Genomic DNA, 144,179 nt, shown 5'->3' on the forward strand with positions numbered 1-144,179 from the left:
TTTGCTCAAAGAGGAGTCTGACTCTCTGCCTGAGAAGTTGAACGTGTTGATGATTGCGCATCAGATTGGTGAGGCTTTATGGCAGGTGCACTTGCCTCTGACACGAGACAAATGAAATTTGAGCTGGCTTGGAGACAGCAGCAGAGTAATTTAATGTTGAAGTTGCACATGTCTGAGAATTAAACAGATTTCTATCCCCTCGAAAACGTGATGTTTTTCTCGCACTTTATTTTCAGTATTTTAGATTCATTTTGTCAAACAGGGCATAATTTTGATGAGGCCATATGTTGGCCATCACAGTTTGCACATTTGAGGGCTTGTTGGCAATCAATATTTTCATGGCTGTCGCCACAGCGTTGACACACAACGGAACGAGTACAGGACTTTGAGCCATGGCCAAAATGTTGACATCTAAAGCATCGGAATGGATTGGGGACATACACCCCCACTCTGATGTTGACATATCCAGCTTTAATTGACTGTGGGATTGAAGAACGCGTAAAAGTGAATAAGTACGTGTTCATTTGTTCAATAGTGGAATCCTCCTTTTTTCTGGTGAAACGTTTCACAGATGACACTTCTTGATTTATCAACTCTGCAACTATTTCCTGTTCTGAAATGTCGGACTGGAAACGGGACCTGTCACGGACAATGCCCCGGCAGGAGTTGAGTGTCCTGTGGTCGGAAACAACAACCTCAACATTGGCAAATTGACTGATTAATAGCAGATTGGGGGATTGTTGTTTCCTCACAGATTCTACAAGAAGGGAGCCAGAACGAAGGTGGGTCACATTTTTCACCTCTCCACAATATCCATGAATTAGCTTTCAAAATGGCAACGGGATTCAGTTTGATGGGTAAATGATCTGCAGCTTTGATCACAAGGAATCGAGACCAGGAATCAAAATGTGTAACAGTCTCATCAGATTAGCTTGATTCTAAGTGTCTATGCTTTGAACCAGAATGATAAAGAGCCATGGTGAAAGAAAATTATTCAGCAACCCTGCTCCCCATCCTCCATGGAGAAGGACAGTGTTAAATTGCATTTGGATCTCCAGGATGCAAACAGCAGGGATACATGGGTGGTATACTCCAGCAAATATGTCACGAATAGCTATATTTATCTACCAATTTAAAGGCAGTCTGGTTCGTCCCTTGATAAGACATTGGAGACATACATTTTTCGGAGGACAACAGCACCAGATTGGCCCATGAGCCATCGCCTTCTGGCATAAGACTCTAGGCAAGTTAATCCATCAATTACTGGTGAATTCTGAGAAGTGATACATGGCCAAGACCAAAATATACATTACAATAAATCACACGTGTGTATATACAATATTATGCACAGGGCTTGGCATGACCAGCCGATTGATAGGATCGAGCCCATCCTACCACGCGTCTAGGCAAAGTTAGGGTCAAAGTGGTATGTTGTGCCAAGGAACACTATTGCCGGCTGCAAGGGGAGCTGCATGCTCACATTCTCGTAACCAGCTCTGCAATTTATACCTGCGAAAAACGTTGGCTATCCGTAAAAACGGAACATGGCAGAAGGATCACAACAGTCTCCACCATTACGCCACGGTACAGCTGCTGCATTTCACATTATGCACTATTCAATTTACACGTCCGATAATCTCATTGTGTACTCATGTGTGTTATATTTTCAAAATATCATTGATATACATAATCACTATTTTCACACATGAATGATTTTGAATGATACTAGTTGGACGCAGCTGGAGATATTATTATTATTTTTTTTTTTTGTATAGAAAATCAACCTTATGCACATGACAGGTGTGGCATATGTAGCTATTAACATTTCTACCATGAATTTTGAAAATATTCTACTGCAGTTGGTCAGTCAGAGTTCACAATGACAAGGGCGGTCGGGTAGCCTTATGGTTTAAGCGTTCGCCCGTCACGCTGAAGACCCGGGTTCGATTCCCGACATGGGTACACTATTTGAAGCCCATTTCTGGTGTCCTCCGCCGTGATATTGCTGGAATATTGCTAAAAGCGTCGTAAAACCAAACTCACTCACTCACTCACAATGACCACGTATGATTTAAGGAATTGATTTGACCCACCAATCATAATAAGATAAAGATAAGAAAAGAATTGTTTTCTCATTTATTGTTGGTTACTTCAATATTCAAAGTAAAATGTATGTTTCGCAATACCTTATGGGCAGAAAGAATGATAGAAGACGACAAAAAGAGTGTATTTCAAGTTTTTGTAACAACAGTGAGCTTGAAAATTGGTAATGTTCTATATCAGACTGTGACGTCATAATAATGATCTGTGGCGTAGAACGAAACCTTACAAGCATTGCCTACTTTTCGTTAGAGTTGCCCACATCATGATGGCTTACGCTTTACTTTCAACGTCGGTCATATATACAAGTAAAGTATTACCATGTTAAAAAATGTTTCAGCATGTTTAAGTGTATAGAGAGCGCCATACCTTGTCCAAAGGCTAATGTCTGTGTTTCAAGTGTTAAATTTATCTCCAAAATGATACAAATTAATATATTTAGGTACGAGTTAGGTGTTTAATGATGATCAGTAACTTTGACACGTCGATTCAAATTCAGTCAGCATTACACTTCATCCCATTCCTCATGCACGTACATGTTTGGAAATTGTTGGCCATTTGAATAGTGGGTGCATTTGAAGAGAATTAATACAAAATGCTCAACAGCATAGAATGGCAATTCCTGAGATATCAATAATACTGGGTGTGGGTGAGATCTTTATATACTGTTACGGCTTCAAGTCCACATACCACGCAACACAAGTGTATAAATACAAAGGCGCGTTCACTTGACGATCATTTAAAGAATGTGACGCTAATTTGCCAGAACAGACTGAAAATTCTGATACTGACTAAAATGCTGATGATACGGCCACCTGTATACTGGATTTTCCGATCACTAAAGAAGAGATACAAGAGGCAATCTATAAAATTGTTGCCATACATGGAATTGTCGTTTATTGTCATTTTTGAATTCTCTTATTTCCCTGAATCATGGGGTATAGGTATCATATATTCCTTTGTATAAATCAGGTGATAAGCCTGATCCTAATAATTATAGAGGTATTTCCCTTTTAAGCACTAAACGTAAACTTTATAGATCAGTTCTTAATGCAAGATTAGTATTTGGGGCAAATTCGTACGACAAAATTAGCGAGTCGCAAGCGGGATTTCGAAAAGGATATAGCACAATAGATAATATTTTCATTTTACAAACTATGGTTAACAAATTGGTAAGTTTTATGCGCTCTTTGTTGACTTCAAAAAACCTTTCGACTTTGTAAACAGATCTAAGTTATGGTTAATATTAAAATGCAGGGGAGTTTCACCCAAGATGTTAAATGCACTTGAATCTATCTATAGTTGTGTGAAGGGATGTGTTAAATCAAATATCAGAAAATCTGAAAGTTTTGATTGTCCTGCAGGCCTCAGGCAAGGTTGCGTGTTGAGCCCCTTCTTATTTTCTATTTTTATAAATGAGCTTGCTGAACAAATAGAATCTTCATGAGCAGCAGGGGTGCAGCTGCATCCAGATATCATACAGGTATTTTTGCTGTTAATTGCAGATGATATTGTTCTTTTTGCAGATACTGTCTATGGGCTACAAAAACGAATTAACGTTTTAAGTTGTTTTTGCGATAAATACCACTTGTCTTTTAACTTAGCTGAAACTTAAATCGTTGTTTTTAAAAATAGTGGAAATTTATCAAGAGTCGAAAAGTGGTAGTTTAACGAGCACTAGCTTGTATATGTTTCATGTTACAAATACTTGGGATTATTTTTCTCTAGATCACTACTGTGGTCTGCTCATGTTAATAGTGCATCAACTCAGGCAAAAACGGTTCTGTGAGGAATTATTAAATCATTATATGTGTTAAATCCATTACCTCATGATCTATTTTTTAAAATCATCCCAATTCTATTGTATGGCTCTGGTTTTGGGTATTCATAATTACAAAAAAAATAGAAGTTGTACAAATGTTTGCCTGTAAGAGATTTTTATGTGTTAAGCAGTCATCCGCAAACCACGGTGTTGGAGGAAAATGCGGAAGATACCCAATGTACATATCTGCATTTAAACGTGTTGTTAAGTTTTGGTGGAAAATAATTAATATGCCTGAATCACGTTGTGTAAAGAAATGTTAAGACGCATTATTGTTAGAATGTAGAAATTGTAAAACTAACTGGGCATCAAAAGTAAAACACATCCTATTCTCTACTGGTTTTGGTAACATATGGGAACAACAATTTATAAGTAATATCTCCAGCTTTCTGTCGGAATTTATACTCCGTCTAAATTTATCTTATGAACAAAATTGGCACGCAGCCCTTTTATCAAGCTCAAAATCAACTCTTTACAGTTTATTCAAAACAAATTTCGGCTTAGAAAACATATTTAAAAGAATTGAAAATCTAAAAGGTTGTGTCTGGCCTGCAATCAAAATCAAATTAAATATGAATTTCATTTTATAGTTATTTGTGATAGATGTGTCCATTTAAGACGAAAATATATACCCAAAACGTTTTACCTGTACCCCTCCATACATACGTTTAATATTTCAATGGCATCAAATAATGTATTAATCCTTCAAAATCTATCCGTATTCATTTAAAAAGCAATGAAACTACGTCTTGTGTAAATCCCCTAAAATTTACTTTTGTATTATAATGTTTCTCTCTCACTGTATTCTCTGTAATGTATAATGGGCCTGTGGCCTACAATACCTGATCAATAAAGACTATACTTGACAAAGACGACAGCAGCGAGACTGATTACAAAGGAAATCGGATCACGCGTCTGACTCCACGTGCAGGCACACACTACTATTGGGAACAACCTCACACTATCTTCTCCGCGTGTCTATTAATTATAAATTAAACATTATCATTGCGAGAAAATATATAATGGCTTTTAGAACACATGATGTTTTTTAATTATACTAATTGTCAAATTACAATTTGCCTATTTGCATGTAGATAATGAATAAATACTTAATTTGAATTCGCACCTGTTATTCAGTTATCGTAAAGAACTGACATAAAAATATTGACACGCATAATACCGTAAGCAAAATCTTTAATTAATTCAGACATAATGTTTCAAACAGCATTCCGGAGGCCGAATCCGAGCTAATTTCCCCCTTCTCATCTCTCGTGAGTGAGTGAGTTGGGTTTAACGCCGCTTTTAACAGTATTCCAGTAATGTCACTGCGTGTCAGCTTAATGTGGGAGGCAAGCCCGAAGTGATGCAGGTCTTAGACGTTTACCACTTCGGTGAAACCCACGAGCACTGGTATGGTGCTGGCAAACCTAGAAATATAATCGGGGTGAACTGGGATTCGAACCCATAATCATAAGTTTCTGGCGTGTCCAAGGAACGCAACTCTGCACAGCGAAATGCGGCGCCTTAGACGACTGGGCCACCCGTGCCCCCTCATCTCTCGTGCACATGCCAAGTTGTTGGACCATTATGCTGAACGAATATATAGTGCAGCGAAAGATATGCTTATACAAGCAGTGAGTGAGTAAGTTAAAGTTTAGCGTCACATTGGCAATATTTAAGCCATATCGTGACGGGACAACATTTGACATTAGCAATATATATTTAAACTGTATAAAATTCTGTCGACGAAGGACAGTATAATAACTAGAGTACCCCACCTTTACGTAAAACTAGTTAGAGAGCATGTAGAACTGTATTAGGATTTTACAACACAATATGAAAACAGGCTACAGATCGCCAACAACTGAAGGTAGATCCCTACACTGGGGACTATGGGGACTTACAGTACTTTTGCTACCTGCATGGACCCCAGCAGGATTTATGTCATCCTTCGGTTGTTGGCGATGGTTGACAAATTTAGCCAAACATTAAAACAACACATATGCTTCGATTAAAAAAACGTGGCAGAAATAAATACATTTTGAAAGACGAGGTCTTACATATTAAAAAGTAGTGATTTCTTCTTGAGATAAACAATAGTTTTATGAAAGTCAAAGATAATGTCTAATCATTTTAATTGTTGTGTGTAGTTCAGTTTCTTCATTTTGACACGTATCAAGAGCATTATGATATACTCTTAAAAAATGTAAACGCATAGCGTAAGATCAGGGTGACATCATATGACCACAGTTGCCCAGGATCTCTATATCTGGGTCCTTCACCTTCTAACTCATACATCCTGTCGTTGTCCAGCCTCTTGCAAGCACGAAGTGCCATTTTCAACATGCCAATGTTTGCCCCACACAGAAGAGTCCTGAGAGCCCCGAACATATTTTTTTTGCCGTAGTCGTAAATGTAACCAGATCTCAACCGAAATGGGCATCTGTGGGATGAGTTAGACAGACGTTATGTCATCTTGGACCACAGAATCAGTAATTCCGTCAACATCTTCAGGAAGAACGACCTGCAATTCAACAAGGTGTCTTCCGTAGGATTCTAGGTTCCATGGGCAAGATGTGCCGTGCAGTCATTTAGACCAAAGGTGGACTTGAGATAGTGGCCAGGCACATGTAGAGAATTCTCCATTATGAACTTAGATAAGCTCAGTTCATTTTGATATATGCCAAGCATGTAACGCATTGAAAATTCACAGAATGAAACTCTTTAAAACACGTGACTTTCATATAGGCAACTTTCTCTTTTTGTCGAGCAATATTTCAGCAGGTCCAGCGTTTGGTGTCTCCATTTCACAAGTATTGAGTTCAATTACTGTTATAGAATAGTAACCTTGAAAATCGTCATAACTTATAGTATATACTTGTTGCAACAAAGAAAAATAAGTCATCTACTTATCATATTCCTTTTGTTGAAAACTGACATTATACGTGTGAAATAATGATTTTCTAAATCAAATCGTTTCGCCCGACACCATGTCAACGGGTTTAGAAAACGATTGCATGTATGTTGATTAGCTATCAATTACAAACAAGATTACAAACAAATAAGCATAGAAAATAACGGATGCTCAAACTTGCATGTGCAATGTTTACGCATGAGAGCATGTATATGGTGTGCTAAACAGCAAACATAGCTAAACTTGTGTATTCAGGCACATTGAATTCAGAGTGTATAAGGTGCAAACACTATTCGAATCCATAAGACTGTCATATAAACATGAGCAATACGGCTATAGTTCTGGATAGTTCTGATTGTCAACTATCTTTTAACGTCTTTGGTATGACGCGGCCGGGGATCGAACCCCGGACCTTCGGGTGGAAGTTCTACCACTAGACCACGGAGGCGGTCATTGGAATATAAGGACATGTAAATAATCAGATCTCTGCTTTCGCACCGTATCCCTACAGAGTCTGTAAACCAAGTCACAGCACTTTAAATTAGACAAAGGATGCTCAGTACTTTAGCGACGTTGCACATTGGTATAGACATAAACGGATGTGAAATGAATTAGAAATAAGCCCGTCGCACAAGCACTGTGTCTCGCTTGTATGATAATGATGCAGCAACACCCTCTGCTTTAATTCCCTGTACGGCTTGAATATAGCAGGGACATAGACATTCTTTGGAAATACCTTCACAAACAGGTCTGGTATCATAGGTCATTGGTGTCACAGTATTCAGGCAGCATCCTTCCAAGCCGATCGTCCGTCAAGGCAGTAGAATCGGCAATAAGCCCATAACACACCAGTTCATGAGGTGAGGTGAGGAGAAATTGGGTTTAACGTCGCGTCCAAGATTATTGCACTTATATAGCGACGTGCATGCACGTGTGTGTGTGGCTGCTTGTACTAGTCCGGACTAATGCCGACTTATAGTGCTAGCTCACTGAGATACCATGCCGCAGTTTAAAATGAATACCCCACTCAGACACAGTATACTGACTCCGAGCCGACCAGTCCTTGTTTTAGCCCCTTCATGTCGAGCGCCAGACAGGGTAACAACAAGTACCATCTTTTAACGTCTTTTGGTATGACGCGGCCAGGGATCGAACCCCGGACCTTCCGCTCTCCGGGCGGACGCTCTACCACAAGACCACGGAGGCGGCAACCAGTTCATGATACTTGAGTCATTATAGATGTCCCGGTAATAAACTTCCCTCCAGTCATTTCAAATCTGTTGCAGTAGCCAGTTATGCTTTTGACAGTTGCATTTCCCACAGCTGTGATAACCGCAGATATCAAACATATTTTATGGTCAAAACAGTCAGGATTTTGCGGTTCGGTCACCTAATATATCGGTAAACAAAATGCATTCGCGCATTTGCGCTGAAGATCTTTCCTTTACTTTTCCCATTCAAGTAATTTGTGTTGAATATACAGTCTCAGTTTGGAAACTATTCGGGTCTGACAATACTAGCATACTAACGGGAAAAAAAGTAACTGTGCTACAGCAAAAATTAATATTTAGCCATCAGGCGCCAATAAAAGCACTTTTATTTTGTTTAACCGTAATTAAGGCTTACGCAATGCCGCGGCTTGATGAAAATCCACGTCCACTTGCTGTGGGTATGCTGCAAACAGGAACGGCGCAAACCGAAGTTGCCAGACATTTTAATGTTCATCGAAACACAATATCATCTCTTTGGAGACTTTATATACAGCAGGGCAACATTCATGTCACGGTACAGTCGTGGTGCATCTGCGGCATCTGCTGAATCTGCGGAATCTGCGGAATCGATACCAAACAGCCACAATAATAGCTCGGGCAGTTCCTGGGTTGAGACCAATAAGTGGCAGAACATCCACATCACATCACCGTCAGGTAGGCCTAGCATGGTGTCTGTGTTATAACAAGGCCCATCCGATTACTGGGATTGGGTGCAGCCTCTGGTGCAACGAACTAAACTATGACCAGTATTTTTAGAAGAGTAGTAGTTAATCTTTATAGCGTCAAAGCATTTGAAAATCAATGTATGTGTTTAAAGAAAATCACATAGCAATAATATTTGTTTTGGAGTCCGTGGACCCATGACACCATTTTGTTTTATTATCTTATTGTAATTACTAATGTTCTCAAATACAAATAACGTATATTTTATTTTGCTATATTAAAAATATCGTTTTGATTTTGAACCTGTTTCTATCAAAAATAGTTTGTTAACATTAGCGTCTCATTCCTGACGTTGGAATGGTGAGAATGAATATTTGTTTTAAAAGTGTTTGTTCCGTGAATTTACTGGTTGGACGAATAAGCCAAACATGGCTTCTGTTGTCGTCGCCCAAGTACATCGTGTTTCGGACATACAGTCGGACCCCCTTATCTCGAAATTCGTTATCTCGAACATATTCTTTTTGCATGTTATCTCGAACCTTGGACTTTGTCTCAAAAACGTGTTGACATTTGCCATATTAACAGCATTGAAAAGCCCCAATTAGCATTTTACATAGCTGCTAGCAATTATCCCATATACAGGACGCAAAATTTGGGATGTAATAACCATGTTGTAACCTTGTTGTAACCATACACCCCATTTACATATTAGTAAGTGTTAAAGTATTAAAGATGGTCGCTATCATAACTTCCGAACCATATAAATTTCAAACTTACTCATCAGTATACGTTCATAAATAATTTACTGGTCATGGACAATGCCCAAATAGGGCGCTCATTTTGCTCAAACTTGTTCATACAATCTTGAATGAGTTGAATATTCCTATTTTATTATTATAAGTACAGTATACACTTGCCGAGAACCACTTAAAGTGCGTTAGTTCTAATCTAAAATGGGCACAGGATGTTAATGGACTATACCGTCAATGATAGCGGCATTTCCCGTATATAAAACTCGGACTTCTATACAGAAAATAAAACCTACAGGAATTTTTGTAATTATCCAACATTAACATAAATTAGTTCATAATGTAATATAACAGCAAAGGCGGATGCAGAAGGTGGGGTAGGATGATTGCTTTTGGGAACGCCGGGATGCTGACTAAGGCCCCAAGCTAACTGTGCGTACCAACAGCAAAAGCTGTTAATAGCTATTGCCCTGTCGTACACAAGAACGTATGTCGCAAACCCTCGTCTTTATCATTTTCAACAAGACGAGAGTAAACAAGCGAAGGTGAGTTGGTGGTGAAGTACTTGGGTAATTTCAAAGTTGTCTTTTAGTTGTTTGAAGAGGGTTTTATGTTGGCGAAGGAGTTTGGCAGTTGGGTCCTTCTTGATCTTGGAGTAGGTGGTGGGGTCTTTGAGGATGTTGTTGACTAGCTCATGGAAGTGGACAGTGTCCATGATGACTATGGACTTGCCCTTGTCATCAGGGGCAGTCTTGATGGTCTTGTCGTCTGTGAGAGAGGATGTTTGCAATGTTTATTCCTAAAATAGGATATTTACCATCTTTAAAACACACACGGGTGATAACCTCTCTCTCTCTCTATAATTGTGGTTTACATCACCCTATAGTTTAAAAGTAATGCCATGCGGTCGATCATGCTACCAAAATGCAATAGAAAAATCATGGTAACAAATCATTCAAAAGGCACCTTAAGTAACATATACTTAACCGCAAAAGAAACGTCACCCCAAGTTACATTGCATGAACAGTTGCCATTTAAAAATCTGGGTAATTTTTGTCAAAGTTTCTAATATTTAACATTACCTTGTACGGAAAAATGACATTTGATGCTAAAAAACCCAAAGCAGATGTCAATAAAACCGACCCCCCAAACGCATCACGGCAACGGCCATGGTAACCCGATGCACGTGAGTTCCGTGCAAATTGAAATGCACATGCGTTCCCCCATATCTTGTCCTATAAAAATCCACCCAGATAGGATAACATTCATTCGTTATTGAATTGCTACCACATGCCAAGTTTGACGAGAAATCAGCGACACCAAGCCCTTGGTCGATTGCAAGCTGGACGAACCGCCCGGCAAGTAGCCTATACATTTCAAGTCCACGGGAGGACAATATACGGGCTCCAGCAATGGTACAAGACCACCAACGCTACATATGACCGACCACGTAGTGGAAGACCAAGGGTCACCAACCGACGTCAGGATCGTCAGATTGTGCGACAGCATCTTCAAGATCGCTTTGTCACTGCAGCGGAAACTGCTCGATAGACCATGGGGACACACCAGCGACACATTAGTGCGGACACCGTGCGTCGACGATTGGCGAGCAGACATCCCCACTGTCACTGCCACACCGAGGACCTATTCTGACACCATGTCTTCGGTGGGCAACACAGCACCAGCAATGGCGCCACCAGCAGTGGAGAAGAGTCCTCTTCTCAGACGAGAGCCGTTACTGTATCTCATCAGCAGATGGCAAAGAGAAGGAGTCTGGCAACCCTGTTGGGAACCTTATTCGGATGCTTGTGTTGTTGAGAGAGACTCGTGGGGTGGTCCGAGCATCATGGTGTGGGGTGGAATTGGTCTTGCACAGAGGGTCGGCTCTGTGGTCTTCCAGAACATCGGTCCATGGAGAGGCAATGGTGTCACAGCAGCTCGGTACATTGATCAAGTCTTGAGACCATAGATCACACCTCATTTGGCACGTCGCCGCAACCACGAGTTTCAGCATGATAACGCTCGTGCCCACACTGCGAGAGCAACAAGAGACTTCCTCCAGCAGAATGGCATCAGAACCATGCAGTGGCCTGCCCTCAGTCCCGATTTAAATCCCATTGAGCACCTGTGGGACGTGATTCAAAGACGGCTGAATGACGTCCGACCAGAGCCGACAACTGCAGCTGAACTTCGTCAGGCGTTCCTCAGGGTGTGGGCTCAAGTGCCTATGGCCTTCATCAACCGCCTCATCCATTCAATGTATCGACGTTGCACAGCAGTCATCAATGCACATGGCGGACATACGTGATACTGACTTGTGATGCCATTTTCTCAGAGACTAGTGTTGTGTTTCAATTTAGGAACATTTGACACTTTCAACCTTGATGATCAGTTTTGCGAAGTTTCATCTTTTTAATATGTCTCAATGTATGTTTACAGTGTTTGGACAAATAAGGTTTCTCATATATCTATCCTTTTGTCGTTTCTTTTGCGGTAGAGTATACATGTATATCGTTACGAAACAACTTTCACCTAAATTGTGCAGTTTATTAATACTTAAAAGGTACATTTGTTAAGGCCCTGGAGTTTCGTGAAGGTCAGCGCGTGAAAACGTATTCGTTTTCTTGTCTACCAAGATCAATATGCACATAACACAATATCCAGTCATCACAGGCGTTTTCACACGAGGGTCCCACCCGAGCATGGTTTCTTATATTTTATTATCAAAATCAATTGATTGATTACCTGTACCTTTTCTGTACCGATTGTCAAATGTCTCCCGGTTTTGGATGCGATAGTTCTGCCATCGCGTTTATCTGCTTTGCCTGGCTACATCTATGGGGAACAACTCACTAGACACTCCCCTCTCATCAAGTTGCGAGCTCAAGTTCGAATCTCCTGAAAAAAACGTCATGACAGAACAATGTATTATCGTGAAATATACCACGCTTCGTTCTTCATTGTTCTTTGCGATTTTTCGCGTAGCTATCTTATATTATGTGGTATACAATACCGTACATTTACAACGTTATATGACACGATAGTGGGGTCTGTTTTAGAATATGGATCTTGTATGTGGGTAAACAATAATATGCCGTGTATTAATGGTGTACAGAATCGTGCAATGCGTGAGCGACGTAGTCTCTCAAACAAGTGTCTTGTGTTAAACCCAAATTTTATCAAACTGCGTGATGAACAGAAAATAGCCTATATTTTGTCAGATAATATTACGTGTCCTCTTACCACAAATGTCGTTATGAAACTAGCATTCTAATTCATGTCACAATTACGCATGAATATGTATGAATATAATAGATAGTTGAATATTGTTTCATTTGAGAGGCCTACTTGAACATACATACCATGGCTGTCTTCCTGGGAAGGCAACAGCTTCCTCGGCTATTATCAACTCTACAAAACATCCGGAATGCAAATCATGTGAGTACAGCATGTGTTGCATTATTGTAGACGTGTCTTTTAATGATAACTTTATGTTTTGCTACGTTGATGTATCGTTCAAAACATGTTGTGGTCGACAGAGTACAGATCCGAGGATGTTTTTCCACTTTGCTCAAGCCAAGTGAAGCAGGATGCAACATTTCAGGACAGAGCCTGTGTTTATTGATGTATACTTGGTTTGGTTGGTTTGTTGTTTAACGCTGCACTCAGCAATATTCCAGCTATATGACGGCGGTCTGTAAAAATAATCGAGTCTACAGTGATTAATATCATGAGCATCGATCCACTCATTTGGGATCGATGGCATGTATCAACCAAGTCAGCGAGCCTAACCACCCGATCCCGTTTGTCGCCTTTTACGACTTTCATAGTCACCTTTTACGGCAAGTATGGGTTGCTGAAGACCTATACTACCCCGGGATCTTCACGGGCATATTGATGTACAAGTATATATCGATAAACTTATGGTCACAAGTCATTTGTGGTCACATTGATAGTTATCATTGATATTCATATATTTATGTCTTTGATTTGATATTGTTATTAGTTGGTTGGTTTGTTGTTTAACGCCGCACTCAGCAATGTTCCAGCTATATGACGGCGTCTGTAAATAATCGAATCTGGACTAGACAATCCAGTGATTAGCATCATGGACCACGCAATTGGGATACGATGACATGCATCAACCAAGTCAGCAAGCCTGAACAACGGCGGTACATAACAACATATTGTGCTTACTGATGTGATAATAATCTGTTGAAACCTATGTGGTGCAATGTAAGTTACAACAATATTATATAATATTAAAACTCAATTTTAAACAATACTAAAACATATTACACATATTATGTCGTCGCTATAAACTGAAAGATTGCTGATGCGATGTAAAACTTGAACATATTAACTATAAAGTGCTTGGTGTCGGAATGATTGAATCCCAGATAATTCTATATAGGTCGTCAAAGTAACTGTCCAGATAAAGCTAAGTTGATAATGAATCACATTCTTCAAATCTTGATTTTAATGTCTCAGTTGATAAATTTAAAAAAACTGCACTATAATAAACCCTGAAAAAGATTGTTTGTCTGGGGGATGGACTGATTGAGATAACATGCCGTTGCTAGAATAAAATGCAAAACGTCAACGCCAGAGAATACTCAATATCCAGCTCGTGTCCAAACTCATTACATCGGGGAAAAATATATTATATTATTCAAATATGTGTTGCATTTTGACTCACTCACTTCGTTTTTGATACAGTTGTTTAAACACATTCATGACGTTTTACACGAGGAGGCTGCAACAATGATATCTTCCAATAGAAGGGTCTTCGTGCAAAGTTCTGTTGACTCAAAAGCAAAACCACAAGTTTCAAAGAAAATGTTTATGTACAGTTACTAGTTCTTATGTACAAAGCAAATATCGAGTGGTCAGGCTCGCTGACTTGGTTGACGCATGTCATGGTATCCCAATTGCGTGGATCGATGTTCATGATGTCAATCACTGGATGTTCTGGTCCATATTCGATTATTTACAGACCGCCGTCACATAGCTGGAATATTGCTGAGAGCGACGTTAAACAACAACAAACAAAACAAATACAAGGCAAATACGTCTTCGTGTGCTAAAAATATTACCCTTCTTTTTTCAAGGATCCCAATTACATATTATGCAACAAGTACTTCTGTAACAGCTTTGTGTCGTCATTATCCCATAGCATAACCCTATCACCTGTGGTTGTCGTCATTCCCCAGGTGAACAGTCTATTGCTTTAAGGTGAAAGTAGTGGTATACCAACCTCTGTCCCTATCTATAAAGTGTGTGATCTGACGAGGGTGTCTGGTATAAAGCAGCTGTTCTCATTTGGCGTTTTCTCTTCTTTGGGGTAATTATTTAATCAACGATTTGGGTATTAATTTAGATGTAGTCATTGATATGAATGTCTAACTGCAGTCAGATATGATTGAACAGATTAGAGGGTCAGTGCAATATCAATGGATGTGAAGTCAACCAACCCACAGATTACGGATGAAACATCAGAAGTGCGCGTCAGGTTTCTAAATGCTTAATTCATTCTTCTGGATAATTTGTGTCTTCTGCATGCGCCATACCTGATTTCAACATAAGAAATATATGAATGTTAACTGTAACGGTAGTCAGTATCAGTGTGTAAATAAGATACTTTTAGTAGCGCTTTATTGTTTCTCCTCGCTAGTGGCAGGTATGTTTTAGCTCCCTTGGGGTATGCAGGATTTCAGGGGACTGGGTAACTGTGAGTTTCTCTATGTTAGAATTCCTGTATAAACACCATGAATAGTCAGTTTCTCCGTTCAGAGTTTTAGAAAACATTATATTAACACATAAAGCGCTACCTGTGAAGATAAATTCATATCCGTTTGACGAACTTAAGGATTTCAACACCTTTTGTTTCACGGTCACATTTAGATTCATTCAAATTATGGTAGCATATCACACTTGGAATTGAAAGCATTGCAAAAAGTGTAATTCCTATCATCGATGGTACAGAATGGTATTTATTAAAAATATTTGTCGATTTCTGTTAATATTCAAGACCTCTATTTCAGTTAAGTTGTTTCTCTGCCAAGGTCTTAACCGCATGTGCAAAAGTTCTATGTATATGAAATTTTATACCAAGATATACATAAGAGTCTACTATTTCCAGTTCCATATTTCCATATTTGAAGGATAGTTTATTTCTTTTGTCTCAGCGATCTTGACATCTAGCTTCCATTCTGCACAATAATCATGGAAAACATCTAACGAAGCGCATGATTGCATATAACTACATTGATATTATTGTTACTTGATATCCCCGCTTGATATCTTATGAAGGTATCACACACACACACGCGCGCGCGCACACACACACACATACACACCCACACCCACACAAATACATGCATGACATAACATTCAAACTTTGGTATGTTGAGTAACACAACAGAACGTTCTGCAGATGGCAGCACCTTCATCTCTGAGATGGGACGTGTTTATCTTGTTGCTGATTTCTCTCGGACGACAGCCTTTTCGTTTCTGTTTGCCACACTGGTAACACATGAGGCCACTTCGTTTAACAGGTCTGTGCTATTTTCCGCGTCTTCGCTAAACAAGTGTGTTGATCTTTCTCGGGGAGTTGGAACGTGAAGCCATGGGCTGTTTCCAAGTTGGCTTGAATTGATCTTGTTGCACAATCTGAGGGATTTAAAACTGTCGCAACATTTGTGAAGATGACCAAGTTTCTTATTTTGGCTACCCTATTCGTTACACAAACAGAAAATCTCCTGATTTTGTAAGAAATGGAGACATCGTTAAGAATGTCCGAGGAATCTGTAACTGCATGAGTAATGAATTTTTCGAGTTTACCCATTCTTGTCGGAGTTCCACGGGTAACATATCATCCCATTCCAATTTCTAACAGGTCTAACAGAGAATCTTTTCTTTGACAATGACATGGGCAACAAAACCCATATGCTCATACGGACTATTGATGGTTGAGAGCACTCCACGTTTTGTGTAAGGTTTTGCCTCGCTCCTCACGCCGAAGACCTGATTTCGATTCCTGACATGGATACAATGTGTGAAGCCCATTTCTGATGTTCCCCGCCATGATATTGCTGTAATATTGCTAAAAGCGGCGTAAAACCACTCTCACTCACGTCTCTGAAAGTATCTTTTCCAATTCCAACTATTTTGCGAGGCCCGTAAGAGACAATAGCTGGAGACAGGCTGTTTCATGCACCGTCATTCGGTCCACTTCCTGTAGGTATTTAGACGCATGCTCTTCCATCCCCTCGACGGAGGAGAAATCTTGATTCATCGCTCAACCAGACATCTCTTCATCGCAGTTGAGGCCTTACCCTGTGTTAACGACACCAATGCAGTCTTTGCTGACGATGTTGTCGACTCAGTATGACGCGTTGAACAAGAAGTCTTGCTCGTAGACCTGCTGCTCTTAAACGGTTTCGTACGGTCTGGTCGGGGATTCTGCGCAGTCCGGGTATTTGGGATGCGGTTGATCGAGGTTGCTGTTGTCGTCTTTTTACGTAGGTGGCGCAATCGGATGTAGCAATCTTGGACGGGGGTGGTTACTCTTGGTCGTCCCAACCAACGTGTTGACTCATGCTGTTGAAACCGATCCCATAGCCTTCTGATGGTGCCTGGTGCTACATTGAAAACCCTGGCTACAGGTGATTGGGATTCCCCTGTCTGCAAGCGGCCTATGACGTTGTTTCTTTGCACTTTTTGGAATGTTGTTGAACTGTCACTGTTCGATTGACGCATATGCTAGCCAATCAAAAACCTTGCACTTTAACACCGTTCCTTGTGCTTCTGCGCGTGCAGTGCGTGCAAGTCAGGGGCCTTTTTGTTAATGCACTGGGTGCGTTTTTCCGAATCGTACGTGTTTCCTGACTAAAGGTTTGCATGTCATTGTCATTTTGATCTGGGAAATTTGTCACTGACACTATAACATATTAAGCCTCTTCATTTTGCACTTCTTGGTCCGCTAATTTTGCTTTTATGGCCAAAAATATCCGTATTGCGTTTCTTTTTTTAAGAGTATATTTGTCACATCTGGTCTTTGCAAAAGACCGTTGTTTAATGAAACTTGCACTTGATTTAATTTTTTTGGATGATATATGCCAAATATTGGTAGATAGCAACATTTTTTCTGTTTTTTTTAGAGGAGGGGCTATTTCCGCATGCTTGTTTTCAAATATCTTTTCCATGAAATCCAGGAGATGATTCTTTTTCACTTGATCCTGTGGGATACTACAGTCCAGAGTGTTGGCTCGTCTGATAGCTTGAGGTTTGTTGTTAGGAAGGAATGGTCTTGGCCATGGGGGACTTGAATGGAAGTGGTGCAACTTCTGCCTCTATATATTTCCTTGTCCATGATTTAACGTCACATCAACAATATTTCGGCCATATCGTGACGAGAAGTACATTACTAATACATATATATTTAGACAAAAACTACCAGCATGAAGTATGCGGACCCACAGAAACCATAAAATGGACACACTTCTGACACACTGAAGAAGGCGCCATTATTGATATCACAATACACCAAACACCTTCTCTTCTCAAGTGTAATCAATAACTACTTCTTGTAGAATTAATAGTAAATAATGGACTAATTGAACTGAAACGATGAGAATAGTGTGGACACATATCCAAGTGCTAGAGTTGGGCAGCTACAGAGATGTTTACTCCAGCACACACGGGAGAGAAGTGAGGATTTTTCCGACTTTGCACTCGGAAGAGTTGTAGTCATGAAGTGCTATTGTTGGTACAACTGGTTATATATTGTTGACAGTGAAGAGGACTTCTGTTGAAAATCTGAAGGTTTAGTTTTAGTGTGATTGCAGCCAAAATACAGGATTTATGACAATGACGTAATAGAGGTAGAGGATTCGTAAGAATTATAGACAATTCTACCTGCCCTTGTTTTTTTGCTTACTTATTGTCGGTATTAAAGAGATCCAAGTCAGAGATTCTTCATAGTCTGTTATGTCAACATTATGAATATACATGTATAGACATTACAATGTTATCAACTTTCTCTCTCTACCTTTGAGATACATGCATATTTTGTTGATAAAACAACTCTTATCCATTTTTCTCCCTTCAACAGATTCGGGGTGAAATAATTTCCAAACTCCAATCAGTGATAACTGACTATGACTTTATAGTGGACCGCTGGCCAGATTACAGAGCCCTGGTAGTGCGTGTCAATCCTGCTACAGCCAAGGTAAAAAATGCTACTGACTGTTAAATCGTTTCTTGGGAAAATCATACTGAGATCAACAAAGACGCCAACAAACACTGAATCTAAATAACTCTAATTAATCTAATTATCTAATTATTGGACTAACTGGAATAATCAATTGAATAAACGCAAGGGAAATATGACTGAAGAGATTGCTGTTTCCCAACATGTTCTTCATATAATTAATTGGTGGTCTCACTCTGGGATTTTGCTGATTGGGGGTCAACGTGTTTTTTGTTCATGTCACTTATGTGACTGGTCCTGAAACGAATATTTAGCGTGTGGCGTCAAATAATATATTTCCCTCACTGTCCCTATTTCCAAGAAATAACATGAGAAGTGAAATGTTAGTATCTGGTGTGTAAATTAATTAATTAATTTAAAATATATCTTTATAAGATGTATATTTTTTCAGTACCGAAACCACCTGATTTTGGAAACCGTTGTCCATGCCACAGACTGTGAAGCTCTGGAGACCCTGCTTCAACTGCCTGAAGTCATAGACTGGTCAGCAAGAATTGGGTTTGTAGGTGAGATCAGATTGAATGGAAGCGAGTGAGTGAGTGAGTGAGTGAGTTATGCCTCTTTCAACAGAACTTTTGTTATGACATGGTCTGCCATTATAATGTTGAAGAAAAACCAAGGTTAACACAAATCAAAGATTATCCCTTGTGTGTATATGTGAGAATGCTTTGGAGATTCCGAGGTAAAATAGAATAGAACCTGATATTGTTGTAAGAGTAAAACATACTGGAGACACGGTGGTTCGTCGTTAAACACCATCCACCCTCAAACTACAAACTTAGACAAAACGTTTAAATTGTCATCAAGTGTCGCGTTTTTGTAAATGACTTGTTGAGTTAATATATTCCACAGGAAAATATCCTGACGAGATGTCATCGGTTCTCAGTGTCATGCAGAAGCACCACAGGCCATATCACTTGGATAAGTTCTTTGACATGAAAGTCACGGAAAAGACGCTGAAGTTCTGGTGAGATAAGAAGCATGTTTAGATGATACATTACGATGATTACCCTAAAGCCACCAGTTCATACCTTAAAAATATGTAGTTTTTCAATCACACAAAATCACCTTTTCAGGGTTCAGTTTAAACATTTTATCACAGCTCCATCGCCATATCTTTTCCCTAACATAAACGGTGTCACTTTCGTCATAGTCCAGGCCCTTAGGGGGTTATCGTGCAGATGTGTCTACAAGCATCAAATTTGGCACAGGTGTAGACCGGAACACACTAAATTCATTTTTGGAGAGCGCCAAAGCCGGTGATCATTTGGGCCGCCATACTGGCAAAATCCAAGATGGCAGCCAGTCCCTATTGGATTTTGTCCTAATTTCATAACCAGAAGTCATAGGATCATGAATGAAGGCTCTTTCTATAGGTGTTTGCCCTTATGAATTCTAAAAATGAGCTTTGATTTGACATGGATCATTGATCATGAGCTTAGTTTTAAACGAGACGACTTCGAAATGCAAGTAATATCGTGCCAGCTAAAAACGAACCGTCTGCAGTGAGTTGGTGTTGCTCCAGAACTCCGTTTGTGTTTTGTGTTGGTTTCATGAAGTGGTATTAGATTTGTATGGTTTCATTTCGGAAAGAATGTCTTTGAGGATGTCAACATTTTCACAATGAATTATTAGGTTGGTTTTCTGGGAGTTGAGGTATGTCTGCAATTATAAAGAAATAAAGTTTTGAAATGATATGTTGGTTACCATGCCATAATTTTCCATATTATTTACGTGGAACGCTTTGTAATAGAGATAATGGCTATTTCTTTACAATTCCCGTGGGTAATTTGTAAACTGGATTTCGTTTCTTGTTTTATGTTGCAGGCCTATTCCAAACGGATTCAAGATAGGAAGTCTTACTCCGGAGCAAGCCCATCTAGTCAACTCTATGTGGTCTTACAATGGAGGGACACACTCTGAGCTATACATAAAGGAACTCATCAGGAAACTACCTTCGTGTTGCCTGTACAGCAGGGAAGGCTCCCTGGTTGGGTACGCCCTGACAAACCATTACGGGTATCTAGGTGTCTTACATATTCTGGAGGCACACCGAGGGAAGGGATATGCCAAGATGATCATGTCCCACTTGGCCGGTTTGCGTCTACAGAAGATGGCAGAGGTTCATATTTATGTTCATGAAACAAATAAGGCATCAATTGCGCTTAACAAACAAATTGGCTTTGAGACTAACCTGCCTGAGGATACTTGTTGGTGGATAAACACACCAGCGTAGAAAATGAGGATATGATTACGTGGGATGACTATCAGGGTCAGTTTTACAACTACAATAGTTGCAATAAATATCACGATAGTTACACACACTACTGCGATACTTTAACAATAATGATACAATTGACGTATGTTGTTAAGGACCTCTACAGTCCTATAACGAGTACCTTTCATCATTCGACATGATGACGATGCCTTAAACACCCAGTAAGTGTATGATAATAAAACAGGGGGAGGAGGGCGTGGCATCAACGCTACCATACTCACCCAACATTCAGGCACACCAAATATGCATATATTTTAAGAAAAGGGCAATTTAATCCTGCATAAAATGCCATGAATAATATCAGGTATCAATGGGAATGACTGTGTTCATTTCAACACTTGTAAGTTTTGGCCTTTTATAAAACACAAAATATAAGTAAGGGTCAATTGTTTCAAAAAGGAAGTTTTAAAAGTTTTAAGGAAGAATCTTTAAACATTTAAACATAATCAGGTCCTTGGCCTAAACCGATTCGCATATCATTAGACATGCAGGTAAACAGTACAATATTTGGGCAAACGTTCATCTGTTTTAAGGAAGCATGCTTCAACATTAAATTATCAGGGGAGTATAATTGACCCAATCAGATTTGCATATTGTAAGATTGACCCAATCAGATTTGAATGTCGTAAGATATGTAGGCAAACAGTACAAACATTTGGGGAAACGTCGTTGACTCGAACTCCATCGGAATTTTATCGAGTTAAACTGTATTCGAAAAAAGACAACATTAAACAAATGCCTGATAATTATCATTGTGTTACATTGCCATAAGCCTGAATCCTCGTATATACCATCATCTATTAGATTGTGGAATACATTACCCATTCAACAAAGGATTATTGGAACCTTCTCGATTTATATTCACTTTGAGAACAAATAAGTCCACAGTTCCACCATAGTTCTAAAATGGTAACAGAAAAAGTAACAGTATACAAATGCAAATTTAAGGCATGGTTAGATCTGGGGTCGCCACAGATAAGTGGCTGGTTGGTGTATCCTGGTGTCAATGGATGTATATACTAGATCCCCTGCAACCTTGGCCACCAGTTCATTGGAAAAACCCTCAGACCCCTCAACACCAGACTTAAAGAACATCGGACCTCTGTTAACAAACTCGACCTGACATCCACCATTTGCGAACACATCCTGAAGAACCAAAACCATAACGTCATGTGGGAAGCCACCAAAGTCCTGTCTACCAACAAAAAATGGCGACAATGATACTACAAGCAGCCATTGACATCAGGAGACATCTGCCTAGTGCTTTGGACTTATTGCTTTGAACTTTTTCAGTGCTAATTACCTATCTGGCTTAATTTACCGATTGCCATGTCCATTCTGTCACCTGTCGATGCTAATTACCCCCAGCCTCCCATTTGCCCAGTGTCCATTACATATTACTTAACAAATAAGTACTGGCTTCCATACCATCAGCGCTAATTACTGTCAAGTGTTGGCTTCCATTGTCTATTGCTAATCACCTATCAGCGCCAATCATCTGCTGGCGTCCCTTGTTAGTTCCTACCCTTTGTTATTTTCCATCTTTTGTTATCTTTTTAATTTTGTTGTCCTTACATGTACATATATATCTTCTCTGCCTCATGGCATTCATTCTCTTAGAATCTTACAACGCAGCAAATAAAATAACTCAAATATTCCACGTCACGGTAATAAAAAAAACCCACCTAATTGGCAACAATATACACGAGGCGTAATTAGGGTTAACCCAAGGGAAACAACTGAGGACTTACAATTATACTCACTTAAAGCCTCAACCCCTAATCACCAGCACGCGTAGAATAACCTCAACTAGAAACGAAAAAACGGTCCCAACCTCCATTGTCATAATCAACTTCAAAAAGACCGCTAAATTCCCTGAAGCCCCCAAACACATATCCTTCGGAGCCCACACCAACTTCGAAGTCAAACCCTATATAAAGCAGGTTAAGCAATGTACAAAGTGCCTCAAATACAACCACACTGCCTCCCACTGCACATACCGTAAAACTAAATGTAAAAAATGCGCACAAACAGACTGCCCAGGCACATGCACACCCTGGTGCATCCACTGCAAAACCACCCAACACACTTCACTTTCAAACCAATGCCCATACAGACACACACTCACCCAGCAGGCCAACAAACACATAAACATAGACACGGCTAAAATCCAAACACGAAAATTTGCTACACCTGCATCTAAACCACTCCTCCCTACACCACACCGAAACACCATCCCACAAACAAACACCACACCCATAACCGACAGCTGTCTGGGCCCCCTACCGAGAAACCGCACCCACCTCACACACACAAGCAGCCACTCAACCAACCACGAACCCTCCCACATCTCACATAGCCAAAACATCAACCCCCGCATGCAAAACAAACCTCAAAATGACCACCACAACACGACCCTCATCCAAGCACCCTACAGCCCATATGGCAACAACTCTCTCCCACAAGCAAGCACAACAACAAAACACAAACACTAAGAAATCATCAGCTACACCCATCCCGCAAACACCTTCACAATCCTCCACATCACATGCCTCCCCCATGGAAACTCAATCAGCTAAACCTAATCTAACTGATGACGAAGATTTTTCCACTACTGAGGAAACAATAGACACTACTCCAACTAAAACAAACCAAACTCCCCAACCAGCCAACACCCAAAACCTAAATAACCTCACCTTACTCCTAGCATACATGCATAGTCAAAACTCACCAAAAGCTAGCATGAAATCCTTCCACAAAGTAGCTTTCAATCTAAAATTAACCGATCTTCCCTTTTTCCTCTTTAACCTCCATCTAAAAGAACTCACCGAATAAACTAAAAACTAAAAACTAAATCACCAATCGCCCGAACCCAATAGTGGAAGGACTAAATATTTTTCAGTGGAACGCCAACGGACTCACCTCCCACGGCCATGAACTAAAAACTAAATTTAAACTAAATAAAGGCCCTCACATTGCTTGTATACAGGAAACCAAGTTCTCAAAAAAATCCAAATTCACACTACCTAACTACAACTCAGTTAGAACTGACAGAGCTAAACCGAAAACAAGAAGAGCCGCAGGAGGACTAATCATATTTATCAGGGAAGATATAAATTACGAAGAAATAAAAACAGACACGCCAAACCTAGAAGCCAACGGCATTAAAATCACATTAAATAACCGAAACATAAACATCATAAATATTTACCACTGGGCGGAACAAAAAGTCCAACCTGAGGATCTAAACAAACTACTCCAAATAAGCGATAAATCTACTATATTCCTAGGAGACTTTAACGCTCACCATGCTACATGGAGCATAGATGATAAAAAAGATAATCATGGCAAATTAATCTCCGAATGGATAGAAACAAACGACCTAGTACTCCTTAATAGCAACCAACCCACGAGGTACGATAAGATAACCCAAAAAATGTCGGCTATCGACCTAACCATATGCACCGCAGATCTAGCCCAAAGTACTCAATGGGAAGTGCACGACGTCCCGCTAGGTAGTGACCACTTCCCCATAAACATAACCATAGGAAATACAAACGTACCAATCCAAACAGAAAACCAAGAACCAAAATTCCATTACAATAAAGCTAACTGGGACCAATTCCAAGATATCTGCAACGAAGCTAACTTAAACGAAATAGAAAATAATGATCCAGAAACCTATTGTAAAAACCTAACAGACTATATAATAAACGCAGCCAAAACCTCCATCCCCTTCAAAACATCTAAGACAGGCAAACCGACGGTACCATGGTGGAATGAGGAAATAGAACAGACTAGACGAAAACGTAAATCAGCCTTCAATAAAGCAAAACGCGACTACAAATATTTAAACATAGCCCACGAACTAAACCACCAGGTTCAAAAACTAGTCTAAATAGCCAAAAGTAGAGACTGGAAAAAATTCTGCGAAAGTATAAATAACCGTACAGATGCCAGAATGGTCTGGCGCAAAATCCACGCCATCAGAGGCTTAAAACGACATAAAAAAAACCCCTAACATTGACAACTCAACCAACCCCGCCCAAAAAGCAAATAAGCTCGCCAACCACTTTTCGGCCGTTAGCAGTAACACCAACTTCAGTCAAACTTAAAACAGAAAACAAACCCACAAAAGAACCAAACAATAACAATCTAGAAATAAATCAACGCAACACAATGGAGGAGCTCCTCTACGTAATCCAAAACAGGAAAAAGGGCACAGCCCCAGGATTAGACCTAACTTCTTACCAAATAATTGAAAAACTCCCCCTAAAACTACTCCAGGCACTACTCAAACTATACAATCTCATCTACCTAAACAGACAGGTTCCTACTCCCTGGAAACAGGCCCTAGTCATACCAATCCCTAAACCTAATAAACCAGCTAATCAAGCTAACTCATATAGACCAATATCCCAAACTTCAAACTTATGTAAAGTAATGGAATCAATGGCTAAAAATAGATTACAACATTACTTAACCCAAAATAACATCATAAACCCAGATCAAAGCGGTTTCACTCCTGGCCGCTCAACCCTAGATAACCTCGCCCGACTAGAACAAGATATTAAGACAGGACAACTAAATAAACAATATACCACAGGCATCTTCTTAGACTTCTCTAAAGCTTTCGACATTGTATGGCACGATGGGCTTATACAAAAACTTTAAAAAATAGGACTCAAAGGTCAGATAATAAACTACATCCAGGACTTCCTAAACAATCGTAAAATAACCGTGGGTATAGACCAAACTCTATCGGACCAATGTTCCCTAGAAAATGGCACTCCACAGGGCAGTATCCTCAGCCCCACTCTCTTCAATATAATGATAAACGATCTATTCGAGGGCCTATCCCCTAAAGTAAACACATCAAAATTCGCGGATGATGGAGCCATCTGGATCCGCACTAAAAGCATGAAAATGGTCCAAAAGTTACTCCAAAAATCTCTTAATAAAATACAACAATGGGCTGACAAATGGGGCTTCTCCCTTAACTCAGAAAAAACAACAGGAATAGTATTCAAACATAAAAACATGAAACCCGCCTCCCCAATCCTCCAGCTAAACAATCAAACAATCAAATTAAACTAAATTCTTAGGACTTATTTTCGATGAACATCTCACCTGGGATGCTCACATCCAAAACCTAACAACTAAATGCAGTAAAGACCTAAACACCCTAAGATGCCTAACTGGCTCTAACTTGGGAGCCTCCAAAGATACCCTCCTCTCTCTCTATATATCAATAATTAGATCAAACCTAGACTACGGCTGCGCCATATACAACACCCTAAACAACTCTCTATCTAAAAAACTTGAATCAATACAATATCAGGCTCTCAAACTAATTACACGCACCCAACATGGCACCTCCTACACCTCACTTCAGGCCTTAACAGGAGAAATGCCACTAAGTCTACGCAGGGAACAGCTAAGCTTAAATTTCTGGGCCGCGTCCCAATCAAACCCTCTCATCCAAAACTTAATAAACCAAAACATCAGCCCCAAAAACCAAGCTCTAGCTCGTAAACACCCCTTACTTACCCCAATATCGCAAAGAATAACAAACTATCTAAATGAACACCAAATTAAAAATCTTAAACAAAACTGCAAACAATCAAATATCTTCACCCCTAATCTTAAAATACCCAAAATAGACACAACACTAGCTAGCCAAATAAATAAACAAACCGACCCAAACATAGCTAAAACTACCACACTAGCATACACACACGAAAATTGGCCAAATTGGTATCACATTTACACGAACGGATCCTCAGATCCGACCTTCAAACACACAGGTTTTGGAGTCCATACCACACAACCAACTAAAACCACACAATCCTTCCGACTCCCAAACAACCAATTAATATTCACGGCAGAACTAATGGGCATGGCCTCAGCCCTCCATAATCAAGAATCCAAAAAACAAAAAAAAATCCTAATACTTACCGACTCCCTAAGTGGACTGCAGGCCCTCCAAAACAAAAATACCAAAAACCGACCTAAATTAATAAATCAAATACTTAAAAGCTCCAACGACCTAACTAAGGCAGGCAAACAAATAACCTTCTTGTGGATACCCGCCCACGTAGGAATATACGGTAATGAAAACGCCGATAAAGCAGCTAAACTATCCCTCGAAATCCCAGAAATAAGCTTAAACTTACCCATCTCAAAATCAGAAATTAAAAGTGTAAACAAGCAAAAAATCACACAAAAATAGGCATAACCTATATCTAAACTCAAATAGCCAAATCAAAAAAGTGCTCAGCAAACCACTAACCAAACCAAAAATTCTCCATCCATCCAAAAAAATCGACAGAGTAATCACTAAACTCCAAACAGGACACACCAACCTAAATAACCACCTAAAAAATTTAAAAAAACCCACTACAGGTAACTGCCCACACTGCAAACAACCAGAAACCCCAGAACACGCACTCATCCACTGCACACACTACCTAACACATCGAACCGCATTACAAACCACCCTCAATCTAAACAAGGCTCTCACTCTAGAAGCAATACTAAACCCACAAAATAAACTAGAAAACTTCAAGGCCGTAGGCGTATTCTTAATAAAAACGGAACTAATAAAACGCATCTAAAAATACAATAACCTACCAAATCAAAATCACATAAACAAACAAACATCCACCATACCCAGCTCCCTTAGTTCTCCTCCCCAACCCCATCGGCATCTATTCCAAATCTCAAAATTCCCAAATTCTATATAAGCAACCCCTAAACCCCCCTCTTGGGTTGCACAGACCACTTTCGCCCCTTTCGTGTGCGAAATACGCATCAGTCGGAAAGCGCACGTTAAATCTCCAAAGTAAGTAAGTAAGTAAGTAAGTAAGTAAGTCATTCATTCACCTGATGAAGGAGAAAGCATATACTCAGAAACGTTGTGTTCCTCATAATAAAGAAGTTGACATCCATATATTCTCTTCCTTTTGTGTTTTACTTCTAAATGCCTTTCAAAGACCTGAAGGAGAGCATACTTGGAAACAGATTGCAAGGCTACTGTTAACTTCTTTTATGATGATAAGGTGATAGGAGCTCTTGTATCGGCTTCTGAACCTCCCTGCTGATTCCTTGTAACAATTTCTTATAACAAAATTCTCCTGTGTTGAGATATTTAATAGCATGTCAGTATCGTTTTCCATATCTGCCATTGAGAGTCTGGTGTTGTGGGTGGCTGAGGACAAGCCTCGGTGCTAGATTCCGAAACTGCTGAAACTGAAAGGATGATAGATAATCTGATATGCTGTTGTAGCATCTTGGAATATATTGAGATTTCATGAATATTTAAACCTTCAAACATTTGAAAGTAAACAAACGGACTTAAACCGTTATTCTTGTTTGAAAGATGTTCCTTCTACATATGAACTGAGACACATATTGGGAAAGTCTCCATAAATCTGATGTCTTAGGTGAAAGATTGACGTCTCCATTCTTTGGTTCTGGTTCTTTTTTTTGGAACGAGCACGATTTGCGACACCCTTATGTTTGGGAGTGGTGGGAAAGTATATTGCACTTTAAGAAACACATATACACGTCTGTTTAATGTTCATTTACCACAATGATTTATCCTTCAAATGCAAACATAATACCATGAAAACTGGATGCCACATATTTAAGAAATGACTTTCACTTTGGAGCTTACGATGACGTTTATACAATGTTTGGCCCTCGCTCAATGAAGGTTCATACTCCAATGAACTCACACAAAGTGAAAGTCAATTCTCAATTTGTTAAATCACTAGTTTAGGTGTTTAGGGGTCTGAGGGTTTTTCCAATGTACTGGTGGCCAAACTTGCATGGGATCCAGAATATACATCCATTGACACCAGGAGACACCAGCCAGCCACTTATCTGTGGCGACCCCAGTTCTAACCATGCCTTAAAGTTGTATTTGTATACTGTTACTTTTTCTATTTACCATATAAGAACTGTGGTGGAACTGTGGACTCTGTTCTCAAAGTGAATTTAAATCGAGAAGGTTCCAATTATCCTTTATTGAATGGGTAATGTATTCCACAATCTAATAGATGATGGTATATACGAGGATTCAGGCTTGTGGCAATGTAACACAATGATAATTATCAGGCATTTGTTTAATGTTGTCTTTTTTTCGAATACAGTTTAACTCGATATATTTCCGATGGAGTTCGAGTTGACGACGTTTCCCCAAATGTTTGTACTGTTTGCCTACATATCTTACAATTGGGTTTGGGTTAATTATACTCCCCTGATAATTTAATGTTGAAGCATGCTTCCTTAAAACAGATGAACGTTTGCCCAAATATTGTACTGTTTACCTGCATGTCTAATGATATGCGAATCGGTTTAGGCCAAGGACCTGATTATGTTTAAATGTTTAAAGATTCTTCCTTAAAACTTTTTAAAACTTCCTTTTTGAAACAATTGACCCTTACTTAAATTTTGTGTTTTATAAAAGGCCAAAACTTACAAGTGTTGAAATGAACACAGTCATTCCCATTGATATGGATATACCTGATATTATTCATAGCATTTTATGCAGGATTAAATTGCCCTTTTCTTAAAATATATGCATATTTGGTGTGCCTGAATGTTGGGTGAGTATGGTAGCGTTGATGCCACGCCCTCCTCCCCCTGTTTTATTATCATAAACTTACTGGGTGTTTAAGGCATCGTCATCATGTCGAATGATGAAAGGTACTCGTTATAGGACTGTAGAGGTCCTTAACAACATACGTCAATTGTATCATTATTGTTAAAGTATAACAGTAGTGTGTGTAACTATCGTGATTTTTATTGCAACTATTGTAGTTGTAAAAGTGACCCTGAAGTTCATCCCACGTAATCATATCCTCATTTTCTACTCCGACGCTGGTGTGTTTATCCACCAACAAGTATCCTCAGGCAGGTTAGTCTCAAAGCCAATTTGTTTGTTAAGCGCAATTGATGCCTTATTTGTTTCATGAACATAAACATGAACCTCTTCCATCTTCTGTAGACGCAAACCGGCCAAGTAGGACGTGAGCATCTTGGCATATCCCTTCCCTCGGTGTGCCTCCAGAATATGTAAGACACCTAGATACCCGTAATGGTTTGTCAGGCCGTACCCAACCAGGGAGCCTCTCCTGTTGTACAGGCAACACGAAGGTAGTTTCCTGATGAGTTCCTTTATATATAGCTCTGAGTGTGTGCCTTCATTGTAAGACCATATAGAGTTGACTAGATTGGCTTGCTCAGGAATAAGACTTCCTATCTTGAATCCGTTTGGAATAGGCCTGCAACATGTAACAGGAAACGAAATCCAGTTTACAAATTACCCACGGGAATTGTAAAGAAATAGCCATTATCTCTATTACAAAGCGTTCCACGTAAATAATATGGAAAATTATGGCATGGTAATCAACATATCATATAGATAACCTTCTGGTAATGTAGCATTTCAAAACTTTATTTCTTTATAATTGCAGACATACCTCCACTCCCAGAAAACAAACCTAATAACTCATTGTGAAAATGTTGATATCCTCAAAGACATTCTTTCCGAAATGAAACCATACAAATCTAGTACCACGTCATAAAACCAACACAAAACACAAACGGAGTTCTGGAGCAACGCCAACTCACTGCAGACGGTTCGTTTTTAGCTGGCATGATATTACTTGCATTTCGAAGTCTTCTCGTTTAAAACTAAGTTCATGAAAAATGATCCATGTCAAATCAAAGCTCAGATTTGGAATCCATAAGGGCAAACACCTATAGAAAGAGCCTTCATTCATGATCCTATGACTTCTGGTTATGAAATTAGGACAAAATCCAATAGGGACTGGCTGCCATCTTGTATTTTTCCAACGGCTTTGGCGCTCTCCAAAAATGAATTTAGTGTGTTCCTGTCTACACCTGTGCCAAATTTGATGCTTGTAGACACATCTGCACGATAACCCCCTAAGGGCCTGGACGATGACGAAAGTGACACCGTTTATGTTTGGGAAATGATATGGCGATGGAGCTGTGATAAAATGTTTAAACTGAACCCTGAAAAGGTAATTTTGTGTGATTGAAAAACTACACATTTTTAAGGTATGAACTGGTGGCTTTGGGTGTAATCATCGTAATGTATCATCTAAACATGCTTCTTATCTCACCAGAACTTCAGCGTCTTTTCCGTGACTTTCATGTCAAAGAACTTATCCAAGTGATATGGCCTGTGGTGCTTCTGCATGACACTGAGAACCGATGACATCTCGTCAGGATATTTCCCTGTGGAATATATTAACTCAACAAGTCATTCACAAAAACGCGACACTTGATGATAATTTAAACGTTTTGTCTAAGTATGTAGTTTGTGGGTGGATGGTGTTTAACGACGAACCACCGTGTCTCCAGTATGTTTTACTCTCACAACAATATCAGGTTCTATTCTATTTTACCTCGGAATCTCCAAAGTATTCTCACATATACACACAAGGGATAATCTTCGACTTGTGTTAACCTTGGTTTTTCTTCAACATTATAATGGCAGACCATGTCATAACAAAAATACTGTTAAAAGAGGCATAAATCTAAACTCACTCACTCACTCACTCGCTTCCATTCAATCTGATCTCACCTACAAACCCAATTCTTGCTGACCAGTCTATGACTTCAGGCAGTTGAAGCAGGGTCTCCAGAGCTTCACAGTCTGTGGCATGGACAACGGTTTCCGATATCAGGTGGTTTCGGTACTGAAAAAATATACATCTTATAAAGATATATTTTAAATTAATTAATTAATTTACACACCAGATACTAACATTTCACTTCTCATGTTATTTCTTGGAAATAGGGACAGTGAGGGAAATATATTTTTTTGACGCCACACTCCGCTGAATATTCGTTTCAGGACCAGTCACATAAGTGACATGAACAAAAAACACGTTGACCCCCAATCAGCAAAATCCCAGAGTGAGACCACCAATTAATTATATGAAGAACATGTTGGGAAACAGCAATCACTTCAGTCATATTTCCCTTGCGTTTATTCAATTGATTGCTGCAGTTAATCAAATAATTAGATAATTAGATTAATTAGAGTTATTTAGATTCAGTGTTTGTTGGCGTCTTTGTTGATCTCAGTATGTTTTCTCAAGAAACGATTTAACAGTCAGTAGCATTTTTTACCTTGGCTGTAGCAGGATTGACGCGTACTACCAGGGCTCTGTAATCTGGCCAGCGGTCCACTATAAAGTCATAGTCAGTTATCACTGATTGGAGTTTGGAAATTATTTCACCCCGAATCTGTTGAAGGGAGAAAAATGGATAAGAGTTGTTTTATCAACAAAATATGCATGTATCTCAAAGGTAGAGAGAGAAAGTTGACAACATTGTGATGTCTATAAATGTATATTCATAAAGTTGACAAAACAGACTATGAAGAATCTCTGACTTGGATCTCTTTAATACCGACAATAAGTAAGCAAAAAAACAAGGGCAGGTAGAAATGTCTATAATTCTTACGAATCCTCTACCTCTATTACGTCATTGTCATAAATCCTGTATTTTGGCTGCAATCACACTAAAACTAAACCTTCAGATTTTCAACAGAAGTCCTCTTCACTGTCAACAATATATAACCAGTTGTACCCACAATAGCACTTCCGGACTACAACTCTTCCGAGTGCAAAGTCGGAAAAATCCTCACTTCTCTCCCGTGTGTGCTGGAGTAAACATCTCTGTAGCTGCCCAACTCTAGCACTTGGATATGTGTCCACACTATTCTCATCGTTTCAATTCAATGAGTCCATTATTTACTATTACTTCTTCAAGAAGTAGTTATTGATTACACTTGAGAAGAGAAGGTGTTTGGTGTATTGTGATATCAATAATGGCGCCTTCTTCCGTGTGTCAGAAATGTGTCCATTTTATTGTTTCTGTGGGTCCGCATACTTCATGCTGGTAGATTTTGTCTAAATATATATGTATTAGTAATGTACTTCTCGTCACGATATGGCCGAAATATTGTTGATGTGACGTTAAATCTTAACTCGCTCACTCACTCATGCTGGTAGTGCAGTGACGATACTTGCACAGAAAATCATACACGAGCTCTATAGTGCCCTCTCCAAGAAGGCCTTCTCCAAATTATCTGACTATATCAGCAAAGCGCGGGGAGAAAAGATGTGACTAAAAAAAAGTGGACGCCATCATGTCAATACTAGGCATGTCACCACCTTCTCCCAAGACACAACAACATCAAGATCCAGCTCAATACCTGATCGACATGTTGGAGCACTCATTCGCCCAACAAAAATATTCCATGGAGTACATCTTTGAATCCTGTTTGTCAGTTCTATCAATGTAGATGAAAAGCTGAAACGGTCTTCAACAGATCTGGCACAGAAGAATCCCTCTCGCAAGTCATCATCTGCACCTAGTGCTACGCACGAACCTGACATCGTGAATGTTAAGAAGACACACCTCTTGAAAAATGGACGCACGTTTCTTTTTAAGCCATGTCTCAACTCGTTGGATCTGAAAGATAAGACTTCACGGGATATTCTGTCGCCTGAAGGGTTTTAAGAAGGACAGTATTTGAGGTCTCTAAAAATGATGCCAAACCCGGATTATCTGTTGAAGATCGCGAATTTCTTCAAATCATGGACAAGGAAATATATAGAGGCAGAAGTTGCACCACTTCCATTCAAGTCTCCATGGCCAAGACCATTCCTTCCTAACAACAAACCTCAAGCTATCAGACGAGCCAACACTCTGGACTGTAGTATCACACAGGATCAAGTGAAAAAGAATCATCTACTGGATTTCATGGAAAAGATATTTGAAAACAAGCATGCGGAAATAGCCCCTCCTCTAAAAAAACAGAAAAAATCTTCCATTATTTGGCATATATCATCCAAAAAAAGTGCAAGTTTCATTAAACAACGGTCTTTTGCAAAGACCAGATGTGACAAATATACTCTTCTAAAAAGAAACGCAATACGGATATTTTTGGCCATAAAAGCAAAATCAGCGGACCAAGAATTGCAAAATGAAGAGGCTTAATATGTTATAGTGTCAGTGACAAATTTCCCAGACCAAAATGACAAGGACATGCAAACCTTTAGTCGGGAAACACGTACGATTCGGAAAAACGCACCCAGTGCATTAACAAAAAGGCCATGGACCTGCACGTACTGCACGCGCAGCAGCACTATGAACGGTGTTAAAGTGCAAGGTTTTTGATTGGCTGGCATATGCGTCAATCGAACAGTGACAGTTCAACAAAATGCCAAAATTAACAGAAGTGCAAAGTGCAAAGTAACAAAGGCCGCTTGCCGCTTGCAGACAGGGGAATCCCAATCAACTGTAGCCAGGGTTTTCAATGTAGCACCAGGCACCATCAGAAGGCTATGAGATCGGTTTCAACAGCATGGGTCAACACGTTGGTTGGGACGACCAAGAGTAACCACCCCCGTCCAAGATCGCTACATCCGATTGCGCCACCTACGTAAAAGGACGACAACAGCAACCTCAACCGCATCTCAAATACCCGGACTGCGCAGAATCCCCGACCAGACCGTACGAAACCGTTTAAGAGCAGCAGGTCTACGAGCAAGACTTCCTGTTCAACGCGTCATACTGAGTCGACAACATCGTCAGCAAAGACTGCATTGGTGTCGTCAACACAGGGTATGGCCTCAACTGTGATGAAGAGATGTCTGGTTGAGCGATGAATCAAGATTTCACCTCCGTCGAGGGGATGGAAGAGCATGCGTCTAAATACCTACAGGAAGTGGACCGAATGACGGTGCATGAAACAGCCTGTCTCCAGCTATTGTCTCTTACGGGCCTCGCAAAATAGTTGGAATTGGAAAAGATACTTTCAGAGACGTGAGTGAGAGTGGTTTTACGCCGCTTTTAGCAATATTACAGCAATATCATGGCGGGGAACATCAGAAATGGGCTTCACACATTGTATCAATGTCGCGAATCGAACCCAGGTCTTCGGCGTGAGGAGCGAGGCAAAACCTTACACAAAACGTGGAGTGCTCTCAACCATCAATAGTCCGTATGAGCATATGGGTTTTGTTGCCCATGTCATTGTCAAAGAAAAGATTCTCTGTTAGACCTGTTAGAAATTGGAATGGGATGATATGTTACCCGTGGAACTTCGACAAGAATGGGTGAACTTGAAAAATTCATTACTCGAGCAGTTACAGATTCCTCGGACATTCTTAACGATGTCTCCATTTCTTACAAAATCAGGAGATTTTCTGTTTGTGTAACGAATAGGGTAGCCAAAATAAGAAACTTGGTCATCTTCACAAATGTTGCGACAGTTTTAAATCCCTCAGATTGTGCAACAAGATCAATTCAAGCCAACTTGGAAACAGCCCATGGCTTCACGTTCCAACTCCCCGAGAAAGATCAACACACTTGTTTAGCGAAGACGCGGAAAATAGCACAGACCTGTTAAACGAAGTGGCCTCATGTGTTACCAGTGTAGCAAACAGAAAAGAAAAGGCTGTCGTCCGAGAGAAATCAGCAACAAGATACACACGTCCCATCTCAGAGATGAAGGTTCTGCCATCTGCAGAACGTTATGTTGTGTTACTCAACATACTAAAGTTTGAATGTTATGTTATGCATGTATTTGTGTGTGTGTGTGTGTGTGTGTGTGTGTGTGTGTGTGTGTGTGTGATTCCTTCATAAGATATCAAGCGGGGAGTGGGCCATTACAAGTAACAATAATATCAAGGTTGTTATTTGCAATCATGCGCTTCGTTAGATGTTTTCCATGATTATTGTGCAGAATGGAAGCTAGATGTCAAGATCGCTGAGACAAAAGAAATAAACTATCCTTCAAATATGGAAATATGGAACTGGAAATAGTAGACTCTTATGTATATCTTGGTATAAAATTTCATAAAAATAGAACTTTTGCACATGCGGTTAAGACCTTGGCAGAGAAACAACTTAACTGAAATAGAGGTCTTGAATATTAACAGAAATCGACAAATATTTTTAATAAATACCATTCTGTACCATCGATGATAGGAATTACACTTTTTGCAATGCTTTCAATTCCAAGTGTGATATGCTACCATAATTTGAATGAATCTAAATGTGACCGTGAAACAAAAGGTGTTGAAATCCTTAAGTTCGTCAAACGGATATGAATTTATCTTCACAGGTAGCGTTTTATGTGTTAATATAATGTTTTCTAAAACTCTGAACGGAGAAACTGACTATTCATGGTGTTTATACAGGAATTCTAACATAGAGAAACTCACAGTTACCCAGTCCCCTGAAATCCGTCAAACATCTTGTCGGAATGCGAATAAACAAAGGCCTTTCTCAGTTGAAAGCATGGTACTCACTGCATTCCCCAAGGGAGCTAAAACATACCTGCCACTAGCGAGGAGAAACAATAAAGCGCTACTAAAAGTATCTTATTTACACACTGATACTGACTACCGTTACAGTTAACATTCATATATTTCTTATGTTGAAATCAGGTATGGCGCATGTAGAAGAAACAAATTATGCAAAAAATGAATTAAGCATTTAGAAACCTGACGCGCACTTCTGATGTTTAATCCGTAATCTGTGGGTTGGTTGACTTCACATCCATTGATATTGCACTGACCCTCTAATCTGTTCAATCATATCTGACTGCAGTTAGACATTCATATCAATGACTACATCTAAATTAATACCCAAATCGTTGATTAAATAATTACCCCAAAGAAGAGAAAACGCCAAATGAGAACAGCTGCTTTATACCAGACACCCTCGTCAGATCACACACTTTATAGATAGGGACAGAGGTTGGTATACCACTACTTTCACCCTAAAGCAATAGACTGTTCACCTGGGGAATGACGACAACCACAGGTGATAGGGCTATGCTATGGGATAATGACGACACAAAGCTGTTACAGAAGTACTTGTTGCATAATATGTAATTGGGATCCTTGAAAAAAGAAGGGTAATATTTTTAGCACACGAAGACGTATTTGCCTTGTATTTGTTTTGTTTGTTGTTGTTTAACGTCGCTCTCAGCAATATTCCAGCTATATGACGGCGGTCTGTAAATAATCGAATATGGACCAGAAAATCCAGTGATTGACATCATGAACATCGATCCACGCAATTGGGATACGATGACATGCATCAACCAAGTCAGCGAGCCTGACCACTCGATATTTGCTTTGTACATAAGAACAAGTAACTGTACATAAACATTTTCTTTGAAACTTGTGGTTTTGCTTTTTAGTCAACAGAACTTTGCACGAAGACCCTTCTATTGGAAGATATCATTGTTGCAGCCTCCTCGTGTAAAACGTCATGAATGTGTTTAAACAACTGTATCAAAAACGAAGTGAGTGAGTCAAAATGTAACACATATTTGAATAATATAATATATTTCCCCCCGATGTAATGAGTTTGGACACGAGCTGGATATTGAGTATTCTCTGGCGTTGACGTTTTGCATTTTATTCAAGACACGGCATGTTATCTCAATCAGTCCATCCCCCAGACAAACAATCTTTTTCAGGGTTTATTATAGTGCAGTTTTTCAAATTTATCAACTGAGACATTAAAATCAAGATTTGAAGAATGTGACTCATTATCAACTTAGCTTTATCTGGACAGTTACTTTGGCGACCTATATAGAATTATCTGGGATTCAATCATTCCGACACCAAGCACTTTATAGTTAATATGTTCAAGTTTTACATCGCATCAGCAATCTTTCAGTTTATAGCGACGACATAATATGTGTAATATGTTTTAGTATTGTTTAAAATTGAGTTTTAATATTATATAATATCGTTGTAACTTACATTGCACCACATAGGTTTCAACAGATTATTATCACATCAGTAAGCATAATATCTTGTTATGTACCGCCGTTGTTCAGGCTTGCTGACTTGGTTGATGCATGTCATCGTATCCCAATTGTGTGGTCCAAGATGCTAATCACTGGATTGTCTGGTCCAGACTCGATTATTTACAGACCGCCGTCATATAGCTGGAACATTGCTGAGTGCGGCGTTAAACAACAAACCAACCAACTAATAACAATATCAAATCAAAGACATATATATATGAATATCAATGATAACTATCAATGTGACCACACATGACTTGTGACCATAAGTTTATCGATATATACTTGTACATCAATAGGCCCGTGAAGATTCCGGTGTAGTATAGGTCTTCAGCAACCCATACTTGCCGTAAAAGGTGACTATGAAAGTCCTAAAAGGCGACAAACGGGATCGGGTGGTTAGGATCGCTGACTTGGTTGATACATGCCATCGATCCCAATTGCGTGGATCGATGCTCATGATATTAATCACTGTAGACTCGATTATTTACAGATCGCCGTCATATAGCTGGAATATTGCTGAGTGCAGCGTTAAACAACAAACCAACCAAACCAAGTATACATCAATAAACACAGGCTCTGTCCTGAAATGTTGTATCCTGCTTCACTTGGCTTGAGCAAAGTGGAAAAACATCCGCGGATCTGTACTCTGTCGACCACAACATGTTTTGAACGATACATCAACGTAGCAATAAATAAAGTTATCATTAAAAGACACGTCTACAATAATGTAACACATGCTGTACTCACATGATTTGCCTTCCGGATGTTTTGTAGAGTTGATAATAGCCGAGGAAGCTGTTGCTTTCCCAGGAAGACAGCCATGGTATGTATGTTCAAGTAGGCCTATCAGATGAAACAATATTCAACTATCTATTATATTCATACATATTCATGCGTAATTTTGACATGAATTAGAATGTTAGTTTTATAACGATTTTGGTTGTAAGTGGACACATAATATTATCTGACAAAATATAGGCTATTTTCTGTATATCACAGGTTGATAAAATTTGGGTTTAACACAAGGCACTTGTTTGAGAGACTACGTCGCTCACGCACTGCACGATTCTGTACAGCATTAATACACGGCATATTATTGTTTCCCCACATACAAGATCCATATTCTAAAACAGACCCCACTATCGTGTCATATAACGTTGTAAATGTACGGTATTGCATACCACATAATATAAGATAGCTACGCGAAAAATCGCAAAGAACAATGAAGAACGAAGCGTGGTTTATTTCACGATAATCCATTGTTCTGTCATGACGTTTTTTTCAGGAGATTCGAACTTGAGCTCGCAACTTGATGAGAGGGGAGTGTCTAGTGAGTTGTTCCCCATAGATGTAGCCAGGCAAAGCAGATAAACGCGATGGCAGAACTATCGCATCCAAAACCGGGAGACATTTGACAATCGGTACAGAAAAGGTACAGGTAATCAATCAATTGATTTTGATAATAAAATATAAGAAACCATGCTCGGGTGGGACCCTCGTGTGAAAACGCCTGTGATGACTGGATATTGTGTTATGTGCATATTGATCTTGGTAGACAAGAAAACGAATACGTTTTCACGCTCTGACCTTTATGAAACTCCTGGGCCGTTACAAATGTACCTTTTAAGTATTAATAAACTGCACAATTTAGGTGAAAGTTGTTTCGTAACGATATACATGTATACTGAACCGCAAAAGAAACGACAAAAGGATAGATGTATGAGAAACCTTATTTGTCCAAACACTGTAAACATACATTGAAACACAACACTAGTCTCTGAGAAGTCAGTATCACGTATGTCCGCCATGTGCATTGATGACTGCTGTGCAACGTCGATACATTGAATAGATGAGACGGTTCAGCTGCAGTTGTCGGCTCTGGTCGGACGTCATTCAGCCGTCTTTGAATCACGTCCCACAGGTGCTCAATTGGATTTAAATTGGGACTGAGGGCAGGCCACTGCATGGTTCTTATGCCTAATGCTGGAGGAAGTCTCGTGTTGCTCTCGCAGTGTGGGCACGAGCGTTATTATGCTGAAACTCGTGGTTGCGGCGACGTGCCAAATGATTTATGGCGTGTGGTCTCAAGACTTGATCAATGTACCGAGCTGCTGTGACACCATTGCCCCATTTCCGCAGCAGTGACAAAGCAATCTTGAAGATGCTGTCGCACAATCTGACGATCCTGACGTCGGTTGGTGACCCTTGGTCTTCCACTACGTGGTCGGTCATATGTAGCGTTGGTGGTCTGGTACCATTGCTGGAGCCCGTATATTGTCCTCCCGTGGACTTGAAATGCATTGGCTACTTGCCGGGCGGTTTGTCCAGCTTGCAATCGACCACGGGCTTGGTGTCGCTGATTACTTGTCAAACTTGGCATGTGGTAGCAATTCAATAACGAATGAATGTTATCCTATCTGGGTGGATTTTTATAGGGGAACGCATGTGCATTTCAATTTGCACGGAACTCACGTGCATCAGGTTACCATGGCCGTTGCCGTGATGCGTTTGGGGGGTCGGATATATTGACATCTGCTTTGTTTTTTTTATATTCATCAAATGTCATTTTTCCGTACAAGGTAATGTTAAATATTAGAAACTTTGACAAAAATTACCCAGATATTTAAATGGCAACTGTTCATGCAATGTTACTTGGGGTTACGTTTCTTTTGCGGTTCAGTATATGTTACTTAAGGTGCCTTTTGAATGATTTATTACCATGATTTTTCTATTGTATTTCGGTAGCATGCTCGACCGCATGGCATTACTTTTAAACTATAGGGTGATGTAAACCACAAATATATATATAGAGAGAGGTTGTCACCCGTGTGTGTTTTAAAGATGGTAAATATCCTGTTTTAGGAATAAACATTGTAAACACATCCTCTCTCACAGACGACAAGACCATCAAGACTGCCCCTGATGACAAGGGCAAGTCCATAGTCATCATGGACACTGTCCACTTCCATGAGCTAGTCAACAACATCCTCAAAGACCCCACCACCTACTCCAAGATCAAGAAGGACCCGACTGCCAAACTCCTTCGCCAACATAAAACCCTCTTCAAACAACTAAAAGACAACTTTGAAATTACCCAAGTACTTCACCACCAACTCACCTTCGCTTGTTCACTCTCGTCTTTTTGAAAATGATAAAGACGAGGGTTTGCGACATACGTTCTTGTGTACGACAGGGCAATAGCTATTAACAGCTTTTGCTGTTGGTACGCACAGTTAGCTTGGGGCCTTAGTCAGCATCCCGGCGTTCCCAAAGCAATCATCCTACCCCACCTTCTGCATCCGCCTTTGCTGTTATATTACATTATGAACTAATTTATGTTAATGTAGGATAATTACAAAAAATCCTGTAGGTTTTATTTTCTGTATAGAAGTCCGAGTTTTATATACGGGAAATGCCGCTATCATTGACGGTATGGTCCATTAACATCCTGTGCCCATTTTAGATTAGAAATAACGCACTTTAAGTGGTTCTCGGCAAGTGTATACTGTACTTATAATAATATAATAGGAATAGTCAACTCATTCAAGATTGTATGAACAAGTTTGAGCAAAATGTAATGCTAGCGGCCCATTTGGGCATTGTCCATGACCAGTAAATTATTTATGAACGTATACTGATGAGTAAGTTTGAAAATTATATAGTTCGGAAGTTATGATAGCGACCACCTTTAATACTTTAACACTTACTAATATGTAAATGGGGTGTATGGTTACAACAAGGTTACAACATGGTTATTACATCCCAAATTTTGCGTCCTGTTTGTGGGATAATTGCTAGCAGCTATGTAAAATGCTAATTGGGGCTTTTCAAAGCTGTTAATATGGCAAATGTCAACACATTTTTGAGACAAAGTCCAAGGTTCGAGATAACATGCAAAAAGAATATGTTCGAGATAACGAATTTCGAGATAAGGGGGTCCGACTGTATGTCCGAAACACGATATACTTGGGCGACGACAACAGAAGTCATGTTTGGCTTATTCATCCAACCAGTAAATTCACGGAACAAACACTTTTGAAGCAAATATTAATTCTCACCATTCCAACGTCAGGAATGAGACGCTAATGTTAACAAACTATTTTTGATAGAAACAGGTTCAAAATCCAAACAATATTTTTAATATAGCAAAATAAAATATACGTTATTTGTATTTGAGAACATTAGTAATTACAACAAGATAATAAAACAAAATGGTGTCATAGGTCCACATAGACTCTAAAACAAATATTATTGATATGTGATTTACTTTAAACACATACATTGATTTTCAACTGCTTTAACGCTATAAAGATTAACTACTACCCTTCTAAAAATACTGGTCATAGTTTAGTTCGTTGCACCAGAGGCTGCACCCAATCGCAGTAATCGGATGGGCCTTGTTATAACACAGACACCATGCTAGGCCTACCTGACGGTGATGTGATGTGGATGTTCTGCCACTAATTGGTCTCAATCCAGGAACTGCCCGAGCTATTATTGTGGCTGTTTGGTATCGATTCCGCCGATGCCGCACGACTGTCCCGTGACATGAATGTTGCCCTGCTGTATATAAAGTCTCCAAAGAGATGATATTGTGTTTTGATGAACATTAAAATGTCTGGCAACTTCGGTTTGCGCCGTTCCTGTTTGCAGCATGCCCACAGCAAGTGGACGTTGATTTTCATCAAGCCGCGGCATTGCGTAAGCCTTAATTACGGTTAAACAACAGTGCTTTTATTGGCGCCTGATGGCTAAATATTAATTTTTGTTGTAGCACAGTTACTTTTTCCCCGTTAGTATGCTAGTATTGTCAGACCCGAATAGTTTCAAAACTGAGACTGTATATTCAACACAAATTACTTGATTGGGAAAAGTTATTGAAATATCTTCAGCGCAAATGCGCGAATGCATTTTGTTTCCCGATATATTAGGTGACCAAACATAAAAAATCCTGACTATTTTGACCATAAAATATGTTTGATATCTGCGGTTATCACAGCTGTGCGAAATGCAACTGTCAAAAGTATGACTGGCTACTGCAACAGATTTGAAATGACTGGAGAGATGTGTATTACCGGGACATCTATAATGACTCGCTCAAGTATCATGATCTGGTGTGTTGTGGACTTATTGCCACTTCTACTGGCTTGACGGGTGATCGGCTTGGAAGGATGCTGCCTCAATACTGTGACACCAACGACCTATGATACCAGACCTGTTTGTGAAGGTATTTGCAAAGAATGTCTTTGTCCCTGCTATATTCTAGCCGTACATGGAATTAAAGCAAAGGGTGTTGCTGCATCATTATCATACAAGCGAGACACAGTGCTTGTGCGCCGGGCTTATTTCTAATACATTTCACATCCGTTTATGTCTATACCAATGTGCAACGTCGCTAATGTACTGAGCATCCTTTGTCTAATTTAAAGTTCTGTGACTTGGTTTACAGACTCTGTGCGAAAGCAGAGATCTGATTATTTACATGTCCTTATATTCCAATGACCGCCTCCGTGGTCTAGTGGTAGAACTTCCACCCGAAGGTCCGGGGTTCGATCCCCGGCCGCGTCATACCAAAAGACGTTAAAAGATAGTTGACATCCAGAACTATCCAGAACTATAGCCGTATTGCTCATGTTTATATGACAGTCTTATGGATTCGAATAGTGTTTCGGTCGGGTAGCCTAGTGGTTAAAGCGTTCGCTCGTCACGCCGAAGACCCGGGTTCGATTCCCGACATGGGTACAATGTGTGAAGCCCATTTCTGGTGTCCCCCGCCGTGATATTGCTGGAATATTGCTAAAAGCGGCGTAAAACCAAACTCACTCACTCGAATAGTGTTTGCACCTTATACACTCTGAAATCAATGTGCCTGAATACACAAGTTTAGCTATGTTTGCTGTTTAGCACACCATTTCATGCTCTCATGCGTAAACATTGCACATGCAAGTTTGAGCATCCGTTATTTTCTATGCTTATAATCTCGTTTGTAATTGATAGCTGATCAACATACATGCAATCGTTTTCTAAACCCGTTGACATGGTGTCGGGCGAATCGATTTGATTTAGAAAATCATTATTTCACACGTATAATGTCAGTTTTCAACAAAAGGAATATGATGAGTAGATGACTTATTTTTCTTTGTTGCAACAAGTATATACTTTAAGTTATGACGATTTTCAAGGTTACTATTCTATAACAGTAATTGAACTCAATACTTGTGAAATGGAGACACCAAACGCTGGACCTGCTGAATTATTTCTCGACAAAAAGAGAAAGTTGCCTATTGGAATGTCATGTGCTTAAAGAGTTTCATTCTGTGAATTTTACAATGCGTAACATGGAACGCGTGTGCTTGGAATATTACAAAATGAACTGAGTTTATCTAAGTTCATAACGGAGAATTCTCTACATGTGCCTGGTCACTATCTCAAGTCCACCATTGGTCTATTGGTCTATTGGAACCAAGAATCCTACGGATGACACCTTGTTGAATTGCAGGTCGTTCTTCCTGAAGATGTTGACGGAGTTACTGATTCTGTGGTCCAAGATGACATAACGTCTGTCTAGCTCATCCCACAGATGCCCCCAAAAGTTATGTTCGGGGCTCTCAGGACTCTTCTGTGTGGGGCAAACATTGGCATGTTGAAAATGGCCCTTCGTGCTTGCAAGAGGCTGGACAACGACAGGATGTATGAGTTAGAAGGTGAAGGACCCAGATGTAGCGATCCTGGGCAACTGTTGTCATGTGATGTCACCCTTATCTTACGCTATTCGTTTACATTTTTAAGAGTATATATATCGCCCCGATTATGTTTCTAGGTTTTCCAGCACCATACCAGTGCTCGTGGGTTTCACCGAAGTGGTAAACGTCTAAGACCTGCATCACTTCGGGCTTGCCTCCCACATTAAGTTGACACGCAGTGACATTACTGGAATACTGTTAAAAGCGGCGTTAAACCCAACTCACTCACTCACGAGAGATGAGAAGGAGGAAAATAGCTGGGATTCAGCCTCCGGAATGCTGTTTGAAACATTATGTCTGAATTAATTAAATATTTTGCTTACGGTATTATGCGTGTCAATTTTTTATGTCAGTTCTTTATGATAACTGAATAACAGGTGCGAATTCAAATTAAGTATTTATTCATTATCTACATGCAAATAGGCAAATTGTAATTTGACAATTAGTATAATTAAAAACATCATGTGTTCTAAAAGCAATTATATTCTTTTCTCGCAATGATAATTTTTAACTTATAATTATGAGATGCGAGGTGAGGTGAAATGGGGTTTAACGTCGCGTCTAAGTATATAATTAATAGACACGCAAAGAGCTGAGAAGATAGTGTGAGGTTGTTCCCAACAGTAGTGTGTGCCTGCAGTGACGCGTGATCCGATTTCTTTTGTAATCAGTCTCGTTGCTGTCGTCTTTGTCAAGTATAGTCTTTATTGATCAGGTATTGTAGGCCACATGCCTATTATACATTACAGAGCATACAGTGAGAGAGAAACATTATAATACAAAAGTAAATTTTAGGTGAATTACACATAAGTAGTTTCATTGCTTTTTAAATGAATTCGGATAGATTTTGATGCCATTGGAATATTAAACGTATGTATGGAGGGGTACAGGTAAAACTTTTGGGGTATACATTTTCGTCTTAAAGGTATATATCGATCACAAATTTAAAAATTGATAATTCTTTTAAATATGTTTCTAAGTCGAAATTTGTTTTGAATAAACTGTAAAGAGTTGGTTTTGCGCTTGATGAAAGAGCTGCGTGCCAATTTTGTTCATAAGATAATTTTAGACGGATTATAAATTCCGACATAAAGCTGGAGATATTACTTATAAATTGTTGTTCCTATATGTAACCAAAACCAGTAGAGAATAGGATGTGTTTTACTTTTGATGCCCAGTTAGTTTTACCATTACTACGTTCTAACAATAATAAGTTATAACATTTCTTTACCAAACGTGATTCAGGCATATCAATTATTTTCCGCCAATACTTAACATCTTTAAATGCAGATATGTACATTGGGTATCTTCCGTATTTTCCTCTAACAACGTGGTTTGCGGATGACTGCTTAACACATAAAAATCTCTTACAGGCAAACATTTGCCTTCTATTTCTTCGTAATTATAAACACCCCAAACCAGGGCCATACAATAGAATTGGGCTGATTTGGGAATCAATGATTTTAAAAAATAGATTATGAGGTAATGGATTTAACATATATAATGTTTTAATAATTCCACACAGAACCGTTTTTGCCCGAGTTGATGCACTATTAACATGAGCAGACCACATTAGTGATCTAGAGAATAATAATCCCAAGTATTTTTAGCATGAAACACAAACAAGCTGGTGCTCGTTAAACTACCACTTTTCGACTCTTGATAAATTTCCACTATTTTTAAAAACAACGATTTAAGTTTCAGCTAAGTTAACAGACAACTGGTATTTATAACAAAAACAACTTAAAACGTTTATTCGTTTTTGTAGCCCATAGACAGTATCTGCAAAAAGAACAATATCATCTGCAAATAACAGCAAAAATACCTGTATGATATCAGGATGCAGCTGCACACCTGGTGCACATGAAGATGCTACTTGTTCAGCAAGCTCATTTATGAAAATGGAAAATAAGAAGGGGCTCAACACGCAACCTTGCCTGAGGCCTGCAGGACAATCAAAACTTTCAGATTTTATGTTATTTGATTTTACACATCCCTTCACACAACTATAGATAGATTCAAGTGCATTTAACATCTTGGGTGAAACTCCCCTGTATTTTAATATTAACCATCATTTAGATCTGTTTACAGAGTCGAAAGCTTTTTTGAAGTCCACAAAGAGCGCATAAAACTTACCACGTTTGTTAACCATAGTTTGTAAAATGAAAATATTATCTATTGTGCTATATCCTTTTCGAAATCCCGCTTGCGACTCGCTAATTTTGTCGTACGAATTTGCCCCAAATACTAATCTTGCATTAAGAACTGATGTATAAAGTTTACTTTAAGTGCTTAAAAGGAAAATACCTCTATATATAATTATTAGGATCAGGCTTATCACCTGATTTATACAAAGGAATATATGATACCTATACCCCATGATTCAGGGAAATAAGATGATTCAAAAAAGACAATAAACGACAATTCGATGTATGGCAACAATTTTATAGATTGCCTCTTGTATCTCTTCTTTAGTGATCGGAGAATCCAGTATACAGGTGGCCGTATCATCAGCATTTTAGTCAGTATCAGAATTTTCAGTCTGTTCTGGCAAATTAGCGTCACATTCTTCAAATAATTGTCAAGTGAACGCGCCTTTGTATTTATACACTTGTGTTGCGTGGTTTGTGGACCTGAAGCCGTAACAGTATATAAAGATCTCACCCACACCCAGTATTATTGATATCTCAGGAATTGCCATTCTATGCTGTTGAGCATTTTGTTTTAATTCTCTTCACATGCACCCACTATTCAAATGGCCAACAATTTCCAAACATGAACGTGCATGAGGAATGGGATGAAGTGTAACAGTCGTCATTCATCTTCCGTAATGCTGACTGAATTTGAATCGACGTGTCAAAGTTACTGATCATCATTAAACACCTAACTCGTACCTAAATATATTAATTTGTATCATTTTGGAGATAAATTTAACACTTGAAACACAGACATTAGCCTTTGGACAAGGTATGGCGCTCTCTATACACTTAAACATGCTGAAACATTTCTTTACATGGTAATGCTTTACTTGTATATATGACAGACGTTGAAAGTGTAGCGTAAGCCATCATGATGTGGGCAACTCTAACGAAAAGTAGGCAATGCTTGTAAGGTTTTGTTCTACGCCACAGATCACTATTATGACGTCACAGTCTGATATAGAACAATACCAATTTTCAAGCTCACTGTTGTAAAAAAAAATTGAAATACAATCTTTTTGTCGTCTTCTATCATTCTTTCTGCCCATAAGGTATTGCGAAACATACATTTTACTTTGAATATTGAAGTAACCAACAATAAATGAGAAAACAATTCTTTTCTTATCTTTATCTTATTATGATTGGTGGGTCAAATCAATTCCTTAAATCATACGTGGTCATTGTGAGTGAGTGAGTGAGTTTGGTTTTACGCCGCTTTTAGCAATATTCCAGCAATATCACGGCGGGGGACACCAGAAATGGGTTTCAAATATTGTACCCATGTCGGGAATCGAACCCGGGTCTTCAGCGTGACGGGCGAAAGCTTTAACCACAAGGCTACCCGACCGCCCTGGTCATTGTGAACTCTGATTGACCAACTGCAGTAGAATATTTTCAAAATTCATGGTAGAAATGTTAATAGCTACATATGCCACACCTGTCATGTGCATAAGGTTGATTTTCTATACAAAAAAAATAAAATAGTAATAATATCTCCAGCTGCGTCCAACTAGTATCATTCCAAATCATTCATGTGTGAAAATAGTGATTATGGATATCAATGATATTTTGAAAATATAACACACGAGTACACAATGACATTATCGGACGTGTAAATTGAATAGTGCATAATGTGAAATGCAGCAGCTGTACAGTGGTGTAATGGTGGAGACTGTTGTGATCCTTCTGCCATGTTCCGTTTTTTTCGGATAGCCAACGTTTTTTGCAGGTATAAATTGCAGAGCTGGTTACGAGATTGTGAGCATGCAGCTCCCCTTGCAGCCAGCAATAGTGTTCCTTAGCCCAACACACCACTTCGACCCTAACTTTGCCTAGACGCGTGGTGGGATGGGCTCGATCCTATCAATCGGCTGGTCATGCCAAGCCCTGTGCATAATATTGTATATACACACGTGTGATTTATTGAAATGTATATTTTGGTCTTGGCCATGTATCACTTCTCAGAATTCACCAATTATTGATGGATTAACTTGCCTAGAGTCTTATGCCAGAAGGCGATGGCTCATGGGCCAATCTGGTGCTGTTGACCTCCGAATAATGTATGTCTCCAATTTCTTATCAAGGGACGAACCAGTCTGCCTTTAAATTGGTAGATAAATATAGCTATTCGTGTCATATTTGCTGGAGTATACCACCCATGTATCCCTGGTGTTTGCATCCTGGAGATCCAATGCAATTTAACACTGTCCTTCTTGACACTCCATGGGGGATGGGGAGCAGGGTTGCTGAATAATTTTCTTTCACCATGGCTCTTTATCATTCTGGTTCAAAGCATAGACACTTAGAATCAAGCTCATCTGATGAGGGGGGCGGTCGGGTAGCCTAGTGGTTAAAGCGTTGGCTCGTCACGCCGAAGATTCGGGTTCGATTCCCGACATGGGTACAATGTGTGAAGCCCATTTCTGGTGTCCCCCGCCGTGATATTGCTGGAATATTGCTAAAAGCGGCGTAAAACCATACTCACTCACACATCTGATGAGACTGTTACACATTTTGATTCCTGGGCTCGATTTTTTGTGATCAAAGCTGCAGATCATTTACCCATCAAACTGAATCCCTTTGCCATTTTGAAAGCTAATTCATGGATATTGTGGAGAGGTGAAAAATGTGACCCACCTTCGTTCTGGCCCCCTTATTGTAGAATCTGTGAGAAAACAACAATCCCTCAATCTGCTATTAATCAGTCAATTTGCCAATGTTGAGGTTGTTGTTTCCGACCACAGGACACTCAACCCCTGCCGGGGCATTGTCAGAACAGGAAATAGTTGCAGAGTTGAAAACTCAAGAAGTGTCATCTGTGAAACGCTTCACCCCAAAAAAGGAGGATTCCACTATGGAACAAATGAACACGTACTTATTCACTTTTACGCGTTCTTCAATCCCACAGACAATTAAAGCTGGATATGTCAACATCAGAGTGGATGTGTATGTCCCCAATCCATTCCGATACTTTAGGTGACAACGCTGTGGCGACAGCCATGACAATATTGATAACAAGCCCTCAAATGTGCAAACTGTCATGGCCAACATATGGCCTCCTCCAAATTATGCCCTGTTTGGCGAAATAAATCTAAAATGCTAAAAATAAAGTGCGAGAAAAACATCACGTTTTCGAGAGGCTAGAAATCTGTTGAATTCTCAGACATCTGCAACTTCAACATTAAATTACTCTGCTGCTGTCTCCAAGCCAGCTCAAACTTCATTTGTCTCGTGTCAGAGGCAAGTGCACCTGCCATAAAGCCTCACCAATCTGATGCGCAATCATCAACACGTTCAACTTCTCAGGCAGAGAGTCAGACTCCTCTTTGAGCAACTTGGTACTGAAGCTGTCCGTCTGTCAAAAAAGGGAAGAAAATTCTTACAAAGAAAACAATCCACCAGGAATCCCTCTCCTTCACAGGTACCTCTTCACAACTCCCATAGTGCTCTGGACATGGAAGTAACACCATAGTCACAGAATTCTGGTAGGAGTTCTTCCTCCTCACGTTCGACTGAGGAACGCCTATTGAACCACCATGATTCATTCACCTACTGTACTTCAATGGAACTGCAGAGGACTAATGAAAATTTTAATGAGATACAATTGTAAGTTCAAGATTATAAACCGTCAGCAATATGTCTCAAAGAGACATATCTTAAACATACTGATACATTTGACCTGAGACAGTCATCATTCATTTTCTCCTCCGGGTGATAAAGCGACTGAAGGCCCTACTATTTTAGTCAGACAGGACGTCATTCACAGTCCTGTCCATTTAAATGCTAATCTTCAAACTGTTGCTATCCGCATTACCTTGGACATTGCATCTACTTTGTGCTCTTTGTATATCCCAACTTCATCTGCTCTTCGACAGTCTGATCTTCAGAATCTATATGATCACCTCCCTAAGCCCTGCATCATCATGGGCTATTTAAACGGGCACAACCCTCTATGGGGAAGTGCAAGTACAAACATCAAGGGGAAAGTTATTGAAGATTTTATTTCTGATAATACTTTATGTCTGTGCATAACGACCTCTGTGAAAGTGATCAGTTCCCTACTGTCCTGAAAGCTGTAACACCGGATGATAACCCACCTTCATCACGGTGGAATTTTAGCATGGCCAACTGGTCCTTGTATGAAACATTATGTGTTGATATATTACAACCTTACAATTTCATAAATGTACCTGATCCCATCCAGTTATTTTCGAGTTATCTCAATGATATTGCTGACCAAATAATTCCTAAGTCCTCTGCACATCCAAATATTTATAAACCATGTTTAATTATGATTGCAAACAAGCAAGAAAGTGTAGGAAGAAAGCGGGAAAATATTTTCGCCGACATCCTACAGTTCATAACTTGAATACTGTTACAATTACTAGTGCCAAGGAACGACGTGCTTATAAACATAATAAGCGTCAATCTTGGAGGAACTATGTCTTCAAACATAATTCACGCACACCCATATCCAAGGTGTGGAACATGGTTAAAAAATAAAAGGCAATGTAGTCAAGGACCAACCTTTAGGTCCCGTGACCAAATCATGGAAACAAAGGTTTGAAAGTGTTTTTGAGTTTCCTGATGTATACTGAACAATTTTGACTTGGGCTGCCCGGTTGAAAATCCCGGGCATTTTGGGGAAGGGTCAACAAAGGTCAAACAGGGGTCAAAATTCAAAATTTTGTCGATATGCATATCAAATTACTCGTCAAGTCACAAGGAACCTAGAAATATGTATACTAGAAATATATACTTCCGACCTTAAATGGGGGAGCTATGGCCAAAAACGTTGAAAGGTCAACGCACTTATGGCAGTCGATGAAATTCACAAACACAGTTAACATTGTCCGATACTCATGATTTAAGTGTCTAATAATATATTTTCTGACATGACTAATTCAACCAAGCAACTTTTAAAATACCTTAAAGCTTAATGTCTGAAGGCACTCGATTTATTGAAAGTAGTTTCTAATTCTAAGTGGGGAGGGGATCAAACAACCCTCTTACACTTGTACCGGTCCCTTATCCGTTCAAAACTCGATCACGGCTCCATTGTCTATAGTGGAGCCTGCAAAGGTCTTTTTTTTAAAACTAGATACTATCCATCATCAGGGCCTGAGGCTTGTCTTGGAGCCTTTAAACGTTTCCCATTCACAGTCTGTATGTAGAAGCGAATGAGCCTTCTCTTAAACAACGCCGTCTAAAATTATATTTGCAATACCTCTCTAAATTATATTCTAATGAGTCAAATGCAGCTTTTGAATGCTTATTCAATCTTTACAATAAGAAATCAACACTCACTCCTCCACTCGGAATCATAATAAAATCAACCATATTGGCTTATAATATTAAACTCCAAGATATAGCTCCTACCCAATTTTTTTCTTCTCCTCCTTGGCAAATGGTAAAGCCAGAGGTGGACCTTACATTAACAAAACTTAAGAAATCAGATACTAACCAATTAGTTTACTAACAAGAATACAATCAATAAAGAAACACTTATAAATCTATATTTACAGATGGATCCAGGGATGGTGGTGCAGCTGCTGGTGTCACTATCATTGGGACCAGAACAATATCCTCAGGATTACAAAATAACAGTTCTATATTTACAGCAGAAGCAAATGCCATTTTTACCGCACTAACATATATCAAATACCAATCTAAAAACGTTTTATCCCCGTTAAATACCTTACCATGTCAAAAAATATTCTTTAAACCCCTCACGATGCAAGTATTTCTTTTTCGTTAAGTCCCTTACCGTGCAAGGTTTTATTCATTAAATTCCTTACCATGCAAGGTTTTTATCGTTAAATGTCCTACCATGCAAGTTATTTCTCGTTAAATCCCTTAACATGGGTAGAATAGGTCTTCAGCAACCCATGCTTGCCGTTAAAGGTGACTATGCTTATCGTAAGAGGCGTCTAACGGGATCGGGTGGTCAGGCTCGCTGACTTGTTTTGAAGCATGTCATCGATCCGAATTGCGTGGATCGATGCTCATGATATCGACCACTGGATTGTCTGGTCCAGACTCGATTATTTACAGACCGCCGTCATATAGCTAGAATATTGCTGAGTGCGGCGTTAAACAACAAACCAACCAACAAACCTTAACATGCTAGTTGATTTTTGTTTGTTCAGTCACTTACCATACAGGATTTTTGTTCAAATTTGGAAACCGGTCGTGGTCACAAGGAGTAGTATAACGTGGATTGTGTAAAAGCTCGTATCCTCATTCTCTTACAGCATGATAGTACAGTGCAATCCGTTTAATAAGTTGCCATAACATTGACCGATTTTGGTTGTATCGATGTGTAATATGCTTTTGCACCCTAAAGAGGGTGACCGTAACTTTATAAGGGCATCTAGTTCTTTAAACGTCTTAGGTTTGGGAGAACCGAATTCTTTCCACTCCATGGATTCTTGTTGGCTCTCGGGATCATTGTGAGCGATCCCGGTGTCATCAAACGCTCCTTCTGGTGATGCCAGATTAGTGATGGTCCTCAGCAACCTGTACTGGTCATAAAAGCCGGCCAAATAGACTGGGTGATCAGGCTCGGTGACCTGGTTGAAATCGAAGATTTTAACATCATTCCAAACTATAACATCTGAGCTTAATCGTTCCAGCATGTCTTCCACTATCAAAAAGTATGTTTCAGGTTCATCACATTAACCGATATTCTTAAACGCACATTACTTCCTCTTATTGGATTTGATTTCTGGTCTATCACATAATCCTTTTATTTGTCACGTTTTCATTTACAGCATTACCATCTGTATTCATGTCGATATTAGCACATTTAATCTGCAGGCAGACAATATGCCCGCCCTTTCTCTTGTGAGCTAAACGTTTCCTGCTTGACAAGATCTAATAGTTACAATTAGTTGTCAGTCCGGTTGTCTCTTGTCTTTGTGTTTGCTGTACAGTTCTGTGTCACAGGGCTGGTTCATAGTAGGTTTACATGTGGTTAAGGGTTATTTGGGTTCATCTATTTTGATGGCATTGTCTTTAGTGTCTTAACAATAGCCCAGACCAAATTTCTCCCGTTGCTTGGTCCTGTTTCAAATTTCCATGTCACCCGCCATGTTACTAATTAGTTGCACCACACTGTCACTGCACGAGGACTGTAATCAATATTAACAATTAACAAACTCAAAGGTTAGTTAATATACATTTTAGTTATTATAAGATTATAATCTGAAAGCGGATTTTAATCATTGCAAAAATTAGGTATAAATAATTTCATGATGAACATAATGTAAGTTCATATACATATCATATACAATCTGCCATTTAACCTGATCAATGTGTGTATCATTTGCATTCTGTATTCTGGTCAATATGCTGGCAAGTAATTCTTATTCTGTTACTGTTTTCTGTAAGATATAAGATTGATATATGTAATTTATTATACTATCTAATTTAAAAGGAAATACAACTGATCAGTGTATTGTACTATATACGATTCTTGCACGAGTTGGCTGTCCGGCTGCTGGGTGCGTGGACACCAAGGTGTTTATGAGAATCTACAGACTGAATCTACAGACTGAATCTAAGTGCTTTCAATAAAAAGATCGGGCACAGTGGATATTGATTCCCTGGTTAATAACATTAATTCTGTTTTGTTAGGATTAAACATTACTTTCCAAACATTAGCCCATTGTGATATCATTTCTATACCTCTAAACATATACTTGATGTCACTTGGTCACAAATAACAACGTATAACAAATTATCAACAGCAAATAATTTGATATTACATTTTATGTCTTCAACTATACTGAACCGCAAAAGAAACGGCACTATTGACAGATATAAGATAAACCTTATTTGTCCAAACACTGTAAACATACATTGAGACATATTAAAAAGATGAAACATTGCAAAACTGATCATCAAGGTTGAAATTAAAGTGTCAAATGTTCTTAAAGTGAAACACAACAATAGTCTCTGAGAAAATGGCATCACAAGTCAGTAGTCCGCCATGTGCATTGATGACTGCCGTGCAACGTCTATACATGGAATGGATGAGGCGGTTGATGAAGGCCATAGACACTTGAGCCCACACTCTGAGGAACGCCTGACGCAGTTCAGCTGCAGTTGTCGGACGTCATTCAGCCGTCTTTGAATCTCGCCCCACAGGTGCTCAATGGGATTTAAATCGGGACTGAGGGCAGGCCACTGCATAGTTCTGACGCCATTCTGCTGGAGGAAGTCTCTTGTTGCTCTCGCAGTGTGGGCACGGGCGTTATCATGCTGAAACTCGTGATTGCGTCGACGTGCCAAATGAGGTATGGCGTGTGGTCTCAAGATTTGATCAATGTATCGAGCAGGGTAGACCCTCTGTGCAATACCAATTCCACCCCACACCATGATGCTCGGACCACCCCAGGAGTCTCTCTCAACAACACCAGCATCCGAATAACGTTCCCCACGGCGTCGCCAGACTCTCTTTCTGCCACCTTCTGTTGAGATACAGTAACGGCTCTCGTCTAAATGACAACTTTTCATGCAATGTTACTAGGGGTGACGTTTCTTTTGCGGTTCAGTATATATCATTAATACAAATTAAGAACAAAAGTGATCCCAGCACTGAACCTGGAGGAACGCCTGCAAGTAGAGATTTGGTATTGGGTTTATATCCGTTAACTACAGTACATGTACATTGCTTTCTGTTAGTCAGATACCTTTAAAACCAATCTTAGAGTGGTCTTAGTATTCCATTTGAATAACACTTATGTGAGATACCTTCATGCCAGACTCTATCAAAGACTTTGCTTATATCGCAAAATACTGCTCTAATCTCCTAACCATTGTCTAATGTTTTTGCAATAACATTTAATAAGTGAGTTAACTGGTACACATTAGAATATCCTGCCTTAATCCTGATTGTTATGATGATATTAAACAATTATCAAGAAAAAAACTGGAAACATGTTTGTAAACACATTTTTCCAATACCTTGGGTAAACGGCTCGTAAGAGCAACTGGTCTATAATTTGAGCAGTTATGAACATCGTTTTTCTTATGTCTTGGGACGACAGAAGATTATTTACATTTGAAATTTCGAATGCGGAAGTGAAACGTTAAATAGTTTACATAATTGTTTGGATAATTGCGTAGCTAAAAACTTAAAAATACGATTTCTTATAGCATCAGGTCCAGTTGCTTTCGAAATCTTCAGGGACAATATTATATCTCTTACTTCGGATTCTTCTAGTTGTATATTTTGAAGACAATAGTCAACCTTAATCAAGTCATCGTTAACCACTATTTTCATCATCAGGATTATCAACAGTGGCCATGCCAACAAAATAGTTATTTAATATATTAGCTTTATCAGTATCATCTTCTTACACAATATCATTGTGATCTATATGTGGGAGGCATGACCCCCTTTTATTAGTTTGTTTCATGTAAGTCTTTACTAAGCGTCTTCATGTTTTACTAACACACGATGTATTAATAGTATTATCCAGATGTTCTGTATGTGCCAATTTACACTTCCTTGTATTATTTCAGTTAACAAGATTCCTGCATGGGATGATAAGTTACTACGTTTAGCCTTTCTATTAATCTCTCTCTTGAGCATAAGTTTCCTAATGTGACCGTTCATCCACGGAGCATCATTTGGTCGTATCAATACTCATGTCTTATTTGGAATATTAACCTTACATAGCTCTGTTATGGTTTCTATTGTATCTGCAGCAGATGTATCGACATTATCATTACAAATAATCTCATTCCACTTTACATTACCGGCGTTGTATTTGAAATCTATTTTATCATAGTTAAACACAGTCCTTGAGTACGCCTTCTTAGTCTGCTTTGTAGATTTCAGAATAACAGGTACAGAGGAGTGGTCACTACAGAAAGTGGGAGAGCATTCCAGGTCATAATCCTAACCCTAATCCTTACTGACTCGGCACTCGTGAAGAGCAACCTCCTCTTGGTGAGTGCTGGGTAACGCTAATAGCTCTTGCCCCGTGTGGACCCGGGGTAGAATGTGTCCACAGCACCCCACTGCTGGTCGTAAAAGGCGACCAAATTGGGCTACCTGTTTGCCGTGGGTTGCGCCCCTGTGTCGGCGGAGGACGGGAGTCTGGTGGTTGAGGGCACTGGTTCCAGAAAGAGCGTTCCTTTGCCCAATACACCACTTCGACCCTAACTTCGCCTAGACGGGTGGTAGAATGGGCCCGGTTCTATCAATCGGCTGGTCACGCCAAGCCCTGAACACATATTGTGTTTCACCTGATTTGACTTAACTTTCGGACTTGGCCAAATTATATATGTATCAATTCTTGAATTTTGATTGTTAATTGTTTCAAGTGCCTAGAGTCGTATGCCCAGAAGGCGGTGGCTCATGGGCCAATTCGGTGGATTGATGAATTTATTAGTTAATATGCTTGAGTATACAATCCCAGGATCCTTGGTGCTGCCAGTTGGAGACTTATAGCATTGTCCCTGTGATACTCCGTGGTGGGTACACAAACTCCAAATGGCACAACCAAAAGAAATCAAACGTTCTTTGGAAGATTCCTCGGATGAGGAGACTACCATCCTGAAGTGTTCTTCTGGTAGTTGGGCTAGAGTTTTGGTGGTTTCCGCCACTGATGGTACACCTTTGAAATTGAATCCTTTTGCAATTTCTACGGCACTTTATGGCAGTGCTGGAGATGTCCAGGATGTCAAAAAAATTCGATCGGGATTGCTGTTAGTTGAATGTAAGACTGCAAAACAATCAACCACCTTACTGGCTGCCAAGCAATTAGCTTCCACTCCAGTTTTGATTTCACCACACAAAACTCTAAATTCCAGCAAAGGAATTATCAGAGATAGGGAACGTTGTCTCTCTGATATGTCAGAAAGTGAAATAACTCATGAGCTTAAAGATCAAGGAGTCACTCACGTCAAACGCTTCACGTACAAGCGAGATAATAAAACCTTCAACTCCAATACTTACCTGATGACATTTTCCAAGCCAACACGTCCAAAAAATATCAAAGCAGGATATTTTAACATCGAAGTGGATCAATACATTCCAAACCCACTTCGGTGTGACAAATGCCAGCCAGCAGTTCGGGCACGGTGCACGAAATTGCTGATATCACCATTCCTAAGTCCTCTGCAAATCCACACATTCGAAAACCGTGGTTTGTTAAAGAATGCAAACAGGCTAGGAAGTGCAGGAAAAAAGCCGAGAAATATCTCCGCAGACATCCAACTGTACATAATCTAGATCCTGTTAAAATCACAAATGCCAAGGCACGCCGTACATGCTAACAGAATAAGCGTAAGTCTTGGAGGAATTATGTCTCTAAAATTAATTCTCGCACGCCAATATCCAAGGTCTGGAACATGATAGCAAAAATTAAAGGCAAAGGTTCAAAATCGAGTGTTCACCATCTCAAAGACGGTGACCATCTGTTAACAGATAAATCGGACATTGCCAATAAATTGGGTGAAACGCTGGCCAAACACTCTTCATCATCGAACTACGATCCTAAGTTTCAAAATGATCAGAAACAACAGGAAAAGAAGAGGGTTGATTTTACTTCTCAAAATGGAGAAGATTATAATGAAGTATTTTCGCTCCACGAGCTAAATACTGCCTTAGGTCAAGCCGACGATACTGCAACGGGAGATGATAATATTCATTATCAGCTCCTGAAGCATTTGCCTAATTCATGTTTAGAGACGCTTCTTGATATATTTGATCAGATCTGGACGTCAGGAAATTTTCCGCCTTCGTGGCGTAATGCAATAGTTGTTCCCATACCTAAACCTCGTAAGGACCATACTAATGAATCTAAGTATCGACCAATATCACTAACAAGCTGTGTGTGCAAAACCATGGAACGAATGGTAAACTATCGACTGGTGTGGTACTTGGAAACTAATAATCTTATAAGTAACATACAATGTGGTTTCCGTCAGAATAGAAGTACTATTGACCATCTGGTACGTTTAGAATCCTTTGTCAAAAATGCAATTGTAAATAATCAGCATGCAGTATCAATCTTTTTTTATTTAGAAAAAGCTTATGATACCACATGGAAGCATGGTATTTTAAGAGATCTACATAATTTGGGGTTAAGAGGCCGTTTGCCTCAATTTATATCCCAATTTTTAACAGACCGACAATTTCAGGTTCGTGTGGGTTCCACCCTGTCTGACCATTATTATCAGGATCAGGGTATCCCACAAGGCAGTACTTTGTCTGTAACTCTGTTTAGCATAAAGATTGATAGTCTGTCAAAGGTTTTAAATGATTCCATTGATGGTTCACTTTTTGTGGACGATTTTAATATTTCATGTCGTGGAAAAAATATGCGTACCATCGAGAGGCAGTTGCAGCTATGTCTCAACAAAATCGAAAAATGGTGTCTCGAAAATGGTTTTATGTTTTCAAAAGTTAAGACCAATTGTATTCATTTTTGTAGGAAATACAAGCACCACAAAGACCCAGAGCTCTTTTTACATGGCACTCCTATCAAGGTTGTAGAAGACGCCAAGTTCCTTGGTATCATTTTCGATCATCTTAAAACTAAATGTCTCAAGGCTCTAGATTTGTTGAAAGTTGTTGCCAACACAAAGTGGGGAGGTGATCAGTCAACCCTCCTACACTTGTATAGGTCTCTGATCCGCTCTAAATTAGATTATGGCTCGATCGTTTATTCTGGAGCCTGTAAGAGCAATTTACAAAAATTAGATTCAATTCACCATCAGGGCCTAAGACTATGTCTTGGCGCATTTCGAACGTCTCCTGTGGATAGCTTATATGTAGAAGCTGATGAACCATCGTTGAAGCAACGACGTATCAAATTATCGCTTCAATACATTGCAAAATTACGTTCTAACCCGTTAAACCCTGCATATGGCTGTATATTTCAACCCCTTTACGAAGAACTTTTTCATAGTAAGCCTAAGCTGGTCCCACCACTAGGCATACTGATTAAACCCCACATCACAGTTGCCAATATTGATTTAGATAATATTTCTCCTTTCAGGCTTTTTTATCTTCTCCTCCTTGGCAACTTATCAGACCAGAGGTAGACTGTACTCTTACACACTTTAAAAAATCAGACACAAATCAATTAATATATGAGCAAGAATATATACAAGTTAGAACTAAATATGAATCACACCGTTCCATTTTTACAGATGGATCCAAGGACCGTAGCACAGTCTCCAGTGCTGCTGTCATTGGATCAAAAACCGTATCATCCCGCTTACCAGACCATAGCTCAATTTTCACCGCTGAAGCCGAAGCAATATTAACTGCTTTGGAATATATCCAAAAACAGTCTAATTGTAAACGGTTCATCATTTTTTCAGATTCATTATCCTGTCTACGGGCAATCAAATCTAGCTCTTCACATCATCCATTCATTTTAGATATTTTAGAATTATATAATGACCTTGCTACTGGCCAATACGACATTGTCTTTTGCTGGTTGCCCAGTCATGTTGGAATCACGGGTAACACTATGGCTTATGCTACAGCAAAGGCAGCTATTAACAAATCTGTGACACCACTTCTTCTACCATACAGTGACTATAAACCGGTTATTAGATGCTATATCAAAGACCTAATGCAGAAGAAGTGGGACACTCAAGTGGGTATAAATAAATTACATGCAATAAAAGCAAATATCGGTTATACCTACTTGGGTTGTCAGTCCAGATTTGAAGAAGTCGTATTAAGACGATGTCGTATTGGCCATTCTCGTTATACTCACGAATATTTGTTTAAAGGTGAAGATCCTCCATTCGGTATCCTTTGTGATGAGAGAATTACATGCTTGACTGCATCGATTTTTCCATCACAAGGGGTAATTAATTCCAGGTTTCATCTATGAAGGATCTTTTTAATGTAAGTACTCATTTAATTATTGTTTTTTTGAAAAATAAATTGAATTAATAGATAAATTTTGATCAAATGTATTGTAAAAAGTATGTGATTTTAATTTGGTAAAATGATTATATAACTGTGATTGTTAGTGGCTGTACCTTCAAAGGGGGTTGATGTAACGTAAAATAATTGTCCCCCTGAAAGGTTACATAAGACCTATTTCATTCAAATTATTTTTCATTTTCCATGTTTTTAATCGTAGAAATCTTGTTGTTTTTAAATGATTTGGCTTAAACTTACTTACTTACTTCATAAATCAAAAATTATCAACAAGGCAATAACCAAATTACAGACAGGGCACACTAAACTAAACTCTCACCTACACAGAATCAGAAAACACCAAACAGGTAAATGCCCTGACTGTAACCTAATAGAAACACCTGAACACGCACTATTACACTGCACACACCACCAACAACACAGAACAACCCTAAAATCCACATAAAACTGTAACAAACACATGTCTCTGGCAACACTTCTAACCCCCCCCCCCCCCCCCCCCCCAAAAAAAAAGACCTACAAGACTTCAAGGTATTAAGCAATTAATTTTCCAAATTAAAACATGCCTACTAGGCCGCATCTAATAAACTACAAAATCATTCTATACTATGCTTAAACCCTAAAAGATGTATTTTGAAATATTCAAAAAAACGTAAAAAAATAAAGAAATAAAAAATTAAATAAAAATAATAAAAAATCCAAAATAACACAAAACCACACAAACTCCCTCAGTCCCCCAACCTATAGCATGGCATTCTTTCCCCAAAATTAAAAAAAAAACCCTTATTTTGACATACCCTCTTCGGCATAACCACTAATTAGCCTGGCGGGCCCGTGTGCGAAATACGCATAAAGTCGGAAAGCGCACGTAAAAACACCAACTCTCTCTCGCGTGGGTGCTGTGAAGCTATCAGATTCAGATTCAGATTCAGATTCTTTATTCTCCATAGACTACAAGAGCATACATAAAGTACAGAGATAAATATAACATGTACATCAAGACGGCTGTGTGCATTTAGATTTAGCATTCAAAGTGTTAAATACAAATAATACATATTTTGATAGACGTTTTAGCTCGTTTAGTTTGGTCGTTGAAAATAGGCTTCTTAATGAAAACACATTTGACCAGAAATATATAATGGAATTCATCTGCTATTGCTGGTGAGTTACAGAGTGAACATAGACGTTATTCTCTGGGTACATTATTCCAACGGCCAGTCTCGACTGGTAAATTGTAGTTATTAGTGCGAAATTTTAAGAGCGGGTAATAAACAGATTTAGGCAGGTAGAGATAGTTTTCAAATAATGGCATTTCTTTAAGATATTTATAATAGAAACCTTTTGAACTCGACAATATTGAACTTCTCCAGGATTGTAGAAAATGATCGGTCAATATTCTTTCCACAGAAGAGACTAGCCACTTGGTGTTGAAATTACATGGCATATCATAAACTTGGGTCAGGCCACAGGAGCTTAATAAACATTCTAGATTACATAATCAAGGGTGAATATTGGAGTTTACGTCAGCATCCATCCTTATGAATTGATATATTAGAGTCGAAAACTTATTTTGTTGAGATCGTATAATATGTCTATGCCAAAAACCTATAATTCTCTTAGCTACTCTAATATTAAGGGGGTCCTGCCTAATTCTCCATAGACCATAAAGGAAGGAGTTGATACTTTCAAACCAGCCGCTAATTTAAGGATTTTTAAATGAACTTTTTCAACCATATTCAAACTTTCAAATCCCCACGCTTCGGTGCCATACAGTAAGATTGGTAACACCATAACATCAAATGCTTTAATAAAACAATCGAGTGGGAGATTGATATTTCTGGCATTCTTCAGGAGACAGTACATACATTTTGTGGCATTCTCGGTTCAAGTTTTGATGGCAAGTCCAAAATCAATTTTTATTGAATTTTATTCCTAAATAATCATAGAAGTCTACCGTTTCTAATTCTTTATTGTCGAAAATGAAGGGGGCGATTTTTTTCTTTGTAGTACCACTGCCAAACACAACAACTTTAGTTTTAGGTATGTTAACCGTCAGTTTCCATTTTCGATAGTATAATAAGAGGGAGTTTAAAGGTTTAAAGAAGTTTGCAGAGATCCAGGATCGGTGACCAAATAGAACTATGTCATCAGCGTACAGCAGTAACAGGAGCTGTACACAGAGAGTAAATGTTTCCTCTGACAGCGTTAACTTGACACCTTGACAACAGTTTTCTATCAACCACGGTTCGAGGTCGTTAAGGAATATTGAAAATAGAAGGGGAGATAAATTTTCTCCCTGGCGAACTCCAGTGTAACTTGGGAAGAAGTTAGAAGTGTGTTTGCCTATTTGAACACATGACTTAATGTCACTATACATGTTATTAACTAATGTTAAAAATTTACCCGTAATTCCAGAATTTAATAATTTTGACCAGAGACACACCCTCCAGACATTATCATTATTTGAAAAGTCAATGAATACACAATATAATTTTTCTTTATTATTTTTTTGAATATTCATTAGCATATTCACAACAAAAATATTATCAATTGTAGAAAATCCCTTACGAAATCCAGCTTGGGCTGGCGATAACATGTTATTCACATTTAAATAGTTAGTTAATCTAGTGTTTGAAATACCAGTAAATAGCTTACCAAGACAACTCAGTATTGTGATAGGTCGATAAGAAGCAGGGTCTAACGGGTCACCCTTTCTCTTGTATATAGGCTTAATAATACCAGTTGACCATGCATTAGGGAGTATATCCGTGGTGAATACAAGATTGAATAGTGATGTGAGTAGGGGCAGTAACAACTCAAATGCGTCAATCAAATAACTATTATCTATCAAATCAAACCCACAGGCTTTATTTCGTTTCAAAGATCTAATTCCCTCTTTTATTTCTTCTGTTGAAATAACTTTATTCAGTACAGTAATGTCATAATTAACTGGTTCAGTTTCGTCTATTAACTCATCATCATCATCATATCTTGTAGAATTGATGTCCTTAAAATATTCGTAAAATCTATCTACATCCGGGATAGGTCCATTATTAGTGTTGTCTGTCCCGTTTAATATTTTCCAGAACTCTTTGGGGGAAGCCTTAGCTTTTCTCCTCGATTGGGTACTAATTTCGTGTTTGTGTTTATTAATGTGTCTTGTGAGGCACTTTTTATAATTCTTTGCGACTTAATGTAATAGATGTAGATAATGTAATCTATTCCTTTCGGTTCCAAATTTCCTGAAGAGTTTTCTGGTTTTAGAGTAGTTTCTACGCATTAACCTGCATTCTTGATTAAACCAGGGTTTATTTACCTTATTACTGTTACAATTCAGTTCCCGAGAATGATTAGTGCGCATACCAAAAGTTTCTCGTGCAGCATTAGCAAGCACGTGCGCTAGCCCATCGGCTGACCTATTTATGACAGTTACGGGGTTGTCATGGCCGGTGAGTGCTGATTCAGCGAGTTTAGTTATGGCGTCTATTTGATCTGCATCTATGTGTCTACAGAATACCTCAGCTTTATCTTGATCATACTTCTTTGGTTTTGTACGTGAATTGGGTTGATTGTAGTTTTCATTATCTTGAGTAAATAAATCTTCATTTTCATTATCGTTTCCTGCAGTTGCTAATGTAAAAAGGATTGGGCAATGAACACCAGAATACAATGGCGAGTACTCACCCACCTCAAAGCTACTAAACAAAGATAGACATGAAGAGGATGCAGGTACATAGTCAACAACACTCTTATCTTTACACGTAACGGCTCCGGTAGACCTGTCTTCACCGAGGCGGCCGTTGCATATAAACAGATTTAAAGTTTTACAAACGCAATCAGCTTTTTACCATGATTATTAACAGTGCAGAGGTCACTTGTAGTTCTAACACGGGGGATGTTTAAGTCGTCTAACAATGATTCAGGGTCGTAGACATTTGTCAGGTCATCTATATCCATTTCTACTTCTTCAAGCATGCGTTTATCAAACATAGTATAATCGCTTAGGTTTCTTGTTCTACCATTAAAATCACCCAATAGTGTAACATATTCAGAGGCAGAGAACATTGACAGTATTGAATGTTCTAGTTGATAAAACATATCGTCAGAACAGAATTTTGACCCTTCTGGGGGCAGATACACCACTCCTAAATACGCATCACTGTCAATTCCAAACATTGATCTTGATAATTTAAACCATATACAGAAATCATTTACCTCTACAACTTGAGTGATGTATTTACAATAATGATCCTTTACGGCAAGGCCAATACCTCCCGATCTTCTCCCTGATCCCGTTCTATGTTGCAAAAACAGTTTATAGCCTCCAATTTGCAGATCATCCAATAAATCCGTTTTCGTTTCTTGAAGGGCTATTATATCATTAGCGTGAATAAAATTTCCAAATTCGGGGAATTCAAGTCGTCTTATGAGACCACATACATTAAGACTTGCGAGACGAACAACATTCAGTCCATTATCACTATCAGTTATACTTTCAGTAACTAAGTTGGTACTATCATCACTAATACTACGGTGACTATTTTGAAAATAAACATGTGTACCGAAAGGTGCTTCTGAATTGGGGACGTTAGCATGTCGGAAGGTATTGCACTGATCAGGATTTGCACCGTCGTATTTTGGCTTGTCATCAACAGATGCTGTAACGACGTGGACATTGTTGTACACATTTTGGTCATTATTTACATGTACATAGTTCACATTGTCAGTATTGCTTACAATATTCTGGGTATTGGTAATACAATCCTCATCACTGACGTCAACAAAGTTTGAGGGGTTTATATGAACCTTACTAGAGTAACCAGTGGTCAGTGAGTCATTCAGTGACACCAATGTCGAGATGTGGTTCTCACCAACAAATGTGCTGCTGCAAGCTACTTTGCTATGCGTAGGTGTCTTAACCTCATTATAGCCATATGTTTGAAGCACAGATTTAAAATTGTCAGTTAAACGTGATCCACGCGGTACACTACCCTGTGGTGATACACATACATTACGAGTTGTAACAGAGTTTTCTTTGGTTTGTGTAAGAGTAGAATTGATAGCAACTCTACCTCCTGCTACATGCAGGGGACACACAGTACTGAGCACGTTCTCGGTTACTGTCGTTATCTCGGAGTCAACTTTGAATGTGCATGTACTCACAGTACTTGAAGGTTGTGACTGTCTGTCAGTCGTTGTTGTGTTAAGTTTGGTCCTATAACACAGGGAATTCTCTCAAACGTTCCAGTCCTGGGGTTGTGTGTGGCAGACTTCGCTACTCCGACCACCCGCGTGTTCCTACGAGAGCCTCAGTCTGGCGTCTTCCGGTCGTCTGCTCTGGGCCACCCTGTATGGTGGAGGTGAGTGGCCAGTATGCAATACATTATTTATATACAATTTATCAACTGACATTGAAGCTCTCTGTCCTTTGCTCCTCGCATCTCTGACTAGGGGCATTAGAGTATCCTTTCGGTATTGTCTTTGATTTGGAATTTCTTTCCTTTTAATTCCTTCCCCTGGGACTTTACCAAACCCCTCTCCCTCGTGTAGAGACACTGAGCTATGACAGATCTATGCTTCACATCTCCTGCCTGACCTGGCGATCTACGAGCACCTATTCTGTGTACTCTTTTAAAATGTTGTGTGTCACTGCAACTAAGTTTAAGCTCTCTTTTGATAAAATCCCTTAGTATACACTCAGTATCCGCCCACGTTTCATCAGAGCCCACACCACCAGTGTTTACTTTTTCTGGTATATTGGTAAATATGAGGTTATCCCGCATAGACCGTGCTTTCTGGTCGATTATTGACTCTCTTAGTGACATATTCTCTCGCCGTACTCCCTCAAGAACAGTTGACTTATCTTTGAGTGATTTAATGTCTGCTTCAATTCTCGCTTTGTCACCCACCCAGTCATCGAAGGACAATTTGTGACTTCACTTCAGTGATATCCTTCTCAATACTGTCCAATTTCGACAATTTTCTATCGATCGCCTCGAGTTTGTTCAAGATGGCTGAACTATTATCATGAGTGGGTGTCAATGCTTGGGAGAGATAATTGTTAGGGTACGCTATCTGTTGCATCTGTCCTTGTTGAGGGATAACCATAAGTTGTGGTTGCTGAGGTTGCTGAGCAATCATTTCTGGAGAGTAGACAACGTTGAGTGACTCGCGAATAATATTGCTGGTAGCCATACTCGTCGGAGAGTCTTGAGCAGAGGTGTCACATAAATTCGAGTCAGAGGTAGAGCGTACAACTTTTGGCCTCTTCTTTCTCTTCTTACGACGTTTGTCCGGGTTAGCGGGTGTATGCTGATCGTACATTCTTATGGGCTTTCATTTCTTACGTAGAATACTTCATGGATGTATTATTTACGGGGAAATTGATAATTTCCGGAGGAGACGAAACAAGCATGTCTGCACGCCACCATCTTGATCACCTCCAGTATACTCCTAAAACATACAATCAACTATATAAATATATACGACATGTAAAACAATCGAAGGATTATAGCAAAGGCCACTGAATCCTTACTACACAGATTACCTACTCACTATTTGGCAATGTTTGATACTGCATACATAGAGGATTCATCACGAGTGTTTTTTAATATGGGAAATATCAACCGAGTCTTAGTTAATCGATATTTGCCGAGCCTTTGGCGAGGCAAATACCGATTAACAGGACGAGGTTGATATTTCCCATATTAAAAAACACGAGTGATGAATTCTATTTATCATTTTCACATGTTTGCTTCCAAATTAAGGAATAATTGCATTAAACATTAACATCAGCAACTTGTCGAAATCTTACGTATAGATCGTGCGTAGTGATACATGTTTTCCATAGCCATGTAAACCAAAATAAACAATTCGCTGAGAAAAAAAGTGTCTCGGATTATTTTAAACAAAATTCTTGAACAGACTTTTGCAGAAAAATTGAAACTTTAATAACGGTAACAACAACGATTCTGTGTAATCTGATTATATCTCTGGTGTAACTTCACTTATAATATATAGTTTCAAATCAAACCGCTCGCTCTTCCGGTTATCTAATTTGCATATCTAATTTGCATACTTATGTCATGGGGTATGACATACATGTTTTTATGTCATAAGCTTATGTCATGGATAAATGCTTAAGTTAAATGATAAATACGAATACTGTATTTACACAATTATGAAAATCTACGCATTCACTCAATAAACGTTCACACACAGAAATATAGAATGATAAGAAGCATTTAAAATGTTTACTTAGCCTTATTTTATTCGTAACTTATCAATAAGGCTACGCAATCACCATACCAGAGACAAGCATTTTAAAGATACTGAAATAGCATTCCACATAACTTAGAACACATAAGTTATATTTTATGGTACAAATACATGCATAGATATTAGCAAGCAATTCTATATATTACTAACCTTAACAATCGAACTGTTTATCCACAGATCTGTCACTGCCCAAGATGTTAGCTGACTTCCAAAGTGTTGGGTCAAATGCAAGATGGATGAAAGTGTATAGTTTGAAGAAGCCAATGAAAACAAGGCTTGGGTTAGAACAAGAGAAGAAACAATGACATCGACTAACCCAGCCACGGTTTACTTTACTTTAAGTAAACTATTCCAGAAACCCACAATACCTATCAAACTAAGAAACTATTTTACTGACAACTTAAAATAATATTACAGAACTTAAAGGACCTCAAATAAATAGAAACATATTTACAAAAAACTGTATACCAACACACGTGTCTACCACAGTTGCATCAATCATTTCCCATATTAGGCGCAACCCTGCTTATATAGCATTACATACTGAATGCAGTTATCATATAGATGGTGTATTCAGACTATTGTGTTCTTGCAACCACCAACCAGTATCCTGGTCCTCCGTCTCAAAGCCAATGCTCTGATGAAGCGCAAAAGATGCATTATTTGTTTTCCTAACCTTAATATGAACCTCCTCCATCTGTTGTAGACACAAACTGGCCAGGTGGGACATTATGACCTTGGCATATCCCTTCCCTCGGTGTTCTTCCAGAACACGCAGGAAGCCTATATACCCAGTAGGATATGTCAGGGCGTACCCTACCATGAACTCTTCACTACTGTACAGGCAACACGACGGTAGTTTGCTGATGAGTTCCTTGATGTACAGCTCAGAGTGTATACCTTCATTGTTCGGCCAGAAAGAATTGACCAGCTTGGCTTGTTCAGGAGTTAGACTTGTTATCTTGAATCCATCTGGAATAGGTCTGGTGTACGAAGAAACGGGAATTGTGAAGCATACAATCATTGGAGCTTTAAAAAGATCAACTTAAAATATAATGTACGCACGTTTATTGTCTATTACACGTAAAGTAGTAGTAGTAGTAGTAGTAGTAGTAGTAGTAGTAGTAGTAGTAGTAGTAGTAGTAGTACCCTGGACATTTGAATGTTGGTTGGTTGGTTGGTTGGTTGGTTTGTTGTTTAACGCCGCACTCAGCAATATTCAAGCTATATGACGGCGGTCTGTAAATAATCGAGTCTGGACCAGACAATCCAGTAATTGATATCATGAGCATCGATCCACGCAATTGGGATCGATGACATGCATTAACCAAGTCAGTGAGTCTGACCATCCGATCCCATTAGTCGCCTTTTACGACAAGCAGAGTCACCTTTTACGGCAAGCATGGGTTGCTGAAGACCTATTCTACCCCGGAATCTTCACAGGTCACATTTGAATGTGATACGCCTTATTCTTATATGTTCAATGTAGACATATACTCGTCCAGAAGGATACGTTTGATTGGTTGATGATTTCTATAAAGTATTGACAGTGTATTTCTTATGATCATTGATGTATACTTTTGCTCATCGATTTTCCGATTCATATCTCATGAAAATACGAAATACATAGTCAATACTTAAAAGTTAAGTTCACCAGAACAAATGATACTCACAAAGATAGTTAAATGACAACAATAACATACATCAAAATAGATACATATGATATTGGTAAATATTCCTTTCTAAGGAATACAACATATTGACCTAAACTGGCACGCCCGCTAGTTGCCAATCAATGCAAAGTAGCGTCAAAGTTCATACAGCCTTGCAATCAAGGCAATCGGCGAGACACCAAACAACAATGTGTAACGAACCAGAACAAACACAATTAAACAACAAAGGGAAACAACTCCCAAACAGAGCATGATCTAAAATTAGCTTCCCCTTGTTATCAAGAAGGTCACGGTCATTACAACAGCTTGCAGACACCTTCCGTGATTACCCTTCGACTTGATAGTCATATGGAATCATATTATGCATCGTTATCCCGATTAACATTTCATAACAGAGATGAAATCTGTGATGCGTTTTTCTTGTTCTCAGAGTGTCACTTACGGTCGCACGGCTTAACAAAATAATGACAATGCTGGTACGTAACTGAAATTATTTATGTGAAGCGGATCCCCTTTTACCCCCATTTTGTAAAGTATGATCAGAGGTTACAATGGTCTTAGCAATGTATGATCAGTCCCGACAAATCTAAAATTTCGACTGCAGCTGATGACGATGTTAGCCTTCAAGCGTGTTGGGCAAGTAGGTGATGCATGACTAAGCACAAACACCTATATTTACCACAGAAGTTAGAAGTAAATGTAACTGTTATGAGAGAAGATGACTTTGCTGTCCAAAACAAGCTATGTTAGCGAATTGGTGTAATGATATAATGGAGATATTATACCCAGTATAATGGAGGATATCAACCGTCATACACTCACTCTTTACATTGTATTGATGTACTGTTGTTTCTGTTGAACCCCAAATCTGAGTGACTATGCATAAACACCTATATTTACCACAGAAGTTAGAAGTAAATGTAACTGTTATGAGAGAAGATGACTTTGCTGTCCAAAACAAGCTATGTTAGCGAATTGGTGTAATGATATAATGGAGATATTATACCCAGTATAATGGAGTATATTAACCGTCATACACTCACTCTTTACATTGTATTGATGTACTGTTGTTTCTGTTGAACCCCAAATCTGAGTGACTATGCATAAACACCTATATTTACCACAAACAATCATAGCTTACCTGAGCCTCAGGGTCCTCCTTGTGATTTTCATGTCAATGAATGCTTCTGCTTCAAATGTTTTCTGATGCTGACAAAGTATCTTGTCAACTGTTGGCATAGATTCAGGACGCACACCTTGAAAATATGTTTTTCTTGACAGCATAAACATTAACTACGATTAATAAATACGATATGAACAAAAGCAATAAAAACCGTTTCCATATTCAAAAGAAATTGCACCGAAAGCAGAGTTGATTGTACAACTCCGAACATATCATGAGCATGGGTCCATGAATCTCCATGAAATAGTAATACATGGATGACGATATTACTGTCATAGTCTTAGTCTAGGAAAATATCTACGAATTGTCATAGTCTTAGTCTACAAAATTATCTACGAATGGCTTGCGATAAAATAAAATATATTACATTGACACAAAACAAAATACATTGGTGGTCTCTGACAATATTTGATTTATTTAAGAAAATTCTTTGGTTGGTGTCGCTGATTGTTGATGATGAAAAAGATGTGAGTGACCGTTTGAAGCTCAAAGTCAAAGGATCAATGCAGAAAGTGCCTTGTCGTGCAGGTGCTATGATTTGAAGTCACGCATAATTAGTCCGTTAAAATACTATCCACCGACATAAGAGCATTACTAAATATTCCGTAACTAACTTTACTAAAATGTTCGTAAGTCCTTTTTCTTTTTACGTACAATCACAATATCTTGCTGGGATAAATTACGATTCAATGACATGTTTTAATTTAGAGTATTGCTGATCCCTTTATATATGATGTAATATATTGTTTCAGGGTGTGTTACGCATATTGATAGATTAAATGTTTTTCTCAGTAACTAGTGTCATGGATTTTTGTTTCTCTTAACGCACTCACCCGGTTACATTTGTAGCAATATTTGATTGTTTTCATCTTAATTATCGATATGAATTTGTTAGACGTTTACTACTTTGGTGAAATCCACGAGCAGGGGTATGTTGCTGACAAACCTAGAAACTCATTCGGGACAAACCGGGATTCGAACCAACGATTATAGGTCTGCCCCTTAGAGACTGGACGACTGTTATGTTATAATGTATTGTTATAGTGTTATCAACAACTAACCACTTCGAGCGGACCTCAGACGCTCACACACTGCTATATGCAAGCGACCTTCACAAAGCGGCCAAAACATGAAGTTCTTCTCTTGTATAATACCACTCTATTGGGTCAAGACTATGAGCAAAAGGCCAGGTTAGTACTCCCAAAACAGTTTAATTCACATCATTTGTAAGTTTTCTGGAATAACTTCTTAATCAATATCGCCCATTGAACAAAAAGTGTTATTTCTGGTTTACGCCATATATGCTCATATTCAAAACACCTTCAAGTTCAGGTCTCTGAACTCACCTACAAACCCAATCCTTGATGACCAGTCTATGACGCCAGGTTGTTGAAGTAGATTCCCCAGAATGTCCTGGTCTGACGCATACACACTGGTGCACACGCTCAGGTGCACCGGGAACTAAGTGCATAGCAGAATATATCATATAATGGGTATGTTTCTCAGTAGGATGAAGCCAGCGGATGAAAACGATATTGGTTGGGGTCATTTATGGATAAATATGCAAATATAAAAGGTCAGGTAGTTACTACATTCAATGATAACAAAAACATGCCAAGGATAATTGCTATCATTATCAAAATAATAATCTAGATACCGAAAATCAGTTACTTATGGGCAACTTTAGAGACATAAATTGTGAATACATTTCGCGAGGACGGTCGGGATATAAGTTCCCATGCCGATGATTGTATACCGTGGCGGGTTAGGATCTTTTTCCAAAGTAAATTCAGTTGGGTTCGATGTAAATATGTCCGACTTTATACTTTGTTTAATTTGTCGTTGTGTTGGATATTTGGCTGAACGTAATGACAGTCCAGGGCAGACTAGACTAGCCTTTCTTTGATAAAGGGCAAACACTCCAGCAGGCGGACAGATGGATTGCCGCAAAAGGCGATCACTGACGAAGTTTAATTATCTGTAAGCAGTCGTCGTTTTGCCCATATGGACAGTTATGCCACTGTCTAAAAGGCTACTTTCAGCTGGAACTATACTGATTGTTGTCACTGTCCGACTGATTAATCACTGACATTGTGACGTAATATATCAATGCGCACATTCCAGGGAAACAGGCAATGTTTAGACACCGTTTGTGAGAGATTAACATAACTGGCATGGCAGAATTTATGAATGACTACACGATAAAATTAAAGATGTTGTCACCATTATGCGTTCTGGGATGAATATCCGGTATTAGTAATAGGAATACACCCTATGTATTTTGCTCACCAAATAAAAGGTTTATTCTAAATACAAGATATTAACCATCCAAAAACTGTTATATGGCAGTGTATTTTATTGTTGAACAATGACTATATAGTTGGACTATACATATAGTATATAGTCCAACTATCCACTGAAAAACGTCTACACAATATATATATATATATCGCGCGCGCGCGTGTGTGTGTGTGTGTGTGTGTGTGTGCATTTGGAGCAAGAACGTGTACACGTATCTCATCTTTTCATCACATCAATACCAGGTTTCATGTGAGGATCGCTAATCATCCCTGGTTCTCTGCCTAGCCCATCTCGGACGTCTGACAACTGCTATCACGGCCGTATTTTTCTATTTGATTCTGACCACTGCAAACATATTATATTTTGCCATTAAATATTGTACTATCACTCTTTTATGTACTGCCATTGTAATTACTGTTTAGTAATTTGCGTTGATTTGTAAGCCCAGTTTGGTAATACAATTGTTAAAAGTATACTATTTGTTGGTTGTTCGATGGTTGTCCTTGTACGTACAGACTGCTGGGTTAATTGTTTGAAATTTGGGAAGCGGCACATAACAGAACACACTCTGTTACGTATGGAAAACATTATATGATACAAAAACAACATTCACCGACAAAAAGACTACAAAAATAACTTTGCATTAGGATTACAAGAAACATACTTGATGTCCTGAAAATGTTTTGAAAAGTAGAATAATGATTGTTGGGCTCCTTCTTTCTGAGAATACTGTACGTCTTGAATCAGTGGCCAAACACATTTCTGTCTCTAACGCACATCCTAGGCCTAGGAATACTAAATGGTCGGTGCCGTATTGTGAAAAAATTAGTGTTACGAAACACTTTAATGTTTTCCTTCCAACACAAGCTATTGTGACATCTATTATTACCTTGGCAGTAGCAGGATTCACACGCACAACCAGGGCTCTGTAATCTGGCCAGCGGTCCACTATGAAGTCATAGTCAGTTATCAAAGAATGGAGTTTTGAAATTATTTCCCCTCGAATCTATTTGGAAGAAAGAACACAGATGTAATTTAAATATTTATTTTATTGTGTTTTTCACCACCCATCATGAACCATAAGTTAAAACCTGCTTCACTTGTAGATCATATTAACGTATTGACGTAACGCGTTGCAGCTGCTTCACGTGAAACAACATTCCAGCCTATTTTTACTACAATCAGCACGTTGAAACTTTTCACATCAGCCAATATAAACGGATATGATAATACTGTTTCACATGAACCATCAAATTAACATTACATTAAATTTCCCCATCAATTAACACCGCCGTCATATAACTGGGACATTCCTGTGAACGGCGTTAAACAACAAAGAATCACATGAAACAATACAGTATCACAGCTTAAAAGAAACACATGTACACAAAGCTTCAAATGCAAGAACATGTCCTCACTGATCAAGATATACCAGCATGTAAATCTACTTTCCAGTAACCAACATATTACTGCTGCTTCACATAAACATTCATATTTACAATGCTTCATAACCAACATTTTAACATTATCCCAAGAAACAATAGCGACAAAACCTAATTCCGTAATTCTAAACATACAGTAAACTACGGTTATAACGAACACGCTTATAACGAACTGACGGATGTAACGAACTTACTTTTGGGTCCCGACTATTTGCTGTTGTTATACTGTATATATGCTTATAACGAACTACGGTTATAACGAACTAAAATTAGTAGTCCCTTTGAGTTCGTTATAACCGTACTTTACTGTAGTTCTGTTGCCTGACGCCGCACAGCAGTAGTCCTTCCATACGACGCCAGCAAATCCACTATTGACCAGACAATCAATTATGGACCAGTAATGTCCAGTAATACGAATAGAGCAGTTGATCGAGTGGTAACTATGTGTGGCTGGTATCATGAGTTATCTTGTGGAAACAGCTAGGAATCCAATGTGTGCACCTGATAGGCTAGTATCAAGTGTCCCATACTGTGGCTGGAACCATGGAACAATGTCCACAATACATTACCCATGTTTATGCAAGGTTCAAGCTAGTTATAAACAGATATGAGGCAAAAATTCGTCACTACGTATAGTCTACCTTACCCAACTCCGGCTGCGTTCTAGAGTTGCAAAAAGCTTGGGGAGTTGCAGATTATCGAGGACAATAACCATGATGGTCTTCGGGATGAATTTGTCACGGTAAGAGTATGCAGGCTGTGTATTCTGTTATATATGAATTGGATCCTTGTTTATCGATTTTTCATTTTTATTTTTAAATAATTGGATTTGAATACAATTCATGCCGACACAATTAATATAAACTGTTGTGGCATACTATAAGCGGCAACTATGCACACAAAACCGCGGGATTCACGATGGAGTTGGCCATGTGGGCATGTGGCGTAAGGGTGATGCTTCGAGAGGAGTACACGTCTGATCCAAAAATTTGATTCTTCACACAATCCTTGCCATATGACGTAACGGTCAGTCTGCATCTAAAACATTACGTAACACTATGGAAGGCTGCACCTGTAGCTTTCGGTCTGTATCTCCAATTTGAAGTGAGGCGATGAAAACAAACACCTGCAGCGTTCAGTCTGTATCTAAAACGTGAAGGGAGACGATCAAAAGATACACCTGCAGCGTTCAGTCTGTATCTCCAACATGAAGTGAGGCGATGAAAAGATACACCTGCAGCGTTCAGTCTGTATCTAAAACATGAAGTGAGTCGATGAAAAGATACACCTGCAGCGTTCAGTCTGTATCTCCAACATGAAGTGAGGCGATGAAAAGATACACCTGCAGCGTTCAGTCTGTATCTAAAACATGAAGTGAGGCGATGAAAAGATACACCTGCAGCGTTCAGTCTGTATCTAAAACATGAAGGGAGGCGATGAAAAGATACACCTGCAGCTTTCGGTCTGTATCTCCAATTTGAAGTGAGGCGATGAAAAGATACACCTGCATCGTTCAGTCTGTATCTCCAACATGAAGTGAGGCGATGAAAAGATACACCTGCAACGTTCAGTCTGTATCTAAAACATGAAGGGAGACGATGAAAAGATACACCTGCAGCCTTCAGTCTGTATCTCCAACATGAAGTGAGTCGATGAAAAGATACACCTGCAGCGTTAAGTCTGTATCTAAAACATGAAGTGAGGCGATGAAAAGATACACCTGCCGCCTTCAGTCTGTATCTCCAAAATGAAGTGAGGCGATAAAAAGATACACCTGCAGCGTTCAGTCTGTATCTCCAATTTGAAGTGAGGCGATGAAAGGATACACCTGCAACGTTCAGTCTGTATCTAAAACATGAAGTGAGGCGATGAAAAGATACACCTGCAGCCTTCGATTTGCATCTAAAACATGAAGTGAGACGATGAAAAGATACACCTGCAGCTTTTGGTCTGTATCTCCAAAATGAAGTGAGGCGATGAAAAGATACACCTGCAGCGTTCAGTCTGTATCTCCAATTTGAAGTGAGGCGATGAAAGGATACACCTGCAACGTTCAGTCTGTATCTAAAACATGAAGTGAGGCGATGAAAAGATACACCTGCAGCGTTCAGTTTGCATCTAAAACATGAAGGGAGACGATGAAAAGATACACCTGCAGCGTTCAGTCTGTATCTCCAACATGAAGTGAGGCGATGAAAAGATACACCTGCAGTGTTCGGTTTGCATCTAAAATATGAAGTGAGGCGATGAAAAGATACACCTGCAACGTTCAGTCTGTATCTCCAACATGAAGGGAGACGATGAAATGATACACCTGCAGCGTTCAGTCTGTATCTCCAACATGAAGGGAGGCGATGAAAACATACACCTGCAAGCGTTCAGTCTGTATCACCAATTTGAAGTGAGGCGATGAAAAGATACACCTGCAGCGTTCAGTCTGTTTATAAAACATGAAGGGAGACGATGAAAAGATACACCTGCAGCGTTCAGTCTGTATCTCCAACATGAAGTGAGGCGATGAAAAGATACACCTGCAACGTTCAGTCTGTATCTCCAACATGAAGTGAGTCGATGAAAAGATACACCTGCAGCGTTCAGTCTGTATCTCCAACATGAAGTGAAGCGATGAAAAGATACACCTGCAGCCTTCAGTCTGTATCTCCAACATGAAGTAAGGCGATGAAAAGATACACCTGCAGCTTTCGGTCTGTATCTCCAACATGAAGTGAGGCGATGAAAAGATACACCTGCAGCGTTCAGTCTGTATCTCCAATTTGAAGTGAGGCGATGAAAGGATACACCTGCCACGTTCAGTCTGTATCTAAAACATGAAGTGAGGCGATGAAAAGATACACCTGCAGCGTTCAGTTTGCATCTAAAACATGAAGGGAGACGATGAAAAGATACACCTGCAGCGTTCAGTCTGTATCTCCAACATGAAGTGAGGCGATGAAAAGATACACCTGCAGCGTTCGGTTTGCATCTAAAATATGAAGGGAGGCGATGAAAAGATACACCTGCAACGTTCAGTCTGTATCTCCAACATGAAGGGAGACGATGAAATGATACACCTGCAGCGTTCAGTCTGTATCTCCAACATGAAGTGAGGCGATGAAAAGATACACCTGCAAGCGTTCAGTCTGTATCACCAATTTGAAGTGAGGCGATGAAAAGATACACCTGCAGCGTTCAGTCTGTATCTAAAACATGAAGGGAGGCGATGAAAAGATACACCTGCAGCGTTCAGTCTGTATCTCCAACATGAAGTGAGGCGATGAAAAGATACACCTACAGCGTTCAGTCTGTATCTAAAACATGAAGTGAGGCGATGAAAAGATACACCTGCAGCGTTCAGTCTGTATCTAAAACATGAAGGGAGGCGATGAAAAGATACACCTGCAGCCTTCAGTCTGTATCTCCAACATGAAGGGAGGCGATGAAAAGATACACCTGCAGCGTTCGGTTTGCATCTAAAATATGAAGCGAGACGATTGAAGGCTACATCTTCAACGATAACTCTGTATCTCCAACATGAAGTGAGACGATGAAAAGATACACCTGCAGCGTTCAGTCTGTATCTAAAACATGAAGGGAGGCGATGAAAAGATACACCTGCAGCCTTCGATTTGCATCTAAAACATGAAGTGAGACGATGAAAAGATACACCTGCAGCTTTTGGTCTGTATCTCCAAAATGAAGTGAGGCGATGAAAAGATACACCTGCAGCGTTCAGTCTGTATCTCCAATTTGAAGTGAGGCGATGAAAGGATACACCTGCAACGTTCAGTCTGTATCTAAAACATGAAGTGAGGCGATGAAAAGATACACCTGCAGCCTTCAGTTTGCATCTAAAACATGAAGGGAGACGATGAAAAGATACACCTGCAGCGTTCAGTCTGTATCTCCAACATGAAGTGAGGCGATGAAAAGATACACCTGCAGTGTTCGGTTTGCATCTAAAATATGAAGTGAGGCGATGAAAAGATACACCTGCAACGTTCAGTCTGTATCTCCAACATGAAGGGAGACGATGAAATGATACACCTGCAGCGTTCAGTCTGTATCTCCAACATGAAGGGAGGCGATGAAAACATACACCTGCAAGCGTTCAGTCTGTATCACCAATTTGAAGTGAGGCGATGAAAAGATACACCTGCAGCGTTCAGTCTGTTTATAAAACATGAAGGGAGACGATGAAAAGATACACCTGCAGCGTTCAGTCTGTATCTCCAACATGAAGTGAGGCGATGAAAAGATACACCTGCAACGTTCAGTCTGTATCTCCAACATGAAGTGAGTCGATGAAAAGATACACCTGCAGCGTTCAGTCTGTATCTCCAACATGAAGTGAAGCGATGAAAAGATACACCTGCAGCCTTCAGTCTGTATCTCCAACACGAAGTAAGGCGATGAAAAGATACACCTGCAGCTTTCGGTCTGTATCTCCAACATGAAGTGAGGCGATGAAAAGATACACCTGCAGCGTTCAGTCTGTATCTCCAATTTGAAGTGAGGCGATGAAAGGATACACCTGCCACGTTCAGTCTGTATCTAAAACATGAAGTGAGGCGATGAAAAGATACACCTGCAGCGTTCAGTTTGCATCTAAAACATGAAGGGAGACGATGAAAAGATACACCTGCAGCGTTCAGTCTGTATCTCCAACATGAAGTGAGGCGATGAAAAGATACACCTGCAGCGTTCGGTTTGCATCTAAAATATGAAGGGAGGCGATGAAAAGATACACCTGCAACGTTCAGTCTGTATCTCCAACATGAAGGGAGACGATGAAATGATACACCTGCAGCGTTCAGTCTGTATCTCCAACATGAAGTGAGGCGATGAAAAGATACACCTGCAAGCGTTCAGTCTGTATCACCAATTTGAAGTGAGGCGATGAAAAGATACACCTGCAGCGTTCAGTCTGTATCTAAAACATGAAGGGAGGCGATGAAAAGATACACCTGCAGCGTTCAGTCTGTATCTCCAACATGAAGTGAGGCGATGAAAAGATACACCTGCAGCGTTCAGTCTGTATCTAAAACATGAAGTGAGGCGATGAAAAGATACACCTGCAGCCTTCAGTCTGTATCTAAAACATGAAGGGAGGCGATGAAAAGATACACCTGCAGCCTTCAGTCTGTATCTCCAACATGAAGGGAGGCGATGAAAAGATACACCTGCAGCGTTCGGTTTGCATCTAAAATATGAAGCGAGACGATTGAAGGCTACATCTTCAACGATAACTCTGTATCTCCAACATGAAGTGAGACGATGAAAAGATACACCTGCAGCGTTCAGTCTGTATCTAAAACATGAAGGGAGGCGATGAAAAGATACACCTGCAGTGTTCAGTTTGCATCTAAAACATGAAGTGAGGCGATGTAAAGATACACCTGCAGCGTTCAGTCTGTATCTAAAACATGAAGTGAGACGATGAAAAGATACACCTGCATCCCTCAGTCTGTATCTCCAACATGAAGTGAGGCGATGAAAAGATACACCTGCATCGTTCAGTCTGTATCTAAAACATGAAGTGAGGCGATGAAAAGATATACCTGCAGCGTTCAGTCTGTATCTCAAACATGAAGTGAGACGATGAAAAGATACACCTGCAGCGTTCAGTCTGTATCTAAAACATGAAGTGAGGCGATGAAAAGATACACCTGCAGCGTTCAGTCTGTATCTAAAACATGAAGGGAGACGATGAAAAGATACACCTGCAGCGTTCAGTCTGTATCTCCAACATGAAGTGAGGCGGTGAAAAGATACACCTGCAGCGTTCAGTCTGTATCTCCAACATGAAGTGAGGCGATGAAAAGATACACCTGCATCGTTCAGTCTGTATCTAAAACATGAAGTGAAGCGATGAAAAGATACACCTGCAGCGTTCAGTCTGCATCTTAAACATGAAGGGAGACGATGAAAAGATACACCTGCAGCGTTCAGTCTGTATCTCCAACATGAAGTGAGACGATGAAAGATACGACTACAGCTTTCAGTCTGTATCTAAAACATGAAGGGAGGCGATGAAAAGATACACCTGCAGCGTTCAGTCTGTATCTCCAACATGAAGTGAGACCATGAAAAGATACACCTGCAGCGTTCAGTCTGTATCTCCAACATGAAGTGAGACGATGAAAAGATACACCTGAAGCGTTCAGTCTGTATCTCCAACATGAAGTGAGACGATGAAAAGATACACCTGAAGCGTTCAGTCTGTGTCTCCAAAATGAGGTGAGACGATGAAAAGATACACCTGCAGCCTTCAGTCTGTATCTAAATCATGAAGTGAGACGATGAAAAGATACACCTGCAGCGTTCAGCATCACACGAAGCAGTATACTTATCATTAAATTGCTAAAACAAAAAGGATGGGTATGGGGAACTGTATATTTGTAACACTGTCCAAGTTTAAACATCCTTTGAGTTCCCAATCAGGTAACTGTTCCAAATATTAATGGTATCCGGTAGGAAAGACTTGGCATAGCATTCTGTTCGACAACTTAAAGCCAGTAACTTTGTTCGATTTCTTAAAATGTAATCACTAACAGCAGACACGTTTTGTGGAATAAGGCCAGAAAGATAATCAGGCGTTAACCGATTTACCATCTTGTAAAATAGTGTATAATCCTCTTTTTGCTAAGTTAGTTTCTCTATAAAGTTCCACATCGCTTGTTCCCCTTGTCGCCCCCCACACAGTCCGTTATGATTCTATATGTCAACTTTCTAGGATTGATTCTTGTTCTTGGTACAATTATCCCAAATGTAGGAGCAATAATCAAATATGGGCAATATGAAGACTTGTACATAACTTCTAACGATTTTCGTTAAAAGAGGTATTTAAATGATTGAGTGAGTATGGTTCTCAGCATGGGACACCAGCAGAAAGTTATTTAAGACTTCTAAGGCAATTAATCATAGGGCTTACCTTTTTAACTACATCGTCAATATGAGAATGCCATAAACAATCTGACTGAAATATTATTCCCCAAATCATTAATATCAATTCCTTTCATTTTAATTAGAGGTTTTGCACTTGGGCAGACATTAACGTGAAATTGAATAAACGTAGTTTCTGTTTTCTCTGGATTGAATTTTATTTGCATTCAACCATTTGGTAATTTTCTCTAAATCGGCATTAGTATTATACGCAGTAGTATTTGGATTTGTCCATTTGGGGCATTGTCTGCACCCCGCCGCAAAAACAGAAATTCCAAGGTGAATAATATATACAATTGTTTGTTGGCTTGACATGCTAGGCCCATAATGCCAGTTACATTGTATTTGACATAAGAGGGGTCCTCCTCACATGAGTGAGTATGGTTTTACGCCGCTTTTAGCAATATTCCAGCAATATCACGTCGGGGGACACAGGAAATGGGCTTCACACATTGTACCCATGTCAGGAATCGAACCCGGGTCTTCGGCATGAACGCTTTAAGCACTAGGCTACCCGACCGCCCCCCTCCTCACATGAACAAGTAGCAACACACATTTATAAAGAAGCGGTACTTAATAATAATGATTGAACAATTGGGATATGTTTTAAACCTGTTGCATTTAAAAACATATAGGATTTGATGTTGCCATATATGGTGAATCAATTTATTTAATAGTCATTGAATTATGCAAGTATCATCATCAATAAACTTACCTGAGCTCACTGCGAGTTCTGAAGACATATCGCTGTAAGGCATCATGCACGGCTTCGGTCATGTTCACCCTCACAACGTACAATAGAAAACATCTGCGATTCTGTGTGTTCAATGTATGACGGTATATTTGTCCCGCATCGTCTTGCCATCAACTATCAAGTGTAAATTCATAAAGATACTCGGAAAATGTGAAAAGAAAGATGTGATGTTTGTGTTGCTAAGAGACAGATATGTGATGGTTTAAATGAAATTGCCTCAGTTTGATTGTAAATTATATATTGCTTAATTAAAAAATGTAATAAATTCATAGATTGTATATATTCATATTTGTAAAAAGCCGGTATTCATGGTGTTATATTTATTTTATCGTCAAAACTACTTTGAACTAATTATATGTATAGATTTTCTCATTTGTAAAACAAAAGCTGGTGTACATATCATTTATATTATTATTGATCTTTCTGTTACAAAGGTTTGCTCAAATGTTCTATTTCCTTATTATGTAAAATGCTGTCAACATAGATTAATTCAAAATTGTATATTTGGATATATTGAAATTTTCCCTTGTCAGAATTACACTCACAAGGAGGTACTGAAGCTAAACGTTTCACTTCTAAGAGAGACCATCAAATTATACAGAAAAACACATACTTATTTACCTTTTTCTACTTCCATCACCAACAGAATCACCAAAGGCTGGCGATCCCCAGCCGCGTCATACCAAAAGACGTTAAAAGATGGTACTTGTTGTTACCCTGTCTGGCGCTCGGCTAAAGGGGCTAAAACAAGGACTGGTCGGCTCGGAGTCAGTATACTGTGTCTGAGTGAGGTATTCATGTTAAACTGCGGCATGGTATCTCAGTGTGCTAGCACTATAAATCGACATCAGTCCGGACTAGTACAAGCAGCCACACACACACACACACACACACACACACACACACGTGCATGCACGTCGCTATATAAGTGCAATAATCTTGGACGCGACGTTAAACCCCATTTCACCTCACCTCACCTCACCAAAGGCTGGATACTGTCACTGTGAATTCTTACATCAACAATCCCCTGAGGTGTTATTGTTGCCGAAGGTATGGCCATGGCTCAAAATCATGCCATGACCCAGCTGCCTGTCATCGATGTGCTGGAAAATGTGAAGGCAACAGATATGTGCCTGTGTAAACTGCTCTGGCAGTCATCCCTCATCTTCAAGAAATGGCCCTACGTGGAAGCTACAATCTAAAATTGCACGTACAGTGTATGAAGCATGAGCGAAACATCTTTTTTTCTGGGTGCGAAAAAATGTGTTCTTGCTCAGGAAAAAAACCAGGTCCAACTTACGCTGCTGCCGTTTCTGTTTAAAGGCCAGCTCCTGTTATTCCCAAGACTGTTTCGTGCCACTCTGTAGGTTACCTTGTTATCTGCTGCAGTCTAGACGAGGCCTCCACAAGAGAGCTCCAGTTCACAAACAAGCAGTCAGTCACAGGTGAGGTGAAATTGGGTTTAACGTCGCGTCCAAGATTATTGCACTTATATAGCGACGTGCATGCACGTGTATGTGTGTGTGTGGCTGCTTGTACTAATCCGGACTGATGCCGATTTATAGTGCTAGCTCACTGAGATACCATGCAGCAGTTTAACATGAATACCCCACTCAAACACAGTATACTGACTCCGAGCCGACCAGTCCTTGTTTTAGCCCCTTAATGCCGAGCGCCAGACAGGGTAACAACAAGTACAATCTTTTAACGTCTTTTTGTATGACGCGGCCCGGGATCGAACCCTGGACCTTCCGCTCTCCGGGCGGACGCTCTACCACAAGACCACGGAGGCGGTCCAGTCAGTCACAGACCCTGGTGATAAGGATTCATCTTTATCTCAAGAATTATCATCATCCCTGGATCTGAGATATTGTGACTGACTTGTTGAATAAGATGATTACATAGCAGGAATTGTTTAGACATCCACCCTGTGCAGCTTGAAGATCTTCGTGCATCTTCAGAATGCTATCCAGCGCACTATGAATGAATCCAACTTGTTCCAAGTTCATTTCAACTTTAGTGTCACAAGGTTGGCCTGTAATTTCCTCACAGTTAACAGGGGGGGAAGTACATTTCTGATGCCTGCTGCAAACCAGTTCATATATGTGCTAATGTTTATCATCTGCTTATTAACATTGTCAAATTCTTTGAATATGTTCATCTCAACATTCGTCCTCGTAGTTGGGTGTCTGACCAGATCAAAATATTCAACATCATCCCATTACGGGTCACGTCAGAACCTTTCATCCAACCAATCAGTGCGTCGATTACCAGATCATGAAAGTGACAGTCGGAATCTGTTTTCTCATCATGCAACCACAATATATTAACACGGGGTATTCCGAACAACAGTTACGGGTTTTATGATTATATCCATACAATCTAGGCCATCTATAAGCCATTCCAGAATGCTCTTCTTATCAGTTTTATTTTTTTTAATCGAGAATACGTCAGAATATGTTTCGAAGCCAGTTTGAAACTTGTGTACTTCAAACTTTTGTCAAACATTTCGGAGTAGACCATTCACTCATACTCAAGGGGGAGAACGGAATAAATATAAGTTTGGGCTCAGATGTTTCTTTAAAACCATGAGTGACCAAACTACCCATAACAGAGCTGGATGCCTGCTCCTCAGTTATGGGCAGGTGGGTTGAGTAACGTGATTTTATCTCAACAGAAAAAAACGGGTTCTCTTAATACATCACCCCTTTAGTGCCCGTGTGTTTCTCTGAGGAAGTCAATTCACCTGAGAGATAACACCTTTCTCCATTTGATTAAGATTTAGTTTTGGTTTGGGGAGAAAACGATGTAGAATTATTTTTGTCCGATGATCTGGTCTTCCACTTGGGATTAGACTTAGGACAATTTCGGGTTTTATAGAGCTTGTCAAATTTCTATTTTGAAAAGTCCTTGCAATACGTGCATCTCGGCCTTGGAGTGCACGTGCTCTTTCAACATGTACTACATCCAGAATGAGCCCCGTGATGCTTGCCGAAAGAGGCCACTAACGGGATCGGGTGGTCAGGCTCGCTGACTTGGTTGATGCATGCCATCGATCCCAATTGTGTGGATCAATGCACATGATATTAATCACTGGATTGTCCTGTCCAGACTCGATTATTTACAGTCCGCCATATAGCTGGAATATTGCTGAGTGCGGCGTAACTAAATAACCACCCAACATCTAGGGTGAGGGTCTCCGATCGCTCGATCAATTCCACACCCTGAGCAGACTCCCGATGACGGTAGAGGGGGTGGGGGGCATATATACCCACAATACGTAAACTAAATCTACCTACTAACGTCAACGATCTTTCTTCTAGGGTCTACCTCAAAACTATTGTGAGTTGAGGTGAAATGGGGTTTAACGTCGCGTCCAAGATTATTGCACTTATATAGCGACGTGCATGTACGTGTGTGTGTGTGTGGCTGCATGTACTAGTCCGGACTGATGTCGATTTATAGTGCTAGCTCACAGAGGTACCATGCCGCAGTTTAACATGAATACCCCACTCAGACTGGTATACTGACTCCGAGCCGACCAGTCCTTGTTTTAGCCCCTTAATGCCGAGCGCCAGACAGGGTAACAACAAGTACCATCTTTTAACGTCTTTTGGTTTGACGCGGCCGGGGATCGAACCCCGGACCTTCCGCTCTCCGGGCGGACGCTCTACCACTAGACCACGGAGGCGGTCTCAAAACTATTGGGATAATTGGCAGCGAAGATTTTATAGTGTGATTATAGCCAAAATGGGAATTTATGGCTATGGTGTAATAGAGGTAGGATATTCGTAGGAATTATGGGCTTCACACATTGTACCCATGTGAGGAATCGAACCCCGGCCTTCGGCGTGACGAGCGAACGCTTTAACCACGAGGCTACCCCACCGCCCCCATTATAATGATAATGTATAGCACTTTATAATGGCATTTTTGTTACTAGTCCTTATGACTCCTTACCATTGAACAGTTTGGACAAAGACTATATAGATCTAGGCCTGTAAGTTCCAATTTCTCTCGCTGTTTTGGGGGAAGTGAACTAATTTAAAAATCATGTTCATTCTCAGAAGACATATACGCTACGCTTCAGTCACTGTTACTATCCTGGTAAATCTTTACATAGTTTCATTTTATTTCTAATACAAATGTGTTTGTTCAAACTGGTAAAAAACACGCCAATACAATTATAAAAAAGCAGACCTTTATTGCGATATTGTATGTATTTATGCTACAAAGTTTAGCAGAAAGGTAGAGTAATAAATGAGACAAAGAGGATTGTGGGTGAAAATAGGGCGCAGTGTGGATGCAGCTGACGGAACAGTATGTGTGCGAAGCAGAGTTGTGGCCCTCCGCCGTGGCATGGCAGACAAGTGTAGGAATATGATCTTTGTACTAAAGTACTCACGGAAATGAAAAAAAAACTGTTTTTCTCAATTTAAAAATCGACACAAAGTGTTACGTAGCTGTAAATACGAAATAACAATACAACTCGAAAAGTACTAGTCTGGATTTGCTAGTTTGATATCAGTGAACAATACAAAATGTACTTTACAGGAGGTAATTTGTCGGCACTTTCAACATTCAAAAATAAAACTAAGTCCAAATTGACATAGCAGAAACAGACTATAAGCATTATGCACCTGTTCTCACCTGTCGTCAAGGTCACCTTGATCTACTTACACCTGGTTATGCCCTGTTTCACAATAGTTTTATTCACATTTTTACACACTTTTACGTGTAAAAAGGCATAAAAACATTTGATACGCTGTATTTCTGCCAAGGCCCAATTAGTACTAATTTAGTTGTTTGAATATTTACATATTTTGTATATTAACTGCATTTATTTAAGATCTGAGGTCGAAAAAACAGTTTTTTTTCATTTCCGTGAGTACTTTACGTCCCGCGGAAACAGCAGGCAGGAAGATTTCGACTGCAGCTGCAGAAGCAGCAGCGAAGAACCCAGCGTTATTTTGTTATTAATGGGCTGTCCCGCCGGCACCATGCCCACAGCACCTAGTGTATTGTATGAAATCTACAAGAAATATATACAGTATATGAGTTATGTTGCCCCCCTCCCCCTTCGCCCCCCAGGTCAGCACTCTCCTGACCAGAGTTCCATACCAATAGCCAAGTTTACCCCAATCACGTTCGAAAACGATTTACGGTAGATAGTGAATCATGCTACTCACTAGGTCGCTGAGGAATTATCCAGAAAGTGTACGCATATTCCAGGTATAAAACACGTCGGACAGTGCAATGTGCCGAGTAAGCAGGTCAAGGTCAAAGAAGGGAAATAACTCTTAACACGTCTTTAGCTATAAGAATCTCTGTAACTTGATTTCTATCAACTGGACTTCGTATCTGCCCATAATACATCAACATTCATAACTTTTGTAATCCACGACACAGGGTTTGTGCATCTCATTAAAATCAGACCTTAGTTCTCGCTACCGCTAAACAATGCTGGAAAAAAATCCACCATCTGACACTGGGCTTGTGGCCAAGATACCAAGCACCAACTAAACACCAGTTCATATTAGGGTAAAGAGGCCATCTTTATTCTTACATTTGGCCCACAGATGTGTTTTCCAATACCAATGGACTGGTTGTTCAATGTACAATGTTCGTCATGTGACCTCTCAGAAACTTTGCAGGCAAAACGAAAAAGTGTTGCTTTGAACAAAAAGTCAAAGGGAAACAAGCCAGTATTGACATATTTGAAGTTTTAATGCTACATTTGAGAAATTTTGATAAATAAACACAAAAAAACAATAAAACCCACTTGTTTCTTTTTAGTAGCACACTTGATGCATTCCGGGTAAGAATATAAGTCCCCAGCAGTCTATGCTTGGCATTAAGAGGGCACTGGTTGGGGTGCCGCTTTTAACAGTATTCCAGTTATACCGCAGCGTGTCAACTTAATGTGGGAGGAAAGCCCGAAGTGATGCAGGTCTCAGACGTTTACCACTTTGGTGAAACCCACAAGCAGGGGTATGGTGCTGACAAACCTAGAAACATAATCGGGGTGAACCGGGATTCGAACCCACAATCATAGGTTTCTGGCGTGCCCAAGGGACGCAACTCTGCACAGCGGCGCCTTAGACGACTGGGCCACCTGTGCCCCCTTTGATGGATTGAGAGGGTGTGTTTCATCGGGATATGTCTCACGATTTGAAAGCTAAACAAACCTTGAACAAATATGAAGGTGCTCAGCCGGAATGGAGTAAAAACTTTGCCAAGCAAATTATAACAAAACATAACATTATTCAGCACAGAATAGAAATGGAGATGGGGGATGTCATTCTAAATGGAAGCTATGTTGGTGAATGGGTCCGAGTCATACAAAATGGAGAATTGATACGCCAGGAACTGGAAGCTTTGAAATTTGGTGCACAAAATTATGACTGTAATCTACTACATACATATTTATCCCTGCTCTGACTAAGTGAAGCACCACATTTCTCTCCATATATTGCTTTTACTTATCTGCCACACCAAAACCAGCCACTGAGTGATAACTGAAATAATTTATTGTCTATGAACAATATTTCATTCAAAAATAACTAACAATACCTTCCTTACAAAATGTTCAGGCATCTTAAGTTTCAGAATTGACTACATTAATAAATTCTGTCCATTGTGTCATAACCTATTAACTATCTTATGTCATGTTAAAACTTTATATTATTTTTGTAATTTACAAGTAAAAAGCAACCATTTGCAACCCTGTAAAAAACATATAATAAAAATACAAAAAATATATAAAATATGTCTTCATTTTATTTAAGTCACCAGGGAGCTTAAACAGTTTAAATATTGCTATGAACTATGAACAAAAAACAAACAAAATTGTTTACAGAGGACTGTTTATTGAGGCAAACAAAACAAAAGCATGGCAGATGTATGACAGCATGGCTGCCACACTCATCTTTCTCTCACAGAGCACTGAAAACTAGTGGACCACAAACCAGTCATTTGTTGGATTGGGAGGTGTATACTTTGTAACTTTGATTATAATCTTTGAAGCTTTTACAAGGTATGTGGAAAAATATAACAATACCACTGACAATACAATCCCATTAACATTAGATCTTAGTGCTCATAACTGCTGCACCAAAGTACAGTTGAAAGCACAACGATCTGGTTTTATTAACATTGGCAGACAATGTGTTTGGTAATTTTCAAAAAATATATATTGTTGACATCACAATACTTGTTATCAGTGGTGTCATTAACCTTGACCCACCCCCGGGATGTCAACAATTCTCTTAAATTGTTTGATAGGCTTTACTAAGAAGTTGACGGATGACCAGATAGACACAATTTTATGGATAACAACTTCTTTAATACTGTGAAAAGCGACGTTTCGGTATAGATCCTTATACCGCTTGACAACGGGATAAGGATCTATACCGAAACTTCGCTTTTCACAGTATTAAAGAAGTTGTTATCCATAAAATTGTGTCTATCTTAACAATTCTTTTATTTCACATAATTGTCCCAATTTACTTAATTGTCCCAACTTAAACAGAAAAATATATAATCAAATCATACCTCTTGTCAGTTTTATTTCATAAATATGTATTTTGAATTATACCACTTAACTTTGGATAAGGATAATCAGACATGTCATTCTATTTAAATATACACTTGGCATATTGTGAGGATCATTTTTGTGAAACATGGAAAGATAAATATATTCCTATTAAAAGTGGGGTGGTATATATAATTTCTTCTTAACCAACAGTTTTAGAAACTGAGGAAAATAGCTACACATAATGTTTAGTTTTAGTGTTAATGTTAAGAATACTTGTTCATCAATCTCAATATATATCCTAATTAAGCAAATTAACATATACCACTACATATTTATAGCATGTAAAGCATATGTTAAACAAGCATGCATAAATAACTACTGTGTAAAATAAACCTTTGTAAACTCAATATCTATACTACTCACAGAAAGTATGGGAATCATTCAATATACTGTAATCCTGTATTTCAGTTTAGTTCAGCTATCCCCAGTCATATGCTGACTGTCTCTCCATGTTTACCACATTTATCACAACATGACCTCATGTGGCACACCATTAAAGGCCGTGAAGATCCGGGGTACAATAGGTCTTCAGCAACCCATGCTTGCCGTAAAAGGCGACTATGCTTGTCGTAAGAGGCGACTAACAGGATTGGGTGGTCAGACAAGCTGACTTGGCTGATGCAATTCATTGATCCAAATTGCGTGGATCGATGCTCATGATGTCAATCACTGGATTGTCTGGTCCAGACTCGATTATTTACAGACCTCCATCATGTAGCTGGAATATTGCTGAGTGCAGCGTTAAACAACAAACAAACACCACCATTAAATGATATGTTGCCGTTGAAATGAGCTACCATTCTTGTTGAGGTATTACTGTCTCTTCCTAACACTTTCAGCTTGCCTTTATGAATCCATCAGCTGGTCAGTTACATAAATGATAAAACAAGATTTAGAAATTTCCACTCTCCAATATTTCCAGCTTTTCATGTCTTCCTTTTGTTCATATTTGGCAAAAACATTTCACTGTGTAAAATTCCAAATTGAAATGCTGATAGAGATTTTACTGTCATTATTTACTCACATGAATAATGTGTTAGACATGTGTGTATGGTGTTCTAGAACACAAATAACATTAAACAAGACATAATATGTCGGATGTTAAGACTTCCCTCACTTTCTATCAGTGGCATAGTTTGTAATATATATATATTAAACTCAAAACAAAATGAACACAAATCGTATTGCAATATATATACAATAATCAGACATGGGCCCACTTGCATAAAGCCATCTTAGCGCTACGACTATTATAAGCTTATGTTAAAGTATGGGAGTTACGAACATCTTAGCGCTAAGATCGCTTTGTGCAAGTGGGCCATGGTCAGGATTCAAGTCTCAAAAGTGAATATTTCGGTAACTGTTTTCTTGCCATAGTTTTTAACTCACAATTTTGTAGATTAATTTGTTAATGTTTGAAATGAAGTGATACCAAATATACCCATGTAACAAAACATGTTGAAAACTGAAACACCCTAAAAAACTTCAAAATTGCAAATTGGTGGATTTTCTTCCAAGCTTGAAATGAGCATTGAGAAAGCATCAGACAATACCTTCTCGGTTTAATCTTCAAACTGATTATATTTTTACAACATTATAACTGAATTCTGAGTTTGAAGGAAGAACAGATCCCCTGTAAAATACAAAACCCTCATACACTTAATAGAATCTTAATTTTTACAGATCAATCATTCACAGGTATACAAGCAATACAACCTTTGATGAAATCTCACGCAATAAATACATTCTCAACAGATAACAAACATATCATACTGTACTGACATTTAACATATAAACTGAGGAAAACGGCCTAATTAAAACTGGTGACATCGTAACCACCACTCAACATGGAGATGCCTATCAAAACAAAGTTAAAGATCACCCGATTTTATTAACTATAGATTAACTATAGTTCATAAGAAAAAATCAGGTGTTCTTCAATTTTTCTTGAGTAGTATATTACATTTTATTAAACAGACAGTTAGATAGATCAACTAAGTATTTTGTTCTTATTCAGTAGGCATAACAACATTCAATGCATGCATGTTTGTGGCCAATGAAAATCATACTCATTACATAGGCTGACAGCTGGCCAATCAACAGTTTTCATCATGTCAGTAAATCAGCCAATCAGATAACAATATGAAATAGGACTCTTGATGACACTGATTCTGGAACAGTGATGAAATTGAAGAAATTCCACATGTTTAAGGACAAGTGTAACTATTACATTAAGCTATCACCATGGCAACACAGCATAACATTTTGGTCACATTTGATGCACATAATATGAAAGCCCCTTCCAGAGGCTCTCAATAGTATTTGAAATAGTGACTTCCTGGGACTTGAATCATGCAATATGAAGCTATATACTCAACATTTGATAGTGATGCTAAGCTATTTCGTACTAATAAATATTAACAGTTATGAGTTTGGTGTTTCATGTCAAATGAAGTATCCCAATCACATGTAGAGTGCTGTATACGTTACAATACTGCTACCTGCCTGATATCACAGACTGCCTCTGTACAAAATGAAGGGACACCGTCTAAATGAGGCAGACAATATGAACCATGGATCCCACCAAATTTAAGCCACTAACTTTCAGGCCTTTCTCCTAGCAATGATCAAACATTTCAAAGGTAAAAGTAAGATCAAAGTGCAATCTCATTAAAATCAGATCTTTGTTTAGCGGTAGCGAGAACTAAGATCTGATTTTAATGAGATTGCACTTTGATCTTACATCCCATTACGGGTCTCGTCAGACTGACCTTGAGCGAACTTTGACCCAATCTCATTAACATCATATCTTAGTTCTTGCTACTGCTAAACAAAGATCTGAGGACATCCATTAAAGGGTCACGTCAGAACGATCGTTCATCCGACCAATCAGAGCATCGCTTACTAGATCATGAAAGGGACAGTCTGAATGTGATTTCTAAACATGCAACCTCGAAAACTTTAACATGGGGTATTCCGAACGATAGTTAGGGGTTTAACGACTGAATCCATACAATTTAGACCATATATTGGCCATTCAAGAATGTTCTTTTGTTCAGGTTTCAAATTCTTAATTAAAAATTTGTCAAAATATGTTTCAAAGTGTAGTCGCCAATTTGAAATTCGTGCCGTAAAGCACGAGAGAGCTGCCTTCTGATTAGCTAATGTCGACTTCTTGTCAGTCATTCCATTGGTTGGTCAAAGTTCAAGCATGGTCGGTCTGACATGACCCCTAATGGGATGTCCTCGAGAACTAAGATCTGATTTTAATGAGATTGGAACAAAGTGTTCTCAAACAGTTTTTTTTAAGACATTCTTAAATTCATACATCAGTTAACCATGGTTGCCAAGCGTTGAATATTTTTAAGGTATTTTATTGAATTTGAAGGGCTTGTGAAGTTTGGAGCGCCAAATTCAAGGACTTTCCAAGACTTTCCTGTAGGAACCATGTGAATATGCAGGATCCTCATGCTCATTGGGGAACAGATTTATAATATACAACCGCACGTACCACAAACCAACACACGCAGAATATTGACGAAGCTTCCTATTTTCTGTACACAGAAAAATACAATGTTACTTTCCTGAAGTCATTTTACTTATACTCATTTTCAAAAGTTTTCTTACTTATGAGAGTAAAATACAATCTGTGAATAATAACAATTTTCATACTAACAAACTTGATGTATAAAATAGGTTATTCTCATTAATTACAAGTCATTTTGCCATTTATTTACAAAACTATTTAGTTTGTATATGGGGGTATGTTCGTTCTAAAGTAAACAGCTGAAGCTGATATGAGGGATGAAGGCTACTTCGGCCTCTATATTCTAATCATGACAGTTTCCATGGAAACAATGGCTTCTGAAGATGCTGATGATGACTCCAGGACCCCGTTCCACAATATGACCTTGGCGCTAAGTGAGTAAGTGAGTATGGTTTTACGCCGCTTTTCAGCAATATCACTACGGGGGACACCAGAAATTGGCTTCACACATTGTGCCCATGTGGGGAATTGAACCCAGGTCTTCAGCGTGACGAGCAAACGCTTTAACCACTAGCTTACCCCTTAGCGCTAAGACTGCTGTTTAAGTCAATGTTAAAGTATGGGAGTTACAATCGTCTTTGCGCGACAATCGCTTTGAGGAACGGGACCCAGGTCAGACTAGAAGACAAGCAGTAGCTGCACCAAAACAAATAACGGACAAGTCACAGGGCTGAACACATGGCTACATCAATCACCAATTCAAACTGCAGCATGACTACCTCTGTGCTATCTGACTTGACATTTAAACTCCCAAACATGGAAGAAACAATTTTTCATAAGCATATTCAAGACAATAAGCTTTTGTCAAAATCTGAAATTTCACTGCAGCAAGAAATACTACACAAATAAAGTCAAATGTACTGTGGAACAAACACCCTAAACATGAAACAGAAATAAAACAAAACCCCATACTAAAGAAGAAATCAATTAACACGCCATACTAACACAGAAAAAATAATATACATCCCAAATTAAAGATAAATAAAATGATACAAGTTAAATATTTCTCTTTTAAATCACACTTAAAACAGACAAAAGACATATTTGGACAATATCTTTTTGTATGACTATGACTTTTTGTCTTATCTCATATGCTTAAATATATTCATGGCGAAACGACACCGCACATGATCCATGAACTTAAACATGACACTGTACAAGATGAAGTCCAACACCAATACTGTGGAGTGACTGTTGAAAGACTTGAGGTTGTATTGCTATATATACAGGTATGCTTCTCAAAAAGGCTGGTGGTTTCCCTTGCAATACTCCTTGACTGTTTACACTGAGTGAGTGAGAGTGCACTTCTATGCCACTGTTAGCAACAATCCAACTGGGGTGGGAGACACCCGATTTGGGCTTCACATTTTGAAGCCATGTGAGGAAATGAACCCGGGTTCTTCAGCTCAACAAACCAACACCTTAACCACTAGGCCACCCAGCCATCCTTGTTTGCGACAGGGCAATGGCCAGTATTACCAAAATCAAGTCTTTGACAACTGATAACCAACATTACCACTATGAACCATTTAATAACAGCATTACTAGTATCAACTGCTTAACTGTCTTATCAAATGAGAATCATCAAGACCATTTTCTAAACAATACCAAATATGGATGGTTAAGTTATTTTGGTTTTTTATTCCTTTAAAATGTTAAAAGGTATCAGTTCATGGTAGTTAGTTAAATTTAAGATAAAGTCTTTTTTCAACCTTTTCATGAAAATCCTTTTTCCATATGAAATCAAGAGTTCTTTATAATTATATTTATGTTTCACCTTGATTTTTTTTCAGAATTTCAGGCTTCCTTTGGTTGTTGTTTGACGCCAGACAAGCCGGTATTTGATATTGTATCAACATCCGACGCCGCCTGGGTACAATGACACTCACACAATCAAGTCCCAGTCGCCTCTTGTGACAAGCAGTAGGATGCTGGGGACCTATAAACACATACTTGATACCTAAAAACATGGTAAGTGATGGTGACACCGGTCCCGACATGTCCCACATGTTCTCCAGCCGTAGAAACTAACATTTTTAGTCTACTAGTCCTTATAATGATAACAAAGTTTCTACTAGTCCTTATGATACCTTAACTATTGGGCAGTCTGGCAAGGACTACAGGACTAGTGCCAATTTCTTTAGCTGTTCTCCCTATGCAACCGAACAGTAACTTAACCCACACACATCTGAAAAATGTCTTTGTTCAGTAAACATGTACAACTTGTTATGGCACTACAATAAAAAAATCAACAAGAATATGAAGCGTTCAAAATTCAGGTCTTGGGGTCCTTGAGGTTTTCGGCTATAGTATCTGAACCTATGGACCCCGAAACTCTTAACTTTTAACACTTGGTAATGACAAGGACACTCTAACCTTCATGATTATTTTCCAACTCTGCCTAGACACTAGGGCTGCAACGAATACACTATGAGGCCAATACAATTTGTATCACGAATCAGAGCTACAGATAAGCAGCATATTTGCGTAAAATCCCCCCCCCCCCCCCTCCATAATATTCAAAACCCAATTAATTTCAATTAACTTGCGTACAGAAACGCATGCATTAAAAGTAAAACTCAAATGTATCAAAACAGCACGCGTAAATACCCAATGCTTTCCAGCATGCGTACAAAAAAGCTAATTTCCGAAACACAATTACGAGCTAATTTACTTTTCGAGACAAGCCTATTTATTTCAAACAGTTATATACATCTAAAATATTATTTCATTTTTTTTTTAAATCTTAGAATGTCCACTAATTTTGGGAAAACCCCAAATACGAATATATTAAGGTAACGAATATGATTATTAATTCATGAATACAATAACAAGTCAGCAGCTGATTTATTATTTGTTATATTCAGTGAAACAATACCAACATAAATTATTTGACATGGTTTGTTAATTATTAATTTATTATACATTTATATACTGCACTTATCCAGGCACTAGTATCTGCTCAAATGCGACAATGACCAGTGACCACAATACTGTTCAACTAAATAGTATAAGAGTGTTGTCTTTTGAAGAATGTTCTTTTGGGTATTTTTATGTAAATGCACATGCTTGCATATTCATGAATATTCAATTCTAGTGGCCACGAATAACGAATTCAATTCCTGAATGAATACGGTTTGTTTCACCGAATACATGAGTGAATTGTAACAGCCCTACCAGACACTCTATGTTAATCTATCCCCTATTTAATCAGACAACACACACAAAAAATAAATTGACCCATGCATCTTAAAAAGTCCTATCTCGGTATACCTTACAGGTAAGCAAGCATACAGTCTATCATTCAGTATGAGATCAATAGAGCAACTTACATTAAAATGAAACTGATTTCATAAAAATGATTTTAATATGCACTTCAAAAATTTGTGCATTATTCTCATCAACTATTATCACACATCCCAATCAATGTGAATCTGTCAGAGGAAGACCAAGAAGAGAAATGTGTCAACATTTGCTATTTACATTACATACAAATGTCTACTTGAATCTATATCACACAACCAGTAGGAATACGTCATATACATATGGTATACATGGACATATTTGTACAAACAGGATTTCATGACTTTTGGGACAAGAAACTAAAAACATGTGAACTAATATACTCATGAAACCGGAGAAACAACTATATACACATCCATCACTTTGAAAGTTGATATACACTCAAAAATATGAAAGCTCGATGAAAGCCATGAACCAAAAACAAAATGTCTGACATACAACTCAAAAGTTAAAGTACACATGATTCTTTATGATAACTAAAGTTAATCTGTCTTGGTACATGTGAGATTAAATAAAGTTACATGAAAGACGGTTTTAATCATTTTAGCAGCACCGTTATTTAGGAATCCTGTGGTTCAGTTTATCATAAATTGTCGAACGGCATGATGTAGACAATAACGACAAAAGCTGATAGACCAGTGATGCTGTATGTGCTGTTGCATCTTATTTTTTTACACAAGCTTAGTTGAACCATTAGAATTCATGTCATTTTCAATGTTAGTAAGGCTGACAGGGAGATTCCCATTGTATTTTCTTGCGATGTAGACCTACCAGGAAGAAAAAAATATACATTTTAACAAATGCTTGCGATTTCAAGTAGTGATTGTGAGAGCATGATCTGTAATGAAACTGCATGAGTCTCACACCAAAAGCATGAGAGGTGAGAGAGGTATGATAACATCCTGACAAACTGTAGCTTTACAGCAGGAACTCTTATCACACACCAACAGGGAGCTCCTTTATATCAGACAATCAGGCTGTGTATAAAAATATTGGAATATTCTGAATTCTATTCGACAGGATTGACCGATCTAATACTCGTTATTGTCCGCATGGTAAGGAGTGCAAGGCAATAAATCTGAAACCTGTGTACAAATGTTATATATGGGATCAGATTCTAGTACCGGTACTTTTTTGAGTTGAGTCCCATCTGGGATTCGAACCCACACTGCCAGAGTGAGGCACCTAATCGCCAGCACACAAAGTCAGCAATCTAACCCACCCAACCACTGAGGCTTCCAAAACAGAATGTCCAACAACTGGTAGTCTAGATCACATACTTTGTGTACCCGTCTGTCAAGTGTAAATTGGCACAGTTTCCTGAAATCTGTGATTAAAAATGAAACCGAAAATTTATAGATTATTTGATTAAAAATCATTCTCCAGTATACCACTGATTGTCCATATAGAAAGTGACCACCATGGACATGACATAATCTAAGTCCATTTTCTTATGGCAAGATGGTAAATATCAAATTCATAAATACACATAGATAATTTCTAAGTATGAACCGTATCAGATTTGGTGTTTAGCTGTAACGCATTATGATCATGCATCCTTTTCTAAAACCAACAGATGAAAATTAGTCAGCACCCAAAGCCATTTAGTATACCGGCTTAACTATTTCTTTGTGTTGTACAGAGGTCAAGACCAAAGTTACCTAGCCTAACAGACAAGGCAAATGACATGGGTATCATCAATGTTAGTATTGGTCAAAGACAGAGATTGTCTAAATATCCTGGTACTTAATCATTGAGACAGGAACTCCAAGAAATCTCTTTCGACTAGCTCTTCAATGAACTGTTTGTTTGATTTGGGATGAACACTAGAAGGGAGTGCTGGGATGGGGAGGCCTGTAGAATCCTCCAGCACACTGACAGGAGCAGATTTGGACTTTGGTAGTGTCCTGCTACGTGATTGGCTGCTTCTTGAATGATCTGGTTCTGATTGGTTGATGCTGCAGAGTGTGTTGAAGAAAGGTTGGAGTTCAACCAATGAACGCAGGACAGTGAAGGTCAAGAGAGGTCGACCTGGTACCTGCTTCAGTATGGGATTATTTCCAGAAAGCTGAAATAGAGGGAGATAAATATATCATCTGTCAACGCAACACATATTTAATGTAACTGATTTGGTTTGTTTGTATGTTTGTTCACAGCAGTATTCCAGCTATGTCATAACGACATGTCAACAATCAACTCTGGGACAAGCTAACTAATGACTGATAGCATGAATAATGTTCAACACCTTGGAAGTACATAAACACTATGAGCCAATGAAAGACACGAACAACCCAATCCCCACATTAGTCAACTCCCCCGATAAACATTAGCTCCATATGGACCCCGACACCCCAAAGAGGAAACATATTTGGGTAGAGTACCAGGTAAGTGGTTATTTACAGATGCTGTTGGGAATTCAAGGAGGTGAGGTGAGGTGAGGTGAGGTGAGGTGAGGTGAGGTGAGGTGAGGTGAGGTGAGGTGAGGTGAAATGGGTTTTAACATTGCATAAAAGATTATTGCACTTATATAGCAACGAGCATGCATGTGTGGCTACTTATACTAGTCCGGACTGGTGCCGATTTTACAGTTCCAGCCCACAGAGATGCCATGCAGCAGTAACAACAAGTACCATTTTATACGTCTTTTGGTATGACACATCTGGGAATCGAACCCCCAACCTTCCGCTCTCCATGTGGATGCTCTACCACTAGACCATTGAGGCGGTCGTCCTGGTTAGAAAATAGGCCAAGCAAACAATGCTTGTTGTAGAAGGCAACCAAGTGGATGGGGTGGCAGGTCTGAGGACATGTTGATTGCATGTCATCATACCCCGACAGTGTGGTACTTTGCTCAAAGTATCAATCACTCGTTTGTCTGGTCCAGACTCGAATATTTGTTTGTTTGTGTCTTGTTTTTTAACGCAGCACTCAGCTATATTCCAGCTATATGATGGTGGTCTGGAAATAATCCAGTCTGGACAAGACTATCCAGTCTTTGGCATCATGAGCATCAATCCATGTAATTGGGATACGATGACATGCATCAACCAAATCAGCAACCACCCGATCCAGTTAGTCGCCTCTTACGACAAGCATAGTCGTCTCTTGCGACAAACATGGGTTGCAGAAGACCTATTCTAGCCCGGATCTTCACAGGTTGAATATTTACACGTCACAATCATATAGGTGGAATATTGATGGATGAGGCGTTAAATAACCAAAAGGCAACGAAAACTGTCATTTAGTGGTCAGAGTCCCTCGAGGACAGTGTGAGTGCTGCTTACCCTGGTATTGAGTAGTTTGGAGAGTCTGACAACATGTGGCACAAAGCAGGGTCGTTGGACACGCTTGTCTTTGATCACTTCCTTGTCTTCCCCTCCAGCTGCTCCAATAAACGCCCACCGGTACCTACAACACCACATGGTCAACTCAACTTTGGCAGTACACCACATGGTCAACTGTACTCTGGCAGTACACCACATGGTCAACTGTACTCTGGCAGTACACCACATGGTCAACTGTACTCTGGCAGTACACCACATGGTCAACTCACTCTGGCAGTACACCACATGGTCAACTGTACTCTGGCAGTACACCACATGGTCAACTGTACTCTGGCAGTACACCACATGGTCAACTCACTCCGGCAGTACACCACATGGTCAACTCAACTCTGGCAGTACACCACATGGTCAACTCAGCTCCAGCAGTACCGTATTTTCTTGAGTATAGTGCGCACTTTTATTCCAAAAAACACAGCTGTGTAGAAGGGGGTGCGCATTAGACACGAAATAATGAGTTTTGATGTTTTTTTCCCCCATGGAAAGATATTACCGTGAGCACGTAACACCTGAAATCCCATGTCAACAAATCCATACTGAAGTACGCAAATTAATCATGTAATTACACTGTCTGGCTATAAAAAGTGTTCTTTGTATATCTGGACTTATGTATGTAACTTATTTCATTAATTTTATTTAAAATTCCTTTTAATATTGTTTTAAATAAGCGATCGGAAGGTTGCACAACTCACTGTTATTAACAGCAACCACAGTCAGATTACCACTATTGACGCCTTGAAACGAACATTATAGTTGACAGAGAATGGATACATATATCATAAATGCCATACTTTGACCCGTTAAAAGTCATATTTGTTATAGTTTGACGATTCTATGTCAACACGTAGTTCTCGCGATCACGTGCGCGAGCGTCTTGACGGTGACTGGTCAGACTGGTTCCATGTGAAAATTATAACTGGCAATAGCGATCAGCTGCTTCGCTTAGGGTTGTTATTATTTAAAATATGTTCAGTAAAAGCTGCAACTAAATTAACAAGATATTGGGATATATTATTCCTTATAAAAAAATAGTTTCAGATGCAATTTTTGCCGATCCTTGCATTAAAATCCTGTAAAGTTATATCATTGGGTGTGTCTTGACCGAATCACCGGTAGATTCCATGAAAACGTGTGTACAGCCAATTGCTGTTTCCGGCTTAGTTTACGAGAAAATACACAATGTAATCTTAATCCCTGGATGCAAAACAATGCCTAGCAGAACAAATAAATACAATTTAAACGGAAAATAAACATGTCTGGTGATTTTTTATCTCAAATTTCGAATTTGTACTGACCAAGTTTCTCATCACCCGTTCGTTTACCGGAATTCGCTGAAGGGGTAGATCTACCGTGTAACTTTTTTCTGCGCTTGACATTCGAATTTTTTTTCTCCTAAATACTGAATCCGCTAGAGGGGGGATGCGCATTATACATGTGTGCACACTATACTCAAGAAAATACGGTACACCCCATTGTCAACCCAAATCTGGCAGTACACCACATTGTCAACCCAACTCTGGCAGTACACCACATTGTCAACCCAACTCTGGCAGTACACCACATTGTCAACCCAACTCTGGCAGTACACCACATTGTCAACCCAACTCTGGCAGTACACCACATTGTCAACCCAACTCTGGGAGTACACCACATTGTCAACCCAACTCTGGCAGTACACCACATTGTCAACCCAACTCTGGCAGTACACCACATTGTCAACCCAACTCTGGCAGTACACCACATTGTCAACCCAACTCTGGGAGTACACCACATGGTCAACTCAACTCTGGCAGTACACCACATTGTCAACCCAACTCTGGCAGTACACCACATTGTCAACCCAACTCTGGGAGTACACCACATTGTCAACCCAACTCTGGCAGTACACCACATTGTCAACCCAACTCTGGGAGTACACCACATGGTCAACTCAACTCTGGCAGTACACCACATTGTCAACCCAACTCTGGGAGTACACCACATTGTCAACCCAACTCTTTTGGAGTACACCACATTGTCAACCCAACTCTGGCAGTACACCACATTGTCAACCCAACTCTGGGAGTACACCACATTGTCAACCCAACTCTGGGAGTACACCACATTGTCAACCCAACTCTGGGAGTACACCACATTGTCAACCCAACTCTGGGAGTACACCACATTGTCAACCCAACTCTGGGAGTACACCACATTGTCAACCCAACTCTGGGAGTACACCACATTGTCAACCCAACTCTGGGAGTACACCACATTGTCAACCCAAATCTGGCAGTACACCACATTGTCAACCCAACTCTGGGAGTACACCACATGGTCATATATCTTGATGTCACTACTCACAGACGGAGCTGAGGCCACGATGGTCTATACGCATATCTTGATGACAACTCTCACAGCTGGAACTGAGGCTAAGATGGTCTATACGCATATCTTGATGACAACACTCACAGCTGGAACTGAGGCTAAGATGGTCTATACGCATATCTTGATGACAACACTCACAGCTGGAACTGAGGCTAAGATGGTCTATACGCATATCTTGATGACAACACTCACAGCTGGAACTGAGGCTAAGATGGTCTATATGCATATCTTGATGACAACACTCACAGCTGGAACTGAGGCTAAGATGGTCTATACGCATATCTTGATGACAATACTCACAGCTGGAACTGAGGCACGGTGTCTGCAGGCAGGGCCAGACACAGGTCGAGCAGCTTGCAGACACTAAGGTACAGCTGCAACCAGGCAGGGTTGTTGTGGGCGTTCAGGCCGTTGCCGAGGTGTGCCCAGCTGGAGTCAAGGGCTGCAATACGCTGGAGCTGGGTCCTAGAGATACAAGGGTTGTCAGTCAGTCACAACATCTACAGTCAACACACAAGCCTTCTAACTAACTGTGTACTTACTCTCAACCAATACTTATACACTAGGAGATTCTAATTGTGTGAGTATTATATTATTGTGAGTTGCAACTGAAGAAAACATTGTGGTTTGGCATCTCATAATTGTTGTTTTTGTAACACAATAACATTTTTATCACATTTTTTTCATATTTATAACATATTTATATATTTTTATCATTTTTACATGTCTATCTAATATCAACACTACAAATGAACTAAAAAGTAACATTTTTCAACCTTTCCTCAATATTATTCAAATCATGGGTAACAAATAGTTTGGAGAAATAAAAGGTACAAAATTAGTTTGATCAAAATCAGTAACTTTTTTGTGTTCTGTTCAAATATATTTAAAAAAAATAAAAGTAAACGAAGATATATCTTTCATTGATACTATTAATATTTTCAATGAAATCTGTTAAGAGTTATCTGCCCTTGCTATGAAGGAATATTTGAAAAGCAGGATTAAACACAAGAGTCAGGAAATGACTAGGGTGAAGAGTAACAGACAGCTTTTCCTGCCTTATTGCTGGTTAACTGGTTAATCTTGACACAAAGTTAAAGTACTACACTGCAGTTCAAAGGTCAAAGTGTGAAGATGGTGTAGGATAATTATTGAAGCTGCTGTACAAGCTAGTCAGTGTGGAGGATGATTGCTACTGCATCCTATGTTTCTATGACAACACATCTATGGGGTAATGCTCATCAGTAAGATTTGTTTGTTTGATGTTTAACGCCGCAATCAGCAATATTCCAGCTATATGACGGTGGTCTGTAAATAATCAAGTCTGGACCAGTCAATCCAGTGATTGACATTATGAGCATCGTTCAACGCAATTGGGATACGATGACATGCATCAACCAAGTCAGCGAGTCTGACCACCGGATCCAGTTAGTCGCCTCTTACAGCAAACATGGGTTGCTGAAGACCTATTCTACCCCGGATCTTCACGGGCCTCATCAATAAGAAAACATGACATGTGAAACTGATATCGATCGATATACGACAGATGATAATGATACATAGAAAATCGTTAACCATTACCAATGTGTTGTGATAAACATGATAAACATGATAAACATGACCAAGTTGCACCATACTAAATGATACACATCTATATTCAATATATCAATTATCTCATAAAGTCTGAACATAATTGTGTCATAAAAATATTTCAAAATCATAAACAAATGGTAGAAAAAGGCATGTGCTGAAATATACATCTTGGTGTTGCATGCGATAAAGGCTGAAGGGTTGGTATTATAGGCATTAACTAGTTACCTGATTCAGCATAATGGTTAACTTAACTGGTTATAACGGTTAACAATGTAATAAATCAGTCTGATGGGTGCATGGGCAAGTCTTAGTGATTGACTGAGACACATCACGCAATCTCAACAGGCATGACATGCATACTTGATGAGTGAAAACAGCAATATCGACAACACACATTTCACGAGGTTATGAGAAGAAGCTTGCAACATACCTGGACTTAACAAAACTGGAGAAACAACAAAGAGCATTCACAGATCAATGGCATTCCCAAGAAATAAATCGAACAACATTCCCAAAACAACATTCCCAAACAACATGTACAGGATCATGTGAACAGAGTGATTATTTGATGGTTTTCATGATGGTGGCTAAATACTCGTAAGGTTAGATTACATAAATTGCAAACGTTTATGTGTTTTACTTGTTATGGATTTAATATTACACTGAGGGAAATGTCACACAAATTAAACAACAAATCTCACTTCGAAATTTAATATAACTTTATGCCCTGAAATATAAGTTCATGAAAAGTTTTTTTTCGAAAACAGAATGACATAACGTCTTTGAGAGGCATTTAGAAGTTGGAGTTCTAAGTAAGGATAAGGTATATAGATGAACAACTTCTTTATTACAATTAGGAGCGACGTTTTGGGGTATGTTCTAACATCGTTATCACTTGCTTGAAAACTGTGTTAGAACCTACCAGAATGTCACTCCTAATTGTAATAAAGAAGTTGTTCATCCATATGTCTTATCCTTACTTAGAATGGCCTGAGTTAGCATCTAAAAACAACTTAAAAAAGCAGACAATAATTTCAAATCAAATATAACTACCAAATTAATACATGTCCACTCAAAATGAGCAATGCAGGAAGCTTTGCATTAATCATAAACATCTGTGGTTCAACCTATTCAATATCTACCTTACTCTTATTTGTCAAAATGCTGAATATTCTAGGGGATACATGAAAATTATACCATAATGGTCTTTTATGAATTTGGTTCAGTTGTAAGCTAAGATTTAGATAGGCCACCATTATCATATGATACCTTTATACACCTCACTTATCCAGACATCTCTGCTCAAATACAGTTAATAGTGAGTGAGTTGGGTTTAACACCACCTTTAACAGTATTCCAGTTATATCGCCGCATGTCAGCTTAATGTGGGAGGAAAGCCCAAAGTGATGCAGGTCTCAAACATTTACCATTTCGGTGAAACCCACGAGCACGGGTATGGTGCTGACAAACCTAGAAACATAATTGGGGCGAACCGGGATTCGAACCCACAATCATGGGTTTCTGGCGTGCCCAGGGACGCAACTCTGCACAGCGAATGGCGGCACCTCAGACAACTGGGCCATCGATGCCCAAAAATGCAGTTTATAACACGTCACTGTCACGGTAAACTCCAAAGGGTACACATATATATGATATCTGAGATATTCTGAGTGTCCATCTCGAGACTGAATGTGACTGAGAACTTGGAGATATTGTCATAGAATACTGCCAAGGTACGGAAGCATGCAGTCCTTCATTTCAAGTTAATTCACAATTCAATAAGTTGTCCTTCATTGTTGTAACATCAGTTAAGATTCTCAGTCACCTTATCAAAAGTTGAGCTTCATACATCAACGAACTATCTTACTATTCCTTCATTACAATCAAATCTCAGTAATCACATCTCAATATAACAATTACATAATCTTGCCATTACATCATGTCATCAAAATTATTGTTATATAGCGTTCAATTATCAAAATCTTTTAAACCATAAATATCTAACACGATATATGAATGAAGACATGTCATAAAAAACATTCATGAATTTCAACTCAAAGGGTCATCCAACAGTTCACAAGACAGAAAACAAAAGAGAACTGAAAACATAAAATGAAACCACTAAAAATGATGCACAACAGAAAAAATATGTCTTTTTCTACCACTAGACTGCAATGTTGACAATAACAGAGTTAAGATGAAGAAAGGTCTGTAGAATCTCAGACTATACCTGGAGCAGGCCCGAATATAGTTACTGTTGAAAGATGAGAACATACACGTCATCATCGGCAGGTTCTTACATATTGGATGTCATACACATTCAAATTCTTAATTGTTCCATGCATCCTAAACATTGTTTGTCGTATGCCTGCCATAATCCACAAGTCCTCCAAAGTAACATCCGTGGAATGAAGACACAGACCGTGACGCAAAACATCACCTTGCCAGCAACCATGTACCGACCTTCCGAAGCAGGAATGAGGCATCAATCTGAAGTTCTCGGGGAGTATTCAGACACAAGTGTTCACAATTTCAAACTCATGTCACAGCGTGTAACTATATTCTTGAGAAGGCCACACCAATCATCTTGTTTTACTGAATAACCTATGCTAAAATTTGCAAGAAATAAAAGGCTGTGTTTGAGCCAAAAAATACTTTCTTGGACATCTTTTCTTGTAGTTGTTTAAATGTTGTTTCAAGGGAATTATAAAAGGAAATGTGAATCAACCTTTCGAAACTGATTTTTTAAAGATATTTTGCCTCCTGTTTTGGGCACTGACAATGGAAATCAATAAAACAAGAATAGAATTGTTTGGCCTAAAATTCGGAAATATAATGGAATTTTAAATTCCCAGGAAAGTAGCACAAGCATTAGCAGGTATTGGGAATCCCTTGGGACATCTGTTCACATCAAAAGCATTTGTTTGGTGGTTCCTGTTCTTGTGTACAGTAACCTCGAGGAAAATAAGGGTGCTTCCATCGCCATAGGTCATTTCTAAATAGACAATCTCATCCAAATCACATCTTTTACCCTGATTTGAACATCTCACACCATTGTCAATTTGACAAAAGCACACCTATTTGGATGCATATGTCATGGCACTCAAAAGACAAAAGTATCAAAGCCATTATTATTCGCCATGTGGAACTGCCTGTTTACGTCCATTTTGAAGAACTGAAATCAGATATTTTGCTCCGAATGTTTGACTCACTCGTACTTACATTTCGAAGCAATGGCAACTGATTAGAACGTTCACCTTATGTAACCTCCTACTGAGGATTCCTCAAATGTTTATTGATAGAGGTATCGGACCAGAGTGAGAGATCGGATTTGAATGAGACTGTGTCACCAGCTTCCACCCATCACACATGCACATAGAGGGACTGTGGTCCTGACCAGATCAGAAGGTCAGTTTCCGGTAGAGACTGTGTGAAAACTAATCCTGTGGGTCATGAGGCCCAATGCCAGTACATATATGTCTACTTGCCTTGTCTTGTCGGAGCTAATGAACATGGTGAAATAGATTCAGACTTATTCATTGTCATTATAGCTTATTCATTGAAAATGTTTTTTAAAAGAACAATTGGGATTATTATTTTCTAAATAACTTAATCAACTTGTCGTAAGAGGCAACAACCGGAATTGGTGGTCAGGCTTGCTGACTTAATGATGCATGTCATCACATCCTAAATGCGTAGATCAAAGTTCATGATGTAAATCACTGGATTGTCTGGTCCAGACTTCATTATTTACAGACTGCCACCATATAGCTGGAATATTGCTGTGGGTGTTGTTAAGCAACAAACACACACACACACACAAGCATGTAATCAAATACATGTATAATGAGCATGGCACAAACAATCTGCACATTGTAAACACATTTTATTCAACATAAAGTGAGAGAGTGAGTGAGTATGGTTTTACGCCGCTTTTAGCAATATTCCAGCAATATCACCGCGGGGGACACAACAAATGGGCTTCACACATTGTACCCATGTCGGGAATCGAACCCGGGTCTTCGGCGTGACGAGCGAACGCTTTAACCACTAGGCTACCTGACCGCCCCCAACATCATAAAGAGGCACGCAGCAATATCATCCACATCCAGGGAGTTAGCTCCAATTCCAAATTACCAGTAGTATCTTTGGCAGTCAAATTGGGAAAACAGCTATTTTGTTCAAAACTGTGGTGTATTTGTTACTATTCTCTGAGATCCAGAAGGTATTTTAATATTGCATACAATGAAATAATGTAAAACTAAAACTTGTTCCCTTTGTTGGTCCTGTTATCATTGGAAAAGAAGCCACCTCTGCAAAGCCATAACATTAGTGTGATAACTATAATAACATGACTTGGGAAACTATTAAGTACAATTTTGGGCATATTCACTGACACCTGGTGCAGACTTACGGCCAAATGTCATCTAGGTAGGTCGGGATAATTCATTGCATATCACCCAGACCTGTACATTCCAGCAATAGCACATAGACATGTACAGCAATATCATCCAGGTCTGTACAGCAATATCACCCAGATCTGTACAGCAATATCACCCAGGTCTGTACAGCAATATCACCCAGGACTGTACATCAATATCATCCAGGTCTGTAAGCAATATCACCTAGATCTGTACAGCAATATCACCCAGATCTGTACAGCAATATCACCCAGGTCTGTACAGCAATATCACCCAGGACTGTACATCAATATCATCCAGGTCTGTAAGCAATATCACCCAGATCTGTACAGCAATATCACCCAGATCTGTACAGCAATATCACCCAGATCTGTACAGAAATATCACCCAGGTCTGTAGACCCATGAAGATCCGGGGTAGAATAGGTCTTCAGCAACCCATGCTTGCCATAAAAGGCGACTTTGCTTGTCGTAAGAGGCATCTAAGGGGATCAGGTGGTCAGGCTCGCTGACTTGGTTGATGCATGTCATTGTATCCCAATTGCGTGGATCAATGCTCATAAGGTCAATCACTGGATTGTCTGGTCCAGACTCGATTATTTACAGACAGCTATCATATAGCCGGAATATTGCTGAGTGCAGCGTTAAAAACAAACAAACAAACAAAACCGCTTCAACAACTTAAGAACAACCACTGCCACCTGCCTACATCTTTGCTCATTGTTAGTCCCAAACTCCAGCCGCTTACAAGGATTCCACATGAGCCATACATCCAGACTGAGCCAGACACTGTTTCTATCTGTCACATACAACTCAGAACACTGATCTTGTGAGCCACCAACATCTCCTCCTCACTGCCACACACCGACACATACTGCTGGCTGACCAGAGAAACAAAATACGATGGCAAACCATGAGCTTCATTCCCATTGCCATGTCATATTGTACATGAAGCTGGTAGCAATATGCCAAGCCATTTCTCATTGCCAAACAAACAAGTCGGAACTAGCCACACGCACAGTTATATGCAAAATCACACAAACACACCATAACGGTAAATTTGTAAAAACTGGCACCACTTATTTATTCAATTCCTCCTTCAAGCTTCAAGAAGCCAGACAAGTATTCAATGATAATACAATTCTCAAAAGTATGCAGTGAATATGACAGAATGATTCTCTGCAAGAAAATTCTTTGAAGATAAGAATATTACTTCTCCAAAATTATTAAGAGCCCTGGGTAACAGAAAACCTGGTTAGTTGTTTTCAAATATGCTGAGAGAGATACTGCAAAACTGTATGTATAACAGTACAAGACAAGCAGGTGATCCTATGTTAAAAGTCTGTTTCTATAGAAGGGTGCTGTTAGTAGTACTAGTGTCATTGCCACAAGCCTTGTCTAGGGTCAGGCACAGAGGTGGATGTGTCTAGGGAAACGGGACTCTCAGAAAGACTAGCTAGCAGTGCATTCAGGCTTGATATCATCAGATACTTTTAAACTTGTATAATATCTTAAAAAAATTGTATACCGTATTCGACACAATTAGCGCCCAGGGCGCTCTCAAAATTAGAAATAGGGGGCTCTTATTAGAATATTATTTGGGTGAAAAACAACAGAGTTGAAAGATCGTTAATTTCGTGGTTTTTGCTGACAGCCTGAAATGTTTATATACGACAGATATATTTTTCCAGAATTTAATTTCCTGTGATTAAGGATGCATATAACACACATATTATGCGCGAATAAATAAGTCTTGTGTACATTGATCAATTGGAAGGTGTGCTAATTGGGATTGTTCACTAGCGAATACATTAGCAAATATCGCCGTGGGCGCTTATTATGTCGAATACAGTAATTCTTTTTATCATATTTATACAAATTTTAATTCTAACAGGCTCCAAAACAAAAAAAATAACATTCACTTAAGTTATCAGTTCAATCTGAAATCATCCTTTTTTTCTCTTTGATAGTCAGTTTTTGTGGAATGGGAACAGGGAATATTTTTTTTAAATCAAATACTTCGACTCAAATTCCACCTGGACAGTCTACAAGCACTGATATCCACTAATGCACTGCTGAAAGTCCCACAAAAAAACATCCTTTCAAAACAAACCTCCATGATGATGTAGGTTTTTGGTTTGTGTTTGTAATAAACAAAGTTTCCACACCCCTGTGTAACAAAACATGTCAATCAAAAGATTTAATAAGAACTCAAAATGTCTGTCAAAACTGCTTATAAAAAAAAAATATCATTAAAAGAAAATCAAAGAGACTGAGATATTTAGTGAAAAATATAAACAAGAATTATACTAAAAAACCCTCATGCAATAGATTTGACCTTAAATTGGTCTCAAAGAACAGAAACGTTTGGGCAATTTTTCATATAGAGATATTGAAACAAACTTTCAAAAAGTAATATTATTCCGATCTATGTACTAAGTATGCAAAGCAGGACAATCCAGTTAATATCTATCTGACCAAGTTTTATACTGAACAAAGGAAGTTAGGGATCATGAATATATATTTTTTTTGGGGGGGGGGAGATATTTGTTACATTGTGTGCTTAGATTTCACTACCCAAAATATATCCCCAAAAATATTCATGATCACTAACTTTTTTTGTTCCGTACAGTTATAGAGTAAATTATTCAACAACTACACAACAGTTTAGTCATATGTGTTAGAGTTATGTCTTAATCTTCATATCACATCACTTTTACCGGAACAAGATCAGATCTGCACTTAATTTACTTTTTCAATATTCTACTAGTTTGTCTATTTGTCTATCAAAGCCTCACCTACTTGCAAACTCTTTGAAAATATGATACCATAACATGAAACACACCCATATTCAAATACTGACAAGCGCGAAAATCTTGACTTCACATTTTTGTATACACAATTGACCAAAATATTTCTTTTCCTTATGAGATCATAACAAATTTGTCCCCAGCTCCAGTGAAGACTTATGTAGACAGGTTCCAAGCAGTCTGTGCACTGCATCACCTTTATGTGTGTGGACAGATTGCCATTTAATGTTATAAAGAAATAACTATTATAACTGTTTGGATTTCCCAGGGAAGGGTGTTACACATGTCATATTGACAAATTTGTCTTCAAGAATCAATACTTGTATGCCTCCTGGGGAGTACAATTATCAGCAGACAGGTTTTCCAAAATCAGCTGTTATTTATTTTTGTGTCTACAGGTGTGTAGCAATAGAATTTAGTTGCCACAAGATACTTTTCAAGGGAGTCATTTGGCTACCTCTGAATTTTAGACAGTAGACAAACTGAAATTAAGGCCGCATTGGCAACTGTTTTAGTCGCAACTTTGAGGCCTTATTAAGGAAACAAGGTCCTGCACCCAGATAATGTGCCTCTTTGACATGTAGTCTTGCACATCTGTAAGTATCAAACCCATCGAGATTAATTTCTTCAAAAACCTCTGATCTTGCCCCACGGCCTAAGCCTACCAAGAGATATTTGTAACCCAGTAACAGTGCAGCAAACTCACACCCCACAACCAGTAGCGATGCATTGTCCCAGGGGAATACTTACTTGAATTCATCCGAATCTGTGGACAACTCCTGCTCTATCTGGAGGAAGACGTGCACCTGTAACCATAGCAACGGACACTGTCAGTCAAGGCTATCTCTCTCATTTTGATATAGTGACACTACGACACACAGTAAAATTTTCCCTGTACTGATCAACACAAGGTAAACGTCCCCTTTAAATCTCATATAACATCCTGGATAATACATACAAAATATACGGACTTGGATGGCTCACATTGTCCAAGGTGATACAGCTTGTTTGAATGAGTGACACCCGTAACTGCTGGAGTCTCCTAGATATGGTACCAACCACAAACAAGGGCAAAAGTGAGTGTGGCTCACTAATACCCCCAACCTGCCTAGTGTGTCAGTAGTTTCAAATTAAATAATGGATCGGGTTAGGGTTTGAAAAATTCATAAAAAAATGGAAAATTAATAAAAACAATTTTTTTCTTTTGACTGTACCCCTCCATATGACACAGATTATATGTACTAAGTTTGAGATGAATCCACTGAATAGTTTAAGAGAATTCGTGCGGACAAAGTTTTCAGATGGACGGACGGAACCTTGGTATAACTTTATACCCTCAACCTAAAAGGTCAGGGGTATAATTAGTAACGATTATGATCATTGGCTTATAGGGTTCACTGAAATGCTTAAGGTCAATGACCTGCTTAATGCATTGTTTGTTTGTTGTTTATATTCATCAGAAAGGCAGCAATGCATGAAAGGTAGACATGGTATTTGACAAGAGAAAACGACAAATTCCATTTTTCATAGAATCAATTATTTTCATATTTAATGGAAAAAGGTCAAGTAAGATAATCTGAATCACTGTATCTCTTCACATTAAACCTGAGACATGGCAACAACACATCAAGCGAGACCTCCCCTACCATTTCTGTGATGATCGTCGGCCAGAGAGACGTCAGATGCTGGTGAGACATGCGCAGGATGAGGACCCGGAAACACAGGAAGACCTGGGTCATCACGGACGGCACCTGGGTCAGTCGCAGACTCTCTGCTAGACGTTCTGAAGAACAACAGTGTAGAATAGAGATTTGACGAAGTTTTAAGCAGTTGAATGACAGGAGTTTAATACTGGGCCTTTATCAATAACACCCATATCTATGTGAAACCTGTCTTGTCCACCTACCCGAGACATCCCTTTAACGATGCTCACCTTATAATCACCCCCTCTTCAACATCCCTCCCCTCCTCATTCATATGAGCATCCTCTCCCCCACCCAATCCTGTGGCCTATTGATGCGTTCAGCATCACCCTCAAAATACCCCAGTCACCCCTTCTCCCCCAACCCTCCTTACCTTCAACAGTGAACACTATCTACAACCACCAACATTGGTATGCCAACATCCCACAACCCCCAAACATTGCCCAAAGCCTGTCAACTTCTCCCAACATCGCACAATCCCTCAACATTGCCCAAAGCCTGTCAACTTCTCCCAACATCGCACAATCCCTCAACATTGCCCAAAGCCTGTCAACTTCTCCCAACATCGCACAACCCCCAAAACATTGCCCAAAGCCTGGCAACTTCTCCCAACATCCCACAACCCCTGAACATTGCCCAAACCCTGTCAACTTCTCCCAACATCCCCTTCTCCCTCAACATTGCCAAAAGCCTGTCAACCTCTCCCAACATCACCCTCTCCCTTAACATTGCCCAAACCCTGTCAACTTCTCCCAACATCGCACAATCCCTCAACATTGCCCAAAGCCTGTCAACTTCTCCCAACATCCCCCTCTCCCTCAACATTGCCCAAACCCTGTCAACTTCTCCCAACATCCCACAATCCCGGCACATTGCCCAAACCCTGTCAAATTCTCCCAACATCGTATACTCCCGGAACATTGCCCAAACCCTGTCAACTTCTCCCAACATCCCCCTCTCCCTCAACATTGCCCAAACCCTGTCAACTTCTCCCAACATCCCCCTCTCCCTCAACATTGCCCAAACCCTGTCAACTTCTCCCAACATCATCCTCTCCCTTATCATTGCCCAAGCCCTGTCAACTTCTCCCAACATCCCCTTCTCCCTGAACATTGCCCAAACCCTGTCAACTTCTCCCAACATCCCCCCCTCTCCCTGAACATTGCCCAAAGCCTGTCAATTTCTCCCAACATCGCACAATCCCTCAACATTGCCCAAACCCTGTGAACTACTCCCAACATCCCCCTCTCCCTCAACATTGCCCAAACCCTGTCAACTTCTCCCAACTTCCCCCCCTCTCGCTCAACATTGCCCAAACCCTGTCAACTTCTCCCAACATCGTTTACTCCCGGAACATTGCCCAAACCCTGTCAACTTCTCCCAACTTCCCCCCCTCTCGCTCAACATTGCCCAAACCCTGTCAACTTCTCCCAACATCGTATACTCCCGGAACATTGCCCAAACCCTGTCAACTTCTCCCAACATCCCCCTCTCCCTGAACATTGCCCAAACCCTGTCAACTACTCCCAACATCCCACAATCCCTGAACATTGCCCAAACCCTGTCAACTTCTCCCAACATCCTCCTCTCCCTGAACATTGCCCAAACCCTGTCAACTTCTCCCAACATCCCACAATCCCTGAACATTGCCCAAACCCTGTCAACTTCTCCCAACATCCCACAATCCCTCAACATTGCCCAAACCCTGTCAACTACTCCCAACATCCCCTCTCCAAATGACATCTGCACCACCTTCCCTCCGCTCCCAACTCACCCTGAATGTCGGGCATGTTTCTCTGGTACTGGTCGGCTTCACTACAGAAGATGGCAAACGACAGCCGCTTCAACATCTGAGCTCTCTGCTCGTACTCTTGTTCTTTGCTGCTGAACAGGTTCAGAGATCCACTCTGGGTCATTGCCACACGTCCTGCAGTCCATCATTACAAAATTAACAAAAAAAAGCAATATTTCATTCCATAACTTTCACAGTCAGTGACAGTAGCCAATAGTCTGATGCCCGAGTCTAGCAAAATTCAAGTTAGGTAAGCTCAGCTAACAATAGTCCATATGATAGCACCAAGATGGATAAGAAATGATGTTAAGAGCCAAGAGCCAAGAGCCAAGAGTTTGGAACAGACTGTATTCATTTAGAACTATTCACTAGCATCCATATTGTTTTAAACATAAGTCTTGTGAACATTGGATCTTGAGTGGACTTAAAGAATTGGTTCATATTTTGAACATTATGGAGAATAGAGAGTGAGTTGTGCTTTATATTTCTTTGACCAGTATTTCAGTTTGATGTGGTACAAAAGCCTGACATGATGCAGGTCTTTGACATTTATCAACACGTGCATGTGTTGGTGCTGACAAACCTAGAATCATAATCATGGCGAACCATGATTCAAACCCACGATCCTAATGTTTCCAGCACTCCTCAGGGATGTGCTAACTCTTCACAGCAAATTACGATGCCTTGGGTGCCCGAGCCTGCCCAAAACAATGTGTCTTAAAACGATGATCAAACACACCCTATTTCTACTGACCCATGAGATCTTTAAACGTGGTTTTGTCGTGCGTCATGAGGTTGTCGATGACAGTCCTCCAGAAGCTGATACACTTGACGTCCATCTGGAAGAAGCTGAGATCCAGCAACAGCTCCAGAGCTTCCTTCCTCCAGGCCTTCCGGGTGTACTGGTACCCGCTGATGTTGGCCAGGATCTGCGAACACGCTCGGAAGCTCGGCAGGTTGTGGCAGCTGCCAATAAAGAAATTGTTGCGCAGTCGAATATAAACAATTAACTAAACTGCGAATTTCCCTTACTGTAGTATGCAGGGAACTAAACATGAATCTCTTCTTATAAAGAGGAAGAAACGCAAATGTGATAAAATATACTAAACATGATTCTCAAAGTCTATTGCTATCAAACCTGTAAGGTGGTATCAATAGTCTAGCTATACTGAAGCTAGCTATGGTGTAGGGCTGGGACGATCAAATTTACTACCCGGGTACCCGACCCCCTATTACCCGACCCTACCCAGGATACCCACTGCAAGTCTCAAGAGTAGGGAACAAAATGTCTGATTGGTAATTGTTTTACCACAGCCCTGGCTAAAATAATTAGATACATGTATCAAACAGTCAGACTCGATTATTTACAGGCCGCTGTCATATAGCTGGAATATTGCTGAGTGAGGCGTTAAACAACAAACCAAACCATGGGGCCCCCTTGATGCCATGGGAACCACTGGAGCTATAAATGGTGTGAACAACACATTGTTCATATCACGTTGCAAATATGTTATCTAATCAAGGGAAAGAGAAAATACATTCTCCAGTACAAGGTGGTTTAGATAGTCTATAATACATCCTTATCACCAGTTACCTGTGGTTGCGGAGGTAGGGGAACACGTTGGTCAGGGTGGTGATGAGGAATGGAGCCACCTTGTCCTTCTCATCACTGCCGTACACGACATCTAGCAAAGCTGCAGTCAACTGAAACAAATAGTGTTCACATAGTTTTGAATTCAAACAGTAGCATATAAATCATACGGATTCAGAAAATACATGTATCCATCTTACAAAAAGTTCCCTACTTCTAGAACATCGTAAGCAGACATGGACAAGATTCCTGGGAACTCCCTGAGAACATACGCAACCATGTGTTATTTTATCCAGTCTGTCGTGAGACAGCGGCAGTGCAACAGGGCTGATTATGTAATCATTGTACATCTGGACAGTTTGGCGAGCAGGAAAGTACTGAGAAAACTGTGAGTGACACACACTTGCAATAGTTTCATGACGCAGTTCTTTTTGCAGACAAACAAATCCTCACATGCTGTTTCCTTAATCACACTAATTACAAACTGTCACTCAGTGTCAACAGTCTGATCAGAAAAGTTCACAAACCTGACCTGACACATCTCATCAAAATGGTCACATAACACTGAGTAGTCAAGAGATATGCTTGCCTTATAACACTACTGTTAGGTAAACCTTCCTTGTCTAACACAACACCACATGAATCTATAGTTTGAAAAACACTGACTGACACAGCGTTACCTCTTCATCACTCTGCTTCCTACTTATCTTAAACGAACACTTGCAAAAGTAACTTTGTTCTTTAGTAATCTCATCAAAAGGGTGTCACAAAACATAACAGACGCAGTTAAAGCTATTTTTAGCCACCCTAAAAATCAGATTGACAGTGTTGCCTAGTTGAGCACAGCTGGGTCATGTATTTGCCTCCTCACCTCGGCCAGGATGGAGAGAGCCTGCACGCTGTACTTGGCATCCCGGTCCTGGTTCAGCTGACTCTCCACCACCTTCCGCTCCGCAACAATCACCTCCACATCTAGCACAAGACAATGTCAACCATTATACTTCTACACGTCAACACCCCAGGCCCTCAACACCCCGGTCCCTCAACACTCTGGTCCCTCAACACCCCGGTCCTTCAACACCCTGGTCCCTCAAAACCCCATTCCCTCAACTCTCTTGTCCCTCAACACCCCAGTCCCTCAACACCCCGGTCCTTCAACACACAGTCCCTCAACACCCCAGTCCCTCAACACTCTGGTCCCTCAACACTCTGGTCCCTCAACACCCCAGTCCCTCAACGCTCTGGTCCCTCAACTCTCTGGTCCCTCAACACCCCAGTCCCTCAACATTCTGGTCCTTCAACACACAGTCCCTCAACACCCCAGTCCCTCAACACTCTGGTCCCTCAACACTCTGGTCCCTCAACACCCCAGTCCCTCAACACCCCGGTCCTTCAACACACAGTCCCTCAACACCCCAGTCCCTCAACACTCTGGTCCCTCAACACTCTGGTCCCTCAACACCCCAGTCCCTCAACGCTCTGGTCCCTCAACTCTCTGGTCCCTCAACACCCCAGTCCCTCAACATTCTGGTCCCTCAACACCCCAGTCCCTCAACACCGCAGTCCCTCAACACCGCAGTCCCTCAACACACTGGTCAACCGGTCACAGATACAACCTTCACTTCTATATTGTTAACACCCCAGCTGCTCAACTCTCTGGTCCCTCTGTCACACCAACCTCTCTCCTCTGTCACACCCACCACTCTCCTCTGTCACACCCACCACTCTCCTCTGTCACACCTACCACTCTTCTCTGTCACACCCACCACTCTCCTCTGTCACACCAACCTCCCTCCTCTGTCACACCCACCACTCTTCTCTGTCACACCCACCACTCTCCTCTGTCACACCCACCACTCTCCTCTGCCACACCCACCTCTCTCCTGTCACACCTACCCCTCTCCTCAGTCACACCCACCACTCTCCTCTGTCACACTTACATCTCTCCTCTGTCACACCTACCCCTCTCCTCTGTCACACCCACCACTCTCCTCTGTCACACTTACATCTCTCCTCTGTCACACCTACCACTCTCCTCTGTCACTTCGCCATCCTCAGCCTCTGTAATGTCCGCCTGAGGTCCCGGCTTCACAGCCAGATTCCGCCTCAACCACGTCGTCTGCTCCAGTGATGACCCAGCAATTGTTCCCACGGCTTCCAGAACCTTCTGAGTGATCTCCTGTAGATCCTTCTGGTTCTTCTTCTCATCCATTGTTGGGGTCTTCTGTACAAACTCATTCAGGATCCTACACACAAACATATGGCAATAGCATCACAAACCAAAGCAGGGATAGGTGTAGCAAACGAACTTTACAAATAAACAAAAAAATACACTGTTTGAATATTCCCCAATCTCCTTCTAAAATATTCTTACAATGTGAAAACATCACTTTAAGTAAATCAAAAGCTAATAGAGGCACATTAACTGAGTGAATGTTTCTATGTGTTTAAGATATTTGTTGGCACACCCACAAGACGTCATAAAGTGAGACTTAACACCAGACAGGCCATATAAGCAAATGTCCAAACATGTTTTCAGATGGAAAACACCTAAACCGTTATAGTTATCATTGGTGTAAATAAATACTCAGCAATATATCAAGAGCATCAATCCACGCAATTGGAATACTATGACGTGCATCAATCAAGTCAGCGAGCCTGACCATCCGATCCCATTAGTCGCCTCTTTCGTCAAGCATGGATTGCTGAAGATCTATTCTAACCCATATCATCACGGGTCATGAAAAAAATGTCTTGAAGTTGAGAGTCCAAAGCAATAACGTACTCGAGTAGCAGGAACTGGCCCGGGGGAACCAGATTGAGCTGGAGCCCCTCCCTGAACAGCCCCAGCAGGGACGGCCAGGAGTCCAACAACGCCACTGACCCGGTCTGCTGGATGTAGGCATAGAAGAACTGCAGCATGTTTACTTCTAGGGGAACCACCTTCTGCAACACACACGTTACTTGGGTCACAGATGATGGTACATAGTTACAACGGCAACACACATGTTACTTGGGTCACAGATGATGGTACATAGTTACAACGGCAACACACACGTTACTTGGGTCACAGATAATGGTACATAGTTACAACGGCAACACACACGTTACTTGGGTCACAGATGATGGTACATAGTTACAACGGCAACACACACGTTACTTGGGTCACAGATAATGGTACATAGTTACAACGGCAACACACATGTTACTTGGGTCACAGATGATGGTACATAGTTACAACGGCAACACACACGTTACTTGGGTCACAGATGATGGTACATAGTTACAATGGCAACACACACGTTACTTGGGTCACAGATGATGGTACATAGTTACAACGGCAACACACACGTTACTTGGGTCACAGATGATGGTACATAGTTACAACGGCAACACACATGTTACTTGGGTCACAGATGATGGTACATAGTTACAACGGCAACACACACGTTACTTGGGTCACAGATAATGGTACATAGTTACAACGGCAACACACATGTTACTTGGGTCACAGATGATGGTACATAGTTACAACGGCAACACACACGTTACTTGGGTCACAGATAATGGTACATAGTTACAACGGCAACACACATGTTACTTGGGTCACAGATGATGGTACATAGTTACAACGGCAACACACACGTTACTTGGGTCACAGATGATGGTACATAGTTACAACTACAGACGCTGGGACATCATTACATCCTTCGGCCATGTCTATTAATCGCCAATATTAATATTATAAGCATAAAAGATATCTCCCCACTGATGTTGGAAGTCTCATAATTCGGAACCATATTATTGACCTTAGTGCCCTTATAGCTTATTTCAGTTAAGAAGCTTGTTTTGAAAATACTGGTGGAAAGAAAAAAAGAAGCTAAATAAAGGGAAGCATGTTTGACACAACTTTGACAACAAAGACCATGATTTCTCTTGCTATTTTGATGTGGCAACCAGGTATATTTATCAACCACACTAATGAACTTTCCTCTTGTGATCCTGATGTGTTCCTGATGTGTTTCCTATCTTTATCCCATCAACATATATGACAGACCCATCTACAAGTATCCACCAAAGATCAAACAAGCAGGAAGTCAAAAAATCAAAATTTCATATTTTTTTTTATCAAGGAATCCACCCCTCCAAGCTTAGAAATTATCAGATCAGCACCAGTACCATAACCAGTATCCTTATATCGATATCCACATGAACAGATATGAAAGCTGCAGGTGCGACTCACCTTGCCCTGTCCCAGCTCGGCAGGGGGAGGCTGTTTGAGAACCTGCTTCACGGTCTGTATGAGAGTGTCTGTGGGAAGGACTCTGATGGCAGCCACAAGCTCCACCAGCAACAGCTGGTCTTCACACGGCTGGGGGATCACCTGCAATACAGCAAGCAATGTCCTGATTCCGTCACATAGTAAACAATAACTTGATTCTGTCCCACAGCAGATGATGCTGTGGTTCATCACACAGTAAACAATGTGAAAAATAGATTTTTATTTATTTGTTGTTTAATGCCGCACTCAGCAATATTCAGACTATATGACGGCAGTCTGTAAATAATCAAGTCTGGACCAGACAATCCAGTGATAGACATCATCATCATCAGTCCATGCAGTTGGAATCGATGACATGCATCAACCAAGTCAGCGAGCCTAACCATCCGATCCTGTTAGTTGCCTCTTACGACAGGCATAGTCACCTTTTAGGGCAAGCATGGGTTCCTGAAGACCTATTCTAACCCCTGATCTTCACGGGTCTGAAAAATAGTAATAACACACTAATAGTTATCATGTTCTTGCAACAGTAAGGCCTCATGTAAGCTTTTTTCTCACCCTCTTTGTAACGCCGATAGGCTTCTTCCTTCTGTCATTCCAGGCCACAGCGAAGGCCCCGAGGAGGTTGGTGCCGTGGGGAACAGAGACGGGGCTGAGGAACTCAAGCACCTGCTGCCTAATCACCTGTAACAGAACATACAGACGTCACAAACAAACCAAATACAAGGCAACAGTACATGTCAAGCTCCTACTCTTGCCATTACTCCTAAGCTGGACATATCCCCCTACCCTGTATCTGTATAGCAAGTTTCAACAAGAAATATTTAATGGTTCTAAGTGTCTGCTCCGGTAAAGGAAAACAACTTGTTTTCGATATGAAAAATCATTAAAACAAAACGAAATAAAAAGAACAAAAATCCCAAATCATCAAAAGGCACCAGTTCCCTACTAGTTCTGCTCCGGAAACGGAAAACAGATGGCTGACAGACAAGCTGATCGTTCCATCCCCCAGTTTTTAAAACCATCAGGATGTTGAGAAGCATACATGACTCCATCTTCCCGAGGCAAGAGAGTTAACTGACTACAAAAGTCCAGTTTCCACCCTTGCCGAACTAGACTGGTATATACAAGTCTATGCATAGTCCAATCAAAATCGCACAACGAAATTGAACTCCTGTTCGTAAACTGTCAGGCAGATTTCGGTGGATTGCAGGATTTGTGAAGCATGTGCACCGCCAACTCGTCAACAGATATTTTCCAAATCTTTTCATGTTTTTAATCAAGGTGCTCATGTGATTTGATGCACTTTGCAATGTAAGATTACAATATAGACCTTGATTATCAATCAGATCGTCTTGACTGGGTGCCACCATTTTGTTTGAAGCAAATGCAAGTGATACGAGAGGTGGAATCTGATTGGTCTATAGGAGAGGCATGGAAGGACATAACTTGTAATAGCCACTGGTGGCGCTACGATCGAGCCCAGGAATTCCAGCCTAGTTCAGCAAGGGTGGAAACTGGACTTTTAAAGTCAGTTAACTCTCTTGCCTGGGAAGATGACATGACTCCAGTAACACAATGTTCATTATAGTAAATGGTGAAACATCATGCTTTCTCAAATATTCTTTTGACATGGTCACCAGGAATATCTATCAAACACACACGTGTACTTCCTCTGGTGATACTGATGTGTTACATTGCACTTTATGTCAGCTCAGACCCAACACACCACCCTCGAAGCCAGGAATCATGATACCCGGGCTGACATACCATCCATTCACTCACCTTGGGACACTCAATCCACCTAGCCAAATGATACCCGGCAAGATAAACCAGCCACTGTCCCACCTTGGGAGACCCAATACTCCACCCACGTGACACACCAGCCACTGACCCACCTTAAGAGACCCAATACTCCACCCACGTGACACACCAGCCACTGACCCACCTTGAGAGACCCAACACTGCAGCCACCTGACACACCAGCCACTGACCCACCTTAAGAGACCCAATACTCCACCCACATGACACACCAGCCACTGACCCACCTTGAGAGACCCAACACTGCAGCCACATGACACACCAGCCACTGACCCACCTTAAGAGACCCAATACTCCACCCACATGACACACCAGCCACTCGCTTACCTTGGAAGACCCAACACTGCAGCCACCGGACACATCAGCTACTGGCCCACCTTGAGAGACCCAACAATCCACACACATGACACATCAGCCACTGACCCACCTTGAGAGACCCGACAATCCACACACATGACACACCAGCCACTCGCTCATCTTGGGAGGCACAACACTCCACACACATGACACACCAGCCACTCGCTCACCTTGAGAGTCCCAACACTCCACCCACATGACACACCAGCCACTGACCCACCTTGAGAGACCCAACACTGCAGCCACCTGACACACCAGCCACTGACCCACCTTGAGAGACCCAACACTGCAGCCACCTGACACACCAGCCACTGACCCACCTTAAGAGACCCAATACTCCACCCACATGACACACCAGCCACTGACCCACCTTGAGAGACCCAACACTCCACCTACATGACACACCAGCCACTGACCCAACTTGAGAGACCCAACACTCCACCCACCTGACACACCAGCCACTGACCCACCTTGAGAGACCCAATACTCCACCCACGTGACACACCAGCCACTGACCCAACTTGAGAGACCCAACACTCCACCCACCTGACACACCAGCCACTGACCCACCTTGAGAGACCCAACACTGCAGCCACCTGACACACCAGCCACTGACCCACCTTGAGAGACCCAACACTGCAGCCACCTGACACACCAGCCACTCTCTCACCTTGGAAGGCACAACACTCCACCCACATGACACACCAGCTACTCGCTCACCTTGGGAGAGCCAACACTCCACCCACATGACACACCAGCTACTCGCTCACCTTGGGAGGCACAACACTCCACACAAAAGACACACCAGCTACTCGCTCACCTTGGGAGAGCCAACACTCCACCCACATGACACACCAGCTACTCGCTCACCTTGGGAGGCACAACACTCCACACACAAGACACACCAGCCACTTGCTCACCTTGGGAGGCACAACACTCCACACACAAGACACACCAGCTACTCGCTCACCTTGGGAGGCACAACACTCCACACACAAGACACACCAGCTACTCGCTCACCTTGGGAGGCACAACACTCCACACACAAGACACACCAGCTACTCGCTCACCTTGGGAGGCACAACACTCCACACACAAGACACACCAGCTACTCGCTCACCTTGGAAGCACAACGCTCCACACACAAGACACACCAGCTACTCGCTCACCTTGGGAGGCACAACACTCCACACACAAGACACACCAGCTACTCGCTCACCTTGGGAGGCACAACACTCCACACACAAGACACACCAGCTACTTGCTCACCTTGGGAGGCACAACACTCCACACACAAGACACACCAGCTACTCGCTTACCTTGGGAGGCACAACACTCCACACACAAGACACACCAGCTACTCGCTTACCTTGGGAGGCACAACACTCCACACACAAGACACACCAGCTACTCGCTTACCTTGGGAGGCACAACACTCCACACACAAGACACACCAGCTACTCGCTTACCTTGGGAGGCACAACACTCCACACACAAGACACACCAGCTACTCGCTTACCTTGGAAGCACAACGCTTCACACACAAGACACACCAGCTACTCGCTCACCTTGGGAGGCACAACGCTCCACCCACATGACACACCAGCTACTCGCTCACCTTGGGAGGCACAACACTCCACACACAAGACACACATGACACACCAGCTACTCGCTCACCTTGGGAGGCACAACGCTCCACACACATGACACACCAGCTACTCGCTCACCTTGGAAGCACAACGCTTCACCCACAAGACACACATGACACACCAGCTACTCGCTCACCTTGGAAGCACAACGCTTCACCCACAAGACACACAAGACACACCAGCTACTCGCTCACCTTGGGAGGCACAACACTCCACACACAAGACACACATGACACACCAGCTACTCGCTCACCTTGGGAGGCACAACGCTCCACACACATGACACACCAGCTACTCGCTCACCTTGGAAGCACAACGCTTCACCCACAAGACACACATGACACACCAGCTACTCGCTCACCTTGGAAGCACAACGCTTCACCCACAAGACACACATGACACACCAGCTACTCGCTCACCTTGGAAGCACAACACTCCACACACAAGACACACCAGCTACTCGCTCACCTTGGGAGCACAACACTCCACACACAAGACACACCAGCTACTCGCTCACCTTGGAAGCACAACACTCCACACACAAGACACACCAGCTACTCGCTCACCTTGGGAGGCACAACACTCCACACACAAGACACACCAGCTACTCGCTCACCTTGGGAGGCACAACACTCCACACACAAGACACACCAGCTACTCGCTCACCTTGGGAGGCACAACACTCCACACACAAGACACACCAGCTACTCGCTCACCTTGGGAGAGCCAAGAGCCAGGAAGCCCTCCTTCACGAGTGCCTTGGCCTCGGGCACCTTGACGGCGTTGATGGCCCTCCATAGGGTGGACATGCAGGCCATGATGCGGGGCAGGATGCTCAGTAGCGTCCTCCGTGCCTCCAGCACCGGGTTGTTGGGGGAGTCATCTCGTTGAGGACTCGTCTCCTGGACATACCAGGCAGTCAAATCATAATAAGGCTAATAATAACGCTCTTATTAGAATATTATTTTGGTGGAAAAAAAATAGTTGAAAGATAAATTTCTTGGTTTATGCTTACAGTCTGAAATTTTTATATACGACAGATATATTTTTCAAGAACTTAATTGCCCATAATTAAGGGTTCATATAGCACATGAGTGCGTATTATACGCGAATAAATAAGTCTTGTGTACATTGATCAATCGGAAGGGGTGCTAATTGGGATTGTTCACAAGCCTATATATTAGCAAATATCGCCGTGGGCGCTTATTAGAGCGGGGCGCTTATTACATCGAATACGGTACTTGGATGGAAGTGATTAAGAAAGAGACTTTATAAACTTTTACCTTTTTTTATTCAATTATTGCTAATCAGAAATGTAGAAGTGCAATGTAAATTCTACAGTGCAAACCTGCTAAGTTTTCTTAGAGAAAGATCAGAAGCCCCCAGTGGTCATGGTGGTGAGTAACATATTGAAGAAAACTGACATTAAACAAGGAACGGAGGAGGGGATATCATAACTGCAGCTACTCCAGTTTCATGGATCCCATCACAGCATTTCTAACTACAGCACTATATACCAAGACATATATCACAGATCTGCCTACCAGGCCTACCCTGCTGCTATTGATGGGGTTGAAAACGTGGATGAGGTTTGTGAGTATATGTCCAGCGCTGGCCGTCTCTGTGCTGATGAGGCAGGCTGTGGGTGCGGGCTGGCCGATGGACATCGGGGAAACGTTGTCCAGCAGGCAGTAGTGACACAGGGTGGTCAGTCCTTCCAACATGGTCACCGTGTGGTCAGGAGGGGCTAGCTGCAGCAGGGCCGAGCTGCGGTCAGAACGACAAGGTACAAGTACAGAGAAGTCCAGTTAGTCTGCGCCCCATTAGTCTGAAGATCTCCCAAGCCAGGGCCCCATGGAGTCATCTTAGCACTACAACGGTCTTAAGTCCTTGTTAAAGTATGGGAGTTCTGATTGTCTCTGTGCTACAGTTGCCTTGTGGCATGGGCCCTGTCTAACACAGCGATTGTAGCACGACACCTGTCTTAAGTCTACAGAGCTTCAGATAGACTTTTGGTGTTGTGGGTATTTTACCCATGCATTTTAAAATCATTGGGTATCAGTAATTCTATCTGGGTATTCAAATTTCTGTTACCCACTAGTTTTTACACATGTGGGTATTTAAGTTAAATATTTAAAAACACTATTCGTTTAGTCCCTGCAAACTGTTGTCGTGTAGGTTCGAGAGCTTTATAGGACTAAAAAATACTGCGATACTTCCACAAGAAAGTGTGATGGCAAATGATCATGATGTAACTGTCACCGTTGAGTTTGGCAAGGTTGACGGAATGTCCGTATATAATTTCAAAATAAGTAGCTGATTTGCTAATCGAATACGCAGGGTTACTTAACACTATTTTGATGATACACACTAGTTTTATTTTTGTAGCATATCTGTAATGTTCGTTGCGTATTTGATACGCTTGAATTTTATTTCATTGCGTATTTCTGAATTTCTGATGCGTATTTTACGCAGATACACAGCTTATCTGGAGTGAGTGAGTGAGTGAGTGAGTGAGTGAGTTGGGTTTAACGCCGCTTTTAACAGTATTCCAGTTATATTGCGGCGTGTCAGCTTAATGTGGGAGGAAAGCCCGAAGTGATACAGGCGTCAGACGTTTACCCCTTTGGTGAAACCCACGAGCACGGGTATGGTGCTGACAAACCTAGAAACATAATCGGGGTGAACCGGGATTCGAACCCACAATCATAGGTTTCTGGCGTGTCCAAGGGACGCAACTCTGCACAGCGAATCGTGCCGCCTTAGATGACTCGGCCACCCGTTCCCCCCAGCTTATCTGGAGCTCTGGTCCATGTTAAAGTATGGAAGATATTTGCTTCGAGGAACGAAGCCCTGAAGATGATCATTAGAAATGTCCATATACAATTAAAGGGCGATTCGGACCTGTTATCTGTGCATCTGTACATGAGTTGATCTCAACAATTTCACTGGTTAACAGGAGCGTTTTGGTTATTTTCCTAATAATTTTTTGAGGTGGTATTTTGATTTTCTATTTGGTAATTATTCTTGTGTGATTTCAATGCTGTCCTCAGCCCCGCCTCCATCTACACGACAGACACGGGTCCCTAGGTTGTCGGCACACTAACGGCGTTCACAGGAACATCGCCAGCACTGAGTGCGCAAGGATGATGTCATCACTGGACAGTGAGTGAGTGAGTGAGTGAATATGGTTTTACGCCGCTTTTAGCAATATTCCAGCAATATCACGGCGGGGGACACCAGAAATGGGCTTCACACATTGTACCCATGTCGGGAATCGAACCCGGGTCTTCAGCGTGACGAGCGAACGCTTTAACCACTAGGCTACCCGACCGCCCTCATCACTGGACAGAGAAATCACTGGACTAAAAACAACTGGGAGGAGAGATGACCTGTACTGAAACTAGATCTTGTATTAGGATCAGTGTGCTTGCCAAGTCGATATACTGATCCTATATATCTCAGGATATACAGAGCTCCAGATAAGCTGCGTATCTGCGTGAAATACACATAAAAAATGCAGAAATATGCAGTAAAATAAAATCCAAGCGTATCAAATACGCAACGAACATTACTGATACGCTACAAAAATAAAACTAGTGCGTATCATCAAAATAGTGTTAAGTAACCCTGCGTATTCGATTAGCAAATCAGCAACTTATTTTGAAATTATAAACGGGCATTCCGTCAACCTTGCCAAACTCCACGATGACAGTTACATCATGATCATTTGCGGTCACACTTTCTTGTGGAAGTATCGTGGTATTTTTGAGTCCTATAAAGCTCTCGAACCCACACGACACCAGTTTGCAGGGACCCTATGAATAGTGTTTTTAAATATTTAACTTAAATACCCACATGTGTAAAAACTAGTGGGTAACAGAAATTTGAATACCCAGATAGAATTACTGATACCCAATGATTTTAAAATGCATGGCTAAAATACCCACAACACCAAAAGCTTATCTGGAGCTCTGGATATACCTTTAAATTTACCTACTTACAGAGGCATATACTGTAGCCATAGTAGAGAACAATAACATCGAACTCCATGCATTACCTAAAACTAATGAAATCACTATGTATCCCAAATGGGAGGATCAATGCTCATGACGTCAATCACTGGATTGTCTGGTCCAGACTTGATTATTTACAGACTACCGTCATGTAGCTGGAATATTGCTGAGTGCGGCGTTCAACAACAAACAAACAAACACTATGACTGTCTGTGCCAAAACGTTTTTGAGTATATAAGCCCAAATTTTCATTTCAGATTCTAATGTAATATTGAGTATTATCAGCTGAGCTTACTAAACCGAACCGGTGATCTGAGGTGAAATTGGGTTTAACTTTCGCATCCGAGATTACTGCGCTTATATAGCGACATGCATGCATGTGTGTGTGTGGCTGCTTGTACTAGTCCGGACTGATGCCGTTTTATAGTGCTAGCTCACTGAGATACCATGCTGCAGTTTAACATGAATACCCCACTCAGACACAGTATTCTGACTCCAAGCCGAGCAGTCCTTGTTTTAGTCCCTTAATGCTGAGCGCCAGACAGGGTAACAACAAGTACCATCTTTTAACGTCTTTTGGTACGACGCATCCGGGTATCGAACCCCGGACCTTCCGCTCTACCACTAGACCACGGAGGCGGTCTCTAACAGACATTTACTAGACACAGGCTTTGGACTGAAGTCAGAGGCTGCTGTGCTAATCATGCCAAGTATTGTAAGTAAGTTGAAAATGATGATACCAGCTGTCCCCAGTGTACCAGTATCACAGAATCATCACTGGACCAGACTGGGCTAAAACATATTTATCCTAAAACAGACAATTTTTAATAATTTCTAATCCAATTACCACTTACCAAAGCAGCCATGTGTAAACATGTGTTAAAGAATCCCTCACCTTTTCTTACTGTTCATGACATACTCTCCAGCAATGACTTCCAGGTTCCGACAGAGTTGAGACACAATACACAGGACCACTCTGGACAACGCTTTCCCCATATATGGGAGTGCTGATGTTACCATGGCAACCCAGTGTCGATGCATATGGCACATGTGATGCTGCTTCAGCGTGCTCAGAACACCAGATAAAAACATTGTCTGTTGCACGATGGGTAAAGATGCCGAATAATGAACCTTTAAGAGTGAGGCCTGAAAGTTCACTCTAGTCCGGTCCCAGTCAGATACTCCATTCTGATTGGCCGCTTCAGGGTCAGAATAGGTTCCATAAATCTGTTCCTCTAGCATGATCATGACGAGAATCAAGTTGAGCAATTTAATCTGGAATGTTTCGTTAGCACACGGGTCAAGTCCTTCTTCGTTAAACGCGATAATCGCCTCGGTGATTTTGGTCTTGTTTTCTGGATTTTTCTTTCTGTTGTTGTACACACTGGCGAGCAAACAATGAAGCAAAGCTTTCTGAAGCTTGCACTTTGACAACAAGTCTCCAATGTAGGATCGGAAACTCTTCCCACTATCTCTCATAATACTGACAAGTTCGGACATCAACAAGGTCAAAATCTCCGTAGCCATAATATGCACCTCTTTGTTGCCTAGCAACTCTTCCGACGATGGTTTACTGATCATCAGATTTGGATAATAACTCCTCACATAATACAGACACAGAGAGATAACAATCTCAATAAACATGTTGCTACGGTAACCAGATAGCACCTCAGGAGGAAGCTCCCCAAAGAAGTTCTTCCCAAATACTGACTTCCTGTGTCGGGCAAGTAAAGTCTGTATCTTAGTCATGTGAGGAGCACGGATTGCACTGATGCTTGTGGTGGACATGGCTGTTACCACAAGTCGTGGACACATGGTCAACATGGCCTTGATGGTGGAGAGAGCATACAGTGCTCGCTTGTAGTCATATTTCTGTGTATAGAGCAGAATATGCATATGGAGTGTGTGTATGTCTGTGGATCGTTCATCCTCATCTTCCACAACTTGTCGGAGGTCATTTTCACTGCTGGACAGTGAGTCTATCTCCAGACCTCTTTTACCAATGGCGTTCAACAAGTCATGGTCCCCTAAAATACTACCATCTTTGGAAGTTAAGCTTATGGTACGTTCAGCTTCACGCCTCGAGAACCCATCCGACTGAGCAGTGGAAACAGCCTTGTGAAGGATTTCTTCGAGCATCTCTCTCACAAAGTCCTCATTTGTCATTTCGGCCTCAAATGCCTCATCATCATCAGTTGATTCGGTATTCGCTTCCTCTGCAGGATCAAAAAAGATTCCTTCCTTCTTACATGTCTCCTTGTCCAGCCTCCTGGCTGATGTCAGATTAGGCATGGAGGCTGAATGGGGCATCTCGAACCCGTCAAATATCAGCTTGTCCAGTGAGTTCTGGGAACCAAACGGATTGATCCTCAAATTGAGGTCATCTGGGTTGACTCGGTCGAAAGCATTGTCTACATCTACATTCTTGCTTCGTGCTGTTGTGGCAGATCCTTTCTCGCTCATCACAGTCATAGCAACAGATTTCAAATCTTCTGTAGTCTTCTGGGAAAATCTGTTCCCTTCTTGACTCACATGGAAGATGACGTTGCCACCTTCGCTGCTGATGGCATAGATTTTTGCATTAAAGTCATCTTCATCACCAGATTCTGACAGCTGAACTTTCTTTGGTTTGTGAACATTCACATGCTGGATCGAGATTCTGAAAGAAAGGAAAAAAGTTCACGATCTGGCCGAGTTTCAGGTTGAAACTGCATGACATTTCCTGCATATTGAAATGTTTGGGGCTTTTTTGAAACAAATTTATTTCTTGAGGGCATAAAATATAATCTGGTAGAGTAGTAATAGGCTCAAACAGAGGCCAGAGTTCCAGGATATTGAACACTTTTTTCATAGTTTTTATTCACTTTGCAAATTCATTTCTTAGGGAATCCAATTAGAATCTCCCGGTTTCAGTCTCAAACTGTGTTCTACTTAATGTATACTAAAATGAGTTTGTTTTTGTCAGATAATAAAAAATTCATGTCTTGAAGAAACAAAATTTGAGCTCTTATGAAAATCAATCCCACAAAGTAGGGCTGGGATGAGTATAAATTTACTACCTGGGTACCCAGCCCTTTATTACCTGACCCTACCTGGGTACCTGCTGGAGGTCTCAAGGGATAGGTACAAAATGTCTAATTGGGAAACGTTTGACCGTACTCCTGTCAAAATACACGTATAAACCAATCTGGTCATGCAAAAATACTGGTCATGCATATACCGAAGTTCACTAAAGTTTTATCTTATGCAAACACATAAAGTCAGAAGGAATGTGTGCAAAGTCAGGAAGAATTGTCATCATTTATCACTTATAGGTTAACCATAGAGTTCTAGATCATTTTTGCCATTAAACAACATATCACGTGACTAACCACGGGTCCTACTCAGTACCCACCCGACCCAAGTACCCGAGTTACCCGTCCCAGCCCTACCACAAAGTAATGTGGATGACACACTGCAGTTCCTTCTGTGGCTGTCCCCTGTGCTGTAATGGCTAATCTCACCTGGCTGTGTCTGGGTGCAGCAACATGAGCAGCAGCGGCTGCAGCACCCTGTTGATGTCGCCGCGCTGCACCACATGTGTCAGCCATGTTGCTGCCAGGGTCTTTGTGGCATTAGACTCTTCCTTCAGGTAGTCAAGCACCACAAACATCGATCTGGAGGAAAACAATCACAGGCTTTAGTTCCTAGTCCCAAGTCCATGTGTAGCAGTGGTGGATTGATCGAATCGATGATTCATCAATCAATCTTGATATTCAAAACAATCATTAATTGCACAAATGTCTAATTGATAAAGCAATTCCGTATCTCTCATTAGCTTCACAATTTGCAGAAACAAATGAAGCAAGTAATGTAACATATGTAGGATTGTCTTCCATGTTAGAATTAGCAGATGTCTTTAGTTATCATGATAATAGTTGATTAATAATCAATTTAAGAGCTGCAAGTGTTGATATTCAGGGTGAAACTAGCACAAATGTCAAGCAAACTTTAAATTTGGTTCACAAGCTAAAGCCCATGAAATACAGTTAAGTTCTACTTCTCATCATTAGGTCAAGTCATGACCTGTAGACTGATATAGCTGCAAAGCAAACTTGGAAGACAATGTTCGAGAGGGATCAGTGGCATTAATTAAATGGTGGTCTGGTGACCTAGTGTTATTTTTGGTAATTAATCTTATGGGAAATAAATATCTGGCTGAAACAAGTACCAGTAAGTTAACCAGCACTAATTATTCTTATATTTTATTTGGTAAACAATGAAATATATCACTGACCTATATGTATCCATAGAAATGGCATCATGTTGTTGTTGTTTGTTCTCTTAGCCGCACTCAGCAATATTCCAGCTATATGATGGCGGTCTGTAAATAATCGAGTCTGGAGCCTGACAACCCGATCCCGTTAGTCGCCTCTTACCACAAGCATAGTCACATTTTACAGCAAGCATGGGTTGCTGAAGACCTATTCTACCCAAGATCTTTATGGGTCAGAAATGACATCAAACAGTAAGCGGTATCCAACTAACGATTGAGTGAGTGAGAAAAGTCAGTTTGGCTATTTTAGTTGAATAACGTCATGTCTACTTGATATGGGAGGAAAGCCCAAGCAATGCAGGTCCCAGACATTTAGGTTGGTTGGATGGTTGGTTTGCTGTTTAAGGCCGCTCTCAGCAATATTCCAGCTATATGATGGTGATCTGTATATAATCGAGTCTGGATCAGACGTTCAGGTCTTTGGTGAAACCACGAGGAAGGGGTTTGGTGCTGACATCCCTAGAAACATAATCGAGGCGACCGGGATTTGAACCCACGTTCCTGGGTAGAGGATGCAACTCCGCACAGAGCATCGTGGAGCCGACATGGCCATCTGTGGCCCTCCAATTGATGAACACAATGAGCATAATGAGAGCACCTGTCAAATGTCCGCACTGGGTGTCCTGGGTTGTGGTCAATCTTCAGGTCCCGGGTGAGATGCCAGAGGACTGTGAACTTCTTCAAGGCCTCAATACGCTCGATCTGGACACACAACACACGTACCAGTTACAAAAGTCACACAAACACAACCAGTCAACATCATGAAGCCATGGATACCACCAACTCCTCAGTTCCAATCCAGTTTAATTATTCTAAAGAACAATTTCCCCAGGCAAGGGAGTTAACTGACTCTAAAAGTCCAGTTTCCACCCTTGCCGAACTAAAGGTACCATGGTAACATCCAAAGTACTAAAGGAAATGGTAATCTCAGCTTTGTCTGAATCTCAAATATTGATATCTATAAATGGAAATAAGATTGGTTTTTAAAGGGCTTTATGATGATACAAATGTAAATTGAATTTTTTTGAAGAAAATCATAAATGTGAGTATAAAACAGATTTTTTACACCTCTAAAAACACAAAACAAAGTTCTAAATTGAAACAAAAAGCATACCTATAGACTGAATCAGTAAAATTCTTATATATTTCCCTGAATGAAAATGCCAGTCATGTGTAATGTTCCACATTATTTCTATGCACAAAGTACTTCGATCCCCACTGACCTCATTGTCCGAGACAAGTGCAGTCCCGATCACATCTTCACACACCCAACTGCTTGGGGTCACCTGATGCAACTGATGAAACAGCTCCACACACTGGAGATGGTGCATGCTGAATTTGGAGCTCAGATAGGACCACAGTTCACGGGCTACAGTCTGCAAAAAAGTACATCATCATTCAAGCATAGGCATCAGAGAAGGGCAGGGTAGGGTTGGGTAGAGTAGGGTTGAGTGGGGTAGAGAGCAGTGCCACAGGGGGTTCCCAGGATCCACTGGCTCTACTTATAAATGTCCTGTCATGTCATCCCATTGTTTAGGTAAGGTTATTTTCCTGGAACACATGCTGCTCAGGGTATTCCCATGTAATTCCTGAGTCAGTCCCAGGTAATTCCTGTGTAATTCCTGGGTCATGTCCATGTAATTCCTATGTAATTCCCGGGTCATTCCCAGGTAATTCCCATGTAATTCCTGAGTCATTCCCAGGTAACTCCTATGTAATTCCTGGGTCATGTCCATGTAATTCCTATATAATTCCCATGTAATTCCTGAGTCATTTCCAGGTAATTCCCATGTAATTCCTAAGTCATTCCCAGGTAATTCCTAACATTTTGAAGAACCTCTGACAACAGTAGTGTTACATTGCAAAAGATTTATTAACATCATTCTAATACGTATCTAATGTTGATTATTGACAGGTTGCAAGTGATAATTTTTTTCACATGCAGATTTCTTGACAAGAATCGAACCTGCAATCTCACATATCATGTTTAGTATTGTAACCCTCAGTTTTCCCACTGAGCCCTTGGGGCAGGTGATGAAAGGGTGTTCAATCTTGCATGTCAAGACTCCAGTTGTGTGCATGCTGCACATGGTCTTTCTCTCACCCGTTGTCATCGAATTCATTTTATACTGCGACCACTGTACTGTTTAACTAAAAGGTATCCCAGTGGTTTTCATTCTGTCTGGTATTTCTTGCATTTAGCCAGTTTATAAGTTGAAATACTCATCCATGGTTTTCAATTAAAACCTGAGAGTCATGTTTTAACCCATAAATAATAAATCACAACCATCAAGTCTATCCTAGAAGGGGATTTCATTGTAAGATTGAGGAAAATCAACCACTGACACCCTGAACTTTGTCTTACCAGTCATATGAAATCTGCAACTTACAATTTTGCTACATTTAATTATTAAATTGCGTACTTTTTTTATCCAACCTCAATTTGTATGTCTTCAGGATGCAATATTGTTTGTCCGAAACTACCTGCATCCCACCAATCCTCACAAGCTGAGATACAACGCAACTACAAAAGCATACACATAAACACATGAACCTACCTGGTAGAACACCATATTGTCATTGATGTACTGCAGGTGCCTTGGTAGGAGTGATGGCAGAATCACCACAGACACTGTTCCTCTCTCACTGGTGGACATTCGCTGACCAGTCTCCTGACCCTTGTTCTCAGTCACTGACTGGACGGACTGGGTGAGAGTGATGAGCTCCAGAATGGTTGCTATGGCAGCACTCTGTATCTCAAAGCAGTCCACAAAGCAAGCACATGTGATCAGGTCCTGCAGCCATTCTGGTAGGGCACTGCTGTCCTCTGAAAAGAAAGTACAATAAAATAGCAAACCCAGAAAGGCTGTTTTTTTAAAGGTATGTTAAATACCATCCAAAATTCCATTAATGCGGACATGGTTGAACATAAAAAAAATATTGTCAAGAATTCTTAATGATAAAAGAAACAAACAAGAAGATTAATATAGTTAGTAGTAAGGGAAGTAACTCCGTTTTGTCATTCACTCAACATGCTCAAAGCTGTTTGTCCAAGAAGAACATATACTTGATTTCAGTTTTTCTCCCCTACACTGTTTGTATAATGTTTACCCTACACTACCTTTACCATGTTTACAACATCATTTTATAAACAACTGTTTTGTTAACTTATTCATACATCATGTACATGTATTTCTATTTCAAGCCGAGACCTTCAGTCAGGGTTTTACCATCCAGGGGACCCTAATAATTAACTTAAGGGTCCTCGCAGGCGATATGAGGGGCCTGTAAAGTAATGCAATGGTGTAGTGTACTGTACGTTTTGATAACTACTTTAGAGCCAGGAATGAATCAATGACCATGTAGACAGTGGTCATGATTGATGGATGAAATGACAGACACCTATAACTTCTCTTGATCATCTTGATGCACTGTAGGGACAATGAATATTAGTGTGCGTCCCACGGGATGCAGCATATTTGTTTTCTGCATCCAATGTCAACATTTGTGCGTACTGGACAAACATTTGTGCATCACGTAAAATCCTGGTTATACATGTGATAAGTTATGGATTGGAAAAAAAATATATGTAAACCAACTTTACCCGTTTGACAAGTCTGGTCCATGACCTTGTGATAGTCTGTACAGAACATGGGAAAGCTGGAAAAGTCGACCAACAGTCGACACGCCTGTCCGAACGCCTCAAAACTCTTCTCCTTCAACCCCTCCGCCGAGACCTTCAACCCTGACATGTCAGCGTAGGGGCGGTCATCCCCACTACACGTAGAGTTCCCATCCAGCACCGAGTCCTTGTCACTGGACCGGACGAGCTCCGGGGACAGGGTGATCATGTCGATACACTTGGATGACACAGCTGAGTTCTTCAGTACACGCTTGTTTGTGTAAACATGGAAGAATTCCTGGAAGCCATGAACACAGGCTTGCATCAGGGTCACTGGGTTTGCCACACTTCCTTGTCGCTTCAGCTCGGGCATCATGGGTTTCGACTGGCACTGGTTTTTCGTTTCAATTCCTTCTGTTTTCAAGTCAGTTCTTTGAGACATGCCATCAGCCTCAGCATCTGATTTTGGTTTTGTGTGAGTTTCATCTACATTTGTTTTCATTGGACTGTTTGCGCCATCTACATCACTGGGAGCACTGAAATAACTCTCATCCTCTTTCTCATCTTCGGATTTATTAATTTTCTCCTGACTTACACTTTTATCACCATTCCTTTCCTTTTTCACACCATCTTCCTCACCAAACACTTTTCTATCGTTATTTTTCTTGTTTTCTGTTCTGTCTTTTGCTTCAATTCTCTTCCTCACAGCAAGGTCAATTTCCTCCCTTGTGACCTCTGACCCGACCATGACCTCTGAGTCATCGCCTTCTGCAGTTTCAAGACCAGTTGTCATGGAGGGCTGTACCTTTTCCAGAATCTTGGTGCAGAGTTTGAGGGTGGCGGTGACCTCGGCCTCGGTGATGTGGTTCACGTGGCCGATGACAGAAGCGATGATGTGATGGAGCAGCTCAGGGAGGTACTCGGTCTGCGTCTCTAGGTACATCTCCTGATTGAAGAAAATGTTCATCTATCTCATTTTTAACTATGATTAGGACTGCATGGTCCTACTGGTATACCACAATACTCTTTTCAAACACTATATATTGCAATATTTTTCTGTGTTCAGATATGCTAGGTAACAAAATATATAACAAATTTCGTTATTGTTTCATTCAACCTAAAATCGACATAGAAATTCGTCACAATTGATGCTTCCCTTAGAAATTGATTGACAAAACTGCGAAAAGGCAGAAGTGATATTTCTCTTACATTGTTATCTCCCCTGTATCCATGACTACAAAATGGCAGCGACAGACCATGCTGAGTAATCATGGTAATATATACTATTGGTATAGAAATAATATGATCGACATATACAATCAGTGTGAATCACTGTGAAACACTTTAGCTCTCACTATATTGCAATACTTATACCACATAGATACTTGTATTGCAATATATCATTATAGATTGCAATATTTCTTTTTGCTATGTTCCATAAGCATGGCTTGTCTTGATCCCATGCTCATATGTCAGACATGTTGAGCAATTTTTCTCTTGAAGAGAAGAGATATTTCTTAACAATTATAGTCAGTGTTCCCATTGTAGTGCTGTTATATTTGATTATTGAGAGCTTGACATTTGATTATTTACAGACCGCTGTCATATAGCTGGAATATTGCTGAATGCGGCTTTAAACAAACAAACCAAACCCGGGTACACAGAAATTGTTTAGGGTATTATGAATGTCAATGAAGAGGAAAGGGCAAACATTCTAAAATACAACTGCTTATGATGAAATGACATTCCGAGTTTGAACACTGTTGAAGATAGATAAAACATATTCTCTTGCTGGCAAACCTAACTTGCAAAGAGGGCACCTAAAACATCCCTGTGGTACACTAAAGCAAAAGAGGGGCGGTCGGGTAGCCTAGTGGTTAAAGCGTTAGCTCGTCACGCCGAAGACCCAGGTTCGATTCCCGACATGGGTAAAATGTGTGAAGCCCATTTCTGGTGTCCCCCGCCGTGATATTGCTGGAATATTGCTAAAAGCGGCGTAAAACCACACTCACTCACTCACTCACTAAAGTAAAAGAGCACAATCCATCCCTGTTATTCAGGTAATATTTCCATATTGAAAGCCTATACAACTCTAAATACCGATGGACACCCGGACTCAGTTTAAACTGTGTAAAGGTGCATGTTAAAAAACCCTGTTGTAATAAGACAAAAAAACACTATTCTTTCTGTTTATGTGATCATGGTGTGGAACATGATGAATAGTTTCCATTGTTACTGAAGAATCTTACAGAATCCTGCAATTGTAGCTAAGCATGTAAATAACCAAAGACGTTTCTGACATTTCATGAACTCAGATATTCAAATCTGTTATATCAATCATCATTCACAGTCAATAGCTATTTGTACTATGTCTTGCTTATCGCCACATTCAGCAATCTTCCAGCTTTATAACACTAACCATGGTAACATGGAAATAATCAAGCCTGGGCCGGACTATGATGACAAGCATAAGTTTCTGGGGAGTCCCCACGGCAATTGCCTGACTTACCAGCGAGACGATATCCAACAGAAACTCAACAATGCTGCACAGCTCTAGTAGAGACGGAGAGTCATTTGCTTCGTGGCTAGACGACACACTGGCCCGTAGAGCCATCTTTGTGGTATCACATGCACTTGTGAACATCCGTGACACAAAGTCCCATATAAAGTACGGCTCAAATGACCCGAACAGCAAGTTAGCAGTTTTGATCATTTCACTGCCTAGCTGGTCATCTTTGTCTGAACTCTCTCTGCTGACTTTGCCATTCTTCCGAGGTCTTGACGTATCACTCTGAACGGAGACTTCTGGAACGCCTTTACACTCCCGGAGCAAACACCTGAACACCGACAACAGAACACTTTCCAGGATGACTGGGCCTATCTCAGGTTTGTCCAACAAGCTGATGAGTATCCTGAATGGCTTCAATACAGAGGTCCTTGTGCCGGTGTGAAAGTCAAACCCATTAGTGTTGGTCAGCTTGCCCTTCAGTGCCTTCACTAACAGGTCCTTAGAGTACTGGTGAAAATATCCCAGATCTAATTCACTTGATGTAGAAGTGCTGTCAGACCGATGCAGTCGATTTGTCTCTGTTACCGCCACAGTGGCTCCGGTCGAGGAAGTCCCTAGCAACCAGCCGTACAGTCGTCGGTTGAGTGACATGTCGCGGCGGAGGACGACATTGATGGCCGACTTGACTATCTTGCTCATGTCTTCCTTGGTGAGCTGGGCGTTGTGCATGGGGAATGCCAGCAGCAAGAAGTCCAGAAGGATACGTTGCACTAGAACACTCATGTCCTGCAGGGAGCCGCAGATTGCCTTCACCTAGCAGCAGAGAGGAAGGCCTCAATATTAGCATCAATAGAATATTATCAATATAAATCCACCTTCCAACATAAGATGCTGTCATCATCAACCTCCACAATGTCTACCCCATCTCATCAGGTCTGCTCCATCTACCAACCATCAGGTCTACCCAACCTCAGGTCCACCCCATCTACCATCAATCAGGTCCATCCCATCTACCTATCATCAGGTCTACCTCATATACCATCTATCAGGTTTGCCCCATCTACCCACCATAAGGTCCACCCCATCTACCCACCATCGGGTCCACCCACCATCGGGTCTACCCCATCTACCCACCATAAGGTCCACCCCATCTACCCACCATCAGGTCTACCCCATCAACACACCATCAGGTCCACCCCATCTACACACTATCAGGTCTACCCCATCTACCCACCATAAGGTCCACCCCATCTACCCACCATAAGGTCCACCCCATCTACCCACCATCAGGTCCACCCCATCTACCCACCATCAGGTCTACCCCATCTACCCACTATCAGGTCCACCCCATCTACACACCATCAGGTCCACCCCATCTACACACTATCAGGTCCACCCCATCTGCCCACCATCAGGTTCACCCCATCTACCCACCATCAGGTCTACCCGATCTACCCACCATCAGGTCTACCCCATCTACACACCATTAGGTCTACCCCATCTACACACCATCAGGTCCACCCCATCTACCCACCATCAGGTCCACCCCATCTACACACCATCAGGTCCACCCCATCTACACACCATCAGGTCTACCCCTCCTACACACCATCAGGTCTACCCCATCTACCCACCATCAGGTCTACCCAATCTACCCACTATCAGGTCCACCCCATCTACACACCATCAGGTCTACCCCATCTACCCACTATCAGGTCCACCCCATCTACCCACCATAAGTCCATCCCATCTACACACCATCAGGTCCATCCCATCTACACACCATCAGGTAGACCCACTATAAGGTCCACCCCATCTACCCACCATCAGGTCCACCCCATCTACCCACCATCAGGTCCACCCCATCTACCCACAATCAGGTCCATCCCATCTACACACCATCAGGTCCACCCCATCTACACACCATCAGGTCCATCCCATCTACACACCATCAGGTCCACCCCATCTACCCACCATCAGGTCCACCCCATCTACCCACCATCAGGTCCACCCCATCTACCCACAATCAGGTCCATCCCATCTACACACTATCAGGTCCATCCCATCTACACACCATCAGGTCCATCCCATCTACACACCATCAGGTCCACCCCATCTACACACTATCAGGTCCACCCCATCTACCCACCATCAGGTCCACCCCATCTACCCACCATCAGGTCCACCCCATCTACCCGCCATCATGTCAATGCCATCTACACACCATCAGGTCTACCCAATCTACCCATCATCAAGTAGACCCACCATCAGGTCCACCCCATCTACCCACCATCAGGTCAATCCCATCTACACACCATCAGGTCTACCCACCATCAGGTCCACCCCATCTACCCACCATCAGGTCCACCCCATCTACACACCATCAGGTCCATCCCATCTACACACCATCAGGTAGACCCACTATCAGGTCCACTCCATCTACCCACCATCAGGTCCACCCCATCTACCCACCATCAGGTCTACCCCATCTACCCACCATCAGGTCCACCCCATCTACCAACTATCAGGTCCACCCCATCTACCCACCATCAGGTCCACCCCATCTACACACCATCAGGTCTACCCCATCTACCCACTATCAGGTCCACCCCATCTACCCACCATCAGGTCTACCCCATCTACCCACTATCAGGTCCACCCCATCTACCCACCATCAGGTCCACCCCATCTACCCACCCTACGTCCATCCCATCTACACACCATCAGGTCCATCCCATATACACACCATCAGGTCTTCACCATCTACCCACCATCAGGTCCACCCCATCTACCCACCATCAGGTCTACCCCATCTACCCACTATCAGGTCCACCCCATCTACCCACCATCAGGTTCACCCCATCTACCCACTATCAGGTTCACCCCATCTACCCACCATCAGGTCCATCCCATCTACACACCATCAGGTCTACCCCATCTACCCACTATCAGGTCCACCCCATCTACCCACTATCAGGTCCACCCCATCTACCCACCATCAGGTCTACCCCATCTACCCACCATCAGGTTCACCCCATCTACCCACCATCAGGTCTACCCCATCTACCCACTATCAGGTCCACCCCATCAACCCACCATCAGGTCTACCACATCTACCCACTATCAGGTCCACCCCATCTACCCACCATCAGGTCTACCCCATCTACCCACCATCAGGTCTACCCAATCTACCCACCAGGTCTACCCCATCTACCCACCATCAGGTCTACCCCATCTACCCATCATCAGGTCTACCCACCATCAGGTCTATCTCCAGGCCCATCATGTCCAGCTGATCCTCCATGGTCTGCTTCTTGTTGAAGTGGGACACGAGGAAGGTGATGGCTGGGAGTCTGACACTGGGGCAGGACAGGATGCACTCCCACAGGCAGGTGTAGAAGAAGCTGGGGACCGCTGCATCACAGAAGTCCTCCAACAGTACATTGGTCCTAAACACATCATACAGCCTTACATGAGATGAGTCCCAACAGCAATGCTTGGATCCACCCTTTACCATTGTTACAACTGTTTTCACTTCTCTACCTAGGGGGCTTTCTTATTTCCTGGGAACTGGTCAGTCATTAATAACAGGGTTGCAGTAATAAAATATCATCAAAAACACTTTTTCACCTACCATATTTTCTTGTGCACACTTTTTCCAAAAAACACAGCTGTGTAGAAGTGGGTGCGCATTATACAGGCCATGATGAGTTTTGATGTTTTTTCCCCCCCTCCAACCTAAAGACATTACCGCACGTTAACACCAGAAATACCATGTCAACAAATCCGTACTGAAGTACGCAAATTAATCATGTAATTACACTGTCTTGTTATAAAAAGTGTTCATTGTATATCTGGACTTATGACAGTAACACATTTCTTTAATTTTATTCAAAATTCCTTTTAATATTGTTTTAATTAATTTCGGCGAAATTGTATGTGATGCAAACAGAAGATCTCACAACTCATTGTTATTAACAGCAACCATGGTCAGATTGCCGCTATTGAAGCCTTGAAACAAACTTTAGTTGACAGAGAATGGATACATATATCATAAATGCCATACTTTGCCTCATTAAAAGTCATATTTGTTGTAGTTTGACGAATCTATGTCAACATGTAGTTCTCGCAATCACATGTGCGGGAGCGCAGGGGTTGAAAAATACCATTGCCCGACGCCCGTGCCAAGTAAGGTTTAGATGTCGGGCGTGTAATATACGTTTTCTAGCATGCCCGTGGACAAGTAGTGCACACAGAATGAACTGGGTCAAGTTTCACGCGAATGTAATCATGTGATCATGTTACGGTATTTGATTGGCTAATATTTTGTTAGTGTCCCAGACTGACAATGTAATTTGCATACAGCTACGCCAGTCAACCAATGGGATTAATACATTTCGATGTCAGGCAGGTCAACAACGAGAACCAGGCTTGTTTCATTGTTAAATCGTAGTAACACTTCCATATATGGCACATGTTTCTTGGAAATGAAATTTCTTGGAAATTGTAACGCGAGGTTGAAACATTTTCCGACGCTTCGTTAGGCCTAGCTTTGATGAAATATAATTTTGTCGAACTACAACAAACGGGACTTTTAACGAGTGAAAGTATGGCATTTATTTAATATGTGTTTCTTTTCGTTGTCAACTAAAGTTCATTCGAGGCGTCAATAGCGATAACCTGACCGTGGTTGCTGTAAATAACGGCGAGTTGTGCGATCTATCGACCCCTTTACGCACGATTTCGGCAAAATTGATCTAAACTGTATTGAATGAAATTTTAAATAAAATTAATAAAATATGCTACAAACATGTCAAGGTACAAACGTGATTTTTTTATAACCAGATAGTAATAATAGGATTTAATTGCGGAATTTGTTGATTGGTATTTCCGGTGATGCGTGCAGGTGGTAATGTTTTTGCGATGGGGAAATGACATCGTGTCAGTGACTTGAGTTTACTAAAAGTGTATATAAGTTTTGGGAACCATGTGTTACCGCACACAATAACCGAGTTAGCGGTATAATGAAGAGTGCAATAGCGAGGGATCACTGTAAGTAAATCTGTTGTTTCAAATAAGTAAGCTAGTAAAGGACAGAGTAGTCTCCCTTTGCCTCATTAGCACCCAGAGGGGTATCTGCAATAACA

The 144,179-nt window shown here is 40.5% G+C and overlaps 3 protein-coding genes across 9 annotated transcripts in view; 1 reads left to right on the forward strand and 2 right to left on the reverse strand.

Annotated features, from left to right (window-relative positions):
- The first annotated feature begins 12,868 nt into the window (after nucleotides 1-12,868).
- On the forward strand, nucleotides 12,869-22,292 carry LOC124127356 (glycine N-phenylacetyltransferase-like). The gene is made up of 6 exons (XM_048384335.1): nucleotides 12,869-12,957; nucleotides 18,635-18,751; nucleotides 19,185-19,299; nucleotides 19,646-19,760; nucleotides 20,621-20,915; nucleotides 22,095-22,292. Exons 1-6 carry the CDS (start codon nucleotides 12,883-12,885, stop codon nucleotides 22,290-22,292), a joined length of 915 nt encoding a protein of 304 aa, XP_048240292.1. The 5' UTR covers nucleotides 12,869-12,882.
- A 7,583-nt stretch (nucleotides 22,293-29,875) lies between these two features.
- LOC124127348 (glycine N-phenylacetyltransferase-like) lies at nucleotides 29,876-66,277 on the reverse strand. The gene is made up of 6 exons (XM_046490746.2): nucleotides 65,988-66,277; nucleotides 38,707-38,802; nucleotides 32,244-32,360; nucleotides 31,693-31,807; nucleotides 31,229-31,343; nucleotides 29,876-30,361 (listed from the first exon to the last, which is right to left on the reverse strand). Exons 2-6 carry the CDS (start codon nucleotides 38,779-38,781, stop codon nucleotides 29,947-29,949), a joined length of 837 nt encoding a protein of 278 aa, XP_046346702.2. The 5' UTR covers nucleotides 38,782-38,802; nucleotides 65,988-66,277; the 3' UTR covers nucleotides 29,876-29,946.
- Nucleotides 66,278-96,544: 30,267 nt separating this feature from the next.
- LOC124126013 (protein dopey-1-like) overlaps nucleotides 96,545-144,179 on the reverse strand; it is a 63,400-nt gene continuing 15,765 nt past the window's right edge. Inside the window, exons 4-27 of one of the 7 annotated variants that reach the window (XM_048383714.1) lie at nucleotides 142,292-142,481; nucleotides 139,033-139,845; nucleotides 136,506-137,469; nucleotides 135,460-135,728; nucleotides 134,125-134,277; nucleotides 133,500-133,603; nucleotides 132,090-132,242; nucleotides 129,482-131,245; nucleotides 126,124-126,337; nucleotides 125,287-125,472; nucleotides 121,302-121,427; nucleotides 120,705-120,845; nucleotides 119,247-119,407; nucleotides 118,490-118,707; nucleotides 117,333-117,433; nucleotides 116,465-116,574; nucleotides 115,625-115,836; nucleotides 114,853-115,005; nucleotides 113,022-113,158; nucleotides 112,126-112,181; nucleotides 106,376-106,399; nucleotides 102,853-103,017; nucleotides 100,129-100,252; nucleotides 96,545-98,912 (exon numbers count right to left, since the gene is read on the reverse strand). In XM_048383714.1, coding sequence (XP_048239671.1) covers nucleotides 98,595-98,912; nucleotides 100,129-100,252; nucleotides 102,853-103,017; nucleotides 106,376-106,399; nucleotides 112,126-112,181; nucleotides 113,022-113,158; nucleotides 114,853-115,005; nucleotides 115,625-115,836; nucleotides 116,465-116,574; nucleotides 117,333-117,433; nucleotides 118,490-118,707; nucleotides 119,247-119,407; nucleotides 120,705-120,845; nucleotides 121,302-121,427; nucleotides 125,287-125,472; nucleotides 126,124-126,337; nucleotides 129,482-131,245; nucleotides 132,090-132,242; nucleotides 133,500-133,603; nucleotides 134,125-134,277; nucleotides 135,460-135,728; nucleotides 136,506-137,469; nucleotides 139,033-139,845; nucleotides 142,292-142,481 — 6,856 coding nt within the window. In that variant the 3' untranslated portion in view covers nucleotides 96,545-98,594. Of the gene's footprint in view, nucleotides 98,913-100,128; nucleotides 100,253-102,852; nucleotides 103,018-106,270; nucleotides 107,649-110,678; nucleotides 110,736-112,125; nucleotides 112,182-113,021; nucleotides 113,159-114,852; nucleotides 115,006-115,624; nucleotides 115,837-116,464; nucleotides 116,575-117,332; nucleotides 117,434-118,489; nucleotides 118,708-119,246; nucleotides 119,408-120,704; nucleotides 120,846-121,301; nucleotides 121,428-125,286; nucleotides 125,473-126,114; nucleotides 126,338-129,481; nucleotides 131,246-132,089; nucleotides 132,243-133,499; nucleotides 133,604-134,124; nucleotides 134,278-135,459; nucleotides 135,729-136,505; nucleotides 137,470-139,032; nucleotides 139,846-142,291; nucleotides 142,482-144,179 lie in introns of those variants that run through there. The other 6 variants (XM_048383709.1, XM_048383710.1, XM_048383708.1 and 3 more) reach the window with 6 other exon arrangements.

The sequence above is a fragment of the Haliotis rufescens genome, unplaced genomic scaffold, assembly GCF_023055435.1.
Source record: "Haliotis rufescens isolate VD_foot unplaced genomic scaffold, xgHalRufe1.0.p SCAF_5, whole genome shotgun sequence".
Classification (NCBI taxonomy): Eukaryota; Metazoa; Mollusca; class Gastropoda; order Lepetellida; family Haliotidae; genus Haliotis; species Haliotis rufescens.

What these genes read in the sequence shown, in the direction of transcription:
- LOC124127356 (XM_048384335.1), top strand. Translation starts at nt 12,883, where the DNA reads ATGGCTGTCTTCCTGGGAAGGCAACAGCTTCCTCGGCTATTATCAACT. An exon ending in ACATCCGGAATGCAAATCAT is followed by an intron (nt 12,958 to 18,634) that starts GTGAGTACAGCA and finishes TCCCTTCAACAG; the next exon opens with ATTCGGGGTGAAATAATTTC. An exon ending in GAAAAGACGCTGAAGTTCTG is followed by an intron (nt 19,761 to 20,620) that starts GTGAGATAAGAA and finishes TTTATGTTGCAG; the next exon opens with GCCTATTCCAAACGGATTCA.
- LOC124127348 (XM_046490746.2), bottom strand. Translation starts at nt 38,781, where the DNA reads ATGGCTGTCTTCCTGGGAAAGCAACAGCTTCCTCGGCTATTATCAACT. An exon ending in ACATCCGGAAGGCAAATCAT is followed by an intron (nt 32,361 to 38,706) that starts GTGAGTACAGCA and finishes TCCCTTCAACAG; the next exon opens with ATTCGGGGTGAAATAATTTC. An exon ending in AGCAAGAATTGGGTTTGTAG is followed by an intron (nt 31,344 to 31,692) that starts GTGAGATCAGAT and finishes TATATTCCACAG; the next exon opens with GGAAATATCCTGACGAGATG.